Here is a 135,011-nt window from a genome sequence, read left to right as displayed (position 1 = left end):
TAGTACTTGTGACACCTTAGAGACTAACCAATTTATTTGAGCATAAGCTTTCGTGAGCTACAGCTCCCTTCATCAGATGCATACTGTGGAAAATACAGAAGATGTTTTTATACACACAAACCATGAAAAAATGGGTGTTTATCACTACAAAATGTTTTCTCTCCCCCCCACTCTACTCTCCTGCTGGTAATAGCTTATCTAAAATGATCACACTCCTTACAATGTGTATGATAATCAAGGTGGGCCATTTCCAGCACAAATCCAGGGTTTAACAAGAACGTCTGAGGAACAGTGCGGGGGAGGGGGTGAAAGAATAAACAAGGGGAAATAGGCTTGAATAGAGACTGGGAATGGTTGAGTTATAAAAAGTAACCTAAGTTAATTATATCCAATTTGCAAATTAATTCCAATTCAGCAGTCTCTCGCTGGAGTCTGGTTTTGAAGTTTTTCTGTTGTAATATCGCAACTTTCATGTCTGTAATCGTGTGACCAGAGAGATTGAAGTGTTCTCCGACTGGTTTATGAATGTTATAATTCTTGACATCTGATTTGTGTCCATTTATTCTTTTACGTAGAGACTGTTCAGTTTGGCCAATGTACATGGCAGAGGGGCATTGCTGACACATGATGGCATATATCACATTGGTAGATGTGCAGGTGAATGAGCCTCTGATAGTGTGGCTGATGTGATTAGGCCCTATGATGGTGTCCCCTGAATAGATATGTGGACACAGTTAGCAATGGGCTCTGTTGCAAGGATAGGTTCCCGGGTTAGTGGTTCTGTTGTGTGGTATGTGGTTGCTGGTGAGTATTCGCTTCAGGTTGGGGGGCTGTCTGTAGGCAAGGACTGGCCCGTCTCCCAAGATTTGTGAGAATGTTGGGTCATCCTTCAGGATAAGTTGTATAATGCGTTGGAGGGGTTTTAGTTGGGGGCTGAAGGTGACCGCTAGTGGCGTTCTGTTATTTTCTTTGTTAGGCCTGTCCTGTAGTAGGTGACTTCTGGGAACTCTTCTTGCTCTATCAATCTGTTTCTTCACTTCCGCAGGTGGGTATTGTAGTTGTAAGAATGCTTGATAGAGATCTTGTAGGTGTTTGTCTCTGTCTAAGGGGTTGGAGCAAATGCGGTTCTATTGCAGAGCTTGGCTGTAGACAATGGATCGTGTGGTGTGGTCAGGGTGAAAGCTGGAGGCATGTAGGTAGGAATAGCGGTCAGTAGGTTTCCGGTATAGGGTGGTGTTTACGTGACCATCGTTTATTAGCACTGTAGTGTCCAGGAAGTGGATCTCTTGTGTGGACTGGACCAGGCTGAGGTTGATGGTGGGATGGAAATTGTTGAAATCATGGTGGAATTCCTCAAGGGCTTCTTTTCCATGGGTCCAGATGATAAAGATGTCATCAATATAACGCAAGTAGAGTAGGGGCATTAGGGGACGAGAGCTGAGGAAGCATTGTTCTAAGTCAGCCATAAAAATGTTGGCATACTGTGGGGCCATGCGGGTATCCATAGCAGTGCCGCTGATTTGAAGGTATACATTGTCCCCAAATGTAAAATAGTTATGGGTAAGGACAAAGTCACAAAGTTCAGCCACCAGGTTAGCCGTGACATTATCGGGGATAGTGTTCTTGACGGCTTATAGTCCATCTTTGTGTGGAATGTTGGTGTAGAGGGCTTCTACATCCATAGTGGCCAGGATGGTGTTATCAGGAAGATCACCGATGGATTGTAGGTTTCAGAGTAACAGCCATGTTAGTCTGTATTCGCAAAAAGAAAAGGAGTACTTGTGGCACCTTAGAGACTAACCAATTTATATGAGCATAAGCTTTCGTGAGCTACAGCTCACTTCATCGGATGCATACTGTGGAAACTGCAGCAGCTCACTTCATCGGATGCATACTGTGGAAACTGCAGAAGACATAGATGTCTTCTGCAGTTTCCACAGTATGCATCCGATGAAGTGAGCTGTAGCTCACGAAAGCTTATGCTCAAATAAATTGGTTAGTCTCTAAGGTGCCACAAGTACTCCTTTTCTTTTTGCGGTGGATGGTAGTTTCCTCAGGAAGTCAGTGGTGTCTCGAAGGTAGCTGGGAATGCTGGTAGCGTAGGGCCTGAGGAGGGAGTCTACATAGCCAAACAATCCTGCTGTCAGGGTGCCAATGCCTGAGATGCTGCGGCGCCCAGGATTTCCAGGTTTATGGATCTTGGGTAGTAGATAGAATATCCCAGGTCGGGGTTCCAGGGGTGTGTCTGTGCGGATTTGATCTTGTGCTTTTTCAGGGAGTTTCTTGAGCAAATGCTGTAGTTTCTTTTGGTAACTCTCAGTGGGATCAGAAGGTAATGGCTTGTAGAAAGTGGTGTTGGAGAGCTGCCGAGCAGCCTCTTGTTCATATTCCGACCTATTCATGATGACAACAGCACCTCCTTTGTCAGCCTTTTTGATTATGATATCAGAGTTGTTTCTGAGGCTGTGGATGGCATTGTGTTCTGCATGGCTGAGGTTGTGGGGCAAGTGATGCTGCTTTTCCACAATTTCAGCCCGTGCACGTCGGCGGAAGCACTCTATGTAGAAGTCCAGTCTGCTGTCTCGACCTTCAGGAGGAGTCCACCTAGAATCCTTCTTTTGTCTCTAAGGTGCCACAAGTACTCCTTTTCTTTGTGCCATAGCTGGTTTCCCTTGTTTGTTTGGGTGTTTCGCACAGCAACAAAGATGAGAAACGTTTTTTTTTTCAAAAATAGGACAATATAGTTGTAAAACAAAAATTGGCAGAGGGACTCGAGCAGGTGTAGTAACTGAAACTAAACTGTTGTATTTTTTAACTGATGAGATGACAGGTTGACAGTGTCTTTTTTATAACCAAAATTTAAAAAGTCTGAATAAAAATCATTTCTTCTTTCAATCAGGCTTCACTTCCTTGGTAACTGTGGGGTCATAAAAGCTTCAATCCTCCATATACACACACAATATAACCCCAGTGAGTTCAAGGGGACTACTCATGTTGATAAAGTTACTAATGTACTCCAGTGTTTGCAGAATCAGAGCTAATAGTAACTAGTTCTCCAATAATCCAAGGATAGACAAGACCTGAATTTCCAGTGTAAAAAGACAAGCAGAGAAAAATCTGAATTTATTTCTCATACATTAGAAAGAAGTAAAACATGGCATACCCCTACTATTTTCCTGTGTAGGTCACCTTTAACTTAATTGGGCCGTGGTGACTCTGATTAACCTATCCAACTTCTGAGAGGTCAGTATCTGAATAGGACTCAAAGAAGGAAAGAAAAGGAACTGAGACAAACATGAACTTTCTATTATGCTTTGTGACTTTATTGAAGTTTTGTATGATTAATGCTAAATAACATTGAAAAATGAGTGTACTAAGGTAGTTGACACTCACACTATAAAGCAAGTGTTTCATGACTCACCAGGACAGAGAAACACTCTGGCAGACCAATGCAAATATTCTTGGGACCAGTAAACTGTTCTGAACACTGGTTCTGGATTAGTGATCAGAAGAAGAAAAATATACTTCCCAGAATAAGTTTACATATCCATATGGTAAGTAATTTTTTCTTATACCAGAACTGTTATTAAAGAATAGTATGGGCCTAATGTAGCAAAGCTGCTTATACTGTTTATGCCCAACACAGTTTTCCAAACCTTTATTGCTTTTGAAATGTTTTTCCACAAAATGATTAGTTTAATGTTTTTTCCTCCTTGAGGACTACCGTCCTACCAAGTGTGAACTTCACATGGACAGTTATGTTGTGTTCAACACACATGTGCACAGGTTAAACTAGACAGGTGTCTCTTTCCCCATCTTCTAATTAACTGAAAACCAGCTTAGCTTTTGTTGCTCAATGTTTCTCAAAAAGTTCACCTTTGGAGAACAGAAGGTTTGAGCCCCTAGAAAAGAGATTTCAGAAAGCATCTGAACAAATACAGGGGGCTGGAATGGAAATACTTCTCAGTCTTAACCATAATGTTTACTACCACAAGCATAATAAAGAAACATTATATGGAAGACTTTGATGGTACATGGTATGACTGTCTTCTCTGCACACTGCGCCTCCTTTTGTCTGCTCATGTGCACACCAGAGCAGCTAATTTAAGATAAGCAGCTGTGAAATTGGTGGAAGCCCTCCGCAGCTGGGTAATTTCACTCCCTGCTCTCTGGTCTGTTCCTCCACTATGGAATAGGTGGAGTTAAATTAACCAACACTGAAGTGCTCCCACTAACCTGCTAACAGCTGCTTATTTTCATTTAGGTGCTTTGCTTAAATCAGGAGTAGGGAAAAAGCAGTGGAGCAGCAAGGGGGCGGGGTAGGGGGAGGTTCGGAATGGAACGGACCAGTTGGAAGGGGAGAAGGTATTCTGCCATGCCTGAGAGAAGGGTAACAGAAAGGGGAAACAAGGAGAGGAGTGAGAGAGAGGAAGGGTAGAAGCTGGGTGGGGGAGGCAACCAAAGAAGCAGAGGAAGAGTGAAAGATGCAAAAAAAGGAAAAGCCATGTGGGGGGGGGAAGAGTATTGTAATACAATAAAAGCAATTCAGAGAAAGCTATGATGAATATTCTTGGGACAGTGTGTGTGTGTGACAGTAGGAGACAATGAGTGGGAGCAGGTGAATATGTAGATCTGGGATGGAGGAGCAGACCGGGGGAAAGGGTCAATGCCAGTATTGAAAATACACACCAAAAAATGACATAACTCTTAATACCACAATAGATAGATCTGACATGTACAATTTTCCTTTGTAGTTCATTTATTTTCTTTATGAGTTCTTTTAGTTTGAGTATATTTAAGGTATGAACACTCTTGCTCTAAGAAAGTGAACAACAGAGAGGAAAACCATGTGATGCAGCCCTCTGACCAATGTACTAGTCCTCATGTGGCCCTCCTGGTGATTCGAGTTAAAGATCCCTACTTTAAATGGTAATGACTGCCAGTGACTATTGACTTGTCTGGATTTTAACTGCGGGTCCGGGGGAGGAAGAGCTAATACCAATCCTCTAAAATATCTAGTCTCCCATGTGCTAAATAAGCTACACTAAATGATTGTGGCTTGCTCAATTTAGGTCTCATTTTCAATCCTTGCTATCTATTTAGATGTGCATTTCTTCAGGAGTAAATGCATGCACTTTGCATGTGAAAACACACAACTAGGTGGTCACAAGCAAATCAAGGTTTGTGTGTGAATATGCAGTCTACAAAGGAAGCATTTTCAGTGTGCAAATACAGATATAAACAGGTATGAGCACATCCTTTATGTGGAGTGGTTGTGACAAGAATGAGTCATTTTAGATGCCCTTCCCCAAACCTCACAGCAACAAGATGGTCATCAAAGCAGAATGATACACCCTCCATGTGTGGGATAAGTCAACTACTATTAGAGAAAGTGCTAAATAGTCATGATTGGCTCATCATTCGAAGTAAACAAAGAGGGACTGATTCAGGGAATCAGTATTTCAGTCCTGAGCTATTTTCCCTAGTTTCTTCTGCAGAGCTAGTACACTCACCATTTCAACCAGAATCCTGCTGCTCCCTAATGATCTCTTTCACTCTGCAGCTACACACTGATTTAAAGCCCATGGAAGACACTGAGGCCACAAGTGGGCATTCAATGCAGTGTTGACAAGCGCCATTGGGAACCATATCCATTCTTCCTCTGGCAGCCAGAACATTCACTACACCTGTTTCACCAATGGTATTCTCACCTTTGGGGAAAAAAATCAAAGCCCAAACAGAAAAATAGGAATACAGTTCTGTTAGAAAAGCTCTCTTAGTTCACAGATCCACTTATGGTTTTGTGATGGTCTAATCCCTTTTCTCCCTTAACTCTCATTACATTAAAGGCTTGCATATATAAAAATCTGTTTCCACTTCATCAGTTGCCATCTCTAATGTCTCTACTAAATCAGTTTTACGTCTGTGCACATTTTTTGGGGGTAATTTGATTCCTTTGATGTTAAATTGAATACTGTAACCAATAAAATTGACCAGATTGACAAATGAGTAGAAATGATAGAGAAGAATTACTTGTTACAGATGTAAAGACCATTTTCATAACGGTTAAGATAGGAGGTGGCTTTTTTCTGTACAAGACACTGAAATCTTCCATGCACCCAGCAAAACACAGCAGGTTGCTAACTAGATAACACAGGGCCAAGAGTTAGGACTGAAATAGTCATTCTAATCTGAGATACCATCAACAACCCACACTGGACACCTGCTCTACAGTAGTGTAGATAGATAAACAAGCCCAATGTCTTCTACCAATAATAAATCAATCTGAAAAAATAGTGATCCGTTTGTGAACATTTCACTAAAAGGAAAAGCAGCATAAGCAGTTGAATGAATTATTCATTACATATTATTTACTCATCTGTCATGATAATGGGTCATAGGTTAGTCATGTTTTCTATGATCACCTTTTGCAGCTGTCACAGTTCAGGGCAACTGCATCTGTGTTCCCCTTCTGTGGTCTACGAAGGGCACCCACTTTTAGGCCTCTGGCTCCCAGCCATTACCTCTTTTGGACAGAGACCCACATCTCTCTCCCTCATGACTGTTTTTCACCCCCAGGCTGCATAGTTGCCTGCCTACACTGTGATATCCCCAGCATGCCAGATCACCTAAAAGGACAGCATCTATACTTTGATTTCTCTTCAGAAGTTATGAACGGAGTAATTGTCCACGGTTGTGTTACCACACAGCTCTTTATAAGCGAGCACATTTATTATTAAGGTGAAAGTATTACAGAGAATACATTAGAAACAATAAAAGAACCTTCTCACATGCTAAAAAGCTTAGCAGAGGTCACCCAAACTCCAATCTTGGTCTCTGGTAGATGTCACTGCTTCAAAATCCACAACTAGGTTTTCCCAATGGTTACAAGTTCATAATTGTCTCGGATTCAGAACCAGAACAAGGATAGATCGTTCAGTCTTTCCTTTATATGATTTGGTCCTTTGATCTCAGCCTCATGTAACAGCTGATCAGCAGACAATGACCCACCCCTCAGGGCATAGCTTCAAAAGGCTAGATTTGCATTCACCTCCCAGTAGATTTCCCTCAGAAAAACCACTTAAAACTTCTTGTTCCAAAAGTATACTTTTGCCTGGCACATTGTTCAAGATAGCACTTTGAACTCCTAAGTCTCTCATTTGTCGCACACAGACCCCGAGGGGTTACATGCAATCCTGACCCACAAAAATACAAAGACTCATAGGGTTAGAAGGGACCACAGAGGTCATCTAGTCTAACCCCATGCCAAGATACATAAACCATTAATTTAATACAATGGACCCCAAAGATACTTAATTTAATAACTCTCCTAAGGCTATGGCAGGAAATTGCTATATTTGTCACAGCAGCAATGGTAATTCTTCATAATTTCCATATCCAAAGCACTGTACAAGTATGAGCTAACTGACTCACCTAGCACCCTGTGAAAGAAATCATAGTACTGTTATCCCTCTTTTACAAAGAGAAAGGCCCAGATTCACAAAGGTACTTAGGCACCTAAGTCCCAATATTAGGAGCCATTATGATCCACAACACCGCTGCTCAACTGCCACCTAACCCTGTAGGTTGCCTGACCTCACTTGGTACCTAAATTTCCACTGTAAAAGTTCCCTCAGCCCCTAAGTTTCTGCCTCTGAACATGCATGCTGCTGCCTCACTCTAGGCATCCCAGGACCTGTCTACCACCTAAGCCCCGGTGCGATCCACAAATTGTGAAAGGATAAAGTAGCACCTATTTCACCCATGGGGTCTGAGCTGGTAGGTGTGCTCTGAAGCTGCCTACCAGACGGATTCCCATTCAAAATCCGGATGGAGGAGGTGCCACTACCCACCTCATAATTTTTAGCCCAGTGGGCAGAGTATTCACCTGGCATGTGGGAAACCCAGATTCAGTTCCCCCCTCTGCCTGATGGGGCAAAAGGATTTGAACAGTGGTCTCAGGAAAGTGCTCTAGCCATTGATTGCTGGGGTATTTTGATGTGGGATCCATTAATCTCTTCTGTTGAAACTGTTTCACTGTGGATATAGAATTAAAGAGACATAGTAGTAGGGGAACTAGACCCTGCATCTCCCATGTGGGAGCGCTCACCACCAGCTATAGTGTCAACCACTACCTTGCACTCTCCCAATATATAGCTAATCCATCTCTGCTGCAGAGTATGCTACCATGCTGTTGAGTTCAGTCCTGACTTGAGCCCAGTAAAATCATGTATTTGCCGAGTGTTGTTAAAGTCAATACTGAAGGGCCATTCCTTACTAATTAGCTCCCCAGGCACCTCACTTTTGTTTAAATAGCCTATGTTCTGAGTCATGATCCACTGGATAAATGAACCTTTGGCCAAGCAGCTGCTTTCCTGAAGCAAATCCATGTAGTGTTGTATGCTGGGGTTGAACCCCATAGCTTATGGAAAATATCTGCTACCAGGGTCACAGCTCCTTAAATCTCTATCCTCAGGTCCCCAAAGGTGAGACGGTAATGCCCCTCTCCTCCCAAGCACTGCTGAGGCTTCATTGCTCCATCTGTTTGTCTAACTGATGCACAACAAGTTGAAACAACTCCATTGGATGCAGCATTTCCTGTCAATCACTAAGAGGAAAAACTGCATTGAATATGGACACCATGGATCTGATTCTCTTGTGTGGTCATTTACCCTACTGCAAGGTAAATTTGAAATGGATGTGAAATCCATTCTAATTTAGTACCCTTTACTATACACTGTGAGCTGGTGTAGGGGGATGGAGGATCAGGCCCAGTGTTTCTTCCACCATCCCAAGAAACTCCATATCAGCTGGGCCGCTTCACCTTAAAATGCCAGCGCATAAGGCAGAGATGACAGAAGTACCAGAGAAGGCAGTGTGCATTGTCAGGAGATGATCAGTGATAGGAGAGACATTCAATAACTAGATGCAGGTGTGTAACTTGCCATATTCCACTTTGAAACGTTACGTTGGATGGTTATTTTGTCATTGCCCAGTGTTACTAACAAGCGCATTGCATTTGATAGCATTTTCAGAACAATTCTTACTAATATTGTTAAAGCTCACCATGCAATGGGTATTGTTTCTTGGGTTGGATAGAAGAGGGCTAGAATTTCAGGCACATTTCCCATTCTTTGTCCCTGCTATATAAAAGAAACTAAAATAGGGATTATGTGTCGTTACTTCCTAAGCAAATATGATTTGCAAAATTAGATGTCTGAGTCAAAGTGTTATGAACTTTCATTGTCAAAACACAATTGAATTAAAAAGATTTAATAGCATAACTCCTACTAAGCGTTTTATTTGGGTGCTATTTTGTGTATAAAGAACCCTAATTTTCCCAGGGAAGTTTTGGATCTATTTGGGGGTAATTTAGAACTGCCAAAATTTCAGGCATTTTTGATAGAGATTGGGTTGTCTTCAATGGGCTATGTATGCAGACCTAATGTGCATCTAAGCTATCAAGGAGAGTTAGCAGCCTGATGGATGTACAGAATAAAGAGAGAGAAGAAAGAAGATACTGTTAGGAACAAAACATCCTAAAATTTTAAAACAGCCTCTGTTACTTTAAAATGCATCTCTATAACTTTGATCATCATATACTTCCATAAAGGAGGATGACCTCCACTGAAATCAGTGAAATTACACCAGGGAAAGTAAAGGGAGAATCAGGCCATTGTTACTAACACCCTTGATTTTACCAGTGAAAATGGAGTTGACAATTGCAATTTTGAGGTTACATAAAAAAAATGTTGTGACGAAATAGATCATTTATGTTAATACAATATCTAATAAATCAAAGCACTCATCACACTCTCTGGATGTTGAATAATGGGCCAAATCCCTGAAGTTTTTACTCAGTCCAAATTCAGGCAAAAGTCCCATTGACCTAGATACGGGCTTAATAAAAACTATTGGAGGAGTTCAGATTAGGTCCAGTAATATATTAAAAATAAATAGCATGTGTAACTCATTGACCAGTGTCAACACTAAAGTACTTTCATCTGCCATTAAACTGGTGGAATACACCTCTATCGGGTTGAGCATGGGAACTGAGATGCAAGCACAGAACTAGCTATTCTGACTCTGGAGCCTCTGATTACTTGTAATCACCAAGAGTACACATTTTTGCAAAATGTAAATATAATTTTCAATTTGACAGTGTCCCTTTAAATACACACATGTACAGCATAGTTAGACTTGGAAGTGTTCGATTTTTATCACTAAATGTCAGTAAAAACCAGCTTCACTATATGCATGCAAACCAACAAAAAAGTATTTCCAACTATAATCAAAGTTTACAGGTAGGCAAAGTAAGAAAAACGCTGCTTGAGAATTTATTAGAGTCCAAATCCACTTATTTAGAATTTTGAAATAGGCTTGTTACAAGTGGATTAGCAAATGAGGAATAAAAACAGGTATGATTTGTTGATTTAAGGACACTTACTTTGTATATTTTGACATGAGATGCTAACAATTTGTACTTTAACACTTTATAAAGCTCTAACTTTTAGAATCTCAACATCTACAGTCATTAAATAATTGTCTGGTTCCCCCATAATTTCCCACAACTTTGAAAATTTAAGAGCAATAAAAATATTTGTAAATGCTTTAAAATAAAGATTGATATTATCCATCAACATTATTTAAAAAAAAAATCTGCCAAGCATAAGCCAAGTACATGATGGGATTTCGGCCAGTACTCTGAAGCCTGTTGACATCATCACGCTTCCAGAAGTTGGAATGCTTCTATTTCACCCACCTCTGAAATGTAGCAACTTTTCAATAGAAAAAAACTATGGAAATGCTACATAATAGTTGAGGACAGAAAGTGGCAAAGGATTCAACTGCCAATTAGAACTACAAGGAGAACTAAGACAGAAATGTAGCTACCCAAATTGGAATTGATCCAGAACACCAGGGTAACACCAGTGCTCTGGCAAAAACTTCCATAGGCTTATTAGTGTCCATGCATGGGCATGACCTAGGTTTTACATCACAGCTAAAGGACTGGGGTTTTTTTCAGTAAGTTAAAATAATGGTGTGTGTATGTATATGCATATAAACACGATACAGTTAACAGCATTTTTGCAAAAATTCTCATGTCCAAAAGATCAGCCCCTTTGCATTTTTATGAACATGGTATTTATTATGTGGTAGAGAAATTATATGTATTCAATGGTTTATAGGCTAAAAGAACAGGGAGTCACTATAGTCATATCTGAATTTAGTATCTAAGGGACAGATTTTCAAAAGAGCACAGCTCCCATGTAGGCACCTAAGGGAAGCGGCTATATTTTCATTTATCCTCAATGCCCGGCAGCTCCCATTGACAATAGTAGGATGTACTGGATACTGTGCAGTTTTGAAAATCTGGTCACTTCTTATGTTCCAAAGTGGGAACTAAACTCCGATTTAAAACATCTGGCAAAAAACGTGTATGCACCCTTTGGGCCATTTCCTGCAATCCTCACTCAGGCAAAACTGCCATTGCATCAAGCCCGATTGCTCACATTCAGATGTGAGCAGAGACCTGTTGTCATTTCGTTCCACAAGAACTTTTCCAAAACATTTCCTGCTGTATTGTGGTATTAACTGCCATGTGCCAACATTTTCACTCAGCCTGCAACTTTCAACATCAATATCCAGCTCAGTCAATTGGTCCTTGGGCCAAATCCTGTTCACCTTACTCAAAGAAAGGAGTTCCACTGAGATCAACAGAGCCACATTTGGCTCCAGGGCAGAGTAGGCTGGACTGTGTGACATCACTGCTTGCTTTATTTTATTTTTTGACTTCCTAAAACGTTGTAAGAAAAATTATGTATAGTCTACAATATAAAAGCAACTGAAAACACAAGCCAGTCAGCCCATCAGTGACATGAGACATGCAAACCTGGGTTCTGACAAGGATATTATGTGAGAAATGTAAATAATGAAGCTCTAAAAAGCACCAGTTTAAGAACGGTGAATGGTTCAGAGCTGTGCTTATATAAACTACAATTTAAAAGGCTAGAGGCCTCATTTTGAGCCACTAAAATTCAAAGTGACAGAAACCTACAAATTTTTATTGCTGTGCATTTAATAAAATGTACATTTACAAGCTGTCAGTTTGAAATGTTAAATAACTGGTAGTTTAGAATGGTGAACAGCAGTTTGGGTTGTGTTTGAGGTTCATTACTACCTACTTACAATGTTTCTCAGATACTCAAAATAATCCTTCAACCCAAGCACTTTTGTTATCTCTATTAATTCAACACTGGCACACAAAAATCCATTGACTTTGCAGTAAGGTCAGCAAAAGGAATTTATCATGTTCCCATAAAGTAAGGCGTAATTAAGAGCTCCCCTTTTGCTTGTTTAATGTGCTAATACGAGAACATTAGGGCCAATGTCCCATCTATTGCTTCATTTCGGCAGCTGTCTGGGTTTTTGTTAATTTATGGACTCAATTATGTAGACTCCCTTAAATCCACAGCATTGGTGGGTGGTAAGGTAGATGGTTAATGAAGAAACATAGGGTAGGAAACCCCTTTAATGCCTGTTTTATGTGCATCCTGGGTAATGTTTTCTGGAGAACAAGGATCAAAGATTGTAACTTTAGGAAACTCTCAAGCCAGGAATAAAAGTACATGGTTTTAAGACACCCCTAAAAATTATGAGATGGCTAATATCCCTATGATTTTGTGGTCTTTTCTAAAACAAAACATTAAACCAACTGTTTGGCTCTGTATAATAAAAACAGATTATTTAATGGTTTCCAGGATGAAATGTGAGAAATACCTTTCATAAAGGCTTCCTAATAGTTATGTATTATAAGGACTTCCTCATTTTCAGTATAAATGGAGACGCCTATAGAAACTCTATTAGATATTATTTATTCACATGCCCTCGAAGGGACTACACATGGACTTTTTTAATTAACACTATTTGCAACACTTTCCTCTTGTTTTCACTAACAATCTCCTATGTTTTGGAATCCCTACCAGAAATTTGTCATCACTTACTCTAATTACAAAGTCTTATACTACTCCAAAAAGAATACAATGAATTACAGTCTATACTTATTTTAATTAAAAACAAAACATTGTTTAAGTAACCTTGAGGTTGTAACAGCCCCACCCCAACCACCCCCACAAAACCCAACAGGAAATGTAAAATAAACATTGGTTCGCCATTCTTTACACACCACTAGGCCTTGCATTTGAGAGAAAGTGAAATTATTTAAAGATAAAGTAATGGTTTAGTAGACTTTCTGCAGTTCCCAATACATTGAGGCTCTACAGGAAAGAAGCTGCAGTGTTTGATACTTGATATTAAACACTGCTGCTCCCTCACTTCACCCAAGGTGGGTGTTGAAAATGGTTGTCATTCTAGAGTAGACAGGAGTTTAGCTTTGTTATATGTGTCAAGTTCAACCTGTCCTGATCCAACTAGTGAACACTCATTTTGAGCACCAGTTTGAGAGAAGAGCAAGATGGGAGTCAGGGATAGCATGTTTCGATACTCAGGCCTTTTCTAGTGTAGACAGGACTGTTTTTCTTAACATGTCTCATTAGTGCAACTTGACTGGTGGGAGCAATGTTGGCTGCTGGCATTTTAACCTGTGTTGTCCAAGTTGCTCCAGTTAGGGTAAAATGCCATTTAACCAGACAATACTCGCACTCCCACTTTGATATGGGCAAGGGAGTCCCGCTGGTAGTAGCCAGGTTGGGAATTTTTTTAAAACTGTGAACATGGCCTTGTCCCTGCCAACAAAGAGTTTTCAAACCATGTTAGCTTCTTCCTGAATAACTCAATTTAAACATAGCTCCTGTGAAAAAGGTGCTGCTCAGAAAGCTTCAGAATTCAGTGGAGAATGGGTCCAACCATGTCATAAAGTGTTTTACAAAACCTTGTTGTAACCTACCAAACCAACACAACGAGGTCCAGAACCACAGAACTCTCAAACCTGTGTTAGCATCACCTGTACCACAATAACAATTCTCCAGAAAAATGCTCACACTGTTTGAAAGGTCTTTGTATGCAGAGCTTTCCGAGCTCTTTCCTTTTCTGAAGGCACAACTCACTACATATCATATGAACCGCAGCAGCCGTCTATGCAAGGACACTATGTGTTTTCTCAAGTTCCTCAGTGCTAAATATTGCATCTCCAAATTCAGCACAGACTTAATGGCAATAGATTAGTATGAACCATTTTAAAATTCATTACACAAAGGAGACTAGATATTACATATGATTGGCTCATGAGTCAGGAATGATGGTTACAGCATATAAATATGCCTGTTCTACCTGGATGTGTTGTGTCTCCATGCTTCAGACTACTTAGGAATACATTAGTGAATCCTTCACAATGACCTGGAGTCTCTTACTGTTATTATACTATGGTCTTTAATTTTTCCCCGCAACCAAAAATCTAATTCCATTTCACTGTGTTGCTGGCCCATTTGACAGGTTCCCTAATGCTAAAGACTTAACTTGGCCGTGTCTATATCAGAGCTTCCTGTAAGTTGTATAGCGGACATTGAATAGGCCTTCTAAGCCAGGATGAATGTCATCATACCATATGTTGCAACGAGACCATTAAAGTTGACATTTAAGTTTTCATCATTATGCTTCAAAATAAACACCCCTTGAAATGAATGACTTAATACCTCTCTCACAGCGATTGTTTTGGGCTATCTGCAGACTCACATCAGTTACACATTTAAATTTTTTCTCTGTAACACAGAGGGCTAGGGATTTTCAGTTTTTAAATAGCAGCTTAAATTCCAGAGCACAAGATGGTAAGCTCAGAAAAACAGTGCCAACTTGACAAGGTACTGGAAGTTGTTTCAGTTCAACACTGAGGAACAGGACTGGGAGCAGGCAGCACCGGGGCAGGGGTACTTTGCATGGCACTATCCTTGCTACCTCCATGGAAATGTAGCTTGGAGGTAGTCCAGTTCTGTGGTCCAGTGCTTCCCTCTGAGCAGATGCAGGAGATACCTAGTCATTCGCAGAATGGCTTCTGCAGAAGAAGGGTGGGCTAACAGAGAAGCAGTGTTCCCTACAGGACAACTCTTGTTTCTGTGCAGACCTCCAGGGCTAGAGAGGGTATGTGTCTTCCAAAGTCATCTGCCCCACAGTCTCCTCCCACCAACAGAGGAAGTGTAAGAAAATTCTGTGGCTGAATCCTCACCCTACTCTTCCATAATTGTTTGAAGGAGGAGTCTTTACTCTTACTTTCTTCATATCTGTAAGCCACCTATCTTCATGAGCAGAATAGGGGAGCAAGAAGTATATTAACTGAGGGCCAAATCCCCTTAAAAGACATAGAAAAAATCTTTACAATTTCTTAAACACCACATTTGAATTTTATTACTTGTTTCGTGAAGTTCAGTACAAGGAAAGGAAAGGAAATTAACTCGTGCCATTCCATAGAGCACTTGGTGCACTTATCCTTCTAGCCCTTTAATGCGCCTGAGGCCCAGTCTTTCTCCAACTGAAATCAACAGCAATATGCCAATTGATGTCAGTGGGTGTAGGATTGGGCCTTTAATCCTGCAATTCTCACCCAAGTATGATTTCCATTGAACTCCATTTCTTGAATACAGGCAGCTTAAAGAGAATAATCCTTACACTCCTAAATATAGTCCCATTGATTTGACCCAAATGTGTAAGTAACAGAAAAAGAAAGATACTAATTTTTTACAGCAAAAGCTGCTCCCCAGTATTTTAGACATAGGAATCAAGCATATTTTTGTGCATGTCTGTGTAATATATATAATATACACACACACACACTATATATATATATATAAACTTCACAATAATGAAGCACAGTTAAATTAAATAGAAATAGATTATTAGAAAATATCTCACCATGCTTTCCAGAATGCTAAATGCAAAGGCTTTTGTTGTAGTTTGTGTGTTCCAAGGATCTATCTCTCTGCCTAGACATTCCTAATACTCCTCCACCAACACCACACATACACACACTCATTATAGCTAGGGTGACCAGATGTCCCGATTTTATAGGGAAAGTCCCTGATTTTGGATGCTTTTTCTAATATAGGCACCTATTACCCCCCGCCCCCATCCCGATTTTTCACACTTGCTGTCTGGTCACCCTAATTATAGCATTCAGTACAAGAGTTGTTTTTTAAACCCAAGGGCCCATACTGCAAACCATTCATTTGTGAGTAGACCAGTTCTCCCACTGAAGTCAGTAGACTAGCAGTTGTGAGTATAGAGGGTTCATTGGGCAAGCGTTTGCTGAATCAGACAATAGGTGTGCAGCTAAACAGCAAACAGAGCCATTGAGTTAAGTGAGACTGCTCCTAAACCTAGGGAGAGTGGGACTTAACCCTTTAAAAATAACTTTGTAGCTGGTTATTGGTTGAGGGCCAAACTTTGCTGGGACTATTCCCACTGATGTACCTTTTGGCCCCGTATATGTCTAACTGCAAATCATATCCATTTCAACTGCCTGCCTTTACAAGTTTGTCAGACATCTGCCAAGACATCATTTAATTCAGGCACTGGCATATCCCTAGAGTTTAAAAATGAAGTGGATACAAGATAAATACATGAAAACCATATCTTGTCATGTCCAAAAGCATCTATATGTCAGCTGATCGGGATGAGGGTGGTCTAGTCTAGAGGTCAGAGCAGGCATCAAGCTTAGTGGCTAGGATTAGAGCCATAGTCAGTAGTGAGGATCCAGAGCCAAGGGCCAAACTGGAAGGCAGAAACTGGATACCAGAGCCAAGGGTTGAGCCAGAGTCCACCATCAGGAGCCAGAGCCAAGAGTCAAGCTAGAGGGCATGAACTGGAGCAAGCAGGGTATCAGGCAAGGAGAGGTTCAAGGCAAGGGCAGGACAGAAACAATGCTGGATGCAAGGCAAGAACAACCAGAATAAGGTAACACAGGAGCAGGTACAGTGAAGGGCATGAACACTGAGAAACCAGTGAGGAGCTGCTGCAGTTGGCTTAAGAGCTAGCCTCTGCAGCCAATCAGGCAGGCTGTTGCAGGCCCATTGTACTGATGAAACCGCCTGGAGACTAGCTCTGCTGCAGGCCCTGATTGCTGGCATTATAGTCATTCCTGACTCAATCCAACCTCCATGAGGGCTTCAGGATCCGAGCTATGATTTCCCAGCATTATGGGGCCTCTTTGAAGGAGGACAAATCCCACGAGGTGCAGTTGCAGGTCATTCTTGTGGGTGCAAGGGAAAAGTTGGTGTTTCTGACTAAGGAGAACCTGGCAGACCCAGTTAGATCACCAGGGTAGATCTGGGTGAAGTTTTTTGCATGCATAGTTAATTTGCTGAATTAAATATATATTGGGTCAGGAAGTGAGAATGACTCTATATCCCTGTGTTTGGGGACCCACCTGGATCCCAGTTACTGCCCCAGCAAATACTTAATGATGTAGTCACAGGGGTTCTCAAACTGGGGGTCATACCCCTCAGGGGGTCAAAAGGTTATTACATGGGGGGGGTCACTAGCTGTCAGCCTCCACCCCCAAACCCTGCTTTGCCTCCAGCATTTATAATGGTGTTAAATATAAAAAAGTGGTTTTAACTTGGGGTGGGTTGCACTCATAGGTTTGCTGTAGGGGTCACCAGTACAAAAGTTTGAGAACCACTGACAGTGGAACAGCTTCAAAAGGAGAGTTTTAGAGGTACAATGTGGAAGACCCAAGCCCAAATCCCTGCTCCAGAGGAGATGGCCTGGGCACTTGACCCAGGGTCTCCTAGGGGCCCCCTGAATGCCCAAACCACAGGGAGGCACTTCAGCCTCCACCGGTTTTAGCAATGGGGTTGCCGCATGTCCTTGGCTTTTAATAACATAAATAAAAGTTCTTATAAGTGCCTGAAAGGGACATGCAGTGTTTTGTTCTGGGTTGAAAAAGATATTTCATTCCTCCCATAATATCCCCCCTCCCACGAGAAAACTGATTGGTTTGGTTTGGTTTGGTTTGTGATCAGTCCAAAACTATCACCCCTCCCTCCCTTCTTCAGTCTGGCAGACAAACCAATCAATGATTACTGGCACAGTTCTAGCCCTGGGGCTTTCTGTCCCGGCGGATTGACTCACCCTCTTCCTTGCTATATACCGGCTGTTGGAGGATCACCTTGAGCCATCTTTTGGCGTTTGGGATCAACAGACTTTCTGAGCCGGGAAGCCAGAGCTCCTGGTAGCCGGTTAGCAGTAATTGCCTGGAAGTGCCATAATTTTTTAACACATAGTGGGGCTGATTTTCCATCGCATTTATATGGAACTCTAAGGCTAAGAAAGTATTTTGTTTAGTTCTCGGGGCAATTGCAGTAACACCTCAGACATGCCGTGAAAGTTTAACTAGAAATAAACTTTCTAACCAAAATATCTCTGCGGAAATCAAGAAACTTTACTCAAGCAATTCCCGTAATCCTTAAGTATATAAGTGGACATGCTCATTGCCATAGTTATGCACCTAATTCCTCCATAGTAAGGAGTCTGATATAAAGTTTGGTTTGTCTGATCTTTGCAGAATCATTTTACAATAATCACCTGGGAAATATTAATTCTTTTGCCCATCTTATAGGAGGTTAACGGGAGATTTCCTTGCAGATGAGCTGTGGAACTGGGTCAGCTGAAGGTTAGATTGTAGACACACTGCAAGATAAAGCACCAAGTCAAAACTCAACACTTGAACGTAGATTTTAATTTCTTTCTCATATTAAATCGGTTATATAATGACTACAAATATTCGTTCTGTATTTTCCACAGGGGTTTTGCCCTTAGCGGACAATAATCAGCTACTGTTTTGTTAGCGCGTTTCTGGCTACAGAAGACAGCCCTACGGCCGCTGTCAAGGGCTCTTGACTGAATGATTAGATCGCTTCTGAATCAAGCATAATAAGGCAGAATGACTGAAGCGAACTCCATATGCGAAGACAACGTGAAATTCTCCCAGTTCTCTTTGTCTTTGTCCAGGGCCCACTTTGGTGCTTCGGTACCTTAGACCGTGACTTTCTTGCGGGTGTATTTATTACCTTCCAAAGAGTTTCAACGCCAGGATGGTTTTGCTTTGGTTTGGTTTTGATAAACCCAACGAGGCGAGGAAGCTTTGAGGAAGACCAAGCACTGTAGCTTGGAGCGGGTCAGAGTGTGGAATACAGCACTCGTTTTCTGTGCGCGCATTCAGAAGCGGTGGCGTCTATTTTCAAGGGGAACCTGACAAAGCCACATCCCTCTGCTTCATTTCTGAACGGAACGGCAGCGATTCTAGTCTACAGAGCCGCCAGGCTGGTGTCAGTGGTTAGCCCCTGCTGCTCTACACCAGAATGTCTCGTAATGAACTGTAATATATGTGATCTCTATTCTGTTTAAGAGGCTTTTCGTTTGTGCAGCTCTATTAGACCCTTGGTACCTCTAAAAGTAGGAATTCACGTCACGTGACGGAAAAGAATGTGAAAACAGAGTGAATGAGCTGGAGAAACAAACTGTAAATCCAGTTTGTCAGCATCTAGGCACTGGTACTCTGGGCTCCTGGATTGCACGGGCTGCTTTCAGGCGGCGGCGGTAGCCGGTGCTTGGGAGCAAGTCGCTTTTCTTTTTAGATACCTTTGAGTTTCTCTGCTGCCCGAGCAGGGGGGATTCTAATCCATCGCCGCTGTTACAGCCACATGGACATAGTCTCTTTCCCTCACTGTCTCTTCTCTCCACTTTCTGTAACGCCCTCGGTTACTTTCCGAGGAACCTGAAAATACTTGGGTTGTTTAACAGGTTTCCGGCCAGGAGGGTGCAATGAGGAGAGACCGCAAGGAGCAAATGTCAAAGTCGATCCCGAGTAAACACTTGGCAAAACGGCTTGTAGCAGCAACTTAAGCTTCCCTTTCTGGGCCTTCCCTCAATAGCTCCAATAAGATCCCGTTCATTAAGAGCTACGGGCCCGGAAGCAACTGCAATGAACTGAGATCCTTTAATTAACGCCCTCCCTCCCCCCCCCATCCCCCCTCTCCAGCTCCCAGCAGTGCTGTGGCCGTGCGAGGCTCCTTTTCCAAATGCATCTGTGTGTATAGAAACCCACTCACACATATGTCTATTTTGGCCCCTGTCCTTATTCTTTCTGTACAGGTAGGCCTTGTGCTATTTTTTATATAGGACTGACTTGAATCAAAACATTTTCCGGAGACGACCGGACTGCAGGATTTGGCCTGGTGGCAGTATTATCCCCCTGCCTGGTTGCCGTCTCAACGGTTTTAACAGGAAGGACTGGGACATACACTTTCAAATGATTCCTGTCGGTGGAAAGGGTCCACGGAGGTCCTTAAACGTTAATGCTTTCTAGGCCCCCTAAACTTGAGAGACACTTTTAAAAATGGTAGGTTTCAGAGTAGCAGCGTGTTAGTCTGTATTCGCAAAAAGTAAAGGAGTACTTGTGGCACCTTAGAGACTGCATCCGATGAAGTGAAGGAAAGCTCATGCTCAAATAAATTTGTTAGTCTCTAAGGTGCCACAGGTACTCCTTTTCTTTTAAAACTATAAATGCATTGGGTGCGATTTATTTTCTACGCAGCTTTTAAAGTGGAGATCTAGGCATTTTGGAGATCTTCGCACTTACTGACATTAACATCTTGGATAATAAATGCAGTATATCCACATGGGCATTTGGGGGTTTAGAAACTGTACAATGAAATCCCATACTCCAGGAAAACACATTAAAAATAGCCAAATAGTAACCGTGGGCAAAACCCTACGCTCTTCATTCAGGCAAAACTCACATTGACTTAACTGGGAGCAGGATCCGGTCCTATTTATATTTTACAATCTGTAGGAAGGTGTCTAGGAGCTATAACTTTTCACTGAGTGAGAGATCCGTGTAATTATAACATACCATATTGCTGTGGTTTTCAGTTTGCTAATCTGTATAGACTGATCCATAAATCCTAAGGTAGGGACCTGATTCTGCTCTCATTAACTTTCGGGAATGATCTCACTGGGAACAGGACCAGTGTTCTGTTCATCTCGGTGGCGTGGTTTTATTTGTGTGTTTGTTGGCCGTTTACTTTGATTGCTACCTGCCAGAGGCAATGGCCATGTTTTTGTTCTGTGTTTGTACAGGGGCCTAGTCCAATGGGGGTCCTGTTCCATGGCTGGAGCTGCTAGGCCTACTGCAATACAAATATAATGAAATAATAAATAACAAATCACGGATGCCTGCTTAATAGGTGAAACAACAGAAAATCGATTGTGAATGACAGAATGTAGCGCCCTGTCCTTCATTTCGCTATTGTGCTGTTTCACACAGTGAACGACAATCCGCATCCGCTAATCCTTATTGCTAATCAGCAGAAAGACAAGCTGTTTGACTCCGGTTTTGGCATCTCTCTCTCCTCCACGTTGCGTAAATACGCGGGCATGGCGTGTTCTCTCGAGCAGAACGGTGCAGTCAGCAAATAAGGATCCGCACGAATTTCGGATCGAGCTGCCTCCCTAGCCTGGGCTTTCGCCAAGATTATCATCAGGGCAGAAGTAAATGGAGCCCTGTCCATCAGGCAGCAAATAGAGCAGAGCCTCCACCCGGGGTCTGTTGCTTCTGGGATCTGCCGGGAGCCGTAAGGTGAGGCGCGGGCGGGCGATCATTCCAAGGTTTGCTCGCCAGACGCCTTTATCTTCGGTGGTGGTGGCTGTACAATAAAGGGGGATTGCTCTGCTCCCAGAGGCCTTTTGCTACACACAGGGCACCATCAGTCTTCACTTATCGCTGCGACTTGAATGGGACCCAAGCAAAACAAAGCAGCGCCGAGAATTCTGCCGAGAGCTAATTATCTTGGGTCGACTCCACTTAAGTCTGAACAGCCGCAGAATGGCAGGGGACAATGTGCTCGCCAGGGATGCGTTTCCAAAGGTATTTCTGGGTGTTTCGCACGTTTGCGCAGGGGGGGCTGGCTGGCTCATCTCCCTCTCACACAGACAGACACATGCGTGGGGCACAGCACCGGCTCAGAGCAGCTGGTTGAGCGCATTTCAGTGCCACGCAAACAGCGCGCTCAGACCTAGCTGCTGGGAAGCTGATCAGTCTGGGGGTGTAAACGCTGATTTCCCAGGTGCAGGGAAGGGGGGCTGGACGGGCATCCCTCCCCCTCGAGCTGGGGGGACCGAGGGGTCCGCTTGCAGCTGAGCGGCCTGCTGAAATGGCCCCATTATCCCGCTGTGTTTCAGCCACATATGGCGGGTGGATTTAGGTGTCAAAAGGCGGAGAATTAGAAATGGTAATTGTCCGTCATTAGAGGCGAAACGTGATCTGTCACAACAACTGGAACATGTCTGGGCGCTAGCGAAAATAATTTGAATGATTAGCGCTCATTATGGATGTCAAGCCGCGTCCATTAAGTTGTATAAAGAAATTATCCTTGACGTGCGAAATCAAACTGCAAATATACAGGCCTGGCATTCCGCAGGCCCAGGGCCGGGAGGGGGCCGGCTTTGCTTCCCAGCGAGCTGCGGAGGGGCGATCAGCCCAGCCGAGCCCCCGCAGCTCGTCCAGCCCCAACCCCGCAGCCGAAGGGCAGCCGGCCGGGGGCCTGGCTCCTCTGGATCCCCACGTGCCCCGTTAGTTGTTCGCGATCCAGCCCCTGCCCTGTCATCCCAACCGCAGAAATCCAGCAGCGATGGGTCCCCTGCCCTCCCCGTGCAGGACAAAGTCCCACCCCGCAGCCTCTGCTTGCTGGGTATAATTCACCTGGAGGGGTGGGCTGGGCTGGGCTGGTCCTGCTAAAGCGAGAGGACCTTGTACACCGCAGAGCAGCTAGTACTGGAAGGGGAAAGAAGGAGGATACTGAGCTGTATCCGGAAAACAATTCACGTTGTATAGCCAGTGTGGCTATACACTGGGTTTCACCTTCCAGTGGTTTTCCACAGAGAGGAAGGGAAGGAGACAGACAAGGTCTCGTGCCCTGAATGGCTGACGGATACTCTGGAAGCTGTCACCTTCAGGGACACATCTCCACCACCTGTTGATGCTGGAGTCTTTGACAGAACCAGCCTCTTGAGTCCTCCCCCGGACCCGCCTGAGCTCATAGCCGCTCTCCTTCCTGTGACTAATGGCAATATCAGTGCATTTAGAATGGCAATTCTGTCTCTGCATTGCAGCCAGACACCCGCCTCTCTCTCACACCCACACCCACCCCTCATTGCCTCTGCGCGAGAATACTGAAAAATGTTTGAAACTCAACAGGATCTCCCGTTTATTAGAAAATATGCCTAAAATAGCGACAACCATTATTGCCTCTTTTAGAAAGAGAACTAATCTATTTTTTAAAAAGGTAGAGTGATGTGCCCTTACCAGGGGATGCATTTATTTATTTTAATCCTGTTATTATTTAGGTAAGATTGCCTTATTTTTTTCTCTCTCTCTCCTCCTTGAATTTTAGAAATACCTTCGCTTGATCGCACTACAATTAACCTGATCTTTAAGTATGTTTTGGAAGCATAAAAGGTATAGCCATATTTTTGAATTTATAGGCCATCCGTACTCTGCCATGGATTTTTAAGCAGACGTCCACATTTAAATCAAATCAATGGCACGATCTTCAGTTTGCACGATGGAAATCAGTCGGTTTTTGGTTTTTGGTTTTTTTTTTTTAGGGCGAGAACAAACCAGAAAAAAAGAACACTTGCCGTTCGTTGTATGCACAAATCGCATGGCTCAGAGAGAGTTCAGATGCTAATCTAAGTGAATGATGTAAATACACCCTCCGAGGGGTATGACACACAAATATTAGTATGTTTATAACAGGAAAATCAGGGCAAGTTTTCTTCATCTCGAGTTTTTGGGAATTTTTTCAATGTCCATATAAAGCTCCAGCTGTTTCCATTTTGCTGTTCTTAGTTTAAGTTGGGACTATAAATCACCCTTGATTCTGTGAAATTTTGTAATAGCTAAAATGAATCTTTGTCTCTTTCGTTTTCTAGTACTGTACACTCTGCAACCCCATAAAAAAGAAGGGCCAGTCAGTTCGAAAAAGAACGTTTATTACATCTGCACAGAAGGAAAAGTAACATACAGAATATTTCCCTGAACATTTCGAAATCGAAATGAGACGATCTTCTGAACTGCTCCATATTTGCATTTGCTAAAAAATCTGCAGTCACGATCAATTCCCCCAGGAATCCGTTGAAAGGCTCATCCACTATTTTATGTGTCTAGCGCCCTTATAACGGTTATTTCTGCGAGTTATCTTGTGCAGCCACTAATAAAGGGGACCTAGTTCAACATCAGGATTAGGCAACCAAGTAGCTGCTCCATTTAAAATATGAGCTTCCAGGCAGTGACCATCCAACAGACAAATATTTACTTTTTCGTTTTTATTCTTTTAGGTCTCAAATCTGGGTTGTTCCCTCAACAAGCCACAAATCATACTAGTTCTTGTCAAAGCATTTCATCCCTAGTTATTGATGGAGTCCTTTGCGGCGCAAATCGGTTCCCTCCCGTAGTTAAAATGTGAGTCAAGGTACAGTGAAGGTACAAACGTTTAGTATTATCTAAGCCAAGAGAAAGGATTCCCTTTAGAATGGGAACAGCTACTGTATGTTGGTGTAGGAGGAGTGCTTATTCTTTGGGGATCGCAAATGTGCTTGATGGGCCGGCCCAACGTGTGCGAGTCACGATTCACACAAACAAACAAACAAACAAACAAACAAAAAACAGAGAAACAAACATCAGTTGTGAAAACGGAACTAAAGACACGGGTTGGCTGAGGTTCTGCTACAAACGTGTAAAGATTCCCGAACTATAGATCGCCTAGAGATTGACTAACTCTTATTTCCTTTGCCGCACTGACGGCTTATTTCCCCGACAGATCAATTTTTAAAAAGCAATGATCCGTGCCCTCCAAAAAAAGAAAAAAGCAAACAGCTTAAAATATAGCTTCCCCACCCCATTAGTTAGTGCTCATTATTAGTGTCTTTGTCACGTCTTATTTATATTGCAGTTACCACCCTGCATTGCTGTTCGTCAAATTTGCATCGGGATTGTCCAGCTCCCGGAGCTACTCTAGCCGGACACAGGGGTCTGAAAGTCAGACTTCTGTTTGCTTCTTCAGCCTCTTTACCGGTCCCTAGCTCAGATTTCGTGTCCGAAGAGACCCCCGTTATTGGCATTATTACCATTAGTTATTCATATGATTCCTAAAGGAGACGTCGCCATTTTGTTTTGCAATCAGCCGCCCATGAAAAGGGGCCAGTGTAACGATTTCAGCGTCAAAGCCCTTGTTTCACCGACAGGACTGGAGTGCCGGGCGTGTTTTCATTTCCTGGTTTGGCTCTGCAAACCTTGCCCCGATTATACATTTTCATTAATAACGTATTCTTTGTCTGACCAGAGGGGCATCAGGCAAGAGCTTGCCCTGGGACGTGTGACACAGTGTCCACACGGAGTATAAGACAGCCGCTTACAGCCCTTACAAGTTGTAAATACAAGGGCGCTCGACCACGGCAGGTACCAGCTCATGGATCGGCGTCAGCTTGCGGTTTATTATTTTAGCAGCAGGAACGGGGACGGCTGGAGAAATCGGCTGGGGATCCCTTCCCCCCTCCCAAATCTGAGCTCTCGCTGGCGAAGAGGAGAAGCTCTTTCCCCAGGCCCTACACGTGTGTGTATATTTAATAGCAGACCTCAGGATAGGAGATAAGGAGAGTCATGCAAGAACCCCAGCGAGAACTGGCCTCACGGCCACAACCCGCGCCTGGGAGTCCAGTCATCTGTAACCTACAACTTTGTAAATATCACTTCGCCCTTGGTTTTTAGGGATAGTAGCCAGCGGCTAGACGGTTTCAATAATCGTAAGACTCTCCCCTGGCCGAGCAGAGGAAGTTGTGATTAACACATTGCACAGCCCTACGAGAGACCCCAGCTATTCCCAGGCCAAGTACTTCACTGGCCGGGAAAGTAAGAGGTGGAATCGAGCTCACCCCGTGGGAAGAAGCCAGGGCTAGTCCTACATCATTCTGCAGCTGTCCTCTGTGACAAGGCAAGCCACAGCCATTTTTGGTGGGCTCCCGAGGAAAATACATCCAGTCTGCCACCCAGACGAGGAAGGGACTTGTATCTTCATGGAAGCCCACGGTGGCTAAAAAAATTATATCGCTTTCTAATCTCTGCCTATGTTAAGATAATTGATCACATACATAGAGTCCTACCCCTGTGAGGCATCATTGCAAGGAAGAAATAGGAAGAGATCTTGAAGAGATCTAGCCCTCTTTTGGTGGGGGAAGGGAGAGGGGAGGTTCTAGCTAAGCAGCCCTGATTTCGGCTGCACAGTTAGGGTTAGTTAGCCGCCTTCAATCGGACTTCAGGCGTGGGAGTAGTAGAGAATCCTAGTCACTAATTTCCTCCAGGATATGGGCTAAGTTTAGGTGCCCAGGCTGATCGGTTTAGATCTGAAATCACTAGCCCTTTCTGGCATCACAGACCTTACAGGACTCCCCCCGTGAACTCCGATAGGCCTGAAGACGATTACCAGCCCCTAGCTGGATTCGTTCCTCGCAGACATCCCAGATGGTACCGGGTCTATACTCCGCCTCACCGTGGGCAACCGTGCCTCTGCCCTGAGGGCATTCTCTGTCAGAGGGCTAGAGCCAGCTTCATGCGCACCTGAGGCTGCTGTGCTGGGGGGACGCAATGAAGCATTGTGAGCTGCAATATCGGCCGCCAGCTGATTAGATCTCTCTCGCTCTCTCTTCCCAAAATCGGTGAGGTTTCTTTGCTTTCTCCCGTCACCTGGCCATGGAAACATGGATGAAAGCAAATCGATGGAAGTTAAATTCGGACCGGATGGACAAGGTGCTGGTGCGTAGGCGTGGATGCATCTGCCTACCTCCTACTGCTCCCTCGCCCAGATCGTGCATTTGCCGTTTCCTTTTGGATCTTACCCACACCTAAGTTCAGTCACAGCATCAGTAAACAGAAGTGATTGTTTCAGCAACAGTAAACAGAAGGCGAGGTGAACTTCTGTGCTTAGCTAGCAGATCGCCCCCTTTCCTTGCTGAGCCTCACAAGAGTAACCTGCCTCTTTCTGGGGAGCCCATGGTTCTTGGTCTTACTTTAGCGCCTCTAATCGTGCCCTGGCAAAGCAAGTGAAAGCGTCGGCGAGTGCAGAATGCAGCTACCCCTCTACTTCGTGGCGCTTGCTGTGGAAAATATCACACCTGTGCTTCACAGGCTACCCATTTACTTCCAAGTGCCAATCAAGGTCCTGGCCAAGTTGATCTTGGAGACCAATTCTCCTGCCATGCTTCATCTCCACAGTTGAGTTGGGTTGGGAGCCCGTGGCTGACAGTCCCCAGTTTGAATTATGCAGGCTGGCCGCTCCATGAGGTGGAGAGTCTTTGCCTCCGTTATTAGCTGTCCCCCACCGGTCCCACCACGTACCCTTTTCGGTGAGCATCAGAGCACAAGGCGCAGTTCATCCCTGTTTACTCAGGCTTCCGGGTGCCAGAGGGAGATGAGCCGCAGCTGGAACGGGCGTTGGGCTTTTTTAAAGCGATGTTTTAAAAATGTTTATACGTGCTCCCAGCTAGTACAATAGATACATTTGTATAAGACGTTTCCCTTAATGAATGGAATTTCATTAAAAACAAAAGTAAGGCGAGGTGAACTTGGTCACTATAGCTGGTGGATATTTCTGATATGCAAATCAGCAGTGAAATGGTTAATTGTGTTAATAATAAGACTTGGTATTTATACATTGCCTTACCTCTTCCAGGGTCTAACAACCCATGTCCCTTCGGGCTGTTACTGCAGGTTGGTGCCACACCCAAGCCTATCCTGGATCCGGAGGACTATCACTGATAAGAAAATGGCCTGTTGCTTGTAAGTTGCTTTAAAGCCACAAATGGTTCTTACCTCCACAATCGTTAACAACCGCATCCTTTGCAATTAGGGTGATTTTTTTTAACAGGACATTTTAGCTTGTCTACCTAAATTCCGCAGATCCCCCAGCATCTGTGGATTTCTGTGCTCAAATAGCCTCTTTTGTGCCTGTTCAACAATTTGTTACATTGTTTATCTACAATTTTATGCAACGGCTGCAAATAAATGACATCTCCTTCAGAAGACGCTGCAAATTGCCAGCCCCCTATGGCATCCGTTTCTGGAATCGTAGCGACCCAGCGGTCCTACAGTCCTCAATCAGGCAACTTTCCCATTCCAGTAAACATGAGACGGGGCGGATTAATACAGACGTGTAGTCTGCAGGTACAGTCTCTGAAGCATCTTTATTTCGTTAACCGAGCTTCGAAATGCGGATGTTTACTCCAGCTAGCCTTTGTGCTTGCGGTGCAATAGTGGTGGGATACCCTGACTTTAGGGAGTGCGTTTGAATGAGAAATATAACGGTGATGTCCAAGCTGCAGGCTTCTTAAGGGAAGCGAGAAGTGAAATGAAAGTCCCCTTTTTATTGTCCCTTGCTAGCAAACACACACACGTACGTGTGTGTCTCCCCCTAGTCCCCTCTGAGCTGAAATGAAAACCTGACCCCAGTACGTTGTTTGTCCCTTGCCTGCAAAAGCACTTCCCAGCCCACAGAAATTCCCTCCTTGTATTTAGCCGTTCGCCCGTCAATAGAGCTGCAGAGGCCACGTTACCGCCATTAATCTTTTCATCACCTTTGCTCCCAAAAAAATTCCTTATCACAGTTCACGTGGATTCCCTTGGAACAAGGGCAGGTGCGATCTCTTGTCCACTGGGTTTTCAACGCTCCATTAAGCAGAGGCCCAGTGCCGCTGAGATGGGCGAGGCTGGGGGGAACGGGACCGTGTCGAGGTCAGAGTAACAACGACGTGGAAGAACCGGACACAATGTGGTTGAAACCCCAGTCTCCTTTGAACAGAGAGATTTAATTGTCAGTATTTTTTTCTTATGACATTTTAGGCTAGACTGATCTCTGTTTTAATTGCTTCTGCATCTCTATGGACACAGGGAAACATATCCTTTTATGTATGTGGATGTATACATATAGAAAGATACACAAAGATAAATACAGTATTAGATCATACAACAATTTGGATTCTCTTCTCTTTAGTTGGTGCTTCTCGTTTTACTAATTGACTATTTTTTTTAATATTTAAAAACCGTTTCTGCCAACGAGTGGGTGGATATTTATTCACACTAATTATTGGACTGATTTGCAAGGTTTCCCGCTTTTGATATAAAAATCTCAACCAGGACACCTCTTTCAGATAAACTTAATCGGGTTTTAATCACTGAAATGTTGATGACCACAAGAAATGCATGTTTTGAGATGAAGCGCTGATTTTTAGTGTCAATATCCTACTCTGTTACACCGGTGTAAATCCAGAATAATTCTATTTACTTCAGTGAAGTTACGCTGGATTTACAGCGGATTTTTCCCTTTAAGGGAAAATAAAAAACAGATAATTATTTCTACATTGTAAAGTGTAAATCATTACTTTAAAAAGCGGGGGGGTTATTTTAAGAATGATCAGTTTCATTTTCTTCTGGTTTAAAACACATGTACTGTTTCTCAAACAGGTTTTATCAAAGACAAGAGAAGGAAATTTTAGTCTTTTAATATTCGATAGCTGGATGTTAAAAAAAAGCCAAAACGTCAGAATAATTTCATATAGATCATCCTCGATATTGTTTACCTCTAGTAAAAAGCACCATAAACTATGCGTTATGAATTCAAAGACAACTAGTTTGATTCTTTATCATACATGTGCATAGTTACAGCTCCCAAAAAGCAACGCCCTGTGTAATGTTATGACTACAGAGACGCATAATCTACACTTTCCTTTCATTTTACGTTTTCCTACAGCACTATATGGATTAAAAAAATCCATTAAAAACACGTTAAATTATAATCAAAAGAAAGCTTCAGCATAACCCACAGAATCATAGAATATTCGGGTTGGAAGGGACCTCAGGAGGTCATCTACTCCAACCCCCTGCTCAAAGCAGGCCCAATCCCCAATTTTTCCCCATTCCTAAATGGCCCCCTCAAGGATTGAACTCACAACCCTGGGTTTAGCAGGCCAATGCTCAAACCATTAAGGTATCCCTCCCTCCAAAACCTAATATACTACAAAAAACCTTAGAAACCCAAACGCATCCTCCAAATCGCTACCCAAGAGCTGGGGCCAGATCCTCCTCTGGTGCAAATGATCATCACTCCTTTGAAGTCAATGGCGCTCTGACAATTTACACCAGTTGAGACGGTCTGAGTTAGCTTTAGTAAGAGAAGATCCTGCGCCTTCCTGCGTGCAGAAGCTGCAACCGTGAAAAGAAAATCGGAAAACAAATGTTAAAACGTGTGTTGAGAGGATCGATGGGTTATCGGGAACTTTAAAGGGGCAGAGGGGGGCCTCGAACTTGTAACCCAAAAGTCCCATTCATTTTCATGGGAGCTTCGCCTGAGAAAATACTTTAGGCCTAAGGAATTGCGTTCCATTTCCCTCCCCCGCAACATAATCGAAATAAAACAACCCCCACCTCCTCGTTCCCAATTCGCTCCCCCTCCTCCCCCCCGCCAGACCCTGCTGGAGTTTCTGAACATTTTCCTTGCAGGAGTAATATTTGTACATTGACCACGGGAAACGTACAAACTAGATCGCGTGAAAACTGATATTTACAAGGAAGAACAAAACTCTCCCCAACTCCACTTGCCAAGGCAAACTACTCCCTGGGGTTACGAAAGATACCTCAGCGCAGGGGAGCCGCTGGGGTTGGGCGGTGGATTTCCAGGTCTCTCCTCCCACCGAGGAAATCGCTGCTAGAGAATTCCAGCTGTTCACGGCCATGCAGAGGGAAAGGAGAGGTTGGCCTTCCCTGAATAATTTAAAGCAGGAAGATGAATTTCGGAGTATGCAGACCTATGTATATTCCGTGGGTGGGGCATATTCCATAGATGGGAGCACATAAACCCAACATCAGACGCTTAATTGTGGAGCCTTTGTGGCGTATAATAACCACCAAGAAAAAAAGGGTTCGTTAGCAAAGTAGTGTTAGGGATTCAGGGGGGAGGAGAAAGCATTGGGACATGGCTCAAGTCACGCACACGTCCAGAGGCATAAATATACTAAATTGCGTTCAGGTCTGCTTACAAAATCGGTTTCGCTACTTCGGTTCTTTCGAGCGATTCTTTTGTGCGAGAATCATACGAAAGTCCCTGTCATCAGCCTGGAAGGGAAAGTAGTGTAACAAAAGAGGGCAGGGAAAAGTGATGAGATCTTGGCAGCCGTCGCCCATTATCATATGCCCGTCTCCAAGCGTCTCCGCCCTGAAAAGGACTTCACTGCACGAAACAAGAAAGCCTAAATCTCTTGAATTCGGTCCCGGACACGAATAGGAATTTGAACGGAATTATTAGACATAATTTACGCGTGATACTCGAAAAAGCCGTGAGCCTCAGCTGGAAAGTACACAGTCATCGGCACACACACAACTCACGAAGCCTCAAATTCTCCCCCAGTATTTTCCCCTGGTGTACAATTCCAGAGGAAATAAAACACCAGTAGGATCATGCTGCCACAGCATTTTGTAATCGTTTATAGATTTGCTTCAGGAACTTTTAGGGGATCAGTTCAAAGGAGGGAGGCTGCCCCAAGCGGCTATTTCATTTTTATACGGATTTCGTAGTTTAATTAAGAACTGGAAGTTTGGAAGGCGATTCTCCGCCTACCCGATCCAGTTGTGCAACTTTAAGCGTCGACCCCGGCTATGCACAGCGTGATGGGGTTATTAGGTAAGCACAGCAGACAGGAATGAGAGAGTGGAATAATGATTTTGCCATTTTGTGGGTTGAAATTATTAAATAGGCTGCCGACGACTTGCCCAATACAATAATAAATAATCATAATAAAAAGCCTTCAAAATAATAATCAAAAATAAAAGAAAGGAAAGCTGCCCACCCACGCACATTCCTCCAGAGCGGATTGTGGATTGTTAATCGATCCAGTGCACAAAAACCCTTACTCCTCAAGACCTTTCTAAAGCAAAGCGTACCCTCTGGATAAACTGCACTTTAAGGGGTGTACAGTGTAAAAATCGAATTGTACTCGTCCAATCAAATATTTCGGAATTTATATTTTAGCCTATAATTATAGCGAGTATTCTGACTTCACTGCATCCTAAATGTAAGTTAACTAGACAGAGTATAAAATATTCAAACCTCTTTCTCAGAAGGAAAGGAGACCTATTGCCGTTCTGAATATATTGGATCAGATATAGGTCAATACCTCTAACGTCAATGGTCCGCAGATTCACTCCAAAATGTATTGATCTAAACTGTCTCCCGCTAGGGAAATGAAACATTGTGTAGTGGATCAATAAGGGACGACAGTACTGCAGTGTGGGAGAGGAGAGAAGATACTTTCTAAACGAACAATATCTGTGCGTATTTAGAATTCTATGTAAAACGCAGAAAGGACACGATGGACGTAACTATGTGTTAAACTAAAGTTTATAAATTAAAAAAGTACAGCGGATAGCTTACAAACATTCACAATTCATTTAAAGTAAATAATCTAGTTGAGTGCACAGTGCCAGTAAAAGAGGAAAAAGCCACGAATTACCTTGTAAGAAAGAGACTGTTATATTACTGAAGTAGATCACAAACCCACAGGATAGGTTTGCTGACGAATTTAAAGACAGAAAAAGAAAAGGCACTGAATGGTACTAATTTTCCCCATTAACTCCATTTTTAAAAAGCCTGACTAGAAATATTCACATTGAATATAAAAATAATAATAACTTTAGTACAACTGGAAAGTGCTAAAAACGCGTTACTTCTCCCTCCCCCAACCCCCACCAAGGAAAGATCCGAGGGAGAAAAGAGGTCTGGCTTTTTGATACAGGGCTCACCCTTTTGTGACACATCTGTCCTTTGCCATGGACCATGAAGAACAGGAATAACACGGGCAACAAGAGAAGGGGGGATTTGAAAGAGGTTCCTTACATTCAGCACCATACAAGGCACACACGGTTTGCAACGATTTGGAAGACCAACAAACAGAAAAATAATCTTCCTTTCAGTCCATGGGGGGAGTCCTTGATCTCCTGTTCTGATCTAGGTTTCTTTTTCCTTTCTCTCACACCAGATTCGGGTCTCTATCAATCCGGAGCAACAATATCAGCAAAACAAAAACAAACAAGCAAGTCTACACGGAATAGAGTGACAACATGGATACCATGAACGAGTCGTGCCGAATTAGAAGAGTCCTCGGCTTGGGGAGGTGGGGGGTGGGGGGAGGGGGAGTTTGCAAAAGTCACAACGTGGAAAGGAGGGGGAGGGGGAATTTACCCAAATAACAATAATAAAAATAATCAAATAAAATAAAAATAATAATAATAATAAATACTGTCCGGTGCATACAGTCCTGCAGCTGGGGCTCGGGGTTGCTTTGGATCGGAGAGGGCTGAGGCTGGTCAGTCTCATGGAGTCCCCGCGGCTGCGGAGCAGGTGGACAGGGCCCACCCGGGCAGGCAGTAGTAGGGGTAATAGTAGGAAGGCTGCAGGGACAGCAGCGAGGGCGGCCTCAGCATCTCCCCCGGGTGATACTGTCTCTGATCGTCCCGCACCAGCACTTTCACCGCCACTTTCTTGGCGGCCGGGGCCGAGGCCAGCAGGTCCGCGGCCATCTGGCGCCGCTTGGTCTTGTAGCGGCGGTTCTGGAACCAGATCTTCACCTGGGTCTCGGTGAGCTTGAGCGAGGCGGCCAGGTCGGCTCGCTCCGGGCCCGAGAGGTAGCGCTGGTGGTTGAAGCGGCGCTCCAGCTCGAAGACCTGCGCGTGGGAAAAGGCCGCCCGGGAGCGCTTCTTCCGCGGCTTGGGGGCCGCCTGCTCCTCCTCCCCGGCCAGCAGCTTCTCGCACTTGCTGCCTCCGTCCTCCTCCTCCGGCGGGCTGCGATCTGCGGGGGAGAGCAACAGCCGAGATCAGAGACAGGGCAGGCTGCGGCAGAGCAGGTCAGCGACCCAAACCCAGGGACAGTGGGGCGAGGGGAGATCGTCACCCCCGCAGTGCGGCCTCCTAGGCACCGCTCAGAGGGCAGGCCTAGGCCCCCAGCAGGCCAGGTTCACGGGGAAGGTCACACAAACCCAGCGAGGCACGGCTCGGGGTTGAGGCACCAATGCACCCCCAAACCCAGCCAGGCACAGCTCAGGGGTAGGCCGCACTGCACCCCTCCTTATGCAGGCACAGTTCAAGACTTTGGACTGCTTGCTTTATAGGTCTCATTTCATCCCCGCAGGGAGGGTGGCAGAAGACGCAGCCAGAAAGAGGGCCAAGCTGCATCCCCCAGGCCAGGGGTGTCTTAGGGGACCAGGGCACCCCCTAGCCGGGGAACATGTTAGGATATGCCACAGCCCCGCTCAGATAGCCCTCGCTCGGGGCTGGGCGGGGGGGTGTCACAGGCTGGCACAGCTCCTCCCACCCTCACTGAGGCAGAGCTCCAGGGGCTCCTAGGCCCTTTCACACACACTCGGCTGTGCACACGTCTCATTCATAAGGAACAAGCGCTTGCAGGGCAGCTAGTGATCAGTAATTAGGGAGTATTTGTGGGATGGCTTATCTTTTGGGAGCACATCAGAGAGAGCAGGCTTGCTTTCCCCTGTGGTTTTGCATTTCTCTCCTTTCATTGCACTGTTCTGCCCCTCCCACCTCTGTCATCGGGACTTGTCTGGCACCCGGGGGCCAAGGGGATGGCTCCCTCCTTTGCCATCCTTATTCTTTGTCGTCAATTGCCTGACCCATTCTTTTAAAACATAAATAAATCCCTGGGGTGGGGGGGGGGCGAAGCGCCTCTGACCCAAGGCCTGTGGGAGTAAAAGGGCAGCTAGAAAACAGTTCACTTCTCACAGGGAGGCCTCCAGCCGCCAGCAGGGAGCTTGCCCCCCAATGCAAAGCGCGGTGAGGTTCTATTTCCTTTAGCACAAAGGAAACTTCTTCCAACGTCAAGTCAGGTGAATCTTTGTAACAACTTGTCTGACCAGCAGTTCCAGATTACAAAGCTGGTGGCCGGTGGCTGGTTATTGTGACTGATCTATGTAGCTGTCCCATTCACCCCCAGGCTCTGTCCCTCTCTATTACGGGCTTTCTCTGAGTCCTTCTGCCCCCCCCCCCAAAAAAAATCTCTATTCTGATTCTCCTTCCTTGTGAGATGCCCGAGCTACAACCACTAGCCAGCGCCCGCTTTGGGAGAGCTCTGGACAGACCGATTCTCCTTCGCCCTTGGGGACGGGCCCGGCAGTAATCACAGACCCTGCCACGCCAGGGCTCGGCCACCGTCAGGAGCTGGGGACTGGTGGGCGCAGAGAGTCTGGGCCAAGCATCAGGGTGCTGGGCATCGCCAGTGTCCGGGGCACCTGGGCACACAGGGAACCGGGTGTCCAGGGTCTCAGAGGGCTGATCGCAAACCCCAGGGGAGCGGGAGTCCCCGCTCTCTAAGGCGCATGGAGCTCAGCGGCCGGCACTGGGGCGGGGAGGCATCAGGGCTCCACCCGCCTGCCACTGGGGGGGTCCTCCTCGGCCCCTGGCCTCTCCCCCCACAAGCGTACCTGAAACGCTGGCCGACATCTCGCTGTCACTGAGGCCCGGGGGCTCTTCCTCCTGATCCCTGGGCTGAGCCTCCCGCGCAGGCCGCCCCCGACCAGGGGCCTCTCTGGAGCGGGCGCTGTTGCCGGGCGGCCCCTGCGGCACCCCGGTGCTCTCCTCCTCCGAGCGCCTCTCGCCCTCGTGGTCGTCGCTGAGGGCCGAGTCCGAATCCCAGCCCGCCGGGGCTCCCATCGTCCTCCCCGCCGCCACCGCCGTAGCAGCCCGGGGGCAGGCCCGGGCCGGCAGCAAAGCCTCGTCCGCCGCGCCCGCCCTCTCGCCGAACAGCCTCCAGCAGCAAGCCGGCGTGGTGGGGGTGGCCGGCGGCGGCCGCCCCGCCAAGTGCTGAGCGCGCTCCTCCTTCTTGTTGAGGATGGCCTGGATGGAGAAAGGCGTCAAGGCGTTACCGCTGCGGACAGCCATCTGCCCCGGGGGGCCGCGCGGGGGAGCGGGGAAAGAGACACAGAAGCGAGGGCTGCTGCCGAAGCGCCCTGGTGCACCAGCGCCCGCCCTGGCCCCGGCGCCAGATCCAGTCTCCGCCCGGATCCCGCTCCTTCAACTGGGAGACTTCATCGCCGCCCCCGGCTGCAGCCCCTGCTCCCCGGCCCGGAGAGAGCGAGCGGCGGTGCGGGGCTGGGGACGCTTTAATACGCCGTTCCCATGCAGCCCTCCCATAAGAGCCTGGATGGCTGCCTGGCCTGGGGGCTGCCCCTGAGCCTCCCTCGCTCCTTCTCCCCAGCGGCGGCGGCGGCAGCAGCAGCAGCAGCGGGGTCCCGCGCGGCGCTGGACTTTTTCCTGCCTCTAGCTGTTCCTTTGCTCTTTCCTGCTCCTTTTTCTCCCAGCCCCGGTGTCATTCCTCACCTATGAGTGACAGCCCCGACCCCGAGCCTTCCCATTGGGCAGCGCTCCGCGCAGGGTGGGCGTTGATTGGCGCGCCACAGCTGGAAGCTGTTGATCTTCAGACAGAACTGGGCGAGTTGAAGGGAGTCGGACGTGGGCTAGTTAACCCCTTCCTCTCTGGGGTGGGGGCTGCTTGTCCGTATCACGGACGCCCTTCAAGCCTAGCGCGATCTACCCGCTACGAATAGACCTTCTGTACCCTAACCTAAGGGGTTTACAGAACTATATTAGCCCTTCAACGTTTCATTCTAAACCCGTGATGGCTCAAAGGATTGCCTCGGTTTTCCATTTATAATGTACGCGATCCTCTGACTTTCTATGTTATGGTTTCACCCCAAACAAATGCTCCGGTTCCTTGTGAAAAACCATGTACTTAATCCGAATCAGTAGTTCTCAGAGTTTCGGGGGGCTTTCCCCTCCTCCTAGGTGTTGGTTAAATTAGGAAATCGATGTAGTGACCCGCTTTTAAAATATGGTTTAATTAAAAGTTGAAACAGTCAATGGAAACGTAAACAGTGTTCCAAATTAGGAAACCTTTGAAATGCGGCTCTCTAGGAAGAGTCTTTAACATTATTTATTTCATAGTCTGTTAGGGACTGTAAAACTGCCCTTGAATTAAAGCTGCGTATGCTATTTAGCTTTATATTGTGGAGTAAAACTTTCAGACTTTGGGCTGCTTGCTTTATAGGGATCACTCAAAATTTCTTCAACAATTTTCCAAGGCGGGGTGTTGTTTTTTTTATATTTTAGTTATTTACAATTTGATGGTTTTATATTAATGATTATCTTAATCTAATGGGACTTTTAAAGTCTTTTTTTTTGTTACTGCGATTAAAAGCTGTTCTTACTTCTAAATCGCTATTTGACGGAAATAAAATAACTCTAAATAACAGGAACATTTTGGAAACTATGAAACCAACACTTAGTTTCTAAATGTTACTCATTTAAACATATACAACAAATGTGTCTCTAGTATCATGTTTTATTTTCGCCTTTAAAAATATTGTTGCTCTAATAAAATATCGAAAAATCCCGACTGGAGTATTAATAAAGTAAATGAAAACTATAATCTCAGTGCTACAGCTCTGAGTTTTGGGCTTGGTGATGAGGGCCAATACAATGAGAAAGATCATATCAAGATTTTTCGTTACCTAACTGGCGGTTTTTAACGTGAAATAAATACACACGATTTTACTCGCCTCTTTTATAAACCCATCTAAACCTTCCGCATTTTTTATTTTGTTGTCTGCAGCAGCGTCATTTTACACTCGACCAAGAAACCGATTGATTATGAACGATTCTCCATCAAAATATTTCCTAAAACTTCAGTATTTCCGGCAAAAAATACCTGGTGTGCCCTGCGTAGGAAAGAAACCCAAAAGCGTCTTTGATATGACGAATGTGGGTATGATTAAAGCTTGGGAACAAATAAAGCCAGTTTAAATATTATTTGGGCTCCTTCTTCTTCTTCTTGTGTTTCCCATGAACTCCTGGCTAGTTATCAGTTCTGGCACGTAGTGTCTAGGTGCATGGGTATGCTCAAGAGATATGCGAAGGAAACTGGGGGTGGGGGAAATGCGGAGTGTAACAGACATATAGGAAGTATATGAGGGAGTGTGTGTGTGAAATATGCAGCCCTCGACACCTTTAGGTGACTATCCGTAAACATGCAAGCAGCTTCTGGGTGCTGTGCGGTGTGTTTATACTAGCCGTGCCAGGAGCAGCTTTAGGAGTAACAGGGCCGATTAACAGCGGCTGGGAGTGTGGGGTGGATTCGTGGAAGCAGAAATGCGCGTGGGTGTAAGAGAGAGAGACACCCACACGCCGGGGGTTTTGAGGCTCACCCTGAGTCACAGATGCAGGCACTTGGCGTAGGTGACCTGGACGGGGAGGGGGAGTGCGCTTTCGGGGCGCAGAGCGGCGTGCTGGGGCCCTGCGTTTCCTGGCGCGCGCGGGGAGCAGGGCCGGCACTTTCGGGGGGCCCGCGTGCGGAGCGAGGCGGCACGGCGGAGCTCCCAGGCCAGGCTCCGGGCGTCCCTAGAGCCGCCGCTCCGATTTACGCGCCTTCGTTCGAGTCTACACGGCTGGACCCCCCCCCCCCCCCCGGGGGGTTAGCTCGCAAGGGCTGCGATTCTTCTTCGCCAGGCTGCCCCCACGGAGCCCCGCCAGCGCTGGCGGTGCCCTCTCCGGCCCCGAGGACAGTCCCTGGGCGAGGAGGTCGGGCAGCGAGCGCCGGAGAACAGGGGGAAGGAAGACGGAGTGTACGGGGAGCCTGAGGCCGGGCCAGGCCGGTTGCTCCAGGCCTGGCGGCGGCGGGACCGACTGGGTGGTCCGGGCTCCTCGCTGGGCTGAGCGGCAGGCGCAGCTCCGCCGCCGCCCGTCGCTTGGCCAGCCAGCGGGCAGCAGGACGCCCAGCGCCGCGGAGCCGCTCGGTTTGTTTGCTCTGCCATCCAGAGGCTAATTTGTGACCTGTAAGCGCAAGTGCCACCGGGGCCCAAACGCCAGGCTGCCGGCTTCCGCGCTGCCCGAACTCAGAGCCGAGCATTCCCAGGGCGAGAGTCTGTACTTGGGGGTCTCCCAGGCAGCCCTGCGTACCCCTGCCCCGCACCAGACATCCCACCAGAGCAAAGTTAGGGAGACCCAGAGTTAATCCGGCTGGCGAGGGAAGGAAGAGAGAGGATCGCTTGTCTGCAATACAAATTCACTGCAGCTGATTGGAAAGGCTGTGCCAGAAATCGCTTGTATTCTGACTTGCAAAAGGCCATTTCCCCCCTCCACAAATTTTGTCATGATTCGTTACAAATAATCTCTTCTAATTATCAACAGCCCCGAGCCTTCTTATCAGATGCAGGGCTGACTTAATAGTTTGCTAAAATCGTTTTTTAAAAAGTCAGGTTTTTTTAATGGTCCAGTGAAATGCCTCTGGATACCGAGAAATAACATGTTTCCCCCCACCCCCCCCCGCCCAGAGCCATGCATTCTGCACAGAAACAATCTTGTAGATCTAACCATATTTGCTGCTTTCCTTTACAAATTGTCTTATTGTTTTGCAGAGATAAATTGCTTCCAGTAGTAACCTGAACTCACCATTTACAACCGCACGATCGAATTATTCACCAAAAGACCAGGACTCTTACGAATAATTACTCTCTGATCATATCTGAGAGAGAAAGAGAATATATATATAAATCTCCTCTGTAGAAGAAAGGTACGCAATAAAGAAAGATTTACAATGTTGTTTAATTGATAGGTCAGAGTGTAACATACGAATGTCCCGGAAGTGACAATTTCCACATCTCCCTCAATCCATCAGTAAGTGTTTTATAGGACTTGATTTCCCGTTAAAAATAGAAAACAAGTATTTTGTTTGAGTTGCCATTTTTTATAGCTGACTTGCAGAGAGCAAATCTTTGTGTATATTATATATCTATTTTAAAAGTGTGATGCTTTAGATCTGCCTGTTAGTTCTTCACACGAAATTATTTTGTATTCTTCTATTTGGGCTTAATTTTTACGGCTCCATCTCTTTATCTCCTGTATCAGAAACTTTTACATATTAATTTAAGCGAAACGATCGTCTATTTTTCCCTACAGTTTTTGTTCTCTGTCTTCTCAGATCACGTCAAGAAATATGAGGAAAAATAGCGTTCGGATAGTAGATCTTAAATATTAAGAACCGTAAAAACACAATTGTAGACAGGTCTACAACTACAAATAGACGGTGTGCGCCACCTAGAGGCAGTTCTGTATCAGTACCTCACTCTCTCATGGCTGTGTTGCTGCTCCCTTAAGTAACTCGTCTGAAAACAATCTGGATCCTGATTATTAATTAAACAGAAAAATAGTTTAGGAACACCGCAGCAGTCTAGCATTCGGCAACAAAATCTATGCTCTGAAGGACGTGCCTGTTAGTTGGTGCAGTGCTGATATATTTTTAATGTAAGTTTTAAAAACAAGTTTTGGAAAATTTAGATGATGAATTCAGTAGAAACTGGTGTGAGAGAGTAAAGATGACCAGTGTGAGTAAAGGTAACAGGATAGGGCTCAGAATTAACTAGTGTAATCTGCTGGGTCCAAACTTGAGTTATATCAGAGACCTGGGAGAAACCAGGTATTTTTCCTTTAAACTGCCTACTGAGTAGTTAGAAGTGTCCTTATTTCAGATGAATTGCTCCTTTCTTAAGCTGGGAGTCTTTCCTCTAGGACAGAAGAGAAAGTAGGCTCAGACTCAGAATGATGGCCTACAAGCCATCTCAGGGAGACAAAATGGTATGAGCTGGAGAATGATCAAAGTGCATACTTCCTGAAATGTGACATAAGTAAGGCATAAAACTATCTGGTCAATTGTTTCTCACCTTCATCACTTAAGCATTCCTTAACTTCGATGGGGATACTTGCGTAAAGTGAGCCGGATTTATCCAACATGCCTGCATTTGAGGAGCACTAACTAGCCCTGCGTTAGAGAGGGTCACATGAAAGCACCCATAGTGGAATGGGGAAAATAATACTACTCATAATTATTACATAGCATGGGAAGCAGTCTGGAATCCACTGAGTAGCTAAAAGTCTTTACCCACTAATCAGAAACCTGTGTATAGGTTCATGTCCAGGCTCCTAGCCCATTTTCAGCTGCTGCCTTAAATGTCTTTTACTACATACTTGCACAGGGCCTACTTCTTTTAGCCTGGGGTCCTTCCTATTAATACAGTTGTGTAAATGGCTTTAAAATGTAAATATTTTTTTTTCTTTTTAAACAAATAATCCCCTGAGGCATTGGAAACCCAAACAGAAATGACCTGCTTGTTTTCGCTGTCCAAGGTAAGTGAAATGCAAAGGAAATAAATACATACACAAATAGATTGCATAAATGGAGGAAAAGCAAATTAGATGTTTAACATTATTCTGTTTAAAAACGGTAAGGTGCTATGAGTCTCACAGATAATGTTTTACAATGGACCTACATCATCCTTTACCTGGAAATAAACAGTATAGGGACAGGAAACCTTGTAGAGTTTCCCTGGCATTGCTCCTTTGGGGAGGTATGGTTTGGCCACCTGGGGAACCGGTTGGGGATTTGTTCCCCCAAACCCAGTGGGTTTCCCAAGACCCATGCAGATCTCAGGAATTCCAGAGGCCAGGAACATCCTCAGTGAATGCTTGTGCTTCTCCACTGGCTTCCTTTCCCAGTCCGTATGGAAGCACAGTTGCAACTGAGATGTGCTGCCAAGTACTCTCCCTTCATCCGTGGTGGTTCCAAAGCATGGAGGGGGACAGTCCCTAAGTAATTCTGCCCAGGGATCGTTAATTTGAGGTGAGATTTCCCCTGAAGAGCAGCTGTCTCCCAAACCCTACTCCCAGTTTACCGCCTTCTGATTGTATACGTATGGATCCCTACCGAGCCTCATGGAAGGTCTTCCATGGGGCTTGGGGACGAAAGGCCACTTCTGACTCTGAGTGGAGGGTTAGTCTCTAAGATGCCACAAGTACTCCTTTTCTTTTTGCGAATACAGACTAACATGGCTGTTACTCTGAAACCTGAGTGGAGGGGATGATCTAGTACAGTGATTCTTTTCAAGGGATACACAAATCCTTAGGGGTACATAGAGGCCTTCCAGGAAGTACATCAACTCACCTAGACATTTGTCTAGTTTTACAAAAGGCTACGTAAAAAGCACTAGCAAAGTCCGTAGAAACTAAAATTTCATATGACAGTGACTTGTTTATACTGTTCTATATACTATACACTGAAATGTAAGTACAATATTTATATTCCAATTGATTTATTGTTATAATTAATAGTAAAAATGAGAACGTAAGCAATTTTTCAGTAATAGTGGGCTATGACACTTTTGTATTTTTATGTCTGATTTTGTAAGCAAGTTGTTCTTAAGTGAGGTGAAACTTGGGGGGTACACAAGACAAATCAGAGTCCTGAAAGGGGTAGAGGAGCCTGGAAAGGTTGAGAGCCACTGACCTAGTAGTACATAATTTTTATTATGACTGTGTTCCTTTAAGGTTCTGCAGTAAAGGGTTCTGGACAGAAAACTAATTTCACAAGAAACCATCAGGTCAGCCTCTTCTGAATAGGATAGGATTACATTTTATAAGAAAGTCATGTTTCCAGATGAATCTCACATTGAAATGCATGGTGATTGTAGTATGTATATTATTTAAGTAAGTTACAACAAAGATTTCTTACTTGTGTATTAGTGGGTCTTCTTGCATGATTAATGGTTGCAGTACCAACATGCTCAAATTGCTTTTAAAAAAGCAAGAACCCTATGCTCCTGCCATTGTTGTCAGTGGTATGTTTTATTTACTTCAGTGGTTGCAGGAAAGGCTCCTTAATATTAATAGAAAGATTCTAATGATTTTTAGAATTACATTTAAACAAAGCAAGTATTTTCCTTTTTAATATTAAACTTGAAACACAAATTTAATATTAAAAATTAGAAATTTTAAACTTATCAACCGCTGAAAATATACTTACCAAATTAGCGTTAGTAGGTTTTAATAGTAGGACTGTAATCTGCTTCTCTTCTCCTTTTCCTTATATGGAGAAAAGGCTATGTTCCTTTAAGACTGGAAGACACAAATGCAAACATTCCTATAGAAGTTTACAACCAAACTGAAAGTAATGTCTGAATCTTGCTAGTAGTTGCAGGGTGACTCTATCTGGCCCCATTTAAATGCTCATAGCCGCTGCTCCTGGAAACAAACTAAAACTCATGTTGTAACCTCATCTTTGGAGTAAAAAGTGGAATCCTGGCATGCAAAATACTGAAAAAACCCACAATGTCAGCACTTTGCAAATGGCTTCACAGTTAATCTCCCTTAATGCACCCCTCCCCCTGCCCATGAAAAGGAGACAAAGAAAATACTTCGTTAAAATTATCTGAATAACTCCCAGGAAAAAATAGAGATGCACGTTTACTTCCGCTACTTATACAGTGTTACTGAAACTCAATGAGATATTGACTCACTAAGGGCCCAATTCTTCATTACATGTTCAGGCAAAACTCTCATTCTAGTCAGCCTTTTCCCCTCACGTATTGCCCCTAGTACTGGAATGAATTGATGTATCTTCTGACATATTTCTCTGTTACCCTCTGTAAATCTTTCAGAAGTTTGGCTATAATTGTTAATAATAACAACATAGCATGCTTATCCGAAGATCTGGGAGCCCCTTGTAAATAGTAATTAAGCTTTATAGCCCTTTTATGAAATAATATATTACAAGACTTTGCTTCTGGACTTAACTTTCCATCTGTAGGTCTCAAGATGCTTTAAAGAAGGGTTTGTATAATTATTCCCATTTTAACAGTAGAGCAACTGAGGCACTGACAGATTAGAATCATAGAATCTCAGGGTTGGAAGGGACCTCAGGAGGTCATCTAGTCCAACCCCCTGCTCAAAGCAGGACCAATCCCCAATTATTGCCCCCTGATCCCTAAATGGCCCCTTCAAGGATTGAACTCACAACCCTGGGTTTAGCAGGCCAATGCTATTAAAAGACTTGTCCAAAGTCATACATCAAGTATGTGACCGTCAAGAATGGAATGGCTTCCAGTATCTACTGTACCCACTGGGCAACACCTCCTCCATATCATTTATTAAGGCTTTCAAATTTTAATGTATCCCCACTGCATTAAAGGAAATTCATTTGTCCTATGCAAGGCTCTTATGCTATCAAAAATGTTCTTGTTAGTCTGATGATGCTACAGTCTTTAGTTAGGCAAAACTCCCACTGAAGTCAGTCTTCTTTCCTCTTTGTTTCTATTGCTACAATCAATTAATGGCTCACCTTCATCTTTCTTTTATATTTGTCTTCTATATTCTGAAGGAGAATACGTCTTTCTCCTATGACAGTTAGTTATGTAATTAAAGCCGACGGGAGTTTTTCCCATGGCATAATAATTTAACTGGTCTTTACCTTATTTTACCTGTAAGTAAAACAAGTAAATTAATACTGGACTTGCCTATCTCACAAGGTGTTATGAAGTTTAATTAATGTTTGTAAGGGGATTTCAGATTTTTGTATGAAAGATGCTAAGTATTCTGGTCAGTCTTGTAATCACCTCAGATTCAGTTTTGCATCATCTTTAATATTCATATTCAGTAATAAATACACAGACAATAACAACAAAAGAGTCCAAGATCCACCAGTGGCTACCCCTTGTAAGTGCATACTGATTGCAAGAAATTATCCAAAAGATCCAGGATCTGGTTACAGTGTGTTACACGTTCTTCACCTCCAGGTTTTTCTTTGCTGTGTAGACATACTCTGAGATCTTACTAATGAGGCTCTAGCCTGCTATCCTTTGATCTCTAAAACCTTAAGGATCTCTTGACAAGCAAGATTAACTCAGGGAAAATAGATTTTTAAAAAGCCAGCTCCTACGTGACCAGAGGAGGTAGCGAATAGGAGCAGCAAACAGGGGAGTTTTGCAAGGCAGTTTAAAAGGGGAGTATGGGGCAGATACATATAACAAACATACTCTAAAAACTTAGGCCAATAACACCCCTTCCCCCAAAACAAGCAAACAAACACACAAAAAACCCTTCAAGAGTAAAAATAATGCAGGCAGTAGTCCAGCCGCAGAGTAGGGGTGTCATAAATATAAAGGGAAGGGTAAACACCTTTAAAATCCCTCCTGGCCAGAGGAAAAACCCTTTCACCTGTAAAGGGTTAAGAAGCTAGGATAACCTCGCTGGCACCTGACCACAATGATCAATGAGGAGACAAGATACTTTCAAAGCTGGACGGGGGGAGAAACAAAGGGTCTGGGTCTGTCTGTGTGATGCTTTTGCCAGGGACAGAACAGGAATGGAGTCTTAGAATTTAGTAAGTAATCTAGTTAGATATGTGTTAGATTATGATTTCTTTAAATGGCTGAGAAAATAAGCTGTGCTGAATGGAATGGATATTCCTGTTTTTGTGTCTTTTTGTAACTTAAGGTTTTGCCTAGAGGGATTCTCTATGTTTTGAATCTAATTACCCTGTAAGGTATTTACCATCCTGATTTTAGAGGTGATTCTTTTTTACTTTTTCTTCTGTTAAAATTCTTCTTTTAAGAAACTGAATGCTTTTTTCATTGTTCTTAAGATCCAAGGGTTTGGGTCTGTGGTCACCTATGCAAATTGGTGAGGATTTTTATCAAACATTCCCCAGGAAGGGGGGTGCAAGGTTTTGGTGAGGGTTTTGGGGGGAAAGACATTTCCAGACAGGCTCTTTCCTAATAAAATAAACCTGGTTAGACGTTTGGTGGTGGCAGCTAAAGTCCAAGGGGAAAAGGTAAAATAGTTTGTACCTTGGGGAACTTTTAACCTAAGCTGGTAAAAGTAAGCTTAGGAGGTTTTCATGCAGGTCCCCACATCTGTACCCTAGCATTCAGAGTGGGGAAGGAACCTTGACAAGGGGTTATCCAGTTTATTGTGCTGAATGCAGCACTTCTATCACCTGCCCACCAAGCAGGTAATTGTAGTGAACAACTCATGGCCTTCAGAGAGAGACCATATGGGCTCTTGAGACCAAAGTCACTGAACTGGCGGACCTAAGGGAGATAGAGAGGTACACGGAGACTTTCAGGGACCCAATAGAGCAGTCTCACCTCCAGTCAGACAGCCTTTGTGCTGTTGAGGAGGATGAAAGTCTCAGGGAAGGAGAAGATCAAGCTGGAGCAAAGGGAAACAATCCTGTAGTTGGGACCCTCCTTCCAGGTGATGTCATTGTATCCTCTCACACTGAGAATACTTGCTCCTGGGGCATGAATCCCAGTTTCTAGGAAGAACTAGGTAATAGTAATGGGGGATTTAATTATTAGAAATCTAGATACAGTAATAGCAACAATAATGTAATTAAATTTAACATCCCCATAGAGTGAAAAATGCCAAAGAAACCCACCACAGTAGCATTAACTTCAAAACGGGGAACTACACAAAAATGAAAAAATGAGGAGGGTAGTTAAATGGAAATGAAAAGGAATAGTCCCAAGAGTGAAATGCCTGCAAACTGCATGGATATCATTTAAAAACACTATAATAAAGGCTGAGACTAAATGTATACCCAAACTACAAGAAAAAAAACAGTTAGAGGACCAAAAATGCCACCCTGGTTAAATAATAGAGTAAAAGAGGCAGTTAGAGGCAAAGAGGCATCCTTCAAAAAAAAGTGGAAGTTTAATCCTAGCTAGGAAAATGAAAAGTATAAACTTTGGCAAGTCAATTGTAAAAGTATGATCAGGCAGGCAAAAAAATAAAATAATGAAAGAGCAGCTAGCTAAGGACACAAAAACTAAACAGCAATTTTTTTTAAGTCCATCAGAAGCAGGCAGCCTGCCAAACAGTCAGTGGGGCCACTGAATGATTGAGGTGCTACGGGAGCACTCAAGGAAGACAAGGCCATTGCGGAGAAGCTAAATGAATTATTTACATTCGTCAAGGCTGAATCCGCACGCTGGCACTTTGAGTGCAGAAGGTGGAGGCCCGCAAGGATTCTAAAAATCAATACTGGCCACTCCAGGCTGGTATTAAACTCCCAAGGTTACAGTTTTTCTCTGACCTTGGATGGATAGATGCTGCCACCACCCAAGTGCAAATAACCCCCCTTTTTTAGAGAATCCAGAAAGGCGCACTTGAGAATCCCTTCCTGTGGGGTACCCTCAAGTCCTTTCCCTGCCCCCTCCAGGGAAGAGCTGAGGGAGAAAAACAAAGGAAATCAGCTGTTGCCACCAGCTAATTAAACAACATCTGCACAAACCTCTTAGGACACACAAAAAAAACAACACTCCTGTTCTTTAAAAAGGTAAATTTTACTAAAAACAAAAAGAAAGAAAAAATATATCTGGAACGTAGGCTTTTTGCTAGATCTTAAAAACAATTACAAAAATTAAGCATCAAGATAGCTCTCTTGAGGTTCAGCTTAAAGGTTACAAGCAAAAAAAAAAAATAAAAAATCTGGGGTTAGCACAGAGGAGTCCACAAGCCAATAAGAAATAACCCTAATCACGTCTTCCTAGATATTCCCTGATTTACTTACATATCTGGGGTTTCAGATAAGTAGGTTTGAGGTATGATTTGATGCTTTTTCATACCTGGTTTTAAAGCTTTTAAAGCATAACTCCAGCCCTGTCCTGCTCTGTCCCCTCTGTCTGGAGAACAACAACAACAAACAGAGAAAGGGAAAGTATTTTCCCCAATTCAAAAAAGTTCTAGCCCTCCCATTAGCTCTTTTGGTCAGGTGCCCACTCCCTTTGTTTTACCTAGGGCTTGTTTAACCCTTTACAGGTAAAGCAATTAGCGAATAGCTATTAACAGGGATTTTGTAGCTAACTGGCTGGCTGGGTGTCCATAAAAGGGAGCAACCCCCTTTATTTATCACAACACTGATCTTTACTGCAGAGAATTTGAGGGAGATTCCCACACCTGAGCCATTCCTTTTAGGTGACAAATCTGAGGAATTGTCCCAGATCAAGGTATCAGTGTGTGTGTGTGGTGGGGGTGGGGGGAAGATGGGCTTTGGAAAAAAAATGATAAATTAAACTATAAGAAGTCACCAGGACCAGATGGTATTCACCCAAGAGTTCTGAAAGAACTCAAATGTGAAATTGCAGGACTACTAGAAGCTGAGATTGGGTGACAGGGGATGAATGACTTGATGATAACCTGTTCTGTTCATTCCCTCTGGGGCACCTGGCGTTGGCCACTGTTGGAAAACAGGATAGTGGGCTAGATGGACCTTTAGTCTGACCCAGTATGGCTGTTCTTATGTTACTAACTGCGGTATATGACCCCTTGCTTAAATCAGCCTCTGTACCAGATGACTGGAGGATAGCTAATGTGACGTCAACTTTTAAAAATGGTTTCAGAGATAACATTTGCAGGCTAGTAAGATTAACTTCAGTACCAGGCAAGTTGGTTGAAACTGTAGTAAAGAATAAAATTATCAGACAAGTAGGTGAACATGATATGTTGCGGAAAGAGTCAACATAGCTTTTGTAAAGGGAAATCATACCTCACCAATCTATTGGAATTCTCAGAGGGTGTCCACAAGCATGTGGACAAGGATGATCCAATAGATATAGTGTACTTGGACTTTCAGAAAGCCATTGATAAGGTCTCTCACCAAAGGCTCTTAAGTAAAGTAGGCAGTCATAGGATAAGTGGGAAGCTTCTCTCATGGATCAGTAACTGTAATGCCCGATGAGCTAGAAGACAGTCTAAAGCATGTAGTCAAGTGTGCCTGGATGGTCGGGTTGCTGACAGATCAGTCTATCTCAGAGGCAGCCCAGGGCAAAAGTCAGTGTTCTTGCGGGGGTCAGCAGCTGGAAGATCCAATTCAAAGGGCTGGGTCAGTGGGTTGGGGAGGTGAGGTCAGACATGGCAGCAGGGAAACAAGGCAGGGTCAAGGGAGGCAGCATGGTGTCAATGTAGCAAAGTGACAAGGCAAGGTGGTCTAGGCAGCAGGCAATGGTTTGTTGCTCATACAGTTTCCTCTTCCAGTTGGGGCCTTTTTATAGTCCAGGTACTCAATGCCGTGCTGCCTGTCCACCCAGTCAGGGGCTGGAGTGTCACTGCTGTGGATCTGTAGGCCTTTAGCACTAGGGCTGTTGGTCGGGGCAGCAGTGTATAACTGTGGCACAGCATCTAAGGATGCTGCCAGTGGGCCTGGGTTCAATAATGGGGTCTTTACATCAACTGGTGAAAAGGTAGGAAACAAAGGGCCAGAATAAATGGTCAGTTTTCCCAGTGGACAGAGATAAATAGTGGGATTCCCCAGTCTTCTGTACTGGGACCTGTTCTGTTCAACATACTCATAAATGACCTGAACAATGAGGTGGCAATATTTACAGATGATGATACAAAATTACTCAAGATAGTTAATTCCAAAACTGACACTGAAGAGTTACAAACAAGTCTCACAAAATGGGGTGACTAAACAACACAATGGCTAATGAAATTCAGCTTAGATAAGTACAAAGTAATGCACCTTGGAAAACATAATCCTAACTGTACATACAAAATGATAGGATTTAAATTAGCTAGAGCAAGAGATCTTGGAGCTGTCATGGATAATGCTCTGAAAACATCCACTCAGTGGCAGTACAATGGCAGTCAAAAAAGCTTACAGAATGGTAGGAACCATTAGGAAAGAGATAAGAAGACAGAAAATATAATGCCACTGTATAAATCCATGGTATACCCATGCCTTGAATACGGTGTGCAGTTCTGGTCACCTCATCTCAAAAAAGATATATTAGAATTGAAAACGTGCAGAGAAGGGCAACAAAAATGATGAAGGGTATGGAACAGCTTCCTTACAAGGAGAGATTAAAAAGACTGGGACTGGTCATCTTAGAAAAGAGACAACTAAGAGTGGGGACATGGTAGAGGTCTATAAAATCATGACTGGTGTGGAGAAAGTGAACAGGGAAGTGCTATTTAATCTTTTACACATCACAAGAACCAGGGGTCACCTGATGAAATTACTAGGCAGGAGGTTTAAACCAAACATAAGGAAGTATTTTTTCACACAATGCACAGTTAACCTGTGGAACTTATTGCCAGGAGATGTTGTGAAGTCCAAAAGATAACTGTGTTTAAAAAAAATTAGATAAGTTCATGGAGGATAGGTTCCTCAATGGCTATTAGTCAAGATGATCATAAATGCAACCCCCAAGCTCTGGGTCTCCCTAAACCTCCAATTGCCAGAAGCTGAGACTGGACAACTGGGGATGGATCACTTGAAATTGCCCTGTTCTCTTCATTTTCTGTGAAGCATCTGGCACTGGCTGCTGTCTAAGACAGGATACTGGGCTAGCTGGACCATTGGCCCATCCCAGTATGACCATTCTTGTGTTACATTCTTATGCAAGTATTCCTAAAATGGGGAGTTCCTTCATCAGACTTGTTTGCTACCAATGTGAACATGAAATGTCCAGTGTTCTGTTACCAATGAGGAGTTAATGCAGAGTATAGGCAAACAAGTTCTCAAAGGAGAAAGAGAGGCTACTTACTTCATAGTAACTGGAGGTCTGCGAAATGCCTTTGTCCACCTGGCTCCCAGACCAGCCTTCCTTCCTCACCTACATGGAGTCCTTTCCTGGATTTTCTGCACTAGTGAAGGAACTGAGTGGTGATTAGTGTGGCTCTGTGCTTTATACTCTTGCTTTAGGGGATACAAGGAGGTGCAGGGCACAGATGAAGTCCCACTGGACATTTGTGGTTAAAGGATCCAGGCTTGTGCACACACACACATACAGTTGGATCAGTTTGGAACCTTCATAAACTCTTCCTGTAAGGTAAGTAACATCAGTCTCTTTTCAAATAATCGTTGTCCTTCACTTCAGCATAAGAGCAAGCATTAAAGAACACTGCTTAAACCACCCAGCCTGTAACTTCCAGTTTAATTGCTCTGGATTGGAATGTAACATTTTTATTTGACTATTTCAATCCACTTCACTTAGTGCCCGGGAAGATTCACATCTCCAGTTCAACCAGTCCTTGATGCCTTCACTTCCTACCATGTCAGGGATTCCAGCTGTCTTGAGCAGGGCTGCCAAGATCAGCTTCAAACTGGTCTCCAGGACTACAGAGAAATTCTCTGGAGTCCCTTCATAGGCGCCGACTTCCCCTCTTTTTCCCCTGGGTGCTCAACCCCCTTCTGCCCCCAGCCCCGTCCTCACTCCACTCCTTCCATGAGGCCCCGCTCCCATTCCAAGCCCTTTCCCAAAGTCTCTGCCCCTTCCCTGCCCCTATTCCGACTCCTTCAACAAATCCCCGCCCCAGCCCCGCCTTTTCCCTGCCTCCTCCCCTGAGCATGCCACGTTCGCTGCCGGTGGGTGCAGAGCACCCACAAATTTTTCCCCGTGAGTGCTCCAGCCCCGGAGCACCCATGGAGTCAGTGCCTGAGTCCCTTTACATTTCAGAACACATCCAAACAGTGGTAGATTAACCACAGATCCCATTGACCGGTGGGTCTATATCCTGGCTGTCAGGGCACCCATTGCCAATATAACTTATTTCTACAAATCTATCTGGGGGGCCAATGCTGGCGATCAGTGGGTCTAGCAGGCACAGGAACTGAGGATTTGTGGGGATGAGGACTGGCCCTGGCTTTCCTCTGTTTCCCCTTGTATATGAATTTTTCTGTAGTGTGCTACCAAGTTAAATATTATGGAATGGGATCTTAGACAACCCTAGAAGACCACAATAAATTGAAGCACAAGAAGCAGGAAAAAGTGCATGAGGCAGGCCAAACAGGGAGGCAACCGGGCCTACCAGATTAAAAAGCATGAAGTGGTAGTGTTTACAAATCCCTTATCTAGGCCCTAATGGTTGTGGTGAGCCACCACTGCTGGACCACCCTCAGAGGCCCCTCTCTTCTGCTTTCTCTGTAGGTCCTTGCCTCTCCATTGCAACACTGGCTCTTCTCCACAGTATCCAGGAATGCAAGATCCTCGCTTTACTTTGATTCAGCCTTAGTAAAGTGTGTTTCATACGTATACAAGACTTGGGGCAGAAGAGAGTGCTAAGTTCAAATTCAGTTGAAAGAATTTTTATCACTAGTTCAATGGATTTTTTTTTTTAAAAGATGGCCTTACATTACCTGTTTCCTTAGTCTGAGGAATCCTTGCAGAATAGAGTTAAACCCGTTATAAAGCAATTCTCAGCTTTTATTTATATTAAAAGAATAGAGTGAGACTATCATTGTCTCAAAAGAAAACCACATTCCAGATCTCTGCTTGCTTTGGGCTTTGAACAAGAAACAAGTACTTGATTTTGACATCTTTAAGTTTATTCACTAGAAATGGTGACAGATTATTATGACTGTGATTGTTACCCATTTTCCCTTTCCTGTATTTCTTCTTCTTCATTCACTTTAATAAACTTTGACATTTAAAGAGAAATTATTGCATAATGTATGTGACCGTCACAATAAAAATCTAGAAAAATAGATGCTGGTCTTTCAGCACTGAACCATTATTAAAGAGTTACATTACTCAACTGGCAGTAAAAGCAATACATTTGCCATTCCCCTGCTATGCTTGATTAGATCCCTAACACCTGAAGCAAGAGGAGGGCTGCAGCTCCACGCACTGATTGATGATGAGCCCTCGCTGTGATAAGCTGGCCTGCACAGTGTTTTTAGAAATTGAATTTACTATGGTACAAGCTAAACCAGTTCCTCCCATGGTGTGGCCAGCCAATGTGGAAGGGGCCAAATTATGTTAAAAACAAGTGTTAAAACGTCTTAAAATGTGGTTCTAATTCAGTTTGGCCGCCATTCCTACGGCTGGGCTGTACCAGGTAAGAACCGCACTTTGGACTTGGTTTAGCTGGAGTCATGTATAAATGCTGTTCCTTAGTGTATTAGAAGCCCCAGCCCCTCAGGACTCTAGTGATGTCATCAGCTTTTACAAGGGGAGCACACAGCTCTGAACCTGACTCAAGGCTGGTAAAAAGCCATACAGTGCCCTATTGAAAAATGTATTGACTTGTTATGTATGTGTAAGCAGCTCTGAATGCGCTCTCCCCTGACTTCTAGTGATGAACTGGGGGAAAGAGGAGCAGACAGTATTTGCAGGGGCCCACCTGCTCTGCCCAGGTGTCCAGCGGACGGAACTGCCTTTCCAAAATGTTCAGTTTTGGCTGGGTTTGGGTTATAATCCTCTTTAGTACTGAGGGCAGGGGTAATGAAATTTGTTATCCTTATTGTACGAGTAAAGGGGAGCAGAATTGTACTTGCCATGCCCTGATTGAGGGGGTCACCCTAAATGGAATTGCACTTGCTGAGCTGGGGGTAGGGAAGCCAAATCCTGGTGAAAGTAAGGTGGGCGGAGATGTTTCTTTCAGAAGCTGTGGAGTGTGTCTGAAGAACTACTATTTAACCCTTCCCTTTCCTGTGTTTAAAGATAGAACTGATGAGACTTAACTGAGCCCCCTTGTTTCCTTTCCGTGATTACTCGAGCTAAATTCGCTGATGAGCAGGTCTGTGAGCTAAGGGTTTGACGTGGTGTGGGGACAGTGTTACAGTGAAGAGGGAGCGTCAGAGAAGTTCCACTACCCAGTGAAATCACTGATAGCTGGACTAAATGGAGGAACCTCAGAACACAGTATTGCAGAAGCAGCAAAGGTGGCACTGGGCAGCCAGTGGCGACCGAGATAACAGCACCAGCAAGAGGCCAGGGGCAGCAGAGATAGTGGCAGCAGAGATAGTGGCAGCAGGGGAGCCTCGTTGCTTGTTGCTCCCTGCCCCTTTTCAGGGTGGGGTGTGAACCCCTCAGAACACACCTCTAAACTCTGGGTCTGACGCTGACCAAGGCCAACCAGCTGCGAGTGGGGTGCGGGAAAGGGAAGTGGTGTGTCAAAGGGCTATTTGTTCACTGGACTTTCACACTGCAAAGTGGGAAACTGAGGCAAAGGACATGGCCCAGTTTTCTGTGGATTGGGTGTTTGCTGACGGTTCCATGACTTTGAATCGTGCTGGTGGTGTTTTCCCAAATTCATGCTGGCTCCTTTCCCTTTGGTAATACACAGCCTTGGTGCTTGTGAGTGGGGAAGTACTGTCTCTTAGAGGTGCCCAGGGTGGTGTTGGCTGGCGCTGGTGCTGCTTTGTACTGCTAAGAGGAACCCCTAAATACTGCTGTCGACTGTACCTGGCAGAAGGGTTACACAGGTTGGAGATTTGGGCTCTCTAACAGATTTTTTTATGTATTTTTTTAAAATGAAGTATTTCAGCTCACCTGGAAGAGCCAAATTTGGAGGATGACAACTGCATGTGTAATCACAGAAAGTGCATATGCATGCAATCTGATGATAGCAAGCCTGGGGGTGAGTTACAATCCCTGCCCCAGACTGGCTAAGAATACATCCTATCTACCTATCTATTGTTTTTGTTATTCTGTCTCTCCCAATCCCCACTTGGGCATTTGTTTGTCATATCTGCCTATTATAGCTTGTCTTGTAGATTGTAAGCTCCTTGGGCAGGGACTGGGATTTGCTAGATGTTTAAAAATCTAAAATTCTGTTCAGGCCGGTAAGGACCATTATGATGATGATGTCTGATCTCCTGCATAACATAGGAGCTATGCAGGAGATCAGAGATTATTTCACCCAGTAATTCCTGCATCAAGCCTATAACCTCTGATGGAGCTAGAGCAATGTTACTCAACTGGTAGGTTATGAGCTGTTTAAAATGTGTATTACAATGTAAAGCAAAGGAAATCTTGCTCCCTGAACCCCTGCCCCCATCCTTACTCTTACATTTACAGTAACAAGGATAAAAGTCTATATAATGTGTGGGTGTTTTGAGATGCTGACAGAAAATTCTTGACCTTGAAGGGTAACTGTAAGGGGATCACAAAATATTTGACCCCCTAATCAAGGGTTGCCAATGTGAACTGAGCTAGAGCTTATCTTTTAGAAAGCCAACTAAGGTAAATTTTTCTAAAGCCAAGACTCATTGGCTCCTAAGTGTCTAAATCACTTTTTAAAAAGTGACTTAGGCTCCAAAATCACTTAAAAGCTTTTGAAAATGTTACCCCTAATTTTGATTTAAAGACTTAAAGTGATGGGAAATCCATCTCCTCCTTTAGTTAAGTTGTTTCAAGGGTGAATCTGTGTGTGGCTAGAACTGGGGGAAAAAAATCAGAATGTTATAGGAGTGGATGGAGTGTCAAGTGAACAGATGGTACAAGGCCACCCTAGGACTCCTCAGAGGAGGCAAGCACTAGGACTTCAAGGAGCTGCAGAAACTCAGGCTAGCTGCTAGGGATGTTTCCTGTGAATTTAAAGTACAAGCTGCCAGAATAGCTGAAGAACTGTAAACAGGCCTGAGGGGTTGTCATTACAGCAGTTGTCTGAAATGCCTCCGTAGCCTGTGTAGAATCAATTAAAGTAAGTCCACCCCCTAAAACAATGCTAAAGAAATTTGTGGAGAGCTTAGAATGGATGCACAGAGCAGAAGTATGGAAGCTGCAGAAGCGCTTACTGTGATTACATGTCACCTCAGGATGGGATGCAGAAATAAAATTTCTAGACACCATTAATGACTGCTTCTTGCAACAGCTAGTCCTGGAACCCACAAGGGGAGAGGCAATTCTTGATTAAGTCTGAAGTGGAGCCCAGGATTTGGTCCAAGGGGTGAATATAGCAGAGCCGTTCGATAATAGCAATCACAATGTAATTACATTTAACACCCGTGTAGGGGGGAAAATACCACGTAAACCCATCGCGGTAGCATCGAACTTCCAAAAGCAGAACTACACAAAAATGAAGAGGGTAGTTAAATGGAAATAAAAAGGAACAGTCACAAGAATGAAATGCTGCAAACTGCATGGAAATGTTTTAAAAACACCATGCATACCCCAAATAATAATTTAAAAAAGCAATAAGACCACCAAAGAAAAAATGCCACCATGGCCTAACAGAGTAAAAGACGCAGTTAAAGACAAAAAAGACATCTTTTAAAAACTGGAAGCTAAATCCTGCTGAGGAAAATATAAAGGAACATAAATTCTGGTAAGTCAAGTGTAAAAGTATAATTAGGCTCTGGCCAAAAAAGAATGTGAAGAGCAATTAGCAGAAGAAACACAAACTAAACAGCAATTTTTTTTAAGTCCATCAGAAGCAGGAAGCCTGCCAAACAGTCAGTGAGGCCACTGAATGATCAAGGTGCTACAGGAGCACTCAAGGAAGAAAAGGCTGTTGCAGAGAAGCTAAATGAATTCTTTGCATTAGTATTCACACTGCAGAGGATTGAGGGAGATTCCCAAACCTGAGCCATTCTTTTTAGGGGACAAATCTGAGGAACTGTCCCAGATTGAGATGTCAATAGAGGCACTTTGTTCCAAAACCTCTAAATTAAACCATAAGAAGTCACCAGGACCAGACGGTATTCACCCAAGAGTTCTGAAGGAACTCAAATATGAAATGGTAGAACTACTGTGTGTAGTATGTAATCTATTGCTTAAATCAGCCTCTCTATGAGATGGCTGGTGGAGAGCCAATGTGACACCAATTTTTAAAAAAAATTCCAAAGGTGATCCTGGCAATTACAGGATCTAATTTCAGTACTGGGCAATTGGTTGAAGCTCATGGGTGCAGCTCATAGGTGCAGTGGGGCATTGTTCCCCCTGCCCCCAAACAGAGGAAAGGTATGGCAGGATGCACTTGGGGTCACAGGTCAATGTCCACCCCTGATTTCTGCTAGTGCTGAGCTGCTCTGCTGGGCCTGTCGGAGGGCTCTGTCCTTTCCATCCTGCGCCTCCCCCCCAGCACATTTCCGTCTCATTCGGTCCCTGTCAGGACAGGGCTGCTTCTCCTGCTGATGGTGGCCTCTGCAGCTGGATGGCACCTCCCACCAGGTCCTAGTGCCTGTTGTTGTCACCGTCTACTGGCGCCCTGCATGGCCACCGTCCTGTTTCCTGTACAATGGTGAATGCCCATGGGGGGGGGGCAGGGAAAGAGGGGCAGGAAATGGTGGAAATAGGTGGGGTGGGGGGGTAGGGGATGGGATATGGCAGGGGAAGAGAAGGGGATAGGGGCAGGAAACAGCTGGGAGCTCAATGGGGGCAGGGGATAGTGGCGAGCTCCAGCAGGAAGGCTGCCATAGCAGCACCAGGAGGCGCCAGAGTGCCACAACTCCCATGCTCAGGTCACTGCAGGAGCAGCAGGGGCTCCCCTGTTAAGCCTGCCCGTCCTCCCTCTCCCCCCACACCCCCAGGCACCAGCAGTCCAGGTACCACTCCAGGTGGGGGGAGAGCCAGTGAAACCGGTTTCAACATGTGCCCCCTAATACAGCAGTCAAACTATGTCTATGTTGAAGCTACAGAACAGAATCATCACATTATCAGATATGATGGGGAGGAATCAACAAGGCTTTTGTAAAGGGAAATCTTGCCTCACCAGTCTATTAGAATTAGGGTTGATGATTAATCACAGTTAACTCATGCAATTAACGAAAAAAAAATCAATCATAATTAATCACACTGTTAAACAATAGAATACCAACTGAAATGTATTAAATATTTTTGGATGTTTTTCTACATTTTCAAATATATTGATTTCTATTACAACACAGAATACAAAGTGTACAGTGCTTACTTTCTTTATTACAAATATTTGCATTGTAAAAATGATAAATACAACAAATAGTATTTTTCAATTCACCTCATACAAGTACTGTAGTGCAATCTCTTTATTGTGAAAGTGTACCTTACAAATGTAGATTTTTTTTGTTACATAACTGCACTCAAAAACAAAACAATGTAAAACTTCAGAGCTTACAAGTCCACTCAGTCCTACTTCTTGTTCAGCCAATTGCTAAAACACATTTGTTTACATTTATGGGAGATGCTGCCGCCTGATTCTTGTTTACAATGTTACCTGAAAGTGAGAACAGGCGTTTGCATGGCACTTTTCTAGCCGGCGTTGCAAGGTATTTATGTGCTAGATATGGTAAACATTCATATACCCCTTCATGTTTCAGCTACCATTCCAGATACATGCTTCCATGGTGATGATGATTGTGAAAAAAGTAATAATTAAATTTGTGACTAAACTCCTTGGGGGAGAATTGTATGTCCCCTGCTCCATTTTACCCACATTCTGCCATATCTTTCATGTTATACCAGTCTTGGATGATGACCCAGCACATTTGATTTACGAACACTCACTACAGATTTGACAAAATGCAATGAAGGTACCAATGTGAGATTTCTAAAAATAGCTACAGCACTCACCCCAAGGTTTAAGAATCTGAAGTGCCTTCCAAAATCTGAAAAGAGCAAAACTCTGATGAGGAAACTACAGAACCCGAACCACCAAAAAGAAAATCAACCTTCGGCTGGTGGTATCTGACTTAGATGATGAAAATGAACATGCATCGGTCCACGCTGCTTTGGATTGTTATTGAGCAGAACCAGTCATCAGCACGGATGCATGTCCTCTGGAAGGGTGGTTGAAGCATGAAGACATATGAATCTAGCTCATCTGGCATGTAAATATCTTGTGATGCTGGTTACAACAGTGCCATGCGAATGCCCGTTCTCACTTTCAGGTGCCATTGTAAACAAGAAACGGGCAGCATTTTCTCCTGCAAATATAACTGGGCTTGTTTGTCTGAGCGATTGGCTGAAGTAGGACTGAGTGGACTTGTAGGCTCTAAAGCAGGGGTGGGCAAACTTTTTGGGCCAAGGGCCACATCTGGGTGGGGAAACTGTATGCAGGGCCAGGGCAGGTGGGTGGGGTGCGGTGTGCAGGAACAGGCTCAGGGCAAGGGATGGGCGCAGAGGAGGGGTGCATGAGGGGGCTTAGGGAAGGGGGTTGAGGTGTGGACTGCAGGAAGAAGCTCAGGGCAGGGAGTTGGGGTGCAGGAGGGGTGCAAGGTGTGGCAGGGGGCTTAGGGCAGGGAGTTGGGGTGCATGGCCCCTGGGGTGGGGAGGAGACAGGGCTCTGTGCGCTTCCCTTGCCACACCTCCAGGTACCTCCCCTGAAACTCCCATTGGCTGCAGTTCCCTGTTCCCGGGCAATAGGAGCTAGGAGGGGCACGTGGTGCCTGGAGGCGAGGGCAACGCATGGAGCCCTCTGCCCCCTGGGCCCCAGGGACATGGTGCCGGCTGCTTCTGAGAGCAGCGTGGGGCCTGTGGCACCACAGGGGGCAATCCCTAGCTTGCGGGCTGTAGTTTGCCCACCCCTGCTCTAAAGTCTTACATTGTTTTGGTTTTGAATGCAGTTATTTTTTGGTACATAAATTTGACATTTGTAAGTTCAACTTTCATGCTAAAGAGATTGCATTACAGTACTTCTATTAGGTGAATTGAAAATACTATTTTTTTTACAGTGCAAATATTTGTAATCAAACAAATATAAAGTGAGCACTGTAGACTTTGTATTCTGAGTTGTAATTGAAATCAATGTATTTGAAAATGTAGAAATCAAAAAATATTTAAATAAATGGTATTCTACTATTAACAGTGCAATTCATTTTTTTAATCACTTGACAGCCCTAATTAGAATGCTTCAGGAAAGCCAACAATTGTGCACAAGGGAGAGTCAAGGGATAATGATGCACTTAGATTTTCAGAAAGCCTTTGACAAGGCCCCTCACCAAAGGCTCTTAAGCAAAGTAAGGAGACATGGGATAAGAGGGAAGGTTCTCTCATGGATCAGTAGCTGGTTAAAAGACAGGAAACAAAGGATAGGAATAGTCAGCTTTCACAATGGAGAGAGGTAAATAGCGAGGTTCCCCAAGGATCTGTACTGGCACCTGTACTGTTCAACATTTACCACTTTTTCCAGATCACTTATGAAAAAGTTTGCAGATAATATAAAATGCTCACGATAGTTAAGGCCAAAGCAGACTGCAAAAAGTTACAAAGGGATGGCTCAAAACTGGGCAACTGAGCAACAAAATGTCAGATAAAATTCAATCTTGATTAATGCAAAGTAATGCGCACTGGAAAACATTATCCCAATTATACACAGAAAATGGTCTAAATTAGCTGTTACCGCTCCAGAAAGATCTTGGAGTCCTCCTGGATAGTTCTCTGAAAACATCTGCTCAATGTGTAGCAGCAGTCAAAAAAGCTAACAGTGTTAGGAACCATTAGCAAAGGGATAGATAAGATGACGAAATATCACAATGTACTGTATAAATCCATGGCATGCCCACACCTTGACTACTAAGCAGTTCTGTTTGTCCCATTTCAAAAGAGATATCAGAATTGGAAAAGGTGCAGAGGACAACAAAAATGATTAGGGGTGTGGAAGAGCTTCCATATGAGGAGAGATTAAAAAGACTGGGACCGTTCAGCTTGGAAAGGAAGATTTAAGAGAGAAGATAGTCTATAAAATCATTATATACTCTTAAAAATTATATACTTATAAAAATTATATATCATTATATAGTCTATAAAATCATTATATACTCTTAAAAATTATATAAAATTATACTCTTGGCAACTTGGTTCAAAAAAGAATTAGATAAAGTTCATGGAGGAGAGCTCCATCAATGACTATTAGCCAAGATGTCAGGGATGTAACCCCATACTTAAACCTCTGACTGCTAGAAGCTAGGATTGGATGACGGGATGGATCAATAAATAGCCCTCCTCCGTTCACTCCCACTGAAGCATCTGGCACCAGCCACTGCCAAAAGATAGGATAGATGGACCATTGTCTGACCCAGTCTGTTCACTTAAAGACATGTGCATTGAAAAAACCCAAAGTGGAGACATACTCTCTGATAGGAAGAGAATTAAAAGCTACCAGCCAAATTCACTCCTGCTGGTATAAGTGGGTATTACTCCACTGAAGTCAATGCAGCCGAAGCCATGTGTTGGAAGGAAGACAACACGCCATACAATATGTCCTGGACTCAAGACTGTGACTAATGAAGTGGTCCGGAGAAAGTAGAGAGCCCAGCAGTTTGCTTCCAGAAACAAAGGACAGATGAGATGGCTTGGGAGTAAAGTTGTCTTTTCTTAATGCAGACCTCAGTGATGGAGATCAATGTAGCAAGAGTGTAAAGCTTATTGAAGTATTAGTGGTCTGAAAAGTACAAGTCTTTATGTGGACACCCACACCCAAGTGGGCACTTATTGATACAGTCATGACCAGCTTAGATGCTTGAGGCATTTGCCTTCCGGGCTAGCTTCTTATTACGTTTATGGGAAATTCTGAGGGAAGTCAGGAGAGCATGGGGGCATTCAGACTGGTCAAACAAAATTCTGAACACACACCACATGGGATTAAGTGTACATCTTCATATGGGCGTGGATCTCACGGGCTATTTAAAATAACCCACACACTAAGAAAATATGTTCTTACCGGAGAAGCTGCTGGCATGAAAAGCGGCAACTGAGGAGGTTCTGCTTTTTCAGACACTGCAGTGGCAGCGACGAACTTCGTTCTAGATGCTTTGTGCATCACCTACGTGATCTATGCTGCTTCCTCCCGTGTCGGATCCTGCTATACAGAGACAGCAGGTTTCACCAGCTGCTGCTCCGCCAGTTCACGTGGGATTGTTGAAATGGCAGCTTCAAGTGATCTTTTATTGACAACCCTTTGGAATGTAGGGATTGTTAAAACTGCTAATGGAGACAAGGCCTGAATGTTCTAAACTGAGGGCAATTAGGGGTTCCAAGTATGAATTTAGAAGCTTTTTATTGGTATTACGATCTTCCACAGCAAATTCCCTTCAGCCCCACTAGGAATTTGTCTTGCCAGAGCTGGCAGAGGGTACTCTTGCCTTTGGAGCTTGCTTCCTCTGTTACTGTGCCAGAGCATCACTGCATCAGTCTTTAAGGCACTATGGCCCTCATTCTGCAGTCAGTGAATCAATCTCTAGTCAGCAAAGCACTCAAGCATGTGCTTAACTTTCAACAGGTGTTTAAGTCTCATTGGCTTCAGTACAACTTAAGCATGTGCTTCGATGCTTTGCTGAACTGGGGCCTAAGACAGACCTTAAAAAGTTTAAGGATATTTGGGAAGTCTGAATAACATAATCAGTTCACTGGAGGAGTTCTTTAATTTCAGGACATGGATTCACTTAATGAGCTGTCCAAATTATTTTTGTAGTAAATCTATGATACCTAGATGGCGTGATACAGGGGCTTTATAAAAAGGGACTGATTATGCAAACCATTACTCATGTGAGTAAGTCCATCCAAGTCAATTGTAAATACAATACAAACAAATACAGTGACACAAGTAAGGAATTTAAAGATATAACAAATATTGCAACTCAGGTTTTGGGAAACATTTTATAATTTATATATAAAATCTCAGTAAGAAATCAAGTAGAATATCTGACAAATATGCGCCTTACAATAACGAGTAAAAAAACAAAACAGAATGCTAATTTTAATTATAAAACAAGAATATGAACAAAACATTTTAAAATAATCTCAGATTATTTGGCAACTCATCATATCATTGCAAGAGACAAATTTGATCTTAAGAAAAGCTTAACTGTAAAACTTAACTTGAACATTTGCTCTTACGGGAGTATTAATATACATTAAAAAAAGATTCTGGCAATAATACCAAGTTCTACTTTTTTAATACCTGTGTATAAAATGTAACATAAAATGCTGAAGCTCCATAGTTATTTGAAGTTAAATATCACTTCTATGGGTCCCTCCTCATTGAAAGACAAACACTGAAAGAACAGTTAAGTTGTGAAATAAAACATAGCAGTTCGTTGTACTTCAGAGTAGCTTTGGCTGAAATGGTCTGAGTAAACCTAAGCTTGTACTATTGACTACTTTGAGGTTGGTACAAAAATTCAGAGATGGAAAGTTAATCTGGAAAGATGACACTCCCTATTTTATACATAGTTATGAATGTGAACAGAAAAGAGAGAGAGAGTCCCCTTTATTATGCTAATCTACTTTAATACATGCGAGAGAATACTTTACCAATTGTCTGAGCATATTTCAGAGAACTTCGGGTTTTAGACAGCCCTGAAAAAAAGACTCCTACTGATGGCTGCATAGAATTTAAAATAATCATTAATAAAACCTAAGGTATATACTAAAGTTTACAGACCAGTCCCCTCCATACAATAAATAAAGTGTTCATCATTGATTAGATTCATACACAGAGTAAAATACAACCTATTTTTACAAGTTTATATACAAAGAATATTAGTAGGCCCTTGGTGCCTGGTGGAGTGGAAGCATCTGCATTAGCATGTCACATTGGGAAATCCCAACTTTCTGAGTCAGTGTTAAAATCTGTAATTACTTTGTTTTCCTTTCAGATACAAAGTAAACTTATTTTTTTAATCTGTATAATATTCTGTATAAACAATAGTTTATAAAATTGTTTAAAATGTAACTTAAGTTCTGCATCTATTAACTTAGAGCTCAGAAATGAGCACATGCAAATCCCTTTGCTTTTACACAACAAAACAAAAACACAGAAGCAGAGACCACTCTCTTTTCTTTCAACTTTTCCATGAATATTATCAGATGGTAACAATTATCGCTTTGTTTTCTTTAATGGCGTTTCGTCCACTTTAGGCTGCCCTTTTCTGCGTACCGCTGGTGGGCTGGCTTCCCTTTTACGCTTGCTAGCCTGCATCTTTAACCTAGAAGTTGTAACAATTATTAATTATGCTTAGAATTTTTATAATAGTTTATATTTTCAAAGGGGTTTTAGGCACACTTAGAGTCACATTCCTCCATCCCAAGGGGAAATGCCAGGAGATACTGTCTCAATTCCCCAGTGTACACCACCTCCCTCAGTTGCACAGCATGTAGGGGGAGTATACCCCACTTCACCAGACCTTAGAAGGATGCTACATATACTCACCCTCAATAGCCAGCCAGTTCTACTGGCTGCTGCAGAGAAGATAGAAAGGGACATGGTTCCACCACCTCTTCCCCATTGTTTGGGGGGGGCGGGTGTGGCTTGTGCCCCAGGAGGACATAAGCAGGGTTCAAGTTCCTTCACTCAAGACAGTAAAAGAACAGCAACTGACTCGTGTCTCTTGTGCAGAAAAGGGCATAATGGGAAGGCACCTTACCCACTCCCCTTTGTGCATGCACGTGTAGGCCAATCATGCCCTAGCCCTAACCACACATGACCACAGTCTGAACTACTGGCCATCACAAAGTACTTAATATAAACTGAAATGCAGCCTCTAACTGTCAGTATCCAATATGTGCTTGCCACTATTGCTGCAAGTTATTTAAGCAGCGTACGTGCTCCCAATGCCACACATTGGATGGAGGAATACTGTAGAGGTAAACAATACCGTAGCGGGTTTCTGTAGAGGTAAATAATTATTTGTGCCCTTTATTGCTCCCGTATCATACACAGAGATAGCCTCAAACTTAAAAAGGGAAAAAATGCTTTCCTTCCCTCCCCTTCCAGTGCTATTTTTTAAAACTTGAAATATTAGGAATCTCAAAGGCTCCCTTTCTAAGTTCGTCAGACAGAAAGAGGGAATATCTTTGGAGAACCTGATTACGTCACATGCTACTGAAACCTAAATTGCAGTTGTCCTGGCCCCAGCATCTTCTCCATTCCAGAAAGAATTGCAGCTCAGATTAAAGCCTTGTGTGACACTGTTGCTCAGGCTCTCAAGTACTTTCCAAGATCCTCCAGCACAGAATGGGAAGTAAAGACCTGATATTTCAAATGTAAAAGAATACACAGGAAAAAAAATGGGGAAGAGTCCTTTGAAACAGTTTTGGGATATCAGAGAAAGGCAAAAACCACTTTTCTTTTTGCTTTGCAGTTCAGTGCTGTAGTAAATTAAAGATGCAGAAAAAAGGATCCATTTAATGACATCCAAAACAAACAGTAAAAGATGCCTCCATTTTCATACTTACTGTGCCAATGGAGGAGACTTGCTAACTTTTGCTTCACTAGGCGACCTCTTTTTCGCTGCTGAATTTTGCTGTTTTTTAGGAGAAACTGGACTTGGGCTGTTTCCTTTAGAAGCAGCACGGGTGGTTGGTTTGCTTGGCTGCTTTCTGAAACGTTAACAGAAAACTTTCTATAAAAATGATGAATGAATACAGCAAAATAATCAAATCATATTCAGCATGCATATGTAATAAGTACAGGAAATTAAACTATATGGCATTTGCCACAAGTGGCTCAATACTGTCAATGCAAAATGACATCTGCAAGTTTGGGAGTAAAGAAGAATACATCTTAAGAAATCCAGAATTGAGATTTGTCCTTTATTCTTGTTGTGCTTATCTTTAATATTAAATTATGCACAGGGTATGGGGGGGGTGACTCTTAGGGCTTGTCTACACTACCCCGTGGGCGTCAATCTAAGATATGCAACTTCAGCTACTTGAACAGAGTAGCTGAAGTCAATATATTTATATCTACTTATTGCGGTGTCTTCACTGCGGTAAGTCAGCAGCTTACGCTCTCCTGTCGACTCTGCTTGTGCTGCTCGTTCTGATGCAGTACCGGAGTCTGGGAGAGCGCTCAGTGGTCTATTTACTGCGTCTATACTAGACGCGATAAATCAATCCCTGCTGGATCAATCACTGCCCGCCGATCCGGCGGGTAGTGTAGACAAGCCCTTAGGCTGTACATGGGGTTCCCCTTCCAACTCAGACGAAGAGTTCTCCTTCGGTGACCATGGCGCAGGTCGCACTGTGCTGCCTTCCCCATGCTTGTCCTTTTTCTGCACTGGCGAGCACCCGCTGTCAGTGCGCTGCTTTTTGTGCTTCTTCCTTTGCACTGGGAGATGGTGAACGGTGTGGGGAAGAGCACAGTGCCAGCAGAGCGCTTCGCATAGAAGCCGAAGTACTCTGTGCAGAATCGGAGCAGCTTTGCTCTGAGGCTGGTCTGAGAGTAGCTTCCATTAGGATAACCTTGAGTCTTATTTCTCTGTCCTTTTTAGTGCGGGGTCTAAAGTTCTGACAAATCAGGCACTTTTCCCCCATGTGAGTTTCTCCCAAGCACTTCAAAGAACTTGAGTGTGGGTCGCTCATGGGCATAGGTTTGCTGCAGGAGGCACAAGGTTTGAAGCCTGGGGACTGGGACATACCCCGCCAATAGGACGAACAAAGCCCCTCGATGATAGTTAGTCCCTAGCTACGCTATTTACACTACCTCTAAACTACAATTTCTATATACACTAAAGCTATGTTTAAAACAACAACTAGGAATCAGAGATCAAAATCCCCAGGGAAGAAGCCTTGCTGAAGCAAGAGAGATAGTTCCAGCAATGTCATGGGCGGTAAGAAGGAAAACTGAGAAGATGAGTGGCCGGCGGTGCCCCTTATACCAGTGCATGAGTACGTGGCTCCAGAAGGCACTGGAGCTGGCCCAATGGATACCACTGAGGGAAAATCTCTGGCAATGGTGGACACAGTGTGCACACACCTAATGTGGAATGGACACGAGCAAACACCTGAAGAATCTTAGTTACAAGCAAGTATCTGGTCTTGGGTGTGTTGATGTTGGCAGTATAGATAACTCCTCTTGGGGGATTCACAGACAAACAATTGTATGACTGTTCTTTTGTTCTGCATACAAGATCTTGAGGGCCAGAGAATACCGCTGTTAAAGGTGTGGTCTGAGCACCAGTTGAGTCCCCTAAAGGTAAAAATTAGATGTCCTCAGAAATGAAGCCAAGATAGTGATTACTAGAATCCCAATGAAGATGGTGGTGTCAAAGTACATTGTCACTGAAAATGGAACCAAGATTGGGCTTGACTAACTCAGAAGATCCTGACATCTGATTCTATGGTTCCATGGGAATCCTATGCTCAGCATCAACATAAGAAAGACTAGAAATGAACTTTTGTTTCACTGCACTGAGAACAGCCCCTAGAATGCACCAGATCATCCATCAGCACTGACAGAGACTGAGGTTGGTCTCTCGGGCAGTACTCTTGGTACCATTTAACTTTTGGCATCAAGAAATAAGATTTCTCTCTAATCTCAAGGGGTCACTAGAATGAAAACTTCTTGCTTTAGCACTGCAGATTGGTGCTGTGTCCTCATTTTTTCCTATAATTCTTAGAAGAGAAATGGCAGTTGACAATTGTGGTGCTGTCTCCTTTTCTTCTCATGTTCTCGAAGTACAAAAGAAAATACAAAAGAAAAATGGCATGGAACGGAGTTAGAGGCCTCTTGTTTGCCTGCTAGATCACCCAGATTCTCTTGGCTCCAAACTTGGGAGAAATCCCTATCAGGAGGGCTATGAAGAAGGGCCTGGAATTAGTTCTTACATGCCTGATACAAATAAGTGTCTTTTAGGAATCTTCAGGTCTTCTTGATTCTTGAGAAGAGAGACTGTCCATCCGAGTTTGCTGATGTAATAATAGACTGTAATTGTCTGCTTGAATCAGAACTACCTTTTGGAATACTCCAATTTTGGACATGACCGCATCTGCAGGACTTTTATATAAAGTTGGACTTCTGGAGAGACCAAGTACCATTCCCTTTATTTGGACTCCTTATCCCAAGAACAGGGTTACTACAATTTGGATTGGAGTAGTTTGGCAGGCCTTTCCATACTGAAAATTTTCTTTGCACTGCCACAACACACAGTATCTTGGAAGCAGCTAGTTTAAGAATACACTGGGGTGTGTGTGGTATTATGACCACTATAGTAGCCATCAAGTTCAACATCCATAGCATGGTCCTTGCAGAAATTTGCTGACTCAGGTAAATTCTTCTTGTCACCTCCATGATGTCCTTTTTTCACTTCATGATTCACTTTTTTAAGGGTGAATTAAAGCTTTTAGATGAGCCATGTTTATCAGTATACCTATACACTACATTATTACACAAGGATAAAAGGGGATTTTAGATCTATGAACTTATTAACTGCAGCACCCTAATGTTGGCAAGAACAGATCCTTCTATGACCACTAAACATCTCAGGGACACATACTGCATGGGTGCCAGTCCAAAAGGCAACAGCTCACTCATTGCTAGAACCAATTCCTTATCAGAAATCCAAGATGTAACAAACAGATGGGATGCAGCCATTATGCATGTGAATCAGCACATGTCTAGCTGCTCTCCTCTAGAAGGGGTAGGGCTTTACATCTTATGGTGGTTGAACATGTAGTTTTTAGATAGTAGTTATATCTGATAGGAACTAATATTCTCTCCTCTATTGCATTTTCTTAACTTGACTACCATTGAGTAATATGACAGCACATGACAGAAAAAAGCCAGGCACTGTGATTCAGAGTCTCTGACTTCATTAAGCAAAAGGTCACTAGATACCATGAAAATTTGAGAGGACTAAACTAATGTCAACTTCAGGACATCTGCAAGGGCTAGAGATGATACCAGAGCTTACGTTATGATGACATGAGGTACAATATTTATAAGGGATAAGTCCCCACACCACGCACACACAACTTTAAGTGTTGTAGCTGAAAAGATAAACTTTAAAATATTAAAATCTCAGCTCTTAATACATGCAACCCAACATCATCTTTGTTCCAGTTACTGGTAAACATGCTTTACCACTCCCATCATTCTCCCTGCCAGTTTCATTCCTGTGAGAAGTGAAAAGCATGTCAATTTCCAGAGTGAGTGGAGGATGGCACAAAATACTAAGAGTTCAATTGCAAAGAAAGCCATTGCTTTGTGCTTGGTCTACATGGAAAAATTATATTGGCATAGCTACATTGGTCAGAGTGTGAATTGCCAGTGTACATGCAACTATGTGGATGGAAGAGTGCATCTGTTAACATAACTAATGGTGTTTGGGGAGGCGATGTTACTACAGCAACAGAAAAAACAGTCAGTGTAGGCTGTGTCTATGCTGGGGGCGATGCTGGCATAGCAATGGTGACATAGGTTGTGTAGAATAGAGGCAACCTTGGAGTTGCACTTTGTAGGTCAACCTGTTGAGGAGCTGGGATTTTTAACACTAATGTTACTGTCCTGTTTTGTAGGGCTGACAGATTTTTCAATATCAGACTCTTATTTTTAAAAAGAGAGGTTAGTTAACTGTGTGTGTCATAGAACATTGGAGGCAATGTCTTTTAAAAATACTAGCTAGCTGAATATTACTTTTGAGCCTCTAATCTCGTGGCTGATCTAGTTGTGGCTCCAGAATGCGTTTCATCATCTTCATCATCATCATCATCATCTTCATCATCATCTTCGTCTTCCTCCTGTTCTTTTGTTTCCTCTTCAGCAGCAGATGCCAACTTCCGACGTTTTCTTTCTGGCTCCAGTATTTCTGTCCATGAAAAATTTTACATGTGTTATAATTTCATGAAAGGCCCTTCAAAAGACACTTAGTTTAGAAAAGGCATTTAAAATGGGACTTGTAGTAGAATAAGTAATTTTCCGTTTCCTTCATCCTTCAACACTTAATTCACACTTGTTTGACTTAATCTCTCAAAACACACATTCTCAATAGTTTACTTTTGCAGTTCACAGCCAGAATTCATACAAAATTCATCGGGGTTTATAGAAGCATCTGGGATGTACCAATTCTGACAGGAGATTACATCAATTTACATAATATTTACACTAGCTGTAACCCAATGATTTTTTCCCCAATGAAAGGAAAACATAATAAAGTTGATCTTGTTACAATTTTATGTACACCTAAGCACAATAAACTCTTCAGTCTGTTAAGAGCAGCACAATTTCATGTCTTACCAGTTTCCTCTGATGGAATCACAGAACATCTGGGCTTTCTTCCTCTTCGACGCACAATCATCTCTGCTTTCCCTGCCTCACCCTCCTGAGGTAATGAAATGAAAGCAAACAGGACTAATGAAATGTGAGAAAGCGGGCCATTTTTCAGTATACTGCTTAGAGGCTTTCAGTAAAAATGCTTGAACTTACATTTGCTGTTTCTTTCTTATTAGACGTGTCTTTAGCTAAAAAGAAGAAACACTGTAAGAACTCTACCTAAATGTAAAACTGAACTTCAAATCCCTTTACTAATCAATCTTTTTTAAAAAAAGTTTCCAAACTCAGTTTGTTGGCTTTGTATAAACATCACCAAAGTAGTCAGAAACACATTTAAAAGTGCTCTTTCCAGCAGGGATGCCAACCAACTGCAAACAAAAGACAGGTTTTTTTGTTTTTGAAAAGAGATGATCTATTCATTAAAAATATTCAGGACTTTAAAATTAAGACTTTTAGGTCACATGACACTGTATTTACTGCAATTATTGATTTAAAATCAGTAGTAAATGCCATTCCACTTTAATGAAAAAGCAAAGTTATTTAAATATTTCAATTGCAATCTAACAGAGGAGGATGGCAGCAACAGAAAAGGACAGAGTTTTAGGGTATGACTGCAACTCTTGCATTAATCAAAAGGGACTATTCATGTAAAGGTAGACTGGATCCTTCATTTAATACTTCTGAAGGACTGTGGTGCATGTTTCAAAAATGCATATACAATCTCCATCATGCAAACTGTCCTAAGAAGCAGCTCCCAGGCCTGAAAGGGAAACTATATATCTGCTGTCACTGTAGTGGGTGCTTACAACCTCTAACTTTGGCCTGCCCAGCTCTGTGTTGGAACAAAGTCTACTCTATTCCTGGCTGATAATTTTGCCAGTTGGCATCATCTGAATAATGGTGCAGATAGAAATCCCTCATAACAGAAAGAAGAAGGAGGCTCATAACAAAAGAAAATTCTTGTCTTTCTTTCCCCCTCTACAGAACTACTAGCTCTCTTTGCTGTCTGCAAGGCATGAGAAAATCCCACTCCCAAGCCTCGACTCTGCCAATTTGGTTGGACAAAGCTTGATCATCCTATTAGTCCATCTGCTTATTTGTCATAGCATATGTAGAAAGGACATCTAACTATCCAAATTATCAGATCGTATGAGCAGAAACATATAATAAAACACACATTTAAGTGTGTTGGAGTTAAGTTAATAAAATTAATGAAAAAGCTCGAATTGTGAATGAAAACTATTAACATTCACATACATACTTATATTAAATATAATTATGCAGGTAAAAATGTATGAGATTAGTCTTCCATTAAGAAAAGTATTTCATGCAAAATAAAACTTCTAATGAACAAATGAATAATAAAATGTGAACAGAGTTCATTCATTTTGCTATGTTAAACTATGAATACATTAACATTTCATAAAATCTCTTACAAAAACACAGATGTGTTAAAAAGTACCCCACAAGACATATAACCTCTCTTTAAAATATAGAATGGTAGAATCATAGGACTGGAAGGGACCTCGAGAGGTCATCTAGTCCATATAGTATGGATACTATAGCTTTGCTATAAAGCTTCAATAAAAGTATATAAACAAGTTCTACCCTGAACCTGTGTAATAATCCCCAAAAAATCTTGATCCAGTAACAACCACTATAGTAATTTGTGCAAAACAGTTTCAGTTATAAATCCAGTATCATGTGCTCATAAATTTCTGAAAAATTCTTGAGACATTTTCCATGCTTAAAGTTTTGCCCAAAGAAGATTATTTTTGGGAGGGTTAAGGGAAATTTGAATCAACTGTGTTTCTCTTTCTTTTGTTGTACAGAAAAGCCCCCAAACCCTATTTCCTATTCTGAACACTAAGTTTCTCCCCACAATGAACCCCCATGAGATAGCTATTTTTAAGCCAGACTTTGATGTTTCAAACATAGCATGGAACTAGCCTCACTGAAGTGTAATGCCTTGGTTAGGTTTGGAAAAAAAACAAACCCGTTTTTATTTAATAGTTATACATGTTTGAAAATACTACTTGGGCCATGGGAAGTAAAACAAAAATCACTTCATAAAAACTCTTCTTGGCTCTGAAGCCTACAAAAAACTAGATAGTGGTCAGGCTGAGACAACAGCCTATCATACTGACCAATACCATCCCAATGTTGCTTTGTATACCTCCCTTGGTCTATCTGTACCCATCTTTTGATCCCATTTCCATAGAAAGTGAAGTTAGTTGAGCAAAGATAGGGTAAGTACATATTTTTCTATTTATATTTTAACCTCCTTACCTTAATATTTGCAATTTTGGTATCTGATTCACGGAAAGAGATGGAAGCAAAAATGGAAACTAGCAGTTGAGAGTCAGTTTTACTATAGTAGCCACTGCTTCTGTGAAGTTCTGCCCTGTGCCCCCCAACACAGTGTATGTACATATAGCATAACAACATCTTCTGTTGTGTATTATTTCTTACTTAACGCCAGGAGCAGCACTGTTGAAATAAGTCCTACCAGGATCAAAAGAGAATAACCTAGTTGCTATCTTTCTGTTCTATCTAAAACTCGTATTAGGGATGGACATCATGTTTCTACCAATTCATTTACTTAGTTTCTACAGAGAGGAGAGATGGTTGAATGCAGAGGCAAAGCTCAGGAAGGACACTTTAGAACTTTTTGGAAGGTAAGCTTTTATAGGTCCCCCCCTTCTCTTTCCTGCTGATCTGTTAAGGTAGATGGATGATTTATTTGCTTACCTGTTTGAGAAAACTTTCCTCTAGTAGCAAGAGTTGGAGACAATTGAACCTAAAATTAAAAAAGCCCCAAACATTTCTTAAAATAGAACTAGATAAACCTAGCAATGGATTAGCAAGCACTAAGATTTACTTCCATTGATATAAAAACATGTTTCCAAAACCGGAAACAACAGAAAAGTCTGACTGACATTCAGAATATTTTATATCTAATTTCTTGTAGTGACACTGGTCTGCATTTATTCTATGCATGACTGGACAACAGAGTTTGGAACAATTTTTTGTGAGCTTAGTTCATGGACAAATCAATTTACGTCAATTATTGAAACATGTATTTCACACCTTGGAATGCTACTGCTTACTGAAAACAACCGAGATTACACACATTTCTGAAAACTAACTTTGCACAGTCAAGGCAATTTAATATATAATGATATGTAGGAAAGGAAGGTGTAGTACAGTAATTTTATGTAAATCTACACTACTAAAGAAACTCACAAAATCACTACAGCCACAAATTAGTGTTCATTCTGGATAGAGGAAAAACTGCATAACTACAATCTGCTATGCTAAGAATACAAAAACAGTTGCTTTCACCACTGGATTTAAGAGTCTGCAATAAGGAGTCTAAAGTTCCCTTTGAAGTGTGCATTTATCCCCAGTAGCATTAATGGATCAGAAGCAATCTCCCCTTTCTTATCTCCAACCACTAAGGCTTCACGTTATAGGGACACACTTTCTGGTGGAGGGTAGACCCAGCTCCTTCTGGACCCAATTTATGTTGATTGATAAATCTGCCAATGTGAGTCACTACACAAAGATGCAGGACATTCCCTTATAAAGGGGCTGTTAGAAATCGTCAGCTAATAACAAATGTTGAGTGGGATTAGAGCTAGATGAAGAACAGTAATTCTGTTTCATGGAGGATTTCCAAATTTGTTTTCATTCTGATTCGGAACGAAAACAAAACAATGAAAGATGCTCAGCAAAACAAATCCAAAAAGGGCTTTATTGAAAAATTGCTTTGATACAATTCCGCCAGGCAGGCTGAAGGGCATTTGGGAGCCCAGAAACCTTGGCTGAGCAGGCAGCCTCAAAGCTCAGGAGCTGGGGTTCTTAGCCTCTTCAGCAGCCTGCTTGTCGGACTGCTAAGAAGCCAGGAAGATTGGGATTTGGGTTTCACATGGCTCCCGGGCCAACTGGCTCCTCAGGCTGCCTGACTCCTGTGGACCATTTCAGATTTGGTGACTTGGCATTTACCTTTGGGAAATTCCGAGTCAGAAAATTTCCAATCAGCTACACTTGGAGTAAAAGTTCTGATTCAACATCACACCACACTATAATTTGACTGGACTGTACTGAGCAAAAATGCTTTCAACAGAACAGGTATCTTCTTTAGCAGCTGTTGTACGGGTTAGAATATTCATAAAATTGACAGCAAAGACTCTTCGAAGTTAGAGGGTTACCTAGGGAGCTATTAATTTACTATTTACATATATCTGTCTTCTGACTAGGCCTATTAGCTTAAATACAAACTGGCTTTAGTTACTGTAACATCAGGTTTTAAAGTAGTGCAGGTATTCATTCAATATTAAGAATGACCATACTATCATGGTTTCAAGAGAAATCTGAGACCTTTTCTAGTACAAAGTATCTTTCCAATGACATACAGAACGGCCTTAAATACAAACAAATGTTGAAACTCCCGACAAAATACAGGGATCATACAACCAGTTTTTTTACTGGATCATCTCTCCTACATATTAGGCACTTAATACTTATATACGTTGAGCTCACTGCTGGAACTAATAGGGTGGGAAAGGGGGCAAAACTGTCTAAGTCTTTTCCCCCTTTCCTTATACTTAGACCAAAATAACCCCACCTTAGGTAATAACAGCATACAAATGTCTGCAATCAGTATTTGAGTTGGTGTGTAAAATTATCTGTAAAAAGTTTGATATTTTCATTGCTGCTACAATTTTTGAAAGAGAATTTACATCTACAATGCTGGATTCAAAAAAAGCACTGCTAAACTGCTGGACACTACTACTGCGGTCAATTGGTTAGAATACCTTTTTGCTCACAGAAATCAACTACTATATTGGATTATATTTTCAGGACCATACCCTCAACCAATAATTTCTAGTTTATATATTTATTGATTTGTTTTTTACATGGTAAGTTACATAAAAAAATTAGTTTTAAAATGACCAAAATGTGTAAATCCAAATAAAATATTCAGACACTCACATTCCCAGTGTTCGTGTCAGCTTCTGAATCCACTCCTGACGGAGAAAAAAAAAAAGTAGATTCAAAAAAATCATTAACGTTTTCACATTTTCCATGAAGATATCGCATAGTACTTACTACTCTGTACTGCTTCAACAGGGTATTTACGAGGCCTTCCTCTTTTCCGCTTAACTATTACAGGTTGATTTTCCTAAAAAAAAAAAAAAGGGGGGGGGGGAGCAGGCTTTAGTTACTGTAACATCAGGTTTTAAAGTAGTGCAGGTATTCATTCAATATTAAGAATGACCATACTATCATGGTTTCAAGAGAAATCTGAGACCTTTTCTAGTACAAAGTATCTTTCCAATGACATACAGAACGGCCTTCAAATCATAATAGCCAAAAAAGTCTGCAAACAGCTGAGCCATTCAGATGATCAAAATAAGATTTTTTTTCCTATTATTTAAAGACATATGTCTTGAGTAAGAATCGCTGCCGATGTAACTTACACTTCAGCACTAGTTGGGGGTCTACATATTTCAAAGCTTTGGTAAAGAATGCAATCTTTTACCTCTAGGTCATTGGCTTGAATCTAGCCCAGGTTGTAAGTAACAAAAATCATCATCTGATTGCTGTATTGTAGCCTCTGTGAAATAAGTTAGTGCAGGTCAGTCTAATTTTTACTGGACAGATGGCCAGATCCCAAAAACCACCACAACTGGCACCTCGCTGCTAGTTCCAGGAGAGAGACCAAAGACTGAGGACCAGATCCAAAGCTCATTGAAGCCGAAGATGGTCTTTCCTCTGATTTCAGTGGACTTTGGATCAAGCTGTGAATGAGCAAGGAAACCTACTTCCCTCTCAGCTCTAGGGTATGCATGGTACCCTTGCAGCTGAGGGTTTGAATGGAGCCTGTGCAGATGTACCCGTAGCTACCTCACTAAAAGGAAAAGAAAGAGGATGCTGCAGTGCAAGCTTCACAAGCCCACTTGACATTTCTGGGTCCGTATTTGCTCATGCAGCCCACACTTATGCCCGCGCTGCAGTTTCCTCACTTTTCCTTTTAGCAAGTTAGCTAGAGTACAGACAGCACAGATGTGTCTACACAAGCTGCAGTTCACATCTCCAGCTGCAATGCAGATGTACTCTTAGGCTACATCTATACTACGAGCTAGAGGTGTGCTACTCAGCTTGTGTATGCATACGTGCACTAGTCTGATAAGAGCTAGTGCAAATATAAATAGCTGTCTTGCTACTACTGTGGCCACACTATTTATACTCACTTTCGCTTTTCCCAGGCTAGCACAAATGTGTGCACACGAGTTCGGAATCCCACCTCTAACTCATAGCGTAGACACAGGTATAGAGATGCTTCTTCCGATTTTGGTTTTGATACAATAGGAGTGTTGTAGGGTAAATTTGCACTGTCACTACCTGTGCTGTGTCTAGGTAGTGATTGCAGTCTCCAGGACAGTCAGTCAATCAATGCACCTTTCACATACAGTAAATTAACTTACATTTCTCAGCCACATACTTTGCAGACAAGTACTATTTTTCACACCCCTCGGTTTGTAAAGCCAGGCTGCTGTCTTAACAAACATAAATTCAACTATACATCTCTCTGAAGGGGAAAAATACAAATATATTTAAACTTCTGAAAATTGCCTACAATAGCTTTTCCATATATCAATATGTCAAGATATTGTGCCCTGACACCCGGCTAGAAATAGAGTCTTTATACCATTGGAAAGGGACAGTTCTTGGCTTTTAACAGTAAATAGCAACAATTACTGTGATTTATAGTTCTGAAGAGTCATGAGATATCAGATCTCAAACCTGTCACTGGTCCAGAATTTACCTTTGTGTATATTTCAGGCCACTGTAGTTTGGAGGCAGAAATCCAGCCTTTGTGAGGCTGGGGTCTGGGAAGTAAAGAAAAATGTTCTGCCAGATTATGTTTAAAAAAACCAAAAAAACAAAAAAAACACCCGTGGCTGTTTTGCCTTTTGGGAGTAATCTTGGTAGAGATGGATTAATTTGGAGGAATGCAAATGAAGTGGTCAAGGTTGCATGCTAAATGCAATTTGTTACACATACAGCACCAGCACATACCATGTCTCTCTTTAGATTACTCTCTTCAAAAAAAACCCCAAAAAACCTTACAAGTCATATGACTTCTCTCCTGCATTTTTTACTCTAGGTGATGACAGCACTACTTATGGCTTATATTCTGGACTGGACATTATGGTGTGGCTATTTAGTCAGTCACTCTACGATGCTCCAGGTGATCAAATCATTGTTTTCTTCTATGGCTGTGGTGAAGTCAATATTATTTTTATTGATGCAGTCAGAAAGTAAAAGACAAAATGTAATTTTGTTTTAATGCTAAACTTTCAAATGGCAATGAATTAAGATGGATAAGACTACTTGCCTCTACAGAACTTAAATTAGACTCCAGACTCTGCTTTGCTTTTTCACAAGTATCCTGCTTGCTGGTTAACTCATCTGCACAAAATACAAAGTCAAAGACACAACTTCACTGCGTATCTTTGCTTTAGAAACAAAAAGTACTGGCCACAGTCTCTGTACTGTCTCAAAACTACTTTATATGCCTGAGGGTACTATAAATTAAACGTCAGTAAAAATATTATTAATACATCAGATAGTATTTGTCTTACAATTTTTGCTGTATTATGTTGTTTAGGCTGCTTCATTAGACAAGTGGGAGTTACTGTACAGGATTTTGGATTTTAAAGTAATGGAATTACAATGTTTGAGAGGGTGACCCATATTATTATAACAAGAACCCCAAAGTCAACTCATTTATTGATACTACTATTAATTTTTTCCCCACACCCACCAACCAGAAAGTAGGGAGGTGAGCTGAATAGGTGGTTAATTGCAAAACAAACTCAGATTTGTCAGCAGGTTTGTTGGTATTGAGAATTGAAGCCATTAAACAGATCAATCCCTTGTTAGTGTATAGACACTATGCAAAGGAAGGTAGATGAGGAAGTCACAGCCAACATTAATTCATAGGACACTATATCATTTTTTTTTAGTACAGTGTATAAATTAATTAATAGGGCTAAATCACCCACAATCAATGCAATTTATACACTTTACTCCTACAGGCAGCTGTATTGGAAAGGGGAGTTCCTCTCTGGGAGAGCAGGTTGTGGTTCTGTCAAGGAAAGGCAGCTTTAATTTATGGCCAGATTTACACAGAGCCTCACTAGTGAAGTGCCCTGACCCTCCCATCTCTCTGGCAAACTGCCCATTTTCTGACTCCAGGTCATGCAATGGAGCAGAAGCAGTGGCTGGCTTACATTCCTGTGCACCTTCTTTGGACAGGTCTTCCAGGGGCCCCAAATCAACTCTTTGGGAGTTTCAGAAGCCAACCATGTGTTTTTCAATGGCTGCTACACTTAACATTTTTATGGACAACTCTATTAATGGAGAAGATAAGCAAATATTTAATTATGAAATAAAGATTCTCATTCTCAGAGACATATTCTAATTAAAAAAATTAACCGTGTACAGTTTCAGTAAATTGCCCTGAATTTATATTTACATTACCTTTTTCTTCCACAGCACTTGAAAGAGGTATGTGTTTCCTAATGATTTCTTTGGATACCTCAGCTGTATCTCCAGAGGTCACGTCCTTAATTATTTTGAAAAAATAATAATAAAAAGAGGTATTTTATTACAACTATAAGGTCACTGCCAGCTACTCTTAAAAAATATGAATGTAAAATACTATTTTTATTCTTCATGGCTATTTAATTCCCTATTAAAACTTTAGTACTAAAGTCAATGGGGGAGAGAATAAACAAAATCTCATGGGCTCATTCCTCTATAGAGCATTTTATCCCTCCAATTTTGTCTTAATATTTGCAGATTAATGAAAGGTCAATAGAAGACATACTACTGTGGGACCTCTGCTGTACACGCTATCTTTTTTTTTTTCTTACCAAACACAGAGCATCAGTTGAATGCTGGTACCAAGTAGTGGGGCAATCTGGTCACACAGAATATACTCAGACACACTCAGATAATGGCTATTTTTCTATCAGATGCACGGGAAAGAAAAAATAACCTGGTATTTTCCCTACTGATTATACAAATTTCACAGTAACCAGGTGGTGTTCAGCTGTGTGTGTGACATTTCTTGATGATGAAAAATAGCTAGTGGTTTCCCCTTCAGGGTCCTTCATAGCCATACATGCAAGGGAGACAGGAGCCTATTCCCATTAAACCTCAAAAGCAGGGGACTGGGGCAACCAATGGAAAATGGGATGTTGGAAGGAGAGTTTAGAAGGGGTGTTTTCTTCAGGGGGATAAGCTGAGATAGCCTGGACTGTGGGTGGGCCTGTAGAAGAGGCTGGCACAGCCTAGGAGTGTTGTATAGGAAGAAGATTTTAGGGGGCAGTGAACCTGAAATAGGCTTCACCAAGCTGTCCCTCTCCAGTCACCCCACAATTATGTCCCAATCCTCTTTCAGCCTTTAAATCCTGCTCATTTTCAGCTCCTGCCCAATCTCTGTCCCTACTCCCCATTCTAACCCACCTTTTTGTTCCTCCCTTTCAGTATTCCTCCATTTTGCCCCTTCTCCCTCATTTCCTCATGTCTCAGCCTCCTCCTCTTCTTCCCCTTCCCCCAATTCCAGAGACCCAAGTTGGTAGGGCACCAACAAGAGGAGCAGAGAGAGGGGAAGCAAAATCTTTGGTAGCAGCAGCTGCCTGCAATGGTTGAGAGGGAACTGAGGTTGTGACCAGCCAGATGTACAAGATTCTGCTGCAGGCAGATTATATTGAAATGAAGGAAGGTGCGAAGAGCTGCCAAATGTGTGAATGTCACATCTGATGCGTGACACTTAGCAGCCTCAAAATTTTGGAAGAGTTCAAAATTGAGGCTTGAACAGTTTGAATCTTTACATAGTAAAATTTAACCATTAAAATATTATTGTAAGCATTTACAATTACTGTAATTATGAAAACCACTCCCCTCCAAAAATCAAACACATATTTACAGCATCAGACACCAAATTCTCTCAATATCTTTTTGACTAAAACAGTGAAAATGGATAAAAATACCTTGTTATCTTTTATTTTGGAGCACTGACTCTGTTTGTTTCCTTTTCTCAAATCTTGAGTAACTGGATAATCATCTGCAAAACAGTTTAAATGTTTAACTGAAATGCTCCTGTCTATGCTTATGAGAGCCTGATCCTCTTCTTCTTTACACCCGTTTTGCATCAGTGTAATTCCACTGATGTCAGCCAAGTTGTCCCTGATTTACAAAAATGTAAATCGGGGGGGGGGGGGGGGGAGGGAAGGGGGGAAATAAAAAAAATCAAGCCCTTCTCTTTGAAGGAGCAAATACATGAAACAATGAAGAGACTTTCAGTTCCATATTACTTCAGTTTTTTTTAAAAAGTATAAAAAACAACCTCAATTTCATAGATGTGGCACACTAAATTAAACATGGACCTCAACTGCACTCCAACCAGATTAAACAGCAAAACTATTTTACATGCCATATGTTTGCATTCAAATATATTTATAATGAATCATGTTGACAAATTCATTTATTCTCTGGAGCAATAGAAGAAAAGCAGTCATCATAGAATCACAGAATATCAGGGTTGGAAGGGACTTCAGGAGGTCATCTAGCCCAACCCCCTGCTCATAGCAGGACCAATCCCCAACTAAATCATCCCAGCCAGGGCTTTGTCAAGCCTGACCTTAAAAACCTCAAAGGAAGGAGATTCCACCACCTCCCTACGTAATGCATTCCAGTGCTTCACCACCCTCGTAGTGAAAAAGTTTTTTCCTAATATCCAACCTAAACCTCCCCCACTGCAACTTGAGACCATTACTCCTTGTTCTGTCATCTGCTACCACTGAGAACAGTCTAGATCCATCCTCTTTGGAACCCTTTCGGGTAGTTGAAAGCAGCTATCAAATCCCCCCTCATTCTTCTCTTCTGCAGACTAAACAATCCCAGTTCCCTCAGCCTCTCCTCATAAGTCATGTGTTCCAGACCCCTAAATCATTTTTGTTGCCCTTCGCTGGACTCTCTCCAATTTATCCACATCCTTCTTGTAGTGTGGGGCCCATAACTGCACACAGTACTCCAGATGAGGCCTCACCAATGTCGAATAGAGGGGAACGATCACGTCCCCCAATCTGCTGGCAATGCCCCTACTTATACATCCCAAAATGCCATTGGCCTTCTTGGCAACAAGGGCATACTGTCGATTCATATCCAGCTTCTCATCCACTGTCACCCCTAGGTCTTTTTCTGCAGAACTGCTGCCTAGCCATTCGGTTCCAGTCTGTAGCAGTGCATGGGATTCTTCTGTCCTAAGTGCAGGACTCTACACTTGTCTTTGTTGAACCTCATCAGATTTATTTTGGCCCGATCCTCTAATTTGTCTAGGTCCCTCTGTATCCTATCTACCTCTCCTCCCAGTTTAGTGTCATCAAGAGAGGAAGTGAAAATTTCCATTAGTCCAATATCATTCACATATTTTTACTCTTCTAATGTCATTAATATGTAGCGTATATAAAATAATTATGGTTAAGAGGAGCAATATCTTCTTTTTGTAAAACTCTTCAGTGGTAATTGAGGCAGGGCTTAATCAATATTACCCAGGGCAGATCACAATTCTTAGATGGATATTCCCATATAGATTCTGACAGTAGATGCTCTGACTGAACAGGTGAAACATTTGGGGGGATATTATTAGAGTGGAGTGCCTATTCCCTCTTTGTCTCCCCCCAACTTTACCTCCCAGATCAAGCCCCTATGCCCTGTCCATCGGGGCTTGAACTGGGAAAAAAAAAAATAGGGATATTCTCTCAAGCTTTACCAACAAGCTAAGCTCCACCTACTTCAGATGCCAAAATGAGACACCACTCGCAGTAGATTTTGTGATGTTCAAAATATGATTGTGTTTATTCTGCTGGGATCCTGAGGCTTGCAGGAGTTGGTTCCCTCTCAGTACGATGCACCTATATCTATGGGTACTGCTGGACTCGGCTCTCCCTTGATGGAAATGGGGATTCCTTGCTGGATTCTATGGGAGTGGCTGCCATTTGATGAGGATGCACTCTGGCTCTGTTCCTCCACTCTGGCCTTTCAGCTCCACTGATCAATTTGGGGACAAAGAGGCAGTGGTACTCCCCTATGCGCCATCCACTCGTAACACCAAAAAGAAATGCCACTCAACAGATTATGCAGGTCTTCCTAATACATCCCTCTACTTTCTCAACTGCTTTTAACATCAGTGAAATACGTAACGATGTTGACATTTAACATCTGAGTTAACGGTCCATGGAGATGAACAGGAGCGATGCCCACTTGTCAGAGTAATTGTTTTTGACTCTCTGCAAACTCAAGCAGACAGTACTGCATGGGTCACGTGCATGTTTTCAAGGTTATTTTCTCAACCATAAGGGCTATATTTGACTTTTTTGTTTAAATGAAAAATGGAGATATTGGAGAACAAGAAGGCACTCTCAATAAATAAAAATAAATAAATAAATAAATAAAAATATACATTATTCTCCTGTTTATCTGAAACCCTATTATCCAAACAGCTGTTGAGAAAGATGAGCCCCCAGCTCCAGGGGATGCTACATGCTGATGAATGGCTTCTGCAGCAGCACAGGGAGCCCCCTGTAGCCCTGCTGTCATGGGAGTGTGGGGGACCATAACGCAGCTGCAGAGGGCTCCCTGCGCTGCCTCAGGACCAGTGACACCCAATTCCTGCAGAGGCAATGTGAAGGGAAGGCTCCAGTCCTGGCTGGACAAAACAAAGTCCTGGCTGGAGGTCTCTGCTCCTGCAGGGATCAGGTGTCTCTAATCTGCCTGTGCTACTCCCTAATGAGAGAGTTCATCAATGATCAGTGCCAGGTACTCCCACAAATTTCTTGGAACCAAATCAACCTTTGAAGGTAGAGACTAGGACTGGAAATCAGACCTGAGCCTTATGCATGGCTGTGCAGAGCACTGTCATTAAGTTACCAAACTGGCCCATGAGCCACAGGTTATAGACACAAATTTGAACACACAAGTATAAAAAGCCCTCAAGATTTATGAAGATAAATATGAGTGTGTCTACAGTTGTTTTAGCTACCTGATTCACCCTCTCGAGTAGGCGATTGGTTTTTTTCCATTCCTGGCATGCTGCTTACTTTTTCCTGATCAGGTATTTCTATCTGTAATTAAAAAGTGGGAGTATGTCAGATTTGCCACATGAGAGAACAGAAGAGGCAATCCTGTTCCCAGGCACTGGTAGTTCAAAAGTATCTGTATATGTACCAACTTCATGTTCCATTTAGAATGCTGGGTCAGGAAACCCAAGGTCTTGAAGTAAAATGATTATGTATGTTTTGCTTCAGTCTGTAAAAGGTGAATATAATAAGCATGCTTACCTCTTGATCTTTTACTTCAATCTGGATTTTTGCTGCTGCTGTCATGTCTATGGTATTTGAAGTTTCCTGTGCTGAAACACAAAGGTATAAATATATAAATGATCAAGTTATTAGTATACACTGCATATATTGGATATAAAATGCTCAGAGAAAAGTGTAGCGATGAAGAGCATTTATGCACTGTATGTTGCATCTTGCCTGGAGCTGGACTGAGTAGAACAGAATTAAGTATTTAAATCTTCATTCTGAAGTTACACTGTGATTGATTTTCCTCAGTCCAATTCCCAGTGGACGCAGTACATCTGTTGGCAGTCCCAGGGGACAGGTCTAGTGATTGGGCACTGAGACTGAACTACCCTGCTAACGATAATCCCTCCAAATCAGGGTTCTAAGGCACTGTAGCTGCGTTTACTATACCTGTTCTGTGAATATACAGAGGACTTCACTCTGTGGGGATATCAGAGAGGTGCCTTTTATGATCACTAACATTCACACACAAGAAGGAAAATAAAGGGTACATTTAGACTTATTTTTGTCTCCCTATTCTAGCAGTAAGGAAAATCTAGAGGAAAGGTAAGGTTTTTTTTTCTGGTGTTCAGTATTTCACCTATATGTTCTTCCCTTATATTATGTAAAAAAGCAAGAGTATGTAAAGAATAATTCTTATGCCAAAAAAGTATGTTTGACCTTAGTTTGACCACAAAATTAACAGTTGTACAATACTCTTGTGTGAGAGATTTTTTTCATTACAGACTGCCATTGTACTGTAGAAGTTACACTGGATAACTCAATAACAGCTTTGCCTTCAATAGGGCTTTGAAGGGATGTGAAGTCGAGTTTGATTTCTCTGACCAAAGTTTAAATGGTCACTAGTACCACCTATGGCATCGTGGGAGGGAGCTAAACAAAAAAGGGGGCATTAACATTGAGATATCTGGGTGTGCAGGGAATTCTAATCACCTGTGGGCCAATTATAAGAAAACGGTTCAACGCAATATATGGGAATGAAAAGAGATTTGTAAAATCTTCTTCGCTTACAGCAGTACACTGCTGTTGTGCTGTTCCTGCTTTATTTTGGGGGATTTGCATGCATAAAAGTTCTGTGAATGCAAAGAGTTACCCAACTTCAGTATACAACTATGGTAACTGCATGATGAAACTTCCTGAAAATTTAGGCCTAACTTTTTTGGATTCAAAATGTCCAATAGTAAAAACAACTGAAATACCAAATTATCTGATCAGATAATTCAGTAATATCTCTGAAGAGAAAAATGAGGGTAGGACAGTGATTTTTGAGCCACTCTCATGCAACTGAGAGCTGAAAGTTATAAAGAAATAAACAGTGTATATTAGTCTGAACTATTGGTCCCAAACAGCATCATACAATTACCCTTTGCTGGTATATCCCAAAGTCAAAAATTAAAAATTAAGTCATGGTTTAAGTAATTCCATGGTGAAACAATCAGCAAGAGAAATATATTTCACAAACACATTTAGCATGGAACTTCCCTTTTTGTTTAGCTGCATGTGTATACAATAGAGCTGTGTGGAGAATGGAAATTCCATTTTGAGCAAGATTTTGAAAATTTGTTTTTGTTCTAATTAAGAACAAAACCTGAAAACACTGAAATCCTCCATGAAAGAAAATTCCAGGAAAAAATTGTTTTTGGTCAATTGAAACTTTTATTTCAACTTTGACTGAAATAATATAGAATACAAAATAAAAAAAATATTAAGCAAAAAGTCATTTTGAAAGGAAAAATGTTTGTCCCAGAAAGGCTGAAACACTCCCTCCCGCTCATTTTTACTTTGAAAGGAAATTTTGGCAAAATTGACACTTTTCAATTTTCACGGAACTACTGAAAATGGTTCTGTCAGTGTTTTTTTAACCAGCTCTGGTGTACAGTATACGTAAGAATATACTTACTTACCTGTTTCTTTATCTGTGGTTACTGGAGATTTAGATTTCCTTTCTCTGTAGCTACACTCTTCAACTCTTTGTGGGTCAGAGTTTTCCACCTAAGCGTAAATCACAATTGCAAAGTTAATACACTTATTTTATTCATTGAAGTTATGAAGGCTGAAAGAAGAGAAAGTTTTCCCCAATTGCTACTCTCAAAATAGAATATGCCGTAGAAGGAAAGAACTGAATGAACACAAACAAGTTTGTTCTCAGAGCTCTAATACCTACACTAACATAGAACAGCAACATGATGGAAGACCAGTCTAGCTCTGTAATAACTATTAGTATTTCCAGAATTTCTACTTACCATATTTTTAATGAGAGCTTTCCTTCAAGCTTCAATTAAAACATATTTTTATAGGTTTTGAAAAGGATGTAATAGAATGGACTACATACTAATCGGCATTAATGGGAGAGCACACAGCTACAGGTGCAGATACTAAATTTATAAATAGCAGTTTTAGGATGACCAGAAATGCAGTAAATCACCATAATAATACAGGACTGGGAAATAATTCTTACAGAAAGAACCATTCTCTAGTAATAGCTCAGACAGGTAAATGCTTAGTGATTCTAACATTTTTAAGTACATTATAGATTATTAATTTTTATACTTTAATAAATTACTTTGTCATCTGGATTAGCAGCTGTGTGTTATAAAGTACATGCCTTTAATACCCTATGACATTTTACATCTGCAATGTTTTCAACTACACCCTATTATATTTATCAATTTACAAATCCTTGTATGATCACAACACATAGTATTATCAGAAAGCCTGGCCTTCTTAAAGTTTCAATTATCACCCCCATTTTTCCTCTCTGTTCCTCCTGCTGAGGAGATTTAATGAAGCTTCTCATTTCAATCTGTCAACACTGGTCCTGAAATGGCCACAGACTGTTGCAAAGTAATGTAACAAAACCTCTTTCCTGAAAAGTTCAGTGTGCTTGCATCTGCAATGCTCTCAACACCTATCAGGTTGAGAGCACAGGTTCAGAGATAAGAACCAAGCTCTGGATGGTGAAGGTAAGAAAGGAAGAGCTGAGGTACTCTAAGCACAATTATGTGGCAAATTGAAAAATAGCAATTATGCATCAATTTGCATAGCTGCATAACTTAATTATACACAGACCTTGTATATACTAGAAATAACATTTCCCTTTACATTGCGATATGCAATTTTGTCGTCCCAGGATATTAGAAAGACAAGATGCGTGAGGTTGAACTTCTGTTGAAACTGGTCCAATAAAAGGTATTATTGAAACTGGTCCAATAAAAGGCACCCCGTCTCTCTTATTTCCCTTCAGAGACTGCTCAATGTAAATCCAAAATGTAAAACAAAGCAAACGTTACAAGATCTTACATCTATAGGGTCCTTCTTCAAAGCAGCATTCTTCAGGGGCAAATCTGTTAAAATAAAACAGAATACCGATTTTATGGAAATCAAAAAGTCCAGCAGAAGCTTCGTGTCGCCTCATGATGTATCCAAAAAGGTTCCAGAATATGTGAAGTTCATGTACTATCTAATGCAATGGTTTTTTTTTTAAAAAATGAAAAATATAATTTTGATTTCTAAAGGGTAAGGTAGTTTAAAATCATTAGTGTTTTATGGCTACATATAATTTAGATATTAATGGATGAAATCCTGGCCCTTTTGAAATCAATGGGTGCAATGCTATTTACTTCAATGGGATCAGGATTTCACGCCATATATTTAAAATCACAAAGCTGGATGCTGGATCATGGGATAGTACATAACACATGCTGCAACATCAGGCTCAGTAGGGGAACCTAAGCTTACATGATTCCAGTAACAAGATCCAAGTGTGTCACTTCTGTAATATACTAAAGAGAGAAAAGCATAGTTTAGAAATCAGAGCACAAGACTAGAAGCCAGAAAGGCTGGTGTGCTAATTCTGGATCAGATAAAGCTCACTCTGTGCTCTTGTACAAGTCACTGACCCTCTGCTTCCTGACAGGGAACTATAGGAGTGGCTGGGGTCTAGAGCATTTTTTAAGATCTGGCCATTTTGTACAGATGTGTAAATGAGAGCTGAAATCTTTTTGAAAGCTGTTACCATCTGTAGGTGCTGAGCACTTTTGAAAATCTGGTCCCTGAAGCACCGACTTCATATTTTCATATTAAAAGTTTAAAACAACTAAGAGCATTCCACGCAATTTAAGTTTCCTATCCTACATTTAGGATACAAGAGCCAGTATCCAGCATAATTTAAATGATCTGTGGTGGCAACACTGTTAATCTGTTTAAAAGTATTCCACATAGTCAAACTTTATACGGTTACACCCTTAGATTGCAAAATGGTATTTTTCAATTTTTAAAAGCACTGTCAATTGAAGAGTTAGATCCTAGCCACTCAAACAGCAATGATATGTTTACATTCCTTGGAATCTTGGACTACTAAACTACTGTGTCTGCTGTTCATACTCAACAGTGACAGAATACACATTTGTCTTTTAAACAACTTCCTTTTACGTATGTTGAACTATACCAAACACAGCAAAGAGATTATTTAAAAAAAACTCTACCCAGAACAACAAAGCATTAAAATCTTGCATATGTGTCATATCTAACATGATTTACACAACAAAGGGATTCTTTTGTGAAACATTTTACATTATGAAAGACTACTTTAGCCAGTTCAGTCCACACATTTTAAACTAAGTACTGTGTGTCTGGATGACTGAGTAACTAAGTGTTTTGAAGTGCATGTTAAAAAGTACAGCAATCTCAAAGGACAAATTAGCGTGGTAGCCTGAGACCAGTAAAAACAAACAAACAAAAACCCAAAAAGAAAAGGAGTACTTGGGGCACCTTAGAGACTAACCAATTTATTTGAGCATAAGCTTTCGTGAGCTACAGCTCACTTCATCGGATGCATACTGTGGAAACTGCAGAAGACATTATATACACAGAGCCCATGAAACAATACCTCCTCCCACCCCACTCTCCTGCTGGTAATAGCTTATCTAAAGTGACCACACTCTTTACAATGTGTATGATAATCAAGGTGGGCCATTTCCAGCATAAATCCAAGTTTAACCAGAACGCCTGGGGGGGGGGGGGGAGGGGGTGTAGGAAAAAACAAGGGGAAATAGGCTACCTTGCATAATGACTTAGCCACTCCCAGTCTCTATTTAAGCCTAAATTAATAGTATCCAATTTGCAAATGAATTCCAATTCAGCAGTTTCTCGCTGGAGTCTGGATTTGAAGTTTTTTTGTTTTAAGATAGCGACCTTCATGTCTGTAATTGCGTGACCAGAGAGATTGAAGTGTTCTCCGACTGGTTTATGAATGTTATAATTCTTGACATCTGATTTGTGTCCATTTATTCTAACAAAAACCCGAAAAACACCGAAAGAAAAATTGGTCCTCTGAAGATAATACCCTGCAGCCAATATTCACGGTTTAAAAACCTTTGTGTAAATGCATATTTGAGCAATGCCTATTTCCTTATATGCATTTATGAAGCAAAAGTTTTTACATCCTTAAAGCTGTCTGGGTAAATTTGATCCCCTGAAGACTAAATCTATAATTCCATTTATACCTAATCTCATGTCAGTAGGAATTTGCAGATCTTGTAATTTAGAACCTTACAGGTCTACACAGAATTTAAGCACTGCATGAGTGGCAATCACCCAGTGTACACAATTCATTTGCAAATTCGATACTATTAATTTAGGCTTAAATAGAGACTGGGAGTGGCTAAGTCATTATGCAAGGTAGCCTATTTCCCCTTGTTTTTTCCTACCCCCCCCCCCCCCCCCCCCAGATGTTCTGGTTTAACTTGGATTTAAACTTGGAGAGTGGTCAGTTTGGATGAGCTATTACCAGCAGGAGAGTGAGTTTGTGGGTGTATGGGGGTGGGGGGGTGTGTGTGAGAGAACCTGGATTTGTGCAGGAAATGGCCCAACTTGATTATCATGCACATTGTGTAAAGAGTTGTCACTTTGGATGGGCTATCACGAGCAGGAGAGTGAATTTGTGTGGGGGGGTGGAGGGTGAGAAAACCTGGATTTGTGCTGGAAATGGCCCAACCTGATGATCACTTTAGACAAGCTATTACCAGCAGGAGAGTGGGGTGGGAGGAGGTATTGTTTCATATTCTCTGTGTGTATATAAAGTCTGCTGCAGTTTCCACGGTATGCATCCGATGAAGTGAGCTGTAGCTCACGAAAGCTCATGCTCAAATAAATTGGTTAGTCTCTAAGGTGCCACAAGTACTCCTTTTCTTTTTGCGAATACAGACTAACACGGCTGTTACTCTGAAACCAGTGTACACTGTGACCTTGCCATCTAAGTAGTAGACATGATGGTCTCTATGAAGCACTGGTCAAAACCTTCAATACCACGATTGCACATTTTTTTATATTAACCAGCACCACATAATCAGACTTTCATACACACTTGTGAAGTGTTCCATTTCTCCTTTGATCATTTTATTTTCAAAATAAACAATTTTTAAGAATTTAGGATCAGCAGATAAAAAACTCTTCCTGGACAAATCAAATGTCACGTGAGGCCTGATGATGATTTTTCAAAATAAGTACTGGTAATTAAAAAAAAAAAGTATGTTGCATACAAGGAAGGGACCTGGATTTCTAATTTCCTTCTAACTCTTGTAATGAGTTCCAAGGAGGCAGACTTCTGTCCTATGAGGAGTCTCACTGACTTTGATGGGGATCCACATAGGTGTAGTGGGTATGCCCCTGCAGAGATCCTGGTAGGATTGGGATCCTTAGGCCTGAATCATGTTAATAATTATGGCTACTTTTATTCTGTTTTTGAGGAAGGGCTTTATTTTTTTTTTTGGTAAGTGGTGGAAGAACACAAATAGAAGCAGAAAAAAATTCTGCTATAGAAGTAGGTTAGCTGAGGGCTTAAAGGCTCTGCCATGTTACTCAACACCATGGAAACAGATAGATTATTAAAGTCTATATCTACCTACTTACCTATATTTAGAATCGACTTAAACCCCCATATTCTATTTTAGGTAAACGTACCTCTCTGCTCCCCTTGTCAAGTTATCCTTCCCTACCTCACATAGAAGTATAGAATCATAGGGTTAGAAAGGACTGCAAAGGTTATCTAGTCTAACCTCTCCTAACTCACCTGAGTTCTAATCCTACCTAAGGGTCCAGCTGGCTTCAAAATCAACATGGGAGGGGGTAACTGTATACCTAGCCATAACACTTCACTGACTCTAGGCCTTCAACTCTAAACTATTAGGGGAAGGGACTGTGTCTTTAATTTCCTTGGACAGTGCCATGCACAGTGTTATCCCTGTTATCTTTTGTAATTCAACTTAGTCTTGTTATCTAGTTGTTGCAATAATTGAAGATGATCTCCGTTTCTAAGTCATGTGGCAAATGTCCTTACAAAACTACCTGGAGCACAAACCCCAACAAAAAGACAGGAAAAATATAAAAACATTCTAGGTAGTACTGTTCTTTTTCAGCCTTATAGGCATAACAAAACAACTGCAATAAATATTTGAAAATAATGCTTGGAGAAGGAATTAAGTGAGTGCAGAAACATTTGCAGTGGAAGAGATTTCTAACAAGTCACATAGTCCTAAAAATAACTCAGCCTTTAACTTGAGAAAATACAGTTTTCCCATCATTCAACTTATGAATGCTCTTCAAACTATGGCAAATGGATATGAACTTGGTATCTTCTGGCTAGTAGGGAAGACACATGAAATCTTCCTCTGAAGCCAGTACTAACAAGACACTGTGACTCAGCCAAAATAGAAATGCAATTACTAGTACCATCTCTGCAAAGGACTTGTTAAAACACTAAAAACAAGGACATTCTAAGTTTAGTCCTACATCCCTTTGGGAAGGTCGCTGTATTTTACCTGAATACTGACAACATTTTGAGAACATTAACAGTTTGTAACCTGCATGCAATTAGAAATCTTCCGTAGAGGCCAACATGGGAAATAAGGGGGTGGAAATGAGAGAGAGAAAAACCACCTCTGAGATGGTTGTCTCAAGCAATTAATAGAAGCATTAATAGAAGTCTGAAGATTTATGAAGCAAATTTCTAGTGTATTACTAATGTACTTTGATGCTCTGATTTAACCTTTTAGAAAGGCTATTTCCATTCAGTACAAATGAATAGGATAAGCCACTTTTGTCATGTTACAATAGCATGTTTCCAACCCCCAACCCAATGTATTTATTCTATTCCACTGAAAAGTGTGGCTCAGAGCTGGCCACCAAACGATATGGCAATACAGTCACCCCAGGCTCAGTTTCCCCCCTTCACTCTTCAGTTAATTCACACCCAGAAGTTTCCATTAACTTCTCCTCTTGGGGCCTGCTTTATTGAACCATTCTAGTTACATAATAAAAGCAAGTTTTCTTGACCCTTCCAGGTTCAAACCGCTTTCATGCTCTCTCCACAGGTACCATTGCAGAGAGTGGACCAGATGATATGTCTGGGGGGAGAAAGCAGAAGGAGACTCCGCTGGGTGGAAGGCATGAGATGCACTGTCCTGAGATTGGGGGTTCCACGACCACCACTCCCAAGAGAAGGAGGCGGGTGGTGGTGGTCGGGGACTCTCTCCTCTGGGGGACTGAGTCATCTATCTGCTGCCCTGACCGGGAAAACCGAGAAGTCTGCTGCTTGCCAGGGGCTAAGATTCACGATGTGACGGAGAGACTGCCGAGACTCATCAAGCCCTCGGATCACTACCCCATCCTGCTTCTCCACGTGGGCACCAATGATACTGCCAAGAATGACCTTGAGTGGATCACTGCGGACTACGTGGCTCTGGGAAGAAGGATAAAGGAGTTTGAGGCGCAAGTGGTGTTCTCGTCCATCCTCCCTGTGGAAGGAAAAGGCCTGGGTAGGGACCGTCAAATCGTGGAAGTCAACGAATGGCTATGCAGGTGGTGTCGGAGAGAAGGCTTTGGATTCTTTGACCATGGGATGGTGTTCCATGAAGGAGGAGTGCTGGGCAGAGACGGGCTCCATCTTACGAAGAGAGGGAAGAGCATCTTTGCGAGCAGGCTGGCTAACCTAGTGAGGAGGGCTTTAAACTAGGTTCACCGGGGGAGGGAGACCAAAGCCCTGAGGTAAGTGGGAAAGCGGGATACCGGGAGGAAGCACAGGCAGGAACGTCTGTGAGGGGAGGGCTCCTGCCTCATATTGAGAATGAGGGGCGATCAGCAGGTTATCTCAAGTGCTTATATACGAATGCACAAAGCCTTGGAAACAAGCAGGGAGAACTGGAGGTCCTGGTGATGTCAAGGAATTATGACGTGATTGGAATAACAGAGACTTGGTGGGATAACTCACATGACTGGAGTACTGTCATGGATGGTTATGAACTGTTCAGGAAGGACAGGCAGGGCAGAAAAGGTAGGGGAGTAGCACTGTATGTAAGGGAGCAGTATGACTGCTCAGAGCTCCGGTACGAAACTGCAGAAAAACCTGAGTGTCTCTGGATTAAGTTTAGAAGTGTGAGCAACAAGAGTGATATAGTGGTGGGAGTCTGCGATAGACCACCGGACCAGGCAGATGAGGTGGATGAGGCTTTCTTCTGGCAACTCGCAGAAGCTACTAGATCGCATGCCCTGGTTCTCATGGGTGACTTTAATTTTCCTGATATCTGCTGGGAGAGCAATACAGCGGTGCATAGACAATCCAGGAAGTTTTTGGAAAGCATAGGGGACAATTTCCTGGTGCAAGTGCTAGAGGAGCCAACTGGGGGGCAGCTTTTCTTGACCTGCTGCTCACAAACCGGGAAGAATTAGTAGGGTAAGCAAAAGTGGATGGGAATCTGGGAGGCAGTGACCATGAGTTGGTTGAGTTCAGGATCCTGACACAGGGAAGAAAGGTAAGCAGCAGGATACGGACCCTGGACTTCAGAAAAGCAGACTTCGACTCCCTCAGGGAACGGATGGGTAGGATCCCCTGGGGGACTAACATGAAGGGGAAAGGAGTCCAGGAGAGCTGGCTGTATTTCAAGGAATCCCTGTTGAGGTTACAGGGACAAACCATCCCGATGAGTCGAAAGAATAGTAAATATGGCAGGCGACCAGCTTGGCTTAATGGTGAAATCCTAGCGGATCTTAAACATAAAAAAGAAGCTTACAAGAACGGGAAGGTTGGATATATGACCAGGGAAGAGTATAAAAATATTGCTCGGGCATGTAGGAATGAAATCAGGAGGGCCAAATCGCACCTGGAGCTGCAGCTAGCAAGAGATGTCAAGAGTAACAAGAAGGATTTCTTCAGGTATATTGGCAACAAGAAGAAAGCCAAGGAAAGTGTGGGCCCCTTACTGAATAAGGGAGGCAACCTAGTGACAGAGGATGTGGAAAAAGCTAATGTACTCAATGCTTTTTTTGCCTCGGTCTTCACTAACAAGGTCAGCTCCCAGACTGCTGCGCTGGGCATCACAACATGGGGAGTAGATGGCCAGCCCTCTGTGGAGAAAGAGGTGGTTAGGGACTATTTAGAAAAGCTGGACGTGCACAAGTCCACGGGGCCGGATGAGTTGCATCCGAGAGTGCTAAAGGAATTGGCGGCTGTGATTGCAGAGCCATTGGCCATTATCTTTGAAAACTCGTGGCAAACGGGGGAAGTCCCAGATGACTGGAAAAAGGCTAATGTAGTGCCAATCTTTAAAAAAGGGAAGAAGGAGGATCCTGGGAACTACAGGCCAGTCAGCCTCACCTCAGTCCCCGGAAAAATCATGGAGCAGGTTCTCAAAGAATCAATCCTGAAGCACTTACATGAGAGGAAAGTGATCAGGAACAGTCAGCATGGATTCACCAAGGGAAGGTCATGCCTGACTAATCTAATCGCCTTCTATGATGAGATTACTGGTTCTGTGGATGAAGGGAAAGCAGTGGATGTATTGTTTCTTGACTTTAGCAAAGCTTTTGACACGGTCTCCCACAGTATTCTTGTCAGCAAGTTAAGGAAGTATGGGCTCGATGAATGCACTATAAGGTGGGTAGAAAGCTGGCTAGATTGTCGGGCTCAACGGGTAGTGATCAATGGCTCCATGTCTAGTTGGCAGCCGGTGTCCAGTGGAATACCCCAGGGGTCGGTCCTGGGGACGGTTTTGTTCAATATCTTCATAAATGATCTGGAGGATGGTGTGGATTGCACCCTCAGCAAATTTGCGGATGATACTAAACTAGGAGGAGTGGTATATAAGCCGGAGGGCAGGGATAGAATACAGAGGGACCTAGACAAATTGGAGGATTGGCCCAAAAGAAATCTGATGAGGTTCAATAAGGATAAGTGCAGGGTCGTGCACTTAGGACGGAAGAACCCAATGCACAGCTACAGACTAGGGACCGAATGGCTAGGCAGCAGTTCTGCGGAAAAGGACCTAGGGGTGACAGTGGACGAGAAGCTGGATATGAGTCAGCAGCGTGCCCTTGTTGCCAAGAAGGCCAATGGCATTTTGGGATGTATAAGTAGGGGCATAGCGAGCAGATCGAGGGACGTGATCGTTCCCCTCTATTCGACATTGGTGAGGCCTCATCTGGAGTACTGTGTCCAGTTTTGGGCCCCACACTACAAGAAGGATGTGGATAAACTGGAGAGAGTCCAGCGAAGGGCAACAAAAATTATTAGGGGTCTGGAACACATGACTTATGAGGAGAGGCTGAGGGAACTGGGATTGTTTAGTCTACAGAAGAGAAGAATGAGGGGGGGATTTGATAGCTGCTTTCAACTACCTGAGAGGTGGTTCCAGAGAGGATGGTTCTAGACTAGTCTCAGTGGTAGAAGAGGACAGGACAAGGAGTAATGGTCTCAAGTTGCAGTGGGGGAGGTTTAGGTTGGATATTAGGAAAAACTTTTTCACTAGGAGGGTGGTGAAACACTGGAATGCGTTACCTAGGGAGGTGGTAGAATCTCCTTCCTTAGAAGTTTTTAAGGTGAGGCTTGACAAAGCCCTGGCTGGGATGATTTAAGTGGGGATTGGTCCTGCTTTGAGCAGGGGGTTGGACTAGATGACCTCCTGAGGTCCCTTCCAACCCTGATATTCTATGATTCTAAGATGGAGTGTTTTTTCTAAAAATTGCCAGAGATGAAGACTCTACCACAATCCCTAGTAAATTGTTCCAAAGGCTAATTATCTTAAACGTTACAAATTTACACCTTATTTCCAGTCTGAATTTATCTAGCTTCAGCTCCAACCATTCCCACAAACACTTTTGTCTGCTAGACTGAAGGGCTCATTAACAAATTTTTGTTCCCAATCTAGGTATCAACAGACTGTAACCAAGTCACCTTCTTAATCTTCTTTTTGTTAAGCTAAACAGAGAGTATATCACTAAGGCATGTTTTCCAATCCTTTACTCATTCTCGTGATTCTTCTCTCAAGCCGCTCCTATTTGTCAATATCCTCCTTGAATTGTGGACCTGAGAACTGGACAAAATATTTCAAGAGTGGTTGCACTACTGACCAAACAGGCATACTAAGCCACAACAAAATAAATCTACCTTTTAGACGCTCTTCAATATGGGGCTCCTCATGCAGTTCTTGCCTTGTTGGACTTCTAGACTTTTGTGGCTAAAACCAGAATACAACGGAAACAAAATACTTCAGGTCTATGGGGAAAAAACTGTCTCGTATCCATAGTAACAGGTATCACCGTATAGCCTTAGCAAAGCAGTCAAGGGATCTTTGAATTACAAGATTTTAAACAGCTTTTCAATCAAATATTGATACAGCATATTAGTTTAGTAGTGGGGATTAGCAGTATTATATCACCCAAAAGCACAGCACCATAAATTCTACTTAACTGTTAAATCTGCCACAGAAATAATGGATTATTGTAATGTAGAGATCTCAAGAGAAATCACTTGAACTCCAGATACAGTTTCTAGGGATTATTCTCCCTGTAAGTGAAGTTCTCTGAAGGTACTTTAGTATAAATCTAGATTAGAAAAACTTATAGATGAAGATACACCACTAAAGTAGCTATCACCAGAGTATGTAGCTGTTGTGGCAGTAAAAAATATCTTCCTTAGACAGTCAATTTTTCCAGTCTTCCCTGGATTTCTCTTAAAACAAGTGATTTTGCAGCTCAGCGCAAAAAGGTGGAGAAGAGAAAATGAACATCAGTAGCATCTGTTCATTTCAAAATACTTAACTAATGGATATTAAGGATCATAAAATTTATGTATGCATAAGTATTTTCAGGAGAACTATTTATCATAATAAGCATATTCACAATAGGACTCCAACCCTTAAAAAAAAAAACAACCAAGCACAGATTGAGACATTATGTAGCCATTTAAAAGGGGGAAGTACACCATTGGGACAGGCAACAGATTCTACTGCTGAATAATCTGGAAGGTGCATGTGTGCAATTTAAATACGAGTCATTTGAAAAGCTGCAGCTAAATATCTGGAGAATGTCCCTTTAAAAGCTTGCAAGATTCAAATTCAGTTTTAGTTGCACACACATTCTATGTAAATAGTAATAAATATAAAAAAGAAAATTTCAATTTAAGATTGTGGACAACTACACAGGAGAGAACGTTATCGCTACAAAATACCAGAAATACCTCTTCAGTTTTCAAGTTCGTTTTCAGTTCCAGATCTTCAGTTAAGATTGGTAAAGTTTCTTTCTTGCCTGATGAAATATAAGTAGATTAACAATTATTTTATTAATTTGTATAGAACTGCAATAGGACTGCTGTTCCCCAGGAACATCATATAAACTTGATGTATTCGATGTAGCTACCCCAGTGATGAAATGAATTAATCATTTTGAAAATAATCTGTCCCCCACAAAATACAGTTCACTCTCCCATTCACTTTTTTACATTTTGATGGTAGAGTTGGGGGTGGAGAACACTGGATCCCAGGTTTCTCTCTGCTTGATTTTGAAAATTATGGAAGATATTGAACATTTTATTTTAAATATACTGTTAGTAATGTCAACAGACTTCATTATGTAAAAATCTAAATAGAACATTAAAACTGTATGAGTCACTAGATAGCTCAGGAGATACACTAAGGGATGTAAATCAAGGTTTTATTTAAAAAAAAAAAAGGATGCCTAAAGTTAAGAGTTTGAGTCCACAATTAGGCACCCAAATAAATGACCAGATTTTCAGAGAGGTTTACCATTCAATAGCTCCAATTTATGCAATGATTGTCTTTTTGTAATATCCTGAAGATTCTCCCCTCCGACACACTCTTTAAATAGGAGCCACAGGGTCTCCACACCTCTGAAAATCAGGTCAATTAATTAGATATTTAAATATGGATTCTGAAGTCTTCAGGCACTCCTTTTTTGAAAATCTTATTAACCAAAAGTCATTACCACCTGAAGGCTGCTTGATGATCTATGTGAAATGACTCACTGGTTACAGTCCACCAAATAAAATGAGTACAAATGGCATCAATGTAGGCTGTTTCAGAGGAGAACAAAAATTGAATAGGAAGATTGAACTACCCAGTATTCCCCAGAGGAGACAGGGTTGAGGAAGATCTGCAGGGCAGTGAGTGGAAGTTTGCATTGTCATAGCCCATGCTTGTCCCTATTCTATACATAGTGAACTTCAGTCTTCAGGTTTGTCAATTTGGCATATTTTCTGGAAACTAAATTTGTCTTACAATGTTTAATGTATTTCTTCTATCTTCATTAGTGACAAAACCTGACAGAGAAGAAGAAAGCATTTATAAAAAAATTACTTGACCAGTATTTTCTGTTTCCTTTACTATTAATGAAGATACAGTATATCTGAGAGCTTTCTTTCTTTTACAGCCCAATTTCTTCTGGGTCTGCAATGAAGTAATTGTGATGCTGGTAGACCAGGTGACAGTTCATGTCAAGGTCGCAATGTCTCAACTGACCACTGACAAATACATAGCTGGAATCAGATGTGTGTTACCATTGTTAAAAGTATGAATTATAAGAACGTGTTGAGACTTTATTGAATGCTTGTCAGTTGCTGCATGCATTAATCTCATTCATAACATCTGTAATCCCATATTGAAAGGTAATATTTGAGCGGTTGTATTGTGAGCCTCTGTGACTGTGTAAGTCAGCAGACAGGAAAGAGACATTACTTAATGTGAGAGGCAGACAGACCATTATAGGGCGTTTCAACAGAATTTCCTCTACATATGTAGATTCAGGAACTGCAAAAGTATGTTAGGTGCATACAGTTTATAAATCAGAGGGGGTGGGGAAGGGAAGAGAAAGAGAAAACCTTACCTGAATTGATGCTTGTATTTTGTTGAAAAGAATCATCTACTTCCACGGTGATCCTTTTGCCATCATTCTCAAATTGTTTATCCATATGAGACACGGGGAAGTCACTCTTTTCTCCCAGTTTTGCTTCTACAGTTATTTCACCCTGCTTGGTATTTACAGTCAATTTGCTTTCATATTTAGAAACTAGTGGAAGCGTTTGTGCTCTAGGAGGTGAAGTCCTTGCTTCAGAAAAGTCATTTTCTAATAAGCTACTGTTAACATTATAATCTATGTTTTTAAAATCATCATTCCTTTTTGCTTCTTCTGAAGGAATACAAGGTTCTGATGTAACTTCCACATATGGAATATACTCTTCAGCTCTTTCATCACTTGCATCCATCTCTGTAGAAGGGCCAACAATGACTGTAGACTCTGTACTAATCTCCATACAGAGGGCTTCATCTACACTTATGAAGTTCACTATAGTCTCAGCTGTTTCTGCAACTTCAGTGTCTACTGTGATCCTACCTACTGCTGATTCTCCCATCACAGCATCCTCATGAATCTCCTCTTCTCCCCTAAATATGCATTCATCTCCTTCTCTACCACCCACAGGCAAAGAACTATCACTGTTTTCTGGGTCTGTAGATGACATGCATTCAACTTCTTTGGTACTATTAAAGATGACATCATTTTCATCTTTTACTTCTGTGTTTGCTGCAACGAGCTGACTTTCTTCTATGACTGAGAAGGTGAAAAGACTGTCACATTCTTCCATAGTACTGAGAGTGATCACAGCACCTTCCTCTTTATCTTCTATACTTGAAGCAATGTGTTGATCTTCATTGCTGCTGGCAACTCTCAGCATTGGAGCCTCACATTCTACCACCTTTCTAACAAAAATCATAGAACCACCACTTTTTCCTTCTGTGTTTAGAGCAGTTAGCTCACGCTGCTCATCTCTCGCTGCACTGGTCTCAACAACCTTACATTCTTCTGCTGCATTTGGGGAGATCATGGAACCCTCATCTTTTTCTTCTGTTTCTGCTGCAATGAGTTGACTTTCAGCTTGTGTGGCTGCACTGATCAGGACTATTGCACATTCTTCTGTCCCACTTCTGGTGATCATGGCAGCCTCCAGTCTTCCTTCTGTTCCTGAAGCACTGAGTTGATCCTCATCTTGTGTGGCTGCACTGGGCACAGGAGCCTCAAAATATTCCCTACTTGTGGAGATCATGGCAGTGTCAGTTTTTGTTTCTGTGCCTGCAGCAACATGCTGAATCCTAGCCTCTGAGGCTTCACTGGACATGAGGATCACTTGTTCTTCCATTATACTTGTGGAAATCATAGCACACTCATCTTTTTCTTCTTTGCCACTTGCAGTTGGATGATTTTCATCATCATCTCTAGCACTGGATGCACTGGGCATGGCAACCTCATATATCTCCATATCTATACAAAACACAGTACTCTCATTCACTTCTTCTGTTCTTGCAGCAGTGACCTGACTGTTATATTCCATAGCTGCACTGGGCATGGGAGCTTCAAATTCTTCCACAATACTAGTGGAAATCATTGTACACTCATCTTTTGCTTGTTTACTGCTGGCAGTGTATGTATTCTCTTTGAATTCTGTGGCTGTACTAGGCATGGGAGCCTCAAATTCTTCCTTCTCTATTAAGGTCACAGTGCTTTCATTTTCATCTGTTCTTGCAACAGTGAGGGAACCTTCTTCAATTTCTGTGGCTGAACATGGCATAGGAGCATCACCTTCTTCTACGGTACTGGTAGAGATCACGTCACCTTTAGCTTTTTCTTCATCAGTAGAAGCAGCAGGACTCTCATCTTTCTTTGTGACTGCACTGGTTATGGGACCCTCACATTCTCTGCCATGATTTCCATTGGCACTGTTGTCATTCTTTTCTTCAGCTGCGGCAGCAGACTGACCCTTATCTTTCTCTGTCACTGCACTAGTCATCAGACCCTCATACTCTTCAACATCTATAGACATCATGGCATCCTCATCTTTTTCTGTATTTGGGGTCAAAGCGTCTTCATCTGCTACACTTGCACTTGTCACGCTGCTCTCAACTATCCCCTTTGCACTTTCGCAGATTATGCCACTATTAGCTTCTTTCTTTGCACCAGTATTGCTGTCAACCCCATCTTTATTTATATTTGTGGCAGCCATACCTGACTCAGCTTCTACTTGTTCTGCAACGATGCAGATAATGGAGCTTTCACCTTCTTCTGACCCTATACAAATGAGTGCACTTTCACCTTCTATTCCTGCACAAGTTGAAGAATGCTCTATTTCTTCATTTCCTCTTCCTGTACTGGTCACAATACCCTCACCTTCTTCATCCTCTTCTTTTGCACCTGTGCTAGTCACAAAGCCTTCATCGTCACACGGCCCTATGCTGATCATAGCGATAGTAGCTTCGTCTTTTGCTCCTGTACTGTCCATTGCACTTCCACATTTTTCTATATCTAAGCCAACTGCAAAACCTTCATTGCTATCTTCCAGTCCTGTGCAGACTGCTGCAGTCTCAGCATCATCTTCTGCTGTTATGCCTGTGCTGGTCACTGTACTTTCACCATTTACAGGATCTTCACCTTTGTCAGCACTTGTTCCTGTCATGGTGGTGTTGTTCATGACCATTTCGACACCTGCACCAGTTACAGCACTGTCTTCTTGTGCATCTACACCAGTCACTGGGCCAATTATGAAGCCAAGACCTCTTTCTTCTGCACCTGTACAAGTCACAGCACCCTCACTGTCTTTTAACTGGCCAGCACCAGTTACGTTGCTCTGGCATTCATCTGAATTGTTGCTGCTCATGGATCCTTCACCTGCTTCTGTGCCTGCACTGGTTACAGCACCGTCACTTTCAGTTTCACCTATACAGGTAATAGAACCTTCAAATTTGCCTGTACGTCTGCAAGTTGAAGTCTTGCACTTCTCTTCTGAGCCTGCACTAGTTACAGCATCATCTTTTTCTTCTGTCCCAGCACCGTTCACGTTATCCTCAATTTCCATTCTGCCTGCATTGACTGAATCTCTACCATTTTCTTCTGTATAAATCATGCTGCACTCACCACTTTCTCCTTCCTTTGTACTAGTCAGAAAACTTTCCGTTTCTGCAAATCCTCCAGTGACAACACCACCACCTTCTTCAGCTGCTGCAACAGTACACTCACCATCTGCTTCTGTGCTGAAACCGACACCTTCATTACTTTTCGCCCATATGCTTGTCGTGAAACCTTCATCTGCTTCTATGCTTGTGCAGATTAAAGTAACCTCACTTCCTTTTTCTGAGCAAGTAGTTGTGGCATCACTTTCCTTTTCAGAATGTATTACAGCACCCTCACCTTTCCCGTCTCCTCTACTGGTGGACATTACAGTGCTCGCAGTCATTTTCTCTGTGCTAGTTCCTATTGCAGTGGCCTCAGTTGTTTCTAGCCGGTTGTATATGTGATCAACACTTCCTGCACTGGTGCCCACTACATTGTTTTCATTTTTATCTTCAGTGTCAGTTATTATGCCATCACCTTCTTCTGCTCCACTAACTATAAAAGAGTCTTTAATTATTTCTTCTGGAACTCTTATAACATTCATTGGCACTAGCAACAAAGAAGATTCTACAACGTCACCCATATTGTGTCCATCACTCTTTTTGACCACGTCCACCATGGTACCCTTTTCTTCCTTTGCAGCAGGGCCTATATTTAAGTTTTCATCATTTTCTTTTTTCCCCAGGTTCATTAAGACAGATTTTTTCATGCTTATACCTCCATGATCTGCAGCTTGGTCAGTCATCAAGCCTTCTATTCCACCAGTTACATTATATGCATTTCTTCCTTGCACACTATCTACCATAGTCACTTGATCATAACCTTCTTGTATACTTACATCACCCATGTTCTCTCCTCCTGCTTCTTCACCAACTAGAGGAGTCTCACCATCTTTTTTTTCAGTGTCTATCATGGTGACCTCACCTTTCATAACACAACCTAGCACAGGGCTACCCTGTTGTTTCATGTTTGCAGTTTGTGTTTCATTTTTGTCTAAAATAAAGGAGTCTTTATTTAAACAAATCTTATCTAAAGTATGAGATTCCTCTTTAGCTACATTAGGCAAAGAGTCTGTGAAGTCTGAGATACATATATCCATGGACTTTTTATGGGAAGCATCTTGTCTGGATGAATTAATTGCTAAAGAAACACTTTCTTCAATAGGATTGACATTATTCTTTAAATTTTTTGGTTTTCTGGCATCTTCTGAAGTCTGCTCCTTAATAGGAGCATTAAGTAAAATTCTACCACTTGTTTCATACACAATGTTCATTTGATATGCCCCCTGTTTAATGGGTCCTTGCTCCTCAGAAGCTTGTTTGGACACAGTATCTAGTGCATCTACTCCTTTAACAGGATTTTTTTCATGTTCAATGGTTTGTTCAGAATTTCTGTCAGCTGGAAACTCTGATACACATGCTTCGAAATCTGCCAACCTGTTTCTTAATTCATTTTTTGAACTCTGTAGGTTCGTATTTTCTTTTGCAGTATTTTCAGAGTCCATGTCTAGTAGTGAATTACTACTGCTTTTTTCTTCAATTTTAGATGCTTCATGTACCTTTGCATATGTCTGTTCTGAATCAACTTCCATTGGCTCTTCTTGTTCAGAATGTAATGAGTCATCACTAGTCCTGATTGGTTTTTGAGTGGACGGAATATGACTGGTTACAAATATATCAGTTGCTAATTTTTCCTCTTCCATTGTCATTTCATGGGCTGACAAGCTTCCTTTTTTATTTTCACAAGACAATTTCTTACTTGACTTTTTATCCATAATCATAATCCCTTGCACCTTTTCATGGCTACCGTCCATTTCTTTAATATCTTTGTCCTCCAATTTGTTACTCTCTTCCTTCTTCTTCATTTCCTTATTGCTATGCTTTAAGTTTCTGCTTTTGTGACCTTCTACTGACAGCTTTCTTTCTAGTTTAGAATAACTTAAATCTTTATCACTCTTATTTTTCTCTTTTACAGATATCTTTTCTCCTGCTTGTAACTTAACTCTGTGGCTAAAGTCTTTTTGTGAACTATAAATTGAATGCATCCCACTTTCTAGCTCAAAATCAACAATGCTTTCTTCAAAAACTTTATCTTCGTTCTTGGATTTGCATTGTTTATCTGTGTCATTCTCTTCCATGTTCTTATCTCTGTCTGGTTTCTGAATAGTCTCGTGTTTTGTAAAACTTTCTTGTAATTCTGTTTCAATTGGTTTGGATTGTTTACTGTGACTCTTAGATTTAGACTTTAACAAAAACTTGTCTTCTAAGAAACTCTTCGATCTTCGTCTATCTCTGTGAATACTATCTTCTTGCCTTAAATTACTATCTGAATTAGTTGATTCTATTTCATTTTTATCTTCTGAATAGCTTTCACTCCTTCTCTGTGATGAAGAAACAAGTTGCTTAGAATTACCCTGAGAATCCTTCTGTGGCCTAGAATCACTTGATGACCTTTTGGACTTGTATTCCACTCTTGACTTTTCTATTGAAATGTGTCTGTCTTTTTTGTTATTTTCTTTACGCAACATTTCTTCATTTTTTAACGTGTATTCAGAAACATTTTTTCCATCTTTGCTAGTCGTTGATATTTTCCTTTCACTTCTGTGTTTACTTTTTTTTTCAAATTTATCATCTGATGGAACCTTTGTTTGTTGATTATGTTTTTGAACACTATCCTCACCTTTCAAGCTTCTCTCAAAAGAATGAAGGTCAATATCATCACTTACTTTATGTACACTGTCTCCTTTATATTTATGTTTTACTAACAATTTATCTTCTGAAAGAGTTCTTTCTTTTTCATTTTTATCTTTAAATGATTTCAGTTCTTTCTTGGGAACACTTCTCAAATTTTGAATTTCTGTATCATCTTTTTTAAGATGTTTTTCATTTTTAAAGGCATATTTCTGCCTCTGCAGTTCATCAGTATTAATCTCAGCTCTGTCCAGCTGCTTTTTGGGATCCTTTGTTTCTGTGTCCTGCTGCGTTCCTTCTATCTGAAGAGAGGTAGATGTTTTTCTTTTATGTTCTCTTTCCACTTTAGGATCGTTTTTGCTTTCCTCAGTTGAATGTACTGACTCTGAAACTCTTCTAACAGGCTTAGTCACTTCGCTTTTTCCATGATTATGCTTCAGCTCCTTTGAAGGGATTTTTTCACAGGTCTAAAACAACAACAAAAAAATCATCAGTACATTTACTACACTGAGGAATCATTTATCACCTTAATTTAGATCTTTGAAATAATTACTTACACAATATTCCTTGTAAGAACCCCAAATTAATTTCCCCCTCCCAATAGGTAAAAATATGAAATAATAATCAGAATTAGCAGGCATCCCTGAATTAATTCCAGTTTGAACTAGAGCTTATCTTTAAAATAAATCCAATCTTGATTTAAAAATTTCTAGTGATGAAGAATCTCACAACCTTTGGTAAACTGTTCCAACAGTTAATCACTCTCACTATTAAAAACTGTACCTTATTTCCAGTCTGATTTTGTCAAGCTTCAATTTACTGTAAATCTTGTTACAGTAAAAGCGCTGTTATCCAACATGTTGGCGGAATGGGGGTGCTGGGAAGTCAAAAATTCTAGTTAACTAAAAGGGAGGAAATTTGGGCATGGGAGGGGGCTCAGGGCTGGGCGGTGGGAAGGGGTGCGGGCTCTGGGAGGGAGTTTAGGTGAAGGACGGGGCGCGGGGCAGGGGGTTGCGGTGTGGGAGGGGTTTTGGGATGCTGGATCCAGGCAGCGCTCACCTCGGGTGGCTCCCTAGAAGTAGTAGCATGTCTCTGCTGCTCCTAGGTGGAGGCGCGGCCAGGTGACTCTGTGCGCAGCCCCCGCAGCAACCATTGGCCACAATTCGTGGCCAGTGAGAGCTGCGGAGCCAGCACTTGGGACAGGGGGCAGCGCACAGAGCCCCCATGGCTGTTCCTCCACCTGGGAGCAGCAGGGACATGTCGCCACTTCTGGGCAGCCATTCAGAGCCGTACAGGGAGCCTGCCGGCACCGCACCAACTGGACTTTTAATAGCCCGGTCCACGGTGCTGATAGAAACTGCCAGGGTCCCTTTTTGACCAGGTATTCTGATCGAAAACCGGACACCCGGCAACCCTATTGAAGATCAGAAATGCTGGTTTAGAGAGCTTTCCAGTTGGTAAAGAGAACACAGCTTTTACTGTATTTGTGTCTGCTAGAAGAAGAGCCCTGTTATCAAATTTCTGTTCCCCACCCATAAACTGATCAAAAAAATCACCCCTTAACCCTCTCTTTGATAAGCTAAACAAATTGAAGTTCTTGAGTTTCTCCTATAAGGCACGCTTACCAAATCTTTTATAATTCTCATAGCTCTTCTTTGAACCCTCTCCAATTTTTCAATGTCTTTCTTGAAGTATGAATGCAAGAGCTGGACACAGTATCCCATCAATGTCAAATACAGAGATAATATAACCTACCTAACTCCTACCTATTGTAACACTACAAAGGTTTTCTACACTAGCTGTTCTAAAAAGCCAAGAAGCAGCATTACTAAAACAACAAGGCTAGAAAATTAAACCAAGAGAAAGAATTAGAGGGAAAAATAATTCATAAAGATTAATCTAGTAGTAGGGAAGTTTAGTATATACAGATAATCATTTTTCCAATTAAAAATGAACAGAATAGAGACATTTGATAATTTCTGTATAGTAAAACAAATGTTTTGATATGAAATTTAAAATAAAGTTTACTAGCTGATCTATGACACAAACCTCATTTGTCTTTTGTGTTTCTTTGGAATCTTCTTCAGGATGCTCATATTTCTTTTGCCAACTATCTTCAACATACCTAAAATAGTCAGTCAAAGCATTAGAAAAACGTCGTAACAATTTAGTCTATCAGTTTTGAACTAAGAGAAAATAGACATTTGCACACCAAAGCATCTAACAAGAACTTGCTGCATAACCTTGGGCAAGTCATTTAACACAGTAAGCTTCTATTTCTCCATATGCAAAATGTGGACAATACTTACCTACTTCACAGATGTGCTGTGAAGATTAATTAATGTCTGTGCAGTGCTTTGAAATGTAAAGTACTACACAAGTATTAGTACTGTTAAGTATGACTACGTGTCCCCTGTAACTCAGATGAGCAAAGAGAACCACAGCACAGGCGAAAACCAATGTCCTCTCTGTATCCTTACTCTTCTGCTTTCTACAGAAAAGAATTTTTAAAATACTGAATTGATCTTCCACAAACTTGGTTTCTTATGTATGTCTCAAGACTTAAAAATCAAGGCAAGTCTGGAGACTGTCCTGATACTCTTTGCAAGGATGCATAACACATTCCAGTTTGCACTGCACCATATATTGGGGGGGAGGAATGCAAGCCAAAATAGGGAAAGAACATGTTAAAGAATATTTAGATAAGTTAAATGCATTCAAGTCATAGAATATCAGGATTGGAAGGGACCTCAGGAGGTCATCTAGTACAACCTCCTGCTCAAAGCAGGCCCAATCCCCAATTTTTGCCCCAGATCCCTAAATGGCCCCCTCAGGATTGAACTCACAACCCTGGGTTTAGCAGGCCAATGCTCAAACCACTGAGCTATCCCGGAGGTTGTGAGTCAGTATTTCAGTCAGCAGGGGCTGATGAAATACACCTTAAGGAACTAGCTGAACCAATCTCAGAATCCTTAGCAATTACCTTTTAGAATTCATGGAGGATGGGTGAAGTCCCTGGGAATAGGAGAAGGGAAAACATAAGTACCTATCTTAAAAAATGAGGACAAAAGAGGACTCAGGGAACTATATATTTGCCAGCCTAACCTCAATACCTGGAAAGATACTGGAACAAATTATGAAACAATCAATTTGTAAACACCTAGAGGATAGGGTAATAAGTAATAGCCAACACAGATTAGTCAAGAAATAACCATGCCAAACTGACCTAATTTGTTCTGTGACAGGGTTACTGGCCTAGTGGATGGGGGAGAGCTAGGGGGGAGCTGTGGACATGATATATCTTGGTTTTAGCAAGGCTTCTGACACAGTCGCATTTTCATAAGCAAACTAGGAAAATGTGGTCTAGATGAAATTAGCGTACTGCAGGTGCACAACTGGTTGAAAGACTCAAGTGTACTCAAGAGTATTTTCAGTGGTTTTCTGTCAAACTGGGAGGACACATCTAGTGGGATCCCAAAAGGGTCTGTCTTGGATTTAGTACTATTAAAATTTTAATTATCTGGATAGTGGACCGGAGGGAATCTTATAAAATCTGTGGATGAAATCAAGCTGAAAGGGATTGCTAGCACTTTACAGGACAGGATTAGAATTCACAACAACCCTGACAAGTTGGAGAATTAGTCTGAAACCAACAAGGTGAAATTCAATAAAGACACTTAAGAAGGAAAGAATTCCAATGCACAACTACAAAATGGGGAATAAACTTGCTAGGTGTGGTTTTGTTGCAAAGGATCTGGGGGTTATAGTGGAGCACAAATTGAATATAAACCAACAATGCAATGCAGTTGCGAAAAGGGCTAATATAATTCTGGGGTGTATTAAAACAGGAGGGTTATATGTAAGACACAGGAGGTAGTTGTCCCACTCTGCTTGGTACTGGTGAGGCCTCAGCTGGAATACTGTGTTCAGTTCTGGGTGCTAAACTTAAAGAAAGATGTGGACAGATTAGAGAGTTCATAGGAGAGCAACAAAAACAATAAAAGATTTAGAAAACTTTACCCATGAGGAAGAGTTAAAATAACTGGGCATGTTTAGGCTTGAGAAAAGACAGCTGAGGAGGGAACTGCTAATAGTCTTCAAATGTGTTAAGAGCTGTTATAAAGAGAACTGTGATCAACTGGTCTTCACATCCACTGAAAATAGGACAAGAAGTAGTGGGCTTAATCTGCAGCAAGGGAGATTTAGGTTAGATATCAGGAAAAACTTTATAACTATAAGGGTAGTTATGCTTTAGAACGGGCTTCTATGAGAGGTTGTGGAATCCTCATCATTGGAGGTTTTAGACAAACACTCATAAGGGATGGTCTAAGAATCCTTGGTCCTGTCTTGGCACAGGGGGCTAAACTAGATCAACCTTTTTCTCTCTGAGGCCCCCTCCAACATACCATAAAAACTCCATGGCCCACCTCTGCCATTGTTTTTCGGCATATAAAAGCCAGGGCCAGCATTAGAGGGTAGCAATCAAGGCAACTTCCCGGTACCCACGAAACTAAGTTGCTCAGGCTTCAGCCCTGAGTGGTGGGGCTCAGGGCCCCAGGTTGCAGCCCCATGGGATTGGGCTTCAGCTTTCTGCCCTGGGCCCCAGAAAATTGAATACTGGCCCTGCTTGGTGGCTCCCCTGAAACCTGCTCGTGCCCCTCCTGGTTGAGAACCACTGGACTAGATGACCTCTTAAGGTCTCTTCCAGTCCTACATTTCTATAGTTCTATGACTATATTAATAGACAAATAAGTTATATTAAAACAATTAGTAAGGCAAAAGACCAAGGGGAAAGAATTAAAGTACAAATCTCAGGCTTCAATCTCCACTTCATGATTATCAAGTGGTGAATCTCTCAACCTCAATTACACCCACACTTTTATTTTCATTGAAAGTTTTAAATTGAAAGTTTATGTATATTTCTTTAACCTTTCACAATCAGGCAATGAATTAGTTTGGTTGCATTATCAATTGAATTGACAGCGGAAGGCCATTAATTCACTTCAGCATACTTCACTCTACCCACACCCACGGTGCTCAGAGGCACCTAGGACTGGAGAGAGAAACCAAGAGAGAGAGGTGGTGAGCTGGGGACTGGAAGTCTGACATTAGGAGGATCACAAAAATGCACACTTAAGTGCACATAAGAGAAAGGTGATCAGACGCATTCAGAATACACACTTTAATTATATTGTAACATAGCAGGAGCTGGCTGCCAGGGTGTTATCAATACAGTAAACTTGGAGTATAGTAGATAAATGGGAAAACCCATGTTAAATTAAAATAAAGATTTAAAAAAAAAAATCAATATCAATCATTATTTTCTCAAATAAAGCTTGCTTCCCACAAATATTTTTGCATGCTTTAAGGGGAAATTGTTATAACAACGAGTATGTGGTGACTGCAAAAGTGAAGAGAAGTTTTTTTATAAGCAAAAGTGAGTACGTATTAATCAAATTTCTTTAAAAACAAATATAAGGAATACCTGGAATTTCTTTTTCTTTTCCTGCTCAGGGCTACCTTTTTTTCTAAAAACTTTTGTTCTTTAAGAACATCCTTAATGCTGGTACCGGTAACTTTCAGTTCAAAATCTTTTGTCGAAGACTCTTCCAAGTTCAGGCCACTTTTACCTAAAATATACAACAAACAGTTACAGTGTTTGAGAAGCATGTCTTTTTATTATTTTTGTAAGGGACACTGTAAACAGTTTGGGAATTACTAATCCTGTTTTTTGTTAGATTTCAGGAACGTCACTGTGGACATGAAAAAGTTACAAATGGAATTTTTCACAATATTTTAGTTACTACAGTATTTAGTTATAATGAGTGAAATTCTGGCCATATTGAAGTCAACTGCAAAACTCCCAGTGACTTCAATGGAACTAGAATTTCACCTTATTTGGTTAAAACACCCAAGTCTAACTTGTAATTTTAACATCACCTTCAGCACCCTGACTCCCACTTTTCAGAGACTTTGTTTTCTCTGCAGCTTTCTGTTTACGCTTCTCTTCAAGTCTCTCTCTATTAATCTGCCTCCTTAAGAGTCTCTCTTCTTTTTCTCTGGCCTGAAGACAGAAAAACAATGAAAAAGGTGATTTATTTGTATCTTTAAATCAAATGAAGAATGATGAAAGTTATGTTAAAAAAAAAATCAAAAACTGTTATACCAGTAAATTTCTACACTTCTGCAGAATTCAGCGTTTCAGTATAAGAGCAAAAATAATCAATCAATAAGTACTCAAATAGGCTGTTTATAGTTTACAAAGCGCTGTACAAACTTTAATTAAAAGTAAACCTCATAATATCCTTCTATGAGATTATATTAACCCCTTCCCGAGCCTATAAGGTTTTATCCCCATTCTACAGATGGAGAATGGGCAGGCACGGATGTTATGAGCCCATGTCAGAGCCAGCATTAGAATTAGGATGTTCCTGGTTCCCAACCCCAATTTCAGTCCACAAGACAAGGCTACCTCCACTTTCAAAGAGCTTTACACTTGTTTTCTTTCGTCCCTCAACTCTGTTGTACATAAGAATTACATGGCCACACCTAGAGCCCAGTTTAACCCAGCGGTATTGTGGTGCACAAATCCAGGCAAGCTGCATAAAATGAAACTCCAGCAAGCCAATCTATCCTGGAAAGGTTAGGGGATGGGAGTGGATGAGAAACTCAGTAGATTTGCTGGTTGAGATGGAAAGGTGTTACCCCATTCTACAGGTGAAGAAACAGGCACAAAGACTATGAGACTTGCTTCAAGTATATGTCCAAAACATAAAAAGAAGATCCCAGCCCTCCAACCAGGCCAACATGTACACCTGAACATCTCTTCCCCCTCATGCTAGTCAGAGACAGCAGGAATTACTGCAGCTGAATGGCTGTACTAACCGCATTACATGGAAGAGGAGCGAGGAAGATGGTTGGGGCCAAACAGGTACCAGTTCTTGTTATATTAAAGAAATGTGCAATCCACCTTGATAGGTGGTGGTAGCTAGATATGGGATTTCTTCTCTTTCCCCTTCCCTCAACTGGCAGAGTACACTCAGCTTGCTAGCCCCAGACTCCCACATCTGTGCAGTCTCTTTCACTTCATTCTTCTCCAAATTACTGTTAACCAAGAAAGAACCCATCCTTTGCTGAGATGTTGGGAAGACACCACCCACACTCAGTGCTTCATCTGACATTATCAGCCAGAGATGGTTGTAAAACAGTAGGACCTGGATAGTTCGGTAAGCCAGTAGTTCTCAAATGACTGTCAATGGATCACTGCCATGAAATGTTGACAGATCACATGGTGCTGGAGACAGTCTATAGAAGTATCAGTGGCTTCCAGGAAAAAACAACTAAATAAAGGGAATAATTTTTGTATTGAGAAAACAATCAGATGGAGTTAGAATGTTAATAGTGAATGTATTAAAACTTACAATAGACTGACGGTGTTGCTCTACAGTCCGTTCATCATCGGAATCACTGTAGTACTTGGAGTACAGAAAAGGCTTGTGAACATATGCGTGACGCACAGGTTTGGCTTTTCCATCACAAATCTCATTAGTCTGAGGCTTTGTTTTACTCTGATTGTTCTTCTCTTCTTCATCTAATCAGTAAAAAAGTGGACATAAATTAAAGTGACATTGTTATGGTAAAATTTAAGTGTTGTAAAAACGAACTTCCATAAAATCTAAGACCAACAGAAATGTTTCTGTTAAAAAAAATGGTTTCAAAGAGATTCCAATTCAATGTTTACAGCCAAATGTTACTAAAGTATGAGAAGTGATCAATCCATTCTCATTGTCCAGATGAAAACGCAAAATATAAACAAACTGCGAGAAGAAATTAGATTTAAAAATTCATTCCATTGTGATACTACAAAGGAGTCATTTAACATAGTTAAAGACATTTTATATATCATTTTAGCCATGACAAATTGTGTACAGCATTACATCAGCTATGGCTAAATTTTGTAACGAAGACAATCCCCACGTGTATTTTTGGGATGCAGATACACTGCATTGGTAAAGCCTCGTCTGTAAAAATCAAACATTGTTCACATACCAAAAAATCAGCACAATATTTGCGGACTTAGAAATCACAGATTTTTTCTGTATAGGAACTATACAAGCGACCTAAATTCATCTATGGATCAGTAAATGCTGAGGTATTATTCTGGTTGAAATAACACAAGCAAATCTATCATTTTGTTTTGTCAGGTTTATTCAGTAACCATACATACAGTATGTTTGGGCTTTATCAATGCAACAGAGCTGCATCCCTGAAATACATTACAAAATGTAGCCATAACTGTCAATACCAAACACAATTTGTCATTGTTTACATTGTCAGTAACTGTGCAGTCAACGTCATGTTAGTTAACTCAATTCTTCCCACTCATTTCTGGGCACAGTGAAATTTTACAGTGATGACAGGCTTACAGAAGACTACTGAAATGGTTCCTGGTTCCAAAGCAGTCAATCCTACCCAGGAGAAAATTCTGTTGACTACAGAAGCCTCCATATTCCCTAAAGCCTCAATGTATCAAAGAATTTGAGAGATGCCCAGGACTAGGAGAGGACAGAAAGGAAAAAGACAACAAATGAGGACCCCCCCACATCCACTAATCCTAAATCTGGACCTACCACTATCTTTTCCACCAAAATCATATAGCCTTTGGGAATTCCTGCAATCCTAGGGCTGTAACAACTCCCTGATCCCCAAATGCTCCACTTACACTACACCTGGGTTCAAGTCAGAATATCAGTCTAAGGCTAAGTCTACAATACACAGCACTGGCAGCGCCACATAATGTATGTGCAGCTACACGCTGCAGTGAAAAGCAGGCTGAGTCCACACAGTGGTGTGTAGTTACATGCCAGTGAAAGGCTCTACCAGGGGGGAGGCATCAGGGAAAGGCTTCAACAGCTCTGAGAGCCTTTCACTGAAGCAAGGAAAAGCTCCAGCAGTGGGGTTCTGGCAGAGTCATTCCTTGCTGCCTTCCCCTGCCAAAATCTTTTCCTAAAGCAGGGAAAGGCTCTGGCAGCAGGGAGATAGCAGGACACTACACTGCTAAAAACAACAAACAGTGTAGATAAGGGAGACCCGGACTTGAGCACTTAGACAGTCTTCCAAGATATGTACTCGGGTACATACCACACCCTTCAGGCATGTCTCTACTCCAGAGGTTCCCAAACTTGTTCCACTGCTTGTGCGGGAAAAGCCCCTGGCAGGCCAGGCCGGTTTGTCTACCTGCCGCGTCTGCAGGTTCGGCCAATCGGAGCTCCCAGTGGCCGCGGTTCGCTGCTCCAGGCCAATGGGAACCGCTGGAAGCGGCGTGGGCCGAGAGACGTACTGGCTGCTGCTTGACCCGCGCCGCTTCCAGCTGCTCCCATTGGCCTGGAGCAGCGAACCGCGGCCACTGGGAGCTGCGATTGGCCGAACCTTCGGACGCGGCAGGTAAACAAACTGGCCTGGCCTGCCAGGGGCTTTTCCCGCACAAGCGGTGGAACAAGTTTGGGAACCACTGCTCTACTCAATTAGCCTAAGCTATGCCTCACCATCTACACTGCTATTTACATCCATACTAAGGGGAGCAACCCATATATGCACTCCCCATGCTGCTGAAAAAAGAATGCAGTGCAGATGTACATTTACATTAACTTCACATAAAAGAAAAAAAATTAAAAACAGCACAAAAAGCAGAAGGCATTTTTATGAAGTGTCACCACTACATCCTGAAATAATACACACAAATAAAATAATTTTAAAGTACTGGACTACATAAATACTTTTTATTTTAAAATGCCAAATTATCTATTTTTATTATTATTTACTAACAGCAGAAATGCTATGAATTCCACCCCCAAAAGAAATATTCTCTCTATTATCAAATTACACATATATGATAAAATATACTTCAAAATAATCACTTTGTAAGGTACTATGTATTCAAATGGCAGGAAATACACCAGCCAGGATATTACTAACAAATGTATTCTTTTTATATTATTTTTACCATCTGATGTGATCTCTCCTTCTTCAGTGCTATCGGAAACCACAGCTTCCTCTTCACTTTCTTCTTCAAAGGAAGAGAGGTCACTAGTATGGACAGAGCTAACAGTAATATCACTGAGTACATCCACGTCTGAATCCTCCAAAATAAGTTCTTTAAAAAAAAGAAACAAAAAAGTTATATCATGCAACTTATCAAACCAATGTGTTTAGCTCATTTCCTAAGAAAAGTCTATTGTTATTTTAAAAACTCTGATACACAGAGGCGATACATGATCTCTGAACACAGTCTGAATTATAGACAAAAGTTTTCTTTAACCACAAGTATAACCCCACTGACAACAATGGAGCTATTCACATTGTGTGCATACGGCAAGCAAGATTTAGGCTTCTGTTACAAGTCCACCTTTTCAGAGGAGGGTTCTGGCCTTTGAGGGGGAATGCTAGCATTACTGTTGACTTTATACTGTTACATGGCTCGTTAAACAGGACTACAGTTACCAATATTGTTGGCCCAACATCTTTTCACTTTCTAAATCCACTTTTGAAAACCTCCACAAAAACCCAAAATGTCCCTCCATCCCACAATACTTTTTAAGTTGCCTTTTCTATACCTTCTTTTACACCTTCTGTTATCTTGTGTTTACTGCTGCTTTTTTCAGTAGCCAACTGTTTTACTGATTCTGACTCTCTCTCTTTCACTTGCTTCTCTTCTTTTGGTTTTAGGGCATCATCATTCTTCTTTGAATGGTCAAACTTCTTGTCATTCTTTTCTTTTTTCTCTTTTTTTCTTTCCCCTTTCTCAGTGCTCTCTGGTTTCCTGTCACCTTTATCTGTCAATTTACTTTTCTGGTCATCACTTTCCTGTAGAATTTCTTTGCTTGGATGAATTAAATTGTTAACATCTTTTGTTGAATTTTTGATTTCTTCACTTGGACAGGGGAGTTCACTTAAATCTTCACACTTTGCAACTGCTTCACTCCCTTCTGAAGGATCACAAATGGGTTTCTCTTGGTCTGGGAAGTCTTCTGAGTTTCGCTCTCTCTCTGTGCTACCATCAACACTCTGTTGAGATGAGAGTCTTTTTGAAGTTCTGTCACTGTTCTTGGAATTTGTATTTTCTGTTGAAGCCCTGGCAGCACTTGCTTCCTGGTTAAGAGAAGTTATTGTTTCCAAAATGGACATGGCATCACTAGCTACATTAGCACTAGGAGCAGTAGTAGAAACACCTTAAAGAATGAGAAAAGAAAGAAAACATTTTAGCTAACCAAGATTTCTATAACATTTGTTAAAAGGAAATATGTATTTCTACATTGACTGGTTATTATTTTTGAAGGGGAAGGACTTTTCAAATGAAACTTGAATCTCAGAAATCTGTTACGGGAAAAACTGAATAATTAGACTATTACAATACCTTAATTCTGTCCCTTCTGCATATGTATCTTAAGGACAGCCTAAATGCCCAAAATCTTTCCAAACAAAAGAACTGCATTAAGACAGTTACATCTCTTGTACATAATTGGCTACTCATCTTTTATAGCCTAGATCCTATTTGATCCTGGTGTGAAAGTCAGTATTTAACTTTGAGACTGTAACTTCTAGGACAGACTGATTTCCTGGTAACTTCAAGTAGAGGCGAAATTGTGATAAGTGTTCGTCTCTCCTTCCCACCCCTCACAGCAGCAACAAATCATTATCCTGGGCTGTTGTCTCTCACAGAGCTCATCTTGCTGACACTTCAAATATTTAGTATTAACAGCAGAACTAGGGATGATCAATAATACCACTTGCCAAGACGCGAAAACCAGGTAGAAAACAGACAACATAGAGTAACGGCAAAATACCTTGTAGTGTGATGGAAGCATCTGCTTTTTCCTCACTAGGGGCTGTACTGGGGCTTGCTTCCTCTTTGTGATTTAATGTGGCTAAAAACTCATGAACAGCTTTTTCCACCTGAGGTCTGAATGTGTGGTTGATCTTTGGATCCACAACCTGAGAAATAATTCTGTCAATTCCAGACTCCAACATTCCAGACCTGAAACAAAATAATTGTAATACTTAAATATATGGAAATTTATTTCCACAAGCTACCTTAAACAGATCTGGTTTATCTAAAGGGTGTTCCTTCCACATACACAACTTCCAATAAAGCACTAAGTTCTCAGAAAGTAATTGTTTTCACTTGCTTCAGGAATACCCATAGCGGACTTGTGTCTAGGTAGTACTCAAAACGTTCTATCAACACACATAGGAATAAACCGTTCCTATCCAAAAAATTTTTTGCAGCATATGAAAGATAGTAATAAAACCTATACCAGCAGCCCTTTTACCATGCCATTACTAGCTAACTTCTTGTAAGCACTGCAGTAATAGTGGGTTTTGGGGAGGGACTTAGATAAGAGGGTATTTATCTTTATGAATCAGTCTGAGGAGGGTATTCCATGCAGAAGGGGCAGCCTGGAATGTGTCGGCAGCATTATATCAATTGTCTTTATAATTCCAATGCCAGGATTTCTCAGTATGGCATTGGGTGACAGCTACTAAACAGTGGAGTTCAGATAATTAACTTACCTGTATATAATGGAAAGGTTAAGTGTTGAACCAGTTAGCTTCCTAATGGCCTACCTTTTGTTCATCATACTCTAGAAACTGCATAGGTTGTTTATGGCTACACTTGACTTGAGACCCTGTTTCCATTTACGGTGTTATCAAGTCTTAACTACAAAACACTTGTCTTTGCCCTATCCTCAAGTGCTGATTCCTACAACTAACTTGTGCAACAGGTGGCAAAGGCTCACTATTCACACAGCCAGTACTTTTGTTCTCAAGTTTCTCATCTGTCACTAAAGTTGACAGGAAGACATCCCTAATCTACACATGTTAATTTGGAGCAACATTAGGCTGCTTCTCATATTAGTGTATCTGGCAACACCAGGCCAAGGACAATGAGGTAAATGCGTTTATGACACAAATTGTGGCACTGTAAATGCTTATTCTAAGTTATTTTGATATGATCGTTTACCAGCAGTCTTACAAAACTTTTTAGCTGTCTACAAAAATCATGGCTGTTCAAGGATTCTTGTTTTGTGAACACGACTTTGAGTAACTTACTTGTGCTTTAACATACGTGGATTATCATATTCACAATCCTATTAATAATCCAGGATTTAACCCACAAAACCTAATGACAACTAGTAATTTGCTGAATCACCCACTTATGAGGTAGCAGTAGTGCTAGAATCCCTACATTTGAGGATATTACAACATATCACATAGAATCATAGAATATCAGGGTTGGAAGGGACCTCAGGAGGTCATCTAGTCCAACCCCCTGCTCAAAGCAGGACCAATCCCCAATTAAATCATCCCAGCCAGGGCTTTGTCAAGCCTGACCTTAAAAACTTCTAAGGAAGGAGATTCCACCACCTCCCTAAGTAACGCATTCCAGTGTTTCACCACCGTCCTAGTGAAAAAGTTTTTCACATATTCTCTCTTCATAGAAGTTTTGGAACTTCTTTGTCTATTTAGGTTTCCATTCATTTAGGGGATGAATATCTTTTAAAACAGCAGAATATTAACTCAACTTGTGACTTACTTGAGAACCTGCTGCCTAATATTATTTCTCAGCTGATTCTTGTTGAGATGAGGACTCCAGGTATGAGTTGCTAGGTGGTTGGAAACAAAGTTGTCAACACGTTGTCTTAGGTTTTGATAGGCAGGCTAAAAGGGCAAAAAAAAAAAAAGTGAGATCAGATATTAAAAATGCTGCTTGAAACTCATTTTCCTAATGACAAGAGCTGAGAAACTTAAAAAAACCCTAGATCTTAACTGCTGAGTCAATACAAATACCAGGACACAGCCTGCCATCCTCTGATGGGCAAAGACCATTTACCAAAACCTATTTACCTAAAACAGTTTTATGACCCATATTGGAGGCATGTTTATAATCTACATAAACAGCATGTTCTTCTAAAACCACTGACCGGCCTCTCTAAACAAATGACACGATCTTGCCGAAGTCAGTCACTGACAACTGATTTTAAGGGGAGCACACTGGAGAGCTCATTCCTTAGGCAGGTAGAACAAGGAACCGCCACGGATCTGTCGCTAACGAGGATGTCAGGGGTCTAGTGCGAGAGACAAAGCGCTGATGTGTTGCTGCGATGTGCCCCCTTCCCATGGGGAGCGATATTCCCCGGACCCTCTAGCCAGGCAGGAGTCTCCGCAACGCTGCGAGCACCCGCCGGCGCCGTGCCCTGGGCAGCCCTGCCTCGCCTCCGGCAACCCTCGCCGCTCACCAGGGAGGACCCTGCTGCGCATCTCGGCGAGAGAGCCAGCCCCCAGCCGCGGCGGCACCAGCCCAGCCAGCGGAGGGGGATGTTCCCGCAGAGCCGGGGCAGCTCTGTGTCCCTCACTCCCTCCTCGGACCTGCCCGTCCTCCGCCCCCTACCTTGGTGTCCACGTCGGCCAGGCAGTCGCGGCGGAACTGGTCGAACAGCCCCTGGCTCTTCAGGTGATTAACGATCACGGACACCAGCTCCGGCTCCACCGCGCCGCCCCCTCCAGAGGCCCCGGGCAGCGGCGGCTGCTGCTGTGGGGGCGGCGGAGGGGGCGGCGGCGGAGGGGGCTGGGGCTGCGGGTTACTGGCCATGGCGGGAGGAGGGCCTTCAGAGAGCGCGGGCGGCTGCCGGCTCCGCTGCCCGGGCTCCAGGCAAAAGCTGGTTACCGAGTAGCAGCCGCGGCAACTCTGACCCCGGAAGTGAAAGGGAACGGAGGGAGGAAGCGAGAGACAACGAGCAGGGAGGCGCAGCGAGCGGGAGCGGCGCCACGGCTGCGGGGAAGGGCTGATTCGCACCGTGAAAGGGGCGCTGCTACCAGCCCTTTAACGGGACCACGGGGAGGAGCGGCCGTTGCCCCTGCTCCCACGGCGGGAACATCCGAGCCGAGCTCTCCGGCTCCGGCTCCGGCCTCCCCTGGCGCGGCCCCATTGCTGCGCCCAGCAGCGCCGCCTCGACCAGCCGGCGGAGCGAGCGGCGCTTCCGATCCTTGCCCCGCCTCTGCCTGCCGCGACGCGGGTCGCCCAGATTTCCTGACCGCAAGCACCGGAGAGAGAGAGAGAGGGGGGAGGGACGGCCGGCCGGTTCTGAGCATGCGCATGTGAAGTGAGCATGCTCAGTAACAGCCGCTGAAGCCGCTGCCCTGAGCTGGGTATTGGCGCTCGCCGGAACCTGAAGAGGCAGGTCTCTGGGGGCGGGGGCGGGACCCGAAGTGGTGGCCCCGGCTGGCCAGGCCCCTGGAGGCAGGGGAAGGGCTGAGGGGCACCATCCGGGATGGGGGGGGGGGGGTTCGGAGCTGGGGTTGAGAACGGGGTCCAGGCGGGGCAGAGGGGCTTCCCCCTCATCCCCCCCCCCCCCATCGCAGGACACTATGTCTTAGCTCCCGCCCCCCAGGGCCCTCTTCTCCAAAGCACAGCGCATCCCCATGCCTGGCCCAGGCAGCTCTGCCCTCTCGGTCCTCTACTGAGCGGCTCAGGGAGACGTGATTCAGTGGCATATCCTAGTACCCTCCCTCCCTCCCTCCCTCCGAAAACGAGACTGGCCCGTGTTTAAACGCACCCCTTGTCAGGTTCTGTGTCTGTACAAAGCCTCATCGCACTTCACAAAATGTGGCTGAGCTGCAGTTCTCACTCCCTGAACTGGCCTGCCCTTTTTCTTGTGATCACCTGGAAGTCAAGTTTCCCCCCTGTTAAATTCTTTACTTTTTAAAATGTTATTTTTATTACTCTTAGCACTTCATCCTTCACCTTCATTAATTCATGGCAGATGAATGTCATTGTGCCGTTTAGATGATATGTTAGGAGTAATAATCATTTTTAAATATTCATAGTTGCTAGTAGGTTCAGCAATCACAGCTCAGTGTTTCTAATGTAGCACTTCCTGTTTGTATCGTGACATTAGTTTTTAATTTTATTTTTTTTAATACACCAGTTTATTCTTTGGGATCATATCACATCAAAGCTGACTGATTTCCGGGGTTGATGTCAAATTTAAGTTTCCTTTAATCCACCAGTCAGGATTGCTTTTGTCAACCATTATTTTCTCTTGTTATCCGGCACCCTCCTCCTTTGTCACGTTACCACATATGTGTAGAATTTGATTTGCAAACAGTCTCTGCAGGTCAGATTTTTAAAGGTTGAAAGTGTCTCGATGCTTTTGGAAGTCCCACTAGTCACTTAAATACCTTTAAAAATCTGGCCGAGAAGGCACTATACTATCTTCTGTGAAATCCTTCTCAAATGTAAATTTCTGTTGTAATTTTTTCTAAATATAAGTATACAACCACAAGTATTAAAAAATCATGAGTTATGCACCCAAAAATCACAAAATTAAAATAAATAAATACATTTTAGGTTCTTTATTTTGCCTTTTTGTTTCTGAGCCTTTAGGGCGCACTAGCTTCGTACTTTTTCTGTTACCTCTCCCAAAGAATCCATATACCTAAAACAGTTGTACATTCCAGTAACATTCAGAGCTGTGTTGGACTTCCAGTAAGATGTGATTTTTTGTAAAATAAAACTTATTAAAAACCCTTATTTCTGTAAGTAATTTGCCATCCTGTAAACACTGAAGTGCACACTTCACTCTTTTGTTGCTTCATTGGTTACATACATAAATGTTAACATTTCTACTGAATTGTGTATGCGTATTTTAATTTCATAGCCTTTTATGTATGCTTCATATGTTGATATGATATCTTTTAGTGATGTTCTTCATTTTGACAAGTTTATTGCGCTGTGCTGCCAAAATCAAGGATTTTTTTTAAAAATGAATTATCCTGTTCCTCCTTTGCGTTGGTTGGATGGGTGGGCACGGGAGATCTGGTGCAGACCTCACCTAGTTTGCCTTTTGGTGAAACTAAAGTGTCTTGTCTCTACCATGTTTTTACAGTGGGATAGCCACTGCATGTTTGTTACCCCATGGAAAAAACTCTCGTTTTCTTAGAACTGAGGACACAGACTATACTGATGACTGAGATGTTAAATGAACCATTATTATTCATTGCTTGACATCTCTGATGCTGATTGTGTGGCTAACGCTGCTCCTTTGCCTTTAGAGAGATTTGTGTCTGAGGCTACGGTTACGCTAGACAGTTTACAGTGGGGGAACTGCAGCAATGCAGCTGCACTGCTATAATCTCTGTAATGTAACTGCTCTAAGCCGACAGGAGAAAGCTCTCCCATTGGCTTAACTACTCCAGCCCCGTGAGTGGCGGTAGCTATGTCAGCAGGACAAGCTCTCCCGCCAGCATAGTACTGTTTACACCAGCACTTAGGTTGTTGTAACTTGTGTCTCTCAGGGGGATGGCTTTCTCATACCCCTGAGCAACATAAATTAATCTGCAGTAAGTGCTAGTGTAGACATAGCCTTAATATCTGCAGACCCCCATTTGTACAGGTGTCATGGAAAATCATTTAAAAGCATTTTATACTAAATGAGTTAAGATATCCTCCCCCTATTCTCTTCCCTTATTGAGAGATTATCAGGGGTCTCAAATACGTGGCCTGCGGGGTGCATGCGGCCCATGGAGTTATTTCCTGCGGCCCGCCATAGGTGCCGACTCCACCAGCAGCCAAGCTAACCTCACCCTCTGCCCCCCTCCAACCCCTCTCCCCTGAGTGTGCCGCGTCCCCACTCCTCTGCCTACCTCCTAGTGCTTCGTGCTGCCAAACAGCTGTTTGGCTGTGCTTAGGACTTTCCAGGAGGGAGGATCAGGGATGTGGTGCGCTCTGGGGAGAGGCAGAGAAGAGGCGGGGCTGGGATGAGGATTTGGGGAAGGGGTTGGAATAGGGGCAGGGAGGGGGTGGGAAGAGACTGGGCTGGGCAGGGCAGGGCCTCATGGATTAGACGAGCAGTCTGAGGTATGAAGTTCAACATGTATGATTCTTTGCTGTGAGTAGTTGGGAAGAATGTTTGTTAAAAGTGACAATGTATTTTGTATGAATAGTTACTTCAAAAAGTTCCTGCCATTAGCTATGTTGATAGACTCTTAGTGTAGATCATCATCACTATTACTGACCACATAAGGAATAATTGCAGGTGTTTATATTTTATTAAAACCCCTCTTTGCATTACAGTTTTTAAAAAGTGAATACATTGACTTTTAATAGCATACTATATTACTCTTCATTTTTGACAAAACTTTTGTATCATTGTATGAAAAGGTTTCAGTGATGCAGCCCTCGGGCCAATGTACTAGTCCTCATATTGCCCTCATGGTGATTTGAGTTTGAGATCCCTGATCTAGATTGTGTGACAGTAAAGGTGTGAAGTTAAGTGGTTGTTGGGCGGGATCGAACCTGGGAGCTCTGGAGCTTAGTGCATGAGCAAAAAGCCATCTCTCTTATATATATAGGGGAACACCACACCTAGGAGGTGTGTGGGTTACAACAGCATCTTAACCCCCTGTGTGGATGCCTTCATTCAGAAGTAAAGTGGCTATTTGTTGTGTTTACACCTTTCTTACATTATGATGGTAATATTAATTAATCCATTATTGTGATAGCCACAAAGTTGTGAAGACAGTCTGATAGGTAAACTGAAATTATTTTTGTTGCAGCCTAAAACATTGTGATGTTGTGTCTCTGTGCATCTGCAGAGTGTAGGACTGATCACCTGGTCCAGAAAGATCCATAAATAGGGTGTGGCAGTCACAGGCGTTGACTTACCAATGTGCTGGGGGGTGCCTGACCCCTGGCTCTGCCCCAGCCCTGCCTCTGCCCATGCCCATGCCCCACCTCTTTCCATCCCCTCCCCTGAGCACACAATGTCCTCACTCCTCCCCTTTCCCCTCAGAGCCTCCTGAACACTACAAAACAACTGATTATGATGGGCAGAAGGCATGGAAGGTGCTGATCAGCAGGGCTTGCTGGCAGGCAGGAGGCGCTGATAGGGGGCCTACCAGTGGATGCTCAGCACCCACCATTTTTTCCCCATTGGTGCTCCAGCCCCGGAGCACCCACTGAGTTGGTGCCTATGGTGGCAGTTACTAGATGTGCTCTGTATTATTTCTGAAGCTGTATAGGATGTTTTTAGTGTAGGCAAGCCACTTGAGAAGTGTGAGACTGTACCCCTATATTCACACTATTGTAATAATCTTTGTACAAGGTATGCTTGTGAGGTATCATTTCAAAACTCCTAATGTGCTGGTCATTACTGTCCTGGTAAAATGTGCGGCAACACTGTATGTAAGAGAGTGGTCACTTTGGATGGGCTATTACCAGCAGGAGAGTGAGTTTGGGGGGGGGGGGGGGGGGAGGGAGGGTGAGAAAACCTGGATTTGTGCTGGAAATGGCCCAACTTGATCACTTTAGATAAGCTATTACCAGCAGGAGAGTGGGGTGGGAGGAGGTATTGTTTCATGGTCTCTGTGTATATAATGTCTTCTGCAGTTTCCACAGTGTGCATCCGATGAAGTGAGCTGTAGCTCACGAAAGCTCATGCTCAAATAAATTGGTTAGTCTCTAAGGTGCCACAAGTACTCCTTTTCTTTTTGCGAATACAGACTAACATGGCTGTTACTCTGAAAACTGTATGTAAGGTTATAAGATTCCATTAGGTGGTGTTACTAAAATATGTTCCATGTCTGGAAAGTGGACAAACCAATTTCTCAGAGACCAAGGGCAAGCTGACACCTCAGTCTGATATAAACAAGGTCAACAGGCAATTACTTGCTAAGTGACTATTCTTTGGCAGGAAAGGGGACAAGGGTGAAAAATCTACTTAGCAAAGAAACAGCATGGAGTTTCTGTTCATGTAGCCACCATGCTCCCAGCTTGAAATGGTTCTCCAACGGAAGACCGGACTAGAAAAAGAAGGGGTAGATACCCCAGCATACACCCTCCTCCTTGCTCTTTCTATCCATTGATTCATGGCACCAGAAGGAACAAAGGAAGCAGTCATTAAATAGAAGAAGAGGTCCTGACCTAAGAAGTATAGCCAGTAAGACTGTTGAGCATATGGTGAGAAAAACTGCTTTGAATTTAGTTTAAATTAGGCAAGTTACTTTTTTCTTGTAATCATTTCTGACTTTTATGCCTCATTACTTGTACTCAGTGTCTCTTTGTGTAGTTAGATTAAGCACACTTTATTAATAAATTTGTTTTGAATGAAGTATGTGGGAAGCTCCATTTCGGGTAACAAGATAGATGTGTAATCATTTGTTAATTGATTTTTTAATTAAGCTTGTATTGTTCAGGAGAGGGCTAGGGAAGGATATATTTCTGGGGGGAAATCTGGAACTGGGGGTGTGCTGGAGTCACCCTGTAGTGTAATTCAGGCTGGTAAGAGACTAGGGGTGACTGGTAGGCTGCAGATACACACAAACCAAGCTGAGAGGGACTTACATGTTGGTGCTTGTTTTGTGAACAGTCCTGACTGGAGGCTACAGCAGCCAAGCAGCGTAAAGGGCACCCCACATTAGAGGGCGGGGTGGCATAGCTACTCACTATGTCTATAGTGTGCCCCAGATGATATGTCACAGTAGGTCACTCCTGATTTTCTCAGCTATAAGCTGAGAAAAATCAGTGTTTGAGGGGTGGGAAAAGCCCTTTGACAGCAGTGGCTTATTAATGCAAGCACATGTACATGTCTGCTAGCGGATAGCTTTGTGGACAAAGCTGAGAAATGTTTTGAAAGTGAGAATGTTGATATTCTTAACAAAAATCTGCAGAAGCTATGCATATATACACTACATATTCTGGCAACTTTATAGAATCAGAAAAGTATGGCTGGAAGAGGAACCCTGAAAAGTCATCAAGTCCAGCCCACTGCACTGAGACAAGACTAAAGTAAACCTAGACCATCCCTGCCAGGTTTTTGTCCAACCTGTTCTTGGGGGTGAGGAAACCAAAAACATAACCACCTTAATTGAGGGTGATTCTACAACCTCCCTTAGAAGCCTATTCCAGAACTCAACTACTGTTACGATTTGAAAGTCTTTCCTAATATCTAACCTTTTCTCCCTTGCTGCAAATTAAGCCCATTCTTTCTTGGCCTATCCTCAGTGGACATGTTACCCTAAATTTTGGGCCCAAGGTACTTCAATATTGGTCTGCCTATAATTCTAAATAGATTTGAGGATTTATTCTGCCCAAATGGGGAGAAAGGTAGTGACCTGCCCTAAGGGAATTGACAGGAAATTTGTCTCTGACCTGCAGAGGACTTCCCAGCATAGCTAACCCTTGAAAGGGCACAGATACAGCCCTCCGATCAAGAATAGGTACACAAACAGCAATGCTTCAAACAAACAGTCTTATTTATTAAAAGAAAGTTAAGTGGTTTCCTTTTCTTGCTTTACTAGATATAGTGTAAAGAGAAAGTTACAATGTATTGTAGGCAATTTAAAAAGTCATGCATTTAAGTGTTAAGACAAATACACTGTTGCAAAATTGGTACACACTTGAATGCTTCATACATATGCATAATGCCTATAATACAATAACCTTAGACATGTTACAATGTAGCATACAAGTACCCAATATGTATGCATATAACAGCATAATATAGCATTAAACAAACATGAAACAATTAACAAAACCATTCTGCAAACAGTGGCCAGCTGCTTACAGGATGGGGTGGGGTGGGGCAGTTCTCACTCAGTAGCAGATATCTAGCTTTATTGACAGGTATACACATAAGTGGTTTTCAAATAAGCAAACCTCAGACTTACATTCCTTTTCTCAATCCCCCAACTCATCTTTAGGTCCTTCTGCTCTATCACATCCTCCCCTACAGTCATCATCTTCTCAATCACTCTCATCTCTTACCACACACCTTCTAGCTTGCCAGCTGTCTCCTTTTATTCAGTTCTCTGACCTTTTCTGATTGGTTGGCCTTTCAAATTGCCTGCTCCCTGCGAGCGTGGCAACTCATTCAGCCAATCAGCTTTACCCTTACATCATAACTACTCCTCCTCCTTCCCCCTCCCTACAGGTGTTTTGAGTCATCCTCCTAAACTTTGTTCGACCCTTGTTTCTGATTTGCTATGGTCAATTTATGATTTGCTAATGGCATCTAAGTAATAGATAGCAAGTTTAAAACAAAAGGAAGTACTTCTTCACACACTGCACAGTCAACCTGTGGAACTCATTGCCAGGGGATGTTGTAAAGGCCAAAACTCAAAATGCAAAAAAGAACTAGGTAAGTTCATGGAGGATAGGTCCATCAATGGCTATTAGCCAAGATGGTCAGCGATGCTATGTCCTTAGCCTCTGATTGCCAGAAGGTAGGAGTGGATGACAGGAGATGGATTGCTCGATGATTGCTTGTTCTGTTCATTCCCTCTGAAGCACTTGGCATTGTCCACTGTCAGAAGACAGGATCCTGGGCTAGATAGACCATTAGTCTGATCCAGTATGGCTGTTTTTATGTAAATTTCTTCCTCTGAGCATGCACTCTGCTACCTTACTCTAAGCATCTGGTTGCCTATATCCCACCTAAACTCCAGAGCAACTTGCAAAACAGGGAAGATGCGGGGGAGCAATGTTTATCTTGTGTATAGGGCCCTATCTCATAGCAGGTTCAGAGACTGTCTACTGGATTGGGTTCCATTCAAAATCTGGCTGGAGAAGGAGGCTGTGGTGTCCTCTTCCACCTTAACTTCTAGTCCAGTAGTTAGAGCACTTGCTTGGGATATAGGAGTTGTAGGTTCAATTTTCCCTGAGGCAGAGGGGGTAAAAAAATTGAAAAAGGGTTTCCCACATCCCAGGTGAGTAGTTTAACCAATGTGGTTCCTGCTCCTTTGGTTGTTTTGTGTGGAGTTAGGCAGATGCCTGTCTCATTTTCTCATGAAACAGCTTAGACACCTGCCTCCAAAAGGAAGCTTACCTGCAGTGATGACTTAGGTGCCGAATTCTGTGATGGGATGGATCTTTTAACCTTAGAGATTTCACCTGCCCCTCTGGTCAGTATATCCCATTGGCTGGCTTAGGTAGCTCTCCGCCCATGGTGCTGGCTTTTGTGGATCCCACTCGGAGGTGCCTCTCTCTCTCTCTCTCCATTCATTGTACAGGGAGCTGAGGCACCTAACTCAGGATTTGTGAATCATAGTGGTGTTCCTGTGACTTTCTTGGTGCCTAAAAGCTAGGCATTGAGATACTGAGTGGTGGAGTGCCTAACTCCCTTTGTAAATCTAGTTCTTACACCTTTTCCTCATTGCTACAAAAGGTGAGTTTTTGTTTTGCTTTGTTTCACTTGGGATAATTAAGGTTCAGGAGCTATTCTGAACTAAAAGCCCAGGGAGGACAAAGCACTTTGGTTTTAGCAGTGAGGAAAAGGCCTCAGAAAATGTATCTGGAATAAGATCAGAGGTAAACATGCTCATATGTTTGTGCCACAGTAAAGAGGTAAAAATTTTGTTTTGAAAACTTGATCAATATGTGTAACAGTGACAAGAGAGGTGAAGTCTGGATAGGAAAGAAAGGTAGATGTCCTGCCTAATAGCTTGTGTTTAAAATGTATTCCTAAGTATTTCAAATACTGTTTACAATGCTTTACACTAGTTTCAGTGTTTGTGTGTACATTAGTTTCTACAGTAAACAAACATTTATGGCTTAATCTGCAATGAAAAGAAACTGTTGCGAATACAAGACAGCACAGAGCTTTAAGCAAGCAAACAGGCTGGTCTGCCAACGGACTGGTCCTGTCAGCTCTCCACCCTCTCCTTTATTCTTTCTCTCCCCCCGCGCATTACATTCTCCAACAGATAAAAGGAATACACTGGCTTTGTTTAACATTCTTATTTACCAATTTCTATCTACCGCATTCCTTGCTCTTGGGCCTTGAGCCCAGTCCTGGGAGGCTTCCCACAGTTCATGTCATCTGGGCGAGATTCCAAGGTTCATGCCCTTGAGAGGAGCCATGTGTGCACTGCTCCTACACAACACTCCGGGTGTGCCCTGAATGTTGCCAAGTGCATGAACCTTGCATGAATGCTACATCCCCTCCTTTTTTGTTTATTTGTGCTCGGCCATCTCGTGGTAGCCATCAATTTGCTTTTGCAAGCCAATTAACTCCCGGACAAACAAGGTCAGAACTCGTGGAGCCTGCCAGGGCGGGTCTCGACAAAGCCTTAACAAAAAGGAAATACATTGCACACAGCAACAGCAAAAAATAAGCCCAAGAAGGTAAAGTGTAATTGGCCGGGCCCAATTAGCCATGCTAGAGTACTGGGAAGAGAGGTTCGCATAAGCAGCGAGCATCATCTCATTCCCTATTTCCTCAGGTTGACAACATACTGGAATAAGGCACGTACCTAACAATTCTTCAGCTGCTACAAAATCAGATAAACAGAAGTGGGTAACATTTGCTATTGAAGCCAATCTTTCCCATAGGTTATATGTCATTCAGGCGCGTAACAGAGGAGGCGCTCCCGAGTCAACCCCTACAGGAAATAGCAGGCACATAAGGCACACAATCAATACAGAATTAGCAGTGATTTGGGCGAGAATAGCCACAAACGGAGTCTCAGGAGTCTCTGGCTGTTGGTTTGCTGCCAGTCTTCGTTGAGCCGTGGCGACCAATGCTTTCACTGCTCCCCATGTCACGGGCTGGCTTGGGACGCTATGTCTCCTCCGTCTCTGTCCTGCCATTGTCGACCCGGGAGGCACCACGTTCTCCTCCAAAGTCAGCTGAAACTCCGGTATGGGGTTAGATAGCCCCCGGTGCCACCCCATGCTGTTTCAGTGCCGGTCGCACACACCAGGCCGGAACCCACAACGGTCCTGCAGGGAGAGACACAGCAGCATATCCCCGCCCCCAAGTAATTAGAGGTACTGGGCCCAACCATTGCAGATTTGGCAGCTGACAGTAATAGACATGCGGTATTTCCCGTACCTCAGACTTATGAAAATGCCGATCTGCGGGGGTGTGCTGATCTGTATTCAGTGTTAAATTATTTAAAGTAAACAAAAGGACATGCAATTGTTGCTGAATGTCTCCTAAGGTTCGGAGACGCAGCACCCCTTGTTTTAATTGTTTGTCAAGCAAGGTTTTTAGCATGCGATTTGCACGTTCAACAATGGCTTGGCCTGTGGAATTATAAGGGATCCCGTGTTTGAGATGGACGTCCCATTGGGCACAAAAGGTGGAGAGGGCTGTGGAGCAATAGGCTGGGGCATTATCCATTTTTATCTGGCTCGGGTGACCCATAACAGCAAAACAGGCTAGCAAATGGTGACTAACTTTGGGAGTGGCTTCCCCACGCTGTGGGGTCACCCAGAGGAATCCCGAATAGGTATCAATGGAAACATGTAAAAACAAATAGGGGCAGAATTGTGGCATGTGAGTGACATCCATTTGCCACAGCTGATTCGCTGAGGTACCTCTGGGGTTAATGGCATAAGAAAAGGTAGGGGCAGCAGCGGCACAGTGGGGGCAGGAACGGACAATAGAACGTGCATGATCAGCAGGAATGTGAAACTGTCGGGCCAGAACAGAGGCAGACTGATGAAAAAAGAAATGGCTTTTGATGGGGTCAGAAAAAAGGGAATTTACCTGACCACGTAACGCGCGATCAGCGCGCGCATTGCCTTCAGTGAGTAGCCCAGGCAGAGGGGTATGACTACGAATATGAGCAACAAAATAAGGGAAATTATGAGTGGTGATGAGATACTGTAAGGACAAAAACAGGCGAAGAAGGTCCGCATCGACCTGAGGGGTAATGAGGGCAAGGGGTAAATGATCAATTACCTGATAAACATAATGGGTGTCCACAATTAAATTAGAGGGACAATCAGCAAAAAGTTGAAAGGCCAAAATAACAGCAGCTAGTTCCAAGGACTAGTGAAGCTCTCCAAGCGCTGTGCATGCAAATGTTGTTGCACAAGCGAATGAAGCGCTTTCAGCTTCTCTAGGGGGAGGGGCCACTGGTCAATCCATACGGGCTCTAAGGATTGCCAAACCAATGGTAATGCGGAGGGCAAGGTGGGTGCGGGAGGGTTTGGGGCCATTATATATTAATATTGAGGGTGGTGTCCAGCTTTACAAGTAAGTCACGGCCCCAAATATTGAGGTGGACAGGGAGCACAAAAGGGCGGATTGTAGCAAGGGCACGACCTCCTGGTTTAGAGACCGTGACCCAAGACAAACTTTGGCGCCCGGGTTTGCTACCCCCGATCCCCCACAACTCTTTAGAAGGAACTGTTGGCCAACTGACCAGCCAGTCCTGATCACGAATCACCGTAACGTCAGCTCCAGTGTCCACCAGCCCTGTAAAAGGAAAATTATTTAAAAGAAGTGTTAACTGAGGTTTCCAGGGGCGGAGCGACATTGTTAGAGCAACAAGTGAAGAGGACGTGTCCTGAGGTGGCGACTGAGACAGTGTCGATCCAAAGCAGCCTCCACCCCGGGCTCGATCCTCTGCAGCTGGCACCTGATAGGGAACTAAAATCAATTGTGCAATTGACTGTCCACGCAGGAGCGACTGCGGAAGATGGGTCCACACCTGAACCTTAACGCTGGTGTAATCAGCATCAATGGCCCCTGGGATGACAAAAAAACCCTGTTTCCCAGCGTGTGAGCAAGGGAGAACCAGACCCACAAATCCGGCAGGGAGAGGTCCCGTCACCTGTGTAGGTATGGCGCAAACCTCCCCCGGCAACTGAAAATCAGCGTCCTCCTGCATAATCAAATCAAGTCCTGCACTTCCGGCAGTCGTCGCCCTCATGGAGTCTATGGATTGTAAGGCAAAGGAACAGTTGTCTGAATGGGGAACACCCCTGTTTGGTCCTGGGTTCGGGGGGACCCGTCGTGCAGTTTCCCAACCTGCTACGACACTGATTAGCCCAGTGATAGCCCTTCCGACACTTGGGGCTCTTCTTTGAGGGGCAGGCGGGCGCTGTCGATGAGCGGCACTCCCACTGAAAGTGACCCTCCTTACCACAGCAATAACAACGCTTCCCCTCCTTCCTGCTTTTCCGCAGGGCGGTGGCCAGAACCCCAGCTTTATGTGCTTGTGTGCCGATGTTTTGGCACACCCGCAGCATGTCCAACAGCTCTAGAACGCCAGCGGCTTGTGCCGCCTGGAGAGCACGGCGGCAATCCTCGTTCGCATTTTCAACCGCCATTTTTAACAGAATCTCCTGAGCTGCCGCAGGGTTATCCACCTGTCGGAGGATAGCCTCCTGCAATCTGTTAGTAAAATCCATAAAGGACTCTGATGCACCCTGACAGATACTGACAAAGCTTTTGGTAGGCATGCCTGAATCCGGGACCTTCCGGAAAGCATGCTGGGCGCAGGCGGAAATAATGGGGAAGACGGGCTGAGGGAGTTGAGACTGCATCTGAACGGTAGCAAACTGGCCCTCCCCTGCCAAGTGCTCATAAATGACACCTTGCTCTCTATATACTTGGGCTTGGCGTTCCACCATCTGCCGATACTCACTAAGCCAAATAACATACTGACTGGACGTCAGCATCATGCGCGACAGCGCTTTCCAGTCTTCCGGGACCAGGGTGTACCCAGTACCTAGCCCTTCAATGAGACCACATACATACGTGCTAGTCAGGTTGAACTCGCGAATCGCTTTCTTTACGTCTCTGATCACCGAGTAAGGCAAACTGACCCAGTTTGCAAGCTGGTTGCCCTGGCCATCATCCTGCCAGGTCACCGGGCAAACTGAGACCAGATCAGTTAATTCCTCTGCTGTAAGATCTGGGTGAGTCCTCGCTGCGTGAACCATTCGTTGCACCAGCGAAAGCCCCTGAGCAGATGCGGACAGGGTTTGCTGGCCCTGCTCGGTCACATGGTGCTGCCAGGCCTGGCAAGCTGGGAGCTGCGGCTGTGGGGAGAGGCAGCAGCATACAGCTAAGAGCTGCAGGATGAGCTGTTGCTTTTGCTACTGCCTCTCCTTGCAGAGCTAAAACAGGGAGCTGCAGGGAGAGGCCATTGAGGGTAAGAGGTGGGGCTTGACTCAAGCAGTTCTGAACCTTTAAATTGCCCCCCCCCCCCAGCAGGCACCAATTGTCTCTGGCAGAAGCCTGTAGCCTCATCACCCTGTTGCAGGGCAGAAGCCCTGAGCTCCCACCCAAGTTTGGTAGACAGAGAATTGGGGTGTGTGTGTGTGGTGGGCTCCACAAGCCACACTTTAACTGTAAAAGAGCCACATGTGGCTCATGAGCTGCAGTTTGGCCACCTCTGCACTATGCCAATGAGAGAGCTCTCCCATTGGTATAATAAAACCTCCTCCACCAGAGTGCTGTCCACACCAGTGCTTAGGTCAGCGTAAATTATGTTGGTCAAGGGGGTGGCTTATTTACACCTGTCATAAAAATAAAGGGAAGGGTAACCACCTTCCTGTATACAGTGCTATAAAATCCCTCCTGGCCAGAGGCAAAACCCTTTCACCTGAAAAGGGTTAAGAAGCTAAGATAACTTCACTGGCACCTGACCAAAATGACCAATGAGGAAACAAGATACTTTCAAAGCTGGAAGGGGTGGGCAGGGGACAAAGGGTCTGTCTGTCTGTCTGTGTGATGCTTTTGCCAGGAACAGATCAGGAATGCAGCTCAGAACTCCTGTAAAAAGTTAGTAAGCAATCTAGCTAGAAATGCGTTAGATTTCTTTTGTTTAATGGCTGGTAAAATAGCTGTGCTGAATGGAATGTATATTCTGCTTTTTGTAACTTAAGGTTTTGCCTAGAGGGATTCTCGATGTTCTGAATCCGATTACCCTGTAAGACATTTACCACCCTGATTTTACAGAGGTGATTCTTTTACCTTTTTTTCTTTAATTAAAATTCTTCTTTTAAGAACCTGATTTTTTTCATTGTTCTTAAGATTCAAGGGTTTGGGTCTGTGTTCACCTGTACAATCTGGTGAGGATTTTTATCAAGCCTTCCCCAGGAAAGGGGGTGTAGGGCTTGGGGGAATATTTTGGGGGAAGATGTCTCCAAGTGGGCTCTTTCCCTGTTCTTTGTTTAACACACTTGGTGGTGGCAGCATAGGGTTCAAGGACAAGGCAAAGTTTGTACCTTGGGGAAGTTTTAACTTAAGCTGGTAAGAATAAGCTTAGGGGGTCTTTCATGCAGGTCCCCACATTTGTACCCTAAAGTTCAAAGTGGGGAAGGAACCTTGACAACACCCCTAAGCAACATAAGGTATTCTGACATAACTTGTAACGTAGACAAACTCAGCATGGAACCTCTTTCATCATGAGAATTCTTGTCTCCATCTTCACAGTGCGAATGAATTTTATTTAGGGGTATCCCTCAGGAAAATACATTTCAAAAGGTGACAACTATAAAAGTGAGGGGCAAAAACAACCCAAGTTTTCTTTCCCTATGCATCTCTCTCTCTTTCACCTAAGAAGACAAAAGAAACAACCATTGGATTTTTGGAGCAGATTGTGGCCTGAGCATTTAGTCAGCAGGGTTACTGGGAATGTGGTAAGGGACTTCACCTTGAGCTAAATGTAGTTTAAGTTTTAGCAGTAGGAAGCGTTTTATCTTTGTTTCTCTTGTAACCATTTCTGACTTTAATGCCTTAGGGTTGTATTCACTTAAAATCTCTCTTTGTAGTTTAAAATCAAAACTAACCTAGTGTTGTGGTTAAACTAGACTGTGAGGTAACTCCATTATAAAGTAGCAAATTTACAGAGGCCACAGACCTAAAATGGCTGGATAGTGAAGAACACATGTTTTTTTTTGGGAAAATCTGGGACTGGAAGTGTGGCTGGTGTTTAAGAGGCTGCTGGAAGCCAGAATGTGGCTGGTGTTTGTTAACAGACTGCTGGGGTCAGAGTTGCTGTGATGATACAGACACTCAGGGTGTAAGCTGCATGCTGTTTGCGAGGAGCTTAGGTTGGGAGCTACAGCAGCAAGGCATTGTGGGGCATTTCAGGTTGCAGGGCAGGGGTGACATAGCACCTCATTGGTCTGGATTGCACCCCAGAATGTCATAAGAACGCTTTTCCAAATTACAAAGACATATTTTGTTATTTGTGTCCAGATTTAAAATAGAGATTTTACAATGGCAGGAAACTGTGATGGGGCACACTCAACCATCATAACTTGCTGCCACCTGGATCAGGAGATGGGAGAGGGAGTACATTGTGACAAGCATACCCCCATCTGTGACAAATTTGCTACTCCTGAACCAGAGGATAGGAGAGGCAGAAGCAGCAAATTGTGACAGGGCAGCAAAAACACCTACATGTCACTGTAATGATGCTGCCTTTGGCAGGACACAACTGAGAGTGTCAGCTGACGACAAATTGCTTAGAGCAGGGCAGTCACAGCCCCAGGCTGGTGGTTCTCCACCTCTAAGGCACACCAATCCAGCCAAACAGAGATGACTTTGGTCTCACTCCACTGGGTGACCATAAGTCACACAAGCAATTCCCTTAGACATTCCAGTTTCCCAGTATCATCACCAGTGCCATTCGTTATGGGGATGACTGGTTATGAAAACCAATACCCCAGTAAAAAAAAAAAAAGGTTCTCCCAATCCAAAAGGACTAAACCCCAGACCCAGATCAATATATAAGTCAGATCTTACCCACAAATCACATTGTTGCCAATCCTTTAGAATCTAAAGGTTTACATCCACTGTTGGGATGGGTCATTCAGTCCTTTGTTCAGAGCTTCAGTTTGCAGCAAGGTTCCTACAGAGGTCAGAAGCAGGATTGAAGACAAAATGACAGGGTTTCCAGGGCCTTTTATAGTCTCTGCCCTGTGGAAGGATACCCCTTTGTTCTTACTGTGGAAAATCACAGCAGGAAGATGGAGTTTGGAGTCACATAGGCAAGTCACATGTCCATGCATGACTCAGTTTGCAGGCCGACGCCATTGTTTACACGTTAGTTTGAACATTCCCAGGAAAGCTCAGATGTGGATTGGCGTCTCCCAAAGTTCATTGTCAGTTAAGTGTTTTGGCACTTACTGAGAATAGTCCTTTCTCAAGAAGCTGACCAAATGCTTCACTGCGGCTACTTAGAATCAAAACACGTTGAGATAAAAG

General features: G+C 42.8%; 2 protein-coding genes across 7 annotated transcripts; both read right to left on the bottom strand.

The window, feature by feature from the left end:
- Positions 1 to 33,421: 33,421 nt before the first annotated feature.
- NKX3-2 (NK3 homeobox 2) lies at positions 33,422 to 35,999 on the bottom strand. The gene is made up of 2 exons (XM_073340127.1): positions 35,543 to 35,999; positions 33,422 to 33,897 (listed from the first exon to the last, which is right to left on the bottom strand). Exons 1-2 carry the CDS (start codon positions 35,997 to 35,999, stop codon positions 33,422 to 33,424), a joined length of 933 nt encoding a protein of 310 aa, XP_073196228.1.
- A 26,262-nt stretch (positions 36,000 to 62,261) lies between these two features.
- Positions 62,262 to 119,090, bottom strand: BOD1L1 (biorientation of chromosomes in cell division 1 like 1). Of its 6 annotated transcripts, none has more exons than XM_073342484.1 (27): positions 118,448 to 118,938; positions 117,593 to 117,717; positions 115,842 to 116,032; positions 114,612 to 115,226; positions 114,002 to 114,151; positions 111,420 to 111,589; positions 109,939 to 110,062; positions 109,484 to 109,628; positions 106,048 to 106,123; positions 98,255 to 104,465; positions 96,594 to 96,661; positions 95,523 to 95,592; positions 86,387 to 86,430; positions 84,991 to 85,078; positions 83,060 to 83,130; positions 82,762 to 82,843; positions 79,712 to 79,785; positions 78,195 to 78,279; positions 77,047 to 77,120; positions 74,754 to 74,826; positions 74,637 to 74,671; positions 72,390 to 72,438; positions 69,792 to 69,826; positions 69,603 to 69,687; positions 69,003 to 69,174; positions 64,823 to 64,966; positions 62,262 to 63,573 (listed from the first exon to the last, which is right to left on the bottom strand). In XM_073342484.1, the coding sequence occupies exons 1-27, from the start codon at positions 118,646 to 118,648 to the stop codon at positions 63,465 to 63,467; spliced, it is 9,366 nt and encodes a 3,121-aa protein (XP_073198585.1). In that variant the 5' UTR covers positions 118,649 to 118,938; the 3' UTR covers positions 62,262 to 63,464. The 6 variants fall into 6 exon arrangements, 3 of the variants coding, with proteins under 3 accessions (XP_073198585.1, XP_073198586.1, XP_073198587.1); XM_073342485.1 differs by having other exon boundaries at positions 62,263 to 63,573; positions 118,853 to 118,934; XR_012158711.1 differs by lacking the exons at positions 62,262 to 63,573; positions 64,823 to 64,966 and having other exon boundaries at positions 69,085 to 69,174; positions 69,603 to 69,716; positions 118,448 to 119,089.
- Between the last annotated feature and the right edge of the window lie 15,921 nt (positions 119,091 to 135,011).

Source organism: Lepidochelys kempii, chromosome 4 (assembly GCF_965140265.1).
Source record: "Lepidochelys kempii isolate rLepKem1 chromosome 4, rLepKem1.hap2, whole genome shotgun sequence".
NCBI classification, from domain to species: Eukaryota; Metazoa; Chordata; order Testudines; family Cheloniidae; genus Lepidochelys; species Lepidochelys kempii.
Note: the sequence above shows the minus strand (reverse complement) of the source record. Positions and strands in the feature narration are given on the sequence as shown.

Bases quoted from the DNA above. Each gene is read 5' to 3' on its own strand.
- NKX3-2 (XM_073340127.1), bottom strand. From the start codon at position 35,999: ATGGCTGTCCGCAGCGGTAACGCCTTGACGCCTTTCTCCATCCAGGCC. The intron at 33,898-35,542 runs GTACGCTTGTGG...TCTCCCCCGCAG, and splicing joins GATGTCGGCCAGCGTTTCAG to ATCGCAGCCCGCCGGAGGAG.
- BOD1L1 (XM_073342484.1), bottom strand. From the start codon at position 118,648: ATGGCCAGTAACCCGCAGCCCCAGCCCCCTCCGCCGCCGCCCCCTCCG. The intron at 72,439-74,636 runs GTGAGTGTCTGA...TTTTAATTTTAG, and splicing joins CTGACACGAACACTGGGAAT to GTTCAATTGTCTCCAACTCT. The intron at 63,574-64,822 runs GTAAGTATGAAA...TACAACTTCTAG, and splicing joins AAGTCTCCTCCATTGGCACA to GTTAAAGATGCAGGCTAGCA.